The following is a 122,774-nucleotide window of genomic DNA, read 5'->3' on the forward strand; positions in this document are numbered from 1 at the left end:
AAAAAAAAATACTTATTAATACAAGCAATTTTTACATATATCATAAAGCATAAGCACACTATATTACATATATTACACCACACGAATACAACTATCTTATTCCGACTCGCTTGTTTCTTCTTCTTCGGTTTTGGTTCGTTTTGCCAAGTTTCTAGGGATATATGATGTTCCCCTAATTCGAACCGTCGTTTTCCACATTGCTTTAGAAAAACCTGGTGGTTTAGAGGTTCCCGGGTCATTGTTACAACTTAAGGACTTCGGGGGTTGACGATACATATAAAGTTCATCGGGGTTGGAATTAGATTTCTCTATTTTTATGCCCTTTCCCTTATTATTTTCTTTTGCCTTTTTAAATTCAGTTGGGGTAATTTCTATAACATCATCGGAATTCTCGTCGAAATCCGATTCATCGGAGAATTGGTAATCCTCCCAATATTTTGCTTCCTTGGCGGAAATACCATTGACCATAATTAACCTTGGTCGGTTGGTTGAGGATTTTCTTTTACTTAACCGTTTTATTATTTCCCCCACCGGTTCTATTTCTTCATCCGGTTCCGATTCTTCTTCCGGTTCCGATTCTTCTTCCGGTTCCGACTCTTCTTCCGATTCCTCTTCGGGAACTTGTGAATCAGTCCACAAATCATTCCAACTTACATTTGACTCTTCATTATTATTAGGTGAGTCAATGGGACTTGTTCTAGAGGTAGACATCTATCACATAATATCAAACGCGTTAAGAGATTAATATATCACATAATATTCACATGTTAAAAATATATAGTTTCCAACAAAATTTGTTAAGCAATCATTTTTCAAGTAAACACGGTTGAAGTCCAGACTCACTAATGCATCCTAACAAACTCGATAAGACACACTAATGCAAAATTCTGGTTCTCTAAGACCAACGCTCAGATACCAACTGAAATGTCCCGTTCTTATTGATTAAAAACGTTCCATATTAATTGATTTCGTTGCGAGGTTTTGACCTCTATATGAGACGTTTTTCAAAGACTGCATTCATTTTAAAACAAACCATAACCTTTATTTCATCAATAAAGGTTTAAAAAGTTTTACGTAGATTATCAAATAATGATAATCTAAAATATCCTGTTTACACACGACCATTACATAATGGTTTACAATACAAATATGTTACAACAAAATAAGTTTCTTGAATGCAGTTTTTATACAATATCATACAAGCATGGACTCCAAATCTCGTCCTTATTTAAGTATGCAACAGCGGAAGCTCTTAATAATCACCTGAGAATAAACATGCTTAAAACGTCAACAAAAATGTTGGTGAGTTATAGGTTTAACCTATATATATCAAATGATAATAATATATATATATATATATATATATATATATATATATATATATATATATATATATATATATATATATATATATATATATATATATATATATCAAATCATAATAATAGACCACAAGATTTCATATTTCAATACACAACCCATACATAGAGATAAAAATCATTCATATGGTGAACACCTGGTAACCGATATTAACAAGATGCATATATAAGAATATCCCCATCATTCCGGGACACCCTTCGGATATGATATAAATTTCGAAGTACTAAAGCATCCGGTACTTTGGATGGGGTTTGTTAGGCCCAATAGATCTATCTTTAGGATTCGCGTCAATTAGGGTGTCTGTTCCCTAATTCTTAGATTACCAGACTTAATAAAAAGGGGCATATTCGATTTCGATAATTCAACCATAGAATGTAGTTTCACGTACTTGTGTCTATTTTGGAAATCATTTATAAAACCTGCATGTATTCTCATCCCAAAAAATATTAGATTTTAAAAGTGGGACTATAACTCACTTTTACAGATTTTTACTTCGTCGGGAAGTAAGACTTGGCCACTGGTTGATTCACGAACCTATAACAATATATACATATATATCAAAGTATGTTCAAAATATATTTACAACACTTTTAATATATTTTGATGTTTTAAGTTTATTAAGTCAGCTGTCCTCGTTAGTAACCTACAACTAGTTGTCCACAGTTAGATGTACAGAAATAAATCGATAAATATTATCTTGAATCAATCCACGACCCAGTGTATACGTATCTCAGTATTGATCACAACTCAAACTATATATATTTTGGAATCAACCTCAACCCTGCATAGCTAACTCCAACATTCACATATAGAGTGTCTATGGTTGTTCCAAAATATATATAGATGTGTCGACATGATAGGTCGAAACATTGTATACGTGTCTATGGTATCTCAAGATTACATAATATACAATACAAGTTGATTAAGTTATGGTTGCAATAAATTTGTTACCAATTTTCACGTAGCTAAAATGAGAAAAATTATCCAATCTTGTTTTACCCATAACTTCTTCATTTTAAATCCGTTTTGAGTGAATCAAATTGCTATGGTTTCATATTGAACTCTATTTTATGAATCTAAACAGAAAAAGTATAGGTTTATAGTCGGAAAAATAAGTTACAAGTCGTTTTTGTAAAGGTAGTCATTTCAGTCGAAAGAACGACGTCTAGATGACCATTTTAGAAAACATACTTCCACTTTGAGTTTAACTATAATTCTTGGATATAGTTTCATGTTCATAATAAAAATCATTTTCTCAGAATAACAACTTTTAAATCAAAGTTTATCATAGTTTTTAATTAACTTGCCCAAAACAGCCCGCGGTGTTACTACGACGGCGTAAATCCGGTTTTACGGTGTTTTTCGTGTTTCCAGGATTTAAATCATTAAGTTAGCATATCATATAGATATAGAACATGTGTTTAGTTGATTTTAAAAGTCAAGTTAGAAGGATTAACTTTTATTTGCGAACAAGTTTAGAATTAACTAAACTATGTTCTAGTGATTACAAGTTTAAACCTTCGAATAAGATAGCTTTATATGTATGAATCGAATGATGTTATGAACATCATTACTACCTCAAGTTTCTTGGATAAACCTACTGGAAAAGAGAAAAATGGATCTAGCTTCAACGGATCCTTGGATGGCTCGAAGTTCTTGAAGCAGAATCATGACACGAAAACAAGTTCAAGTAAGATCATCACTTGAAATAAGATTGTTATAGTTATAGAAATTGAACCAAAGTTTGAATATGATTATTACCTTGTATTAGAATGATAACCTTCTGTAAGAAACAAAGATTTCTTTAGGTTGGATGATCACCTTACAAGATTGGAAGTGAGCTAGCAAACTTGAAAGTATTCTTGATTTTTATGTAACTAGAACTTGTAGAATATATGAAGAACACTTAGAACTTGAAGATAGAACTTGAGAGAGATCAATTAGATGAAGAAAATTGAAGAATGAAAGTTTGTAGGTGTTTTTGGTCGTTGGTGTATGGATTAGATATAAAGGATATGTAATTTTGTTTTCATGTAAATAAGTCATGAATGATTACTCATATTTTTGTAATTTTATGAGATATTTCATGCTAGTTTCCAAATGATGGTTCCCACATGTGTTAGGTGACTCACATGGGCTACTAAGAGCTGATCATTGGAGTGTATATACCAATAGTACATACATCTAAAAGCTGTGTATTGTACGAGTACGAATACGGGTGCATACGAGTAGAATTGTTGATGAAACTGAACGAGGATGTAATTGTAAGAATTTTTGTTAAGTAGAAGTATTTTGATAAGTGTATTGAAGTCTTTCAAAAGTGTATAAATACATATTAAAACACTACATGTATATACATTTTAACTGAGTCGTTAAGTCATCGTTAGTCGTTACATGTAAGTGTTGTTTTGAAACCTTTAGGTTAACGATCTTGTTAAATGTTGTTAACCCAATATTTATAATATCAAATGAGATTTTAAATTATTATATTATCATGATATTATCATGTATGAATATCTCTTAATATGATATATATACATTAAATGTCTTTACAACGATAATCGTTACATATATGTCTCGTTTAAAAATCATTAAGTTAGTAGTCTTGTTTTTACATATGTAGTTCATTGTTAATATACTTAATGATATGTTTACTTATCATAGTATCATTTTAACTATATATATATATCCATATATATGTCGTCATATAGTTTTTACAAGTTTTAACGTTCGTGAATCACCGGTCAACTTGGGTGGTCAATTGTCTATATGAAACATATTTCAATTAATCAAGTCTTAACAAGTTTGATTTCTTAACATGTTGGAAACATTTAATCATGTAAATATCAATCTTAATTAATATATATAAACATGGAAAAGTTCGGGTCACTACACATTACAACAAGCATTAGGAACTCGTCTAGCCATGAGTACTGCCTATCATCCACAAACTGATGGGCAGAGCGAAAGGACGATACAAACGCTTGAAGACATGCTACGAACATGTGTTATTGATTTCGGAAACAGTTGGGATCGACATCTACCGTTAGCAGAATTTTCCTACAACAACAGCTACCATTCAAGCATTGAGATGGCGCCGTTTGAAGCATTTTATGGTAGAAAGTGCAGGTCTCTGATTTGTTGGAGTGAAGTGGGGGATAGACAGATTACGGGTCCGGAGATAATACAAGAAACTACCGAGAAGATCATCCAAATTCAATAACGGTTGAAAATCGCCCAAAGTCGACAAAAGAGCTACGCTGACATTAAAAGAAAAGATATAGAATTTGAAATTGGAGAGATGGTCATGCTTAAAGTTGCACCTTGGAAAGGCGTTGTTCGATTTGGTAAACGAGGGAAATTAAATCCAAGGTATATTGGACCATTCAAGATTATTGATCGTGTCGGACCAGTAGCTTACCGACTTGAGTTACCTCAACAACTCGCGGCTGTACATAACACTTTCCACGTCTCGAATTTGAAGAAATGTTTTGCTAAAGAAGATCTCACTATTCTGTTAGATGAAATCCAAATCAACGAAAAACTTCAATTCATCGAAGAACCCGTCGAAATAATGGATCGTGAGGTTAAAAGACTTAAGCAAAACAAGATACCAATTGGTAAGGTTCGATGGAATGCTCATAGAGGACCTGAGTTCACCTGGGAACGAGAAGATCAGATGAAGAAGAAATACCCGCATTTATTTCCAGAAGATACGTCAACACCTCCAACTGCTTAAAATTTCGGGAAGAAATTTATTTAACTGGTAGGTACTGTAGTGACCCGAACTTTTCCATGTTTATATATATATTAAATGAAATTGTTATTTACATGATTAAGTGTTTCCAACATATTAAGCAATCAAACTTGTTAAGACTTTATTAATTGAAATAGGTTTCATATAGACAATTGACCACCCAAGTTGACCAGGTGATTCACGAACGTTAAAACTTGTAAAAACTATATGATGACATATATATGGTTATATATATAGTTAACATGATATTATGATAAGTATACATATCATTAAGTATATTAATAATGAACTACATATGTAAAAACAAGACTACTAACTTAATGATTTTGAAACGAGACATATATGTAACGATTATCGTTGTAACGACATTTAATGTATATATATATCATATTAAGAGATATTCGTACATCATAATATCATGAAAATATAATAATTTAAAATCTCATTTGATATTATAAACATTGGGTTAACAACATTTAACAAGATCGTTAACCTAAAGGTTTCAAAACAACACTTACATGTAACGGCTAACGATGACTTAACGACTCAGTTAAAATGTATATACATGTAGTGTTTTAATATGTATTCATACACTTTTGAAAGACTTCAAGACACTTATCAAAATACTTCTACTTAACAAAAATGCTTACAATTACATCCTCGTTCAGTTTCATCAACAATTCTACTCGTATGCATCCGTATTCGTACTCGTACAATACACAGCTTTTAGATGTATGTACTCTTGGTATATACACTCCAATGATCAGCTCTTAGCAGCCCATGTGAGTCACCTAACATATGTGGGAACCATCATTTGGCAACTAGCATGAAATATCTCATAAAATTACAAAAATATGAGTAATCATTCATGACTTATTTACATGAAAACAAAATTACATATCCTTTATATCTAATCCATACAACAACGACCAAAAACACCTACAAACACTTTCATTCTTCAATTTTATTCATTTAATTGATCTCTCTCAAGTTCTATCTTCAAGTTCTAAGTGTTCTTCATAAATTTCAAAAGTTCTAGTTTCATAAAATCAAGAATACTTTCAAGTTTGCGAGCTCACTTCCAATCTTGTAAGGTGATCATCCAACCTCAAGAAATCTTTGTTTCTTACAGTAAGTTATCATTCTAATACAAGGTAATAATCATATTCAAACTTTGGTTCAATTTCTATAACTATAACAATCTTATTTCAAGTGATGATCTTACTTGAACTTGTTTTCGTGTCATGATTCTGCTTCAAGAACTTCGAGCCATCCAAGGATCCATTGAAGCTAGATCTACTTTTCTCTTTTCCAGTAGGTTTATCCAAGGAACTTAAGGTAGTAATGATGTTCATAACATCATTCAATTCATACATATAAAGCTATCTTATTCGAAGGTTTAAACTTGTAATCACTAGAACATAGTTTAGTTAATTCTAAACTTGTTCGCAAATAAAAGTTAATCCTTCTAACTTGACTTTTAAAATCAACTAAACACATGTTCTATATCTATATGATATGCTAACTTAATGATTTAAAACCTGGAAACACGAAAAACACCGTAAAACGGGATTTACGCCGTCGTAGTAACACCGCGGGCTGTTTTGGGTTAGTTAATTAAAAACTATGATAAACTTTGATTTAAAAGTTGTTATTCTGGGAAAATGTTTTTTATTATGAACATGAAACTATATCCAAAAATTATGGTTAAACTCAAAGTGGAAGTATGTTTTCTAAAATGGTCATCTAGACGTCGTTCTTTCGACTGAAATGACTACCTTTACAAAAACGACTTGTAACTTATTTTTCCGACTATAAACCTATACTTTTTCTGTTTAGATTCATAAAATAGAGTTCAATATGAAACCATAGCAATTTGATTCACTCAAAACGGATTTAAAATGAAGAAGTTATGGGTAAAACAAGATTGGATAATTTTTCTCATTTTAGCTACGTGAAAATTGGTAACAAATCTATTCCAACCATAACTTAATCAACTTGTATTGTATATTATGTAATCTTGAGATACCATAGACACGTATACAATGTTTCGACCTATCATGTCGACACATCTATATATATTTCGGAACAACCATAGACACTCTATATGTGAATGTTGGAGTTAGCTATACAGGGTTGAGGTTGATTCCAAAATATATATAGTTTGAGTTGTGATCAATACTGAGATACGTATACACTGGGTCGTGGATTGATTCAAGATAATATTTATCGATTTATTTATGTACATCTAACTGTGGACAACTAGTTGTAGGTTACTAACGAGGACAGCTGACTTAATAAACTTAAAACATCAAAATATATTAAAAGTGTTGTAAATATATTTTGAACATACTTTGATATATATGTATATATTGTTATAGGTTCGTGAATCAACCAGTGGCCAAGTCTTACTTCCCGACGAAGTAAAAATCTGTGAAAGTGAGTTATAGTCCCACTTTTAAAATCTAATATTTTTGGGATGAGAATACATGCAGATTTTATAAATGATTTACAAAATAGACACAAGTACGTGAAACTACATTCTATGGTTGAATTATCGAAATCGAATATGCCCTTTTTTATTAAGTCTGGTAATCTAAGAATTAGGGAACAGACACCCTAATTGACGCGAATCCTAAAGATAGATCTATTGGGCCTAACAAACCCCATCCAAAGTACCGGATGCTTTAGTACTTCGAAATTTATATCATATCCGAAGGGTGTCCCGGAATGATGGGGATATTCTTATATATGCATCTTGTTAATGTCGGTTACCAGGTGTTCACCATATGAATGATTTTTATCTCTATGTATGGGATGTATATTGAAATATGAAATCTTGTGGTCTATTGTTACGATTTGATATATATAGGTTAAACCTATAACTCACCAACATTTTTGTTGACGTTTAAAGCATGTTTATTCTCAGGTGAATACTAAGAGCTTCCGCTGTTGCATACAAAAATAATGACAAGATTTGGAGTCCATGTTTGTATGATATTGTGTAAAAACTGCATTCAAGAAACTGATTTCGATGTAACATATTTGTATTGTAAACCATTATGTAATGGTCGTATGTAAACAGGATATTTTAGATTATCATTATTTGATAATCTACGTAAAGCTTTTTAAACCTTTATTTATGAAATAAAGGTTATGGTTTGTTTTAAAAATGAATGCAGTCTTTGAAAAACGTCTCATATAGAGGTCAAAACCTCGCAACGAAATCAATTAATATGGAACGTTTTTAATCAATAAGAACGGGGCATTTCACAAAAGATATGAAGATTCAAGCTAGAAAGCTTGAATCTTCCATGTTCTTGAAAGATTCATGCTTGAATCAACAAGATATAAGTAAGATCAAAGCTAAAAGGAACTTTGATCTCCATAAGAATGATGATGATGTACACGAAATTGATGAAGAAAAGAGGAAGAAAAAGAAAACTTACAAGTAAGGAAAGAAAGAAAGAACAAGTGTGTATAAAATTCAAATGAGAGTAAGTGTTAAATGAATGGGATTAGGCTAGTATTTATAGGCATAATTTGACTTGGATTGATGACATGGAGGCCATAGTGGCCAAAATTTTTGAGGGGGAGAGGGGGAGACACCATGTTGCTTTTTGATTAGTAGTTGTCTAAAGTGTGTCCTTTTGCTATAATCACATGTGACAATTAGATAAACCTTATCCATTATGCTAGTATGACTCATTAATTAATTTCTTTATTATTTATTTATTATTATGGGCCACTAGTAATAATACTTGGGCTAATTAATTGGGTCACTAGCTAGAGTAGGGTGGGCTTGAGCCCAACAAGGTAGAAAGTCCAACAAGACTAACTATTGGGCTTTAGCAATTAAATAAATAAAATTTAGCATCCAAAGGCCCAAGTAATTATTATTATAAGATAATAATTAATATTTCGCTGTCCAAATATTCCGGTTCCGACAAAAGTTAAACGTGCGCGCAGTCCGCGGTTTATTCGTAACGGCAAGTAACACAAACGGTTATAAAGCATCCGGTGGACAAGTTAAGCATTCCACACACACCAAGGCACATTTTAAAGTATATATGAATATAAAACATGTGTGCCAAGATTTCGGAGTAATAAAGTAACACAGTACGCACAATTACGCAGTTTCGCAAAAATACAAGGCATAAAAGCAAGTCAAAAAAGTCGGGTCGTTACAGTTTGCCCAGTCCAACATCCCACGAAAATTTCAAGTCCAGAAGTTTATCATGTTTTGCCATCAATATTTGGCAGTTTATCGTTGTATAGAGATAAAGTGAGCTGCAAAATAAAGTTCTGGTTTTGACACTCATGTTATTTGTTTATATTGTAGACTGCAAATGCAAATATTTTGGATAGAGATGGTATTGTCCCTAGATAAAAGATTCTTTCTATAAGCTTTAGGAGCACTCGGGTCTTCACGAGCTGATGAAGACGCTATTACTACCAAAATTGATTCAAATATGCCGGCATATATAATCTATGAAACGACCCTCAATTCGGCCCTAAGAGATGCACGAACCGCATGTCCGTCACAACCCGAGAGAAAATCTTCCCTCACAAGCTAAAGCAATTGACTAACCGGGTATCTTCAGGTTTCAACTAAAAACCATAGTGAGAGATCTTAGTTATCTATACTATAAGCTTATAAGGGACACACAATTTCATTCTCTGTCCAATGTGAGACGGGTTGTTACTAACTCCTCCACTTTAATTCCTAACGTCCTCGTCATGCCGAAACATAATCTCAAGATCACCCATTTCCACTGCCGATGTGGGATTGGCCTAAATTCGCCATCCTTGATGAGGTTTGCCCCACCATCCCGACCTGCACATGAGTGACTCTGTTCCAAATAGTTGTTGGGCTCAATACAGAAGCTATGTTAGGATCAGTATTTAAGTTGTTTAGTATTGTTTCAAAGTATATATATTATCATTGACGTTGCATCTACTCGATGATGATATGGTGGCCCATGTTGGAGACTTTTGTTTAGCTAGATTTCTTGGTATAGGTTCAAACCATAATAGATCAATTAGGGTTAGAGGAACATTTTGTTACGAACTTTTAGGTGAAGTTCTTGTATTTCATATGCTCCAATAAAATGTGCATAATAGTATAATTTTTAAATAATGCTGAGTTGATTAGAATCATTCGACACGAAAAATTCTAAACTAAGAACAAGATGCATTACAGTAAACCTATTATTGGTGTTAGTTGATTAGACGACTTGGTCTTCCATTTTGCAAGTTAACTGAAGATGAGACGTTTTCTAATAGCATGTGATTAGAAGACTTGTGGTGCATATTTTAAGTCTTAGAATGCATGGACAGATGTTTTTGTGTACTTCAAAATTGTCACTTTCAAATTTGTAGGTTAATGTGGAAAAATAGTACTGTAGTAGTTGTCTTCTTAAAGTCTTGTGGTGCATATTTTAAGGCTTAGAATACATGGACAGATGTTTTTGTGACCTTTAAAAATTGTCACTTCAAGTTTGTAACTTAATGTGGAAATATAGCAGAATGCAACAAACGTTGTCTTGGATTGATAAAATATAAAAGCAAACAACATGAGGATAGAAAGCTAATACAAACTTATCTTTGTGATCAATTATTTTTGATCAAATCCAAAAATGAACTCAAGGAAACCAATATCTTGCTTACTAGTAAAATTCTCTCATATTATTACTTTCATGTTTTCTGGTTTCATTATTATATTTCTTGTGACTGCCACCACCATCTCGGCTTCCAATGACGGAAACGAGACCGATCACTTGGCGTTGTTATCGTTCTATAAGATGATCACACGAGATCCGTATGGAGTTTTAACCTCATGGAACACTTCCTTGCATTTTTGTGACTGGAGTGGTGTTTCATGTGGAAAACGGCATAGAAAGTGATTGCTCTACAACTGATTTTGAAAGGTCTAGAAGGTTCTTTGTCTCCTCATGTAGGAAATCTTACATTCCTGCGTCGAATTCTACTTGAAAACAACAGTTTTCAAGGAACCATCCCTCAAGAGCTGGGTCGTTTATCCAGACTGCGCGTCCTTGTTCTTCAGCTAATCCAATTTAACGGAGTCATTCCAACTAACTTGTCTCGTTGTTCCAATCTTGAACAACTTTTCCTTGATACAAACCATCTAGTCGGAAGCATACCTAAGGAGGTTAGTTTGCTCTTGAAACTTTCTCGGCTTGCACTTCAAGATAATAATTTAACTGGTGGAATCCGATCTTCTTTGGGGAATATCACATCGATGCAAATAATCTCAGTTTCATCAAATCCTTTGGGTGGGAATATTCCGGACACCTTAGGCAGATTGAAAAGTTTAAGACTTTTTAAGGCTGGAGATTGTAATTATATGGAACAATCCCTCGTTCCCTTTATAACCTCTCGTTTCTAACTACTTTGTATTTGGTTACGAATCAACTTAGTGGTACTTTTCCACCCGACATAGGTGCAACGCTCCCAAATCTTGTTTCCCTTCAATTAAGGGAGAACCAACTTGGTGGATTTCTTCCATCCTCGATATCTAATTGTTCCAAGTTAAGGATTCTTGAAATCCGCAACAATAGTTTCAGAGGGAAGCTGAGTATTGACTTTGGAAAACTAAGTGATATTTCTTCAATAAACTTAGGTAATACCAATCTCCATGGACGCGCAGAAGCTGGTGAAATGAAGTTTATCGATTCGTTGAAAAACTGCAGCAAATTGGTTAATTTTGGTATTTTTAATTGCAAGTTTGAAGGAGTTCTTCCAGGATCCATTGGTAATCTTTTGAATCAAATCGAATACTTAGATGTATCAGGGAATATGTTTTCTGGAAACATCCCTTCAGAGATAATCAATCTGGTTGGATTAAGCATGTTAGAATTATCAAGAAATCAATTCACAGGAAAAATACCTTCTATTATTGGTAACCTTCAAAATCTACAATATCTTAGTCTATACCAAAACCAACTTTCAGGGTCGATCCCAGATACAATCAGAAACTTATCAATATTAGGCACTCTGTATTTAGATTCCAATGCACTCGAAGGCCATATTCCATCACGCCTGGGGAACTGTCGTCAATTATCAGAATTGTTCCTTTCTGACAACAAACTTAGCGGCAACATACCGAAAGAAATTTTACAACTATCATCGCTAACGATAACATTAAGTCTTTTTCATAACAATTTGTCTGGTTCAGTTCCTGGAGATGTTGGAGACTTCAAGATGTTGACTAATCTGGATTTATCTTATAATCGTTTATCGGGTAACATACCTCATAGTCTCGGTGGTTGCATTAGCCTTACATTGTTAAACCTCAAGGGAAACTTATTTCAAGGCATGATACCATCGTCGTTAAGTTCTCTGAGAGGACTCGAAACGCTTGATCTTTCTTATAATAATTTATCGGGCAACATTTCACACTTTTTGAACAGTTCTTGTTTTTGTTATACTTGAACCTGTCCTATAATGATTTTGAGGGTGAAGTACCGATAGTAGGAGTGTTTGCTAATTCAAGTGCATTCTCGATTTTGGGCAATAGTAGGCTTTGTGGTGGCTTAGTTGAACTCGGGTTACCCAAATGCAAGTTGACGAAGAAACATAATGGAAAAAAGTTTCCTCTTTTTGTGATATTCATTTTGAGTGTGTCCGGACTCATCAGCATATTTAGTTTCATGTACCTTTGTTATAAAAGGAAAAATGAATACCAAGTGCCACAATCATCATCGATAAATGGGCGATTCTTGAAAGTTTCATACGGTCAGCTTCTGAAAGCTACCAATGGCTTCTCGGAAGCCAACTTAATCAGGAATGGTGGGTTTAGTTCTGTTTATAAAGGAACATTTAATGAAGATGACAAATTGGTTGCAGTCAAAGTATTACATCTTCAAAACCGAGGAGCGGATAGAAGCTTTACTGCTGAGTGCGAAGTATGGCGGAGTATTCGACATCGCAATTTGTTGAAGATAATAACCTCATGTTCTGGTGTTGACTTTCAAGGCAATGATTTCAAAGCTTTGATTTACGAGTTCATGCCCAATGGAAGTTTACATGATTCGCTCCATACAAGTGAAAGTTATACATCTAGACTCAACCTTGTTCAAAGAATAAATATTCTCATCAATATCGCATATGCACTTGATTATCTTCACAATCATTGCATACCAAGCATTGTTCATGGTGACTTGAAGCCTAGCAACATTCTACTTGATGAAGATATGGTAGCCCATGTTGGAGACTTTGGTCTAGCTCGATTTCTTGGAACAGATTTAAGCTTAAATAGTTCATCTATCATCAAAGGAACAATTGGTTATGCACCTCCAGGTAAATTGATGTACTCCTATACATACTTAATTTAATACACTATTATTCTATTGTAATTGCTTATAACTTGCAGAGTATGGTCTTGGAAATGAGATGACTATCAGTGGGGATATCTATAGTTACGGAATATTATTATTGGAAGTGATGACCGGGAAAAAGCCGACAGATGACATATTTAAGGAAGGTGTTAGCCTTCATAAGTTTGCTTACATGGCCTTACCAGATCATGTAAATGATATTATCAATGGCGAACTTTTAAATCTTCATCATGAGGATTATGTCAATGTGAGAAGTAGGCTTTCAAATGCAAAGATTATAGAGGAATGTGTGGCTTTAACTGTGAAGATCGGAGTATCATGCTCTGTTGATTCCCCATCTCAACGGATGAATATCAAAAATGTTGTCCATGAGTTGCAACATATTCTGGATGCAATTCAACGTACTTGAGGTGCCCTGTTTTATCTTTCTTAATGATATGTAGATTATCACTAAATGGTTTGACTTGATCATTGTATGTGTGTTTTAGCTTTTCAGGTAGAATACCAAGATTGCATTCAAGAACTGAAAGTAAATGCCAAGTAGAAGATGATGTGTATTAGACGCGCATTATATTTACTGTCAAAGATGTTGAATATATGGTTTGATTTCATGGTGATGTAATATATTTATATGAGTTTGGTTTTGTAGCAATTTAAGAAGTATCACATTGTCTTGTTTGATTTCATAGGTGATATAATATACATAAATAAAAAATAAGTATCCTAGGATTGACGTTTTTTCATGGAGAAAGTTAATATTAGGGATGACAACGTGTGGAAAAATTCCGCGACATGGAAGTATCTGTATCCATCATGGGCGGGTATATTTAAAAAAAAATTTCACCCGCGGGTACTAATAAACCTTTATATCTGTTGGCGGGTCACGGATATACCCGTTAACTCACATACATATATCTACTTAAAAATTTATATATATTTGTATTTGTTTTTGTATTTCCAATGAAGATCATTCTTACGAGACACTCTCTCATAGGAAATATTTGTGATAGAAATTGTAAACAGATGATAGAATATACTTGTAATAGCATCGTAATAGCGTCGTATATATGGTACTTGGCCTCAAATCACAATTAAGCACAACCTAATCCAAGAATGGTACATGAATTATATGTATAAAAAATCACTACTATATGAACCATCAACAAAGTTCAGGCAAGACACAAAACTTAGAAAGAATTGATATGTTACTGCATTAATAATCATTGATAGAATACAAGTCCAAGCCATGATAATTAATAATCTGGTTGATCACTTGTTGTTTCGCAGTCAAAACTATTATAGTAGATGCAAATCCATATCAATATGAATATATTAGAAGATTTTCGTAGGACGAGTATTTTTACTCTAATGTGTCGGGTCTGACCGGATTATTGTGTGACCATTTTCATATTCTTCTCGGGCCACCTCAAGATTAATTTATTGGGAAATTATTTTTCAGACTACAATCTCTCTTAATTATTTTTTAAAAATACAATGGTCAGCCAAATAACTTTTACAATATGGAGTAATAACTACGGAGTAGAAACTTGCAAGCATTCGCTAATAGTAATTGTTGTTCCAACTTCTACCTTTACCCCTTTGCCCAAAAAAAAAAAGAAAAAAAAAAAAGAGAGACAAAACTTATACCTTTACGAATCCGAGCTACACAAACACAATACCTGCATTTTGGCGGCCATTTTCGGACTCAAATTCTCAAAATAAAAAAAAATCAAAATCAAAAAAAAAAAAAATCAAAATCCCAACACAGCTCACAACATCAGACTACTCGATACCGGTCTCACATTCCAACCCTCTCCCTCTCGAGTCTTAACTGCACAGACTACGATCTGTGCCTATCATCGGTTTTGGCTATCCCCAACTTGAGGTTTGTTGTAATTACTCTCCATTTTCTAAATATAATCCCTTTATTTATTGTTTAATTCGTTAGTTATCAGATAACATCTGAATTTCACCTTCATTTAAGGGCTTAGGGTTTGTAAAAACTTGTAATTTTTGGGGGATACAGTGAGAATATTACTCCGTATAATGTTAATCATAAATTAGGTTAGTTAGTTAGGTTCTAATTGAATTGCTGACATGTTTATAGTCTGGATATGACCTAAATTAAATTAGTACTTTAGAACCCTAGGTTACTGTCCTGTCTAATTCCCTAATTAGAACACTTATAATCTGTTTTTTTCTTAAATTTATGCTACCTTGGTTCAATTTCTAGCTTAGATACAGTTCTAATAATGTTGTTTGAATTCAGTAAATTATTGCTGTGGGCAACTTAATTACAATTTCTGATGCCTAAACGGAAGGCAGCGAAGAAGACTAATAAACAGACTGCAACATCTCATGTGAATAATAATGATACTGATACAAATGTGCTTCTGGAAGAAAATCCATATACTGATCAAGCAGGTATCTGAATTTTCCCTATCTAGTATCAATTTCTCATAATATAAACATGCTGTATATGTTTTCTTATGTTATGCTGTTCAGTTAAGCGACAGATTACTGCAATTAGGATAGGAATCTGAAAGATCAGTGACTGCTATACGCTTACTAAAATCAAACACAACAAAAGAACAACAACAGACTCCTTCAATTCAATTCTTTGAAGATCATCTTCCAAACCTAAAAGTTTCACAAACTGAAAATTATGGATCGATTGAAGTTAAATGGAAAGATAAGGATGATGGAGAAAACATGATGTCATCGTTTGCAATGCCATCTGTTACTGGCTTTGAGTATTCAGGTAAAGTCAGTATATTAGTTAATAATATTTTTAAGTGATTTGAGTTTATATATATTATTATGTGTAATAAATATTTTACATATTATTAAATATTTTTTTTGGTGGCAGGGAAGACAAGTTTTATTGGTGCTGATAATGTTCAAATGGAGGATTTTGTATGTTTTTGTGTATTATATTTTTAATAATAATTTTATCTGTTGATATATTCATTTTATTTAATATTTCTCTTATCTATTACATATATATATTTCAGGTTCTTGAAGAGCCATCTGATACTCATATTCCTGGCGTTGAAGATTCTATGCAAACTCCAGGGGTATGATGGTCCATTTTATTATTTTTTTTACACTAGAAATTGCCAAAACTGCATATTTCTGTCATTTTTCTTGGTTTTGTTGTATATTGATTAAAAACGTTATTATTATGATTGCAGATAACTAGTCAAAGGTTGTCAGTTGGTATGACACCTAAAACATTAACGCTACCAAAACAAGGTGAAATGCTTTTGTCGGTTCATGGTTCACCGCTTGGTGTGTTCAAGGAAAACAACATGGATGCAATACACGGTAACATATTGAATCATGTTCTGCATGTTTTTAGTAAAACAAAATTCTCACATATTATGAACTCTGCTGTATTAACGCCCCGTCAAATGGAAATTGGCGGGGTATTATAATACCTATGCTTCATGTTTGATTGTTAAATGTGATACTTAAATGTTGGTAATAATGATGAATTGAATTTTATGTTATCGAAAATTTGAGTAATTTATGTATTTAAAAGACCAAATTACACGGATAATCCTTCTAAAACACATAGATAGTCCAAACTTTATTTTTTTCAACTAAATAGTCCAAAAAAATATGGACTTGTTCCACGGATAGTTCAATTCCTTAACAGACGTTAAATTAATCCGTTAACCGAGACATGTGCCAGCCACACGAGGATATTTTTGTCGTTTTATCCAAGTTTGAACTATCCGTGCACTTATTCACCTAACTCTATCTACCTAATTCATCTTCTTCTCAAAATATCAAAAACTTCATATCAATATTCTGAGCTCAATATCAAAACCCTAATTAAACTATAAACGAAATTCATCAAAACAACCTGATTCAAACACAAATGATTGTAGATTGATTCTTGATGGTGAATTGAAGCTTTACTGACCTATAATCTATCCAAAACTTCAACATATTTCATAAGCACTTGAAAAATTAAGAAAAATAAAATAAAATGAAAAATGAGTGATCTTCATTTGTGATAGATCCGAGGTGTTACACTACGAATTGAAAGTTGAGAAAGTTTCTTTTGATGATTAGGATGATGGATCTGTGCTCAGTTTGTTCATTAAATACTTAACTCGACTAAATGATCAATATAAGATTATCTTTTGAAAGAAGAGAAAAAAATGAATATGAGAATTGAGTTTTTGTTTAGGTTTGTTTAGATGATTAAACTTTTGATGGTTGTTGTTTTAAGTTGATGTTGTAGGATGAAGATGAGATGTATATCTGATGAATATTTGATGATAAGATTAGATATTAGATAAGAAAATAGGATTTGGTGAGATGTGTTTTTGGTTTATTGATATAAATTTAGTTTTGTTTGGTGATAATTTTATAAAGGTAGATGAATATGTAGGATTTCAGTGGATTTGATCACGATAGGGATGATGATGATGATGATGATGATGATGATGATGATGATGATGATGAATTGAAGTGATTAAGGAGTAAAGGTTTGAATCGATGGATTTGGGTTTTGAAAAGGTTGGGGATGAAGATGAATATGGTAATATAATTTTTTTTATTTATTTAAGTTAATTTCAAGCACAATATTTAGTGTGAATGGAAAAAAAAATACCCTCATGTGCGTGGCCCATGGGGCTATCTAACGGCATCTTACAAACAGACATGACGAAATTGAACTATTCGTAGAATAAGTCTATAGACTATTTAGTTGAAAAAATCAAGTTTGGACTACTATCTGTGTGTTTTCTAAAATCTATTAGTAGTTTCACTTCACGCTCTGGCTTTCTTTGCAGAATCTTTAGATTTTGTAAATTCATTTATTGGGTTTTTATAAAATTAGTAGTATAAAGATCAAGTGAGCTGCAAAATTATAACTTAGGTTATTTCCTTATATTGTAGACTGCAAATATTTGGTAGTTTATGCTTTATATTGTAGACTGCAAAGTCATATCTATGATCTTGTTAATGGCTCCACTGATGATATTACTTTCACTTAGGTGTTTAGATGAATGCAAAAACAGCGATGGTATGGAGCAGATAATGGTGTCTATTCAAAACTAATATCAGTAACGGGTAAAAAAAGGACATACGGGAATGTCAATGTGGCTTTTTTCTGAGATGAGAAATAGTGGTTGCCGACCCGATACTTCGGTATACAACTCACTTATCACAGCCCATCTTCATTCCAAAGACAAACCAAAAGTTTAATGTGGTCAAAAGAGGGACCAACTGTTTCTACTTTTAATTCGATGATAACAAATTATGGTAAAGCACGACTTAGAGATAAAGCAGAGTTGGTACGGGATGTTGGCACGAAATTTTATAACCTAGTTGTGTTACAAAGGCTAGGGGAATATTTGACAACATGATAGAATCAGAAAAGGTTGTAAAGATTTCAACTTTAAATGCTTTGCTGATTGTTTACTGTTTGAATGGTTTGCCAATTGAAGCAGATAAGCTGTTTGAGACTGCTTGTAATAGTGGGATATTTCTTGTAGATTCTCGACTTATACAATTACCGACACCAGAAGCAGATGTGTCACTGCCATCCACTCAAAAAATGTTTGATGAAGTTTGTGAATTGGGATACAATGATAATAAGAGGGAGCTCGAGTATTTCAGAAAGAAACATCTTGTCACCCGATGGAATGTTCCATACACTATCATAAACAGATGCTTCCTTCATACACCATCAGGTATTGACACAATGACAAAGCCTATATTAAAATTTTTCTATGCATTCATCAAAGGACTCAAGCTAGATGTTGCAAGTGTTGTTTGGGAAATTTTGAAAAAAGCCGTAAAGAAAAGAAATAGAAAAGGGGGGGATATCACATCATTTGTTCCATACTGTCAGTTTATGTGCATACTGGGTGAGCACTTCATCACTCAGTCAGAAGGAACTGAAAATCCAATTCCTAGAATGAATACGTTTGTCAAATTGTGGAAACTGAGTCACATCAATAAAAAAAGCCAATAAAAAATCTGAAGAAATCAGAGCTGCTGTTGCTGATATTCCACAACATCTGTTGGATCTAGCACCTGTTGATGATCTGTATATGAAAGAGTACTTTAGGGAAATTGAACAACCAATTGTTCAAACTGATGAAGGATCTACTAGTAGTAGAAGACAGAAACAGGGGAAGAGAAAGAAAATGACATCTGATGATGATTCAACTTCTTCTGGTGTGTCTTCTTCCCCAACTGTCATATCAAAGAAACCCACCCCCTCAAGAAATTAGAAACTGATGAATCAGAAGAAGAAGAAACACCACCCCCTCAAGAAGAAGCTGAAAAGGAAGCAACCTCACCATCACAGCCAGATCCATGGCATACTACAACACCTGAAACCACAACCACAGCACCAAATCTTCCAACACCACCACCTGTCACTGAAGAAGAAAACCCTAATCCCACACAATCATCCACGTCACAACTCATCTCTATACCAGTTCAATTTGCAGAGATCCAGAGATCTCTATTTGAATGCCTTGAGTCAATACCCAACCACGACTACTTTACAACTACTATGATCAATTTGATAAAAGGTTTACCAGCTTTGGATGTTCAACACACGTGTAGAATTCAAGTTGACCGAGCCTTACTGACAAGACATGACCCTGAAGGTGGTGATAAAGGAGCTGAAAGAATGGAAATTAGCAACATTCAAGGAGGAGAGAACCTAGCCTCTGGTTCAGGTCAAAGTCAGTCTGAAATAGAAGAAAGGCATGAAAAGGAACTGAGGGTGGCAATATTGATGAAGATGATTTTGACGACGATGATGATTGGTATGATATGAATATGCTGATCCAGTTACTATAGGATCTCCTCTCATTGTTCGACAGTTATGTTGTGAAGACCACTAAGTTTATGTGTAGTTATTTAATTGTAGTGGTAGTTATCATCAGTAGAGGTAGAGGTAATAGGTAGTTTTAGTAGTGGTAGTTATGTTTTCAAGTATTTGTACGTATTGTTGAAGTCAGAATTTTATGAATGAAAAGTATTGGTTTATAGCCAAAATCTTTCTTCTCAGTCTAGTTTCTTTGGAGATTAGCCATCTCGAATTGGCTTCTATCTATCTTGGGAGTTAACGGTCGACTTGAAGAGACCGTATCAAATTCCAACTTTGAAACCTGTTAAGAAAAGAACAATGACATTTGAACCTATTTGAACACCAACTGCTCAATGAAATTCCCCAATGAGATTTTGATCCTATTTGAACCTCCTAATTCAGTTAATCATTTTTGCTATAATATTCAGTGTCGATCATTACTTGTTTCCTGCTGTTTCAGGTAACTGCTATTGTACATGTCATTTTTGCTATAAATACAAACTACGGGAAAATTTGTCGGTGCTGGAGTACGGTGGCGATGGTGTATGGTGGCGATGGCGATGGGGATAGAGGTGATTTGGTTTAACAACTGAAACCCTAAACCCAAAAGTATCAAAATCGCAACACATCGGGAAAAGATATTCGCGAAAAAGTTCAAAATTTCGCGAGTTTTGTGACTTACGAGAAGGTTTTCGAGACCTTCTACCACCGGCTTATTTTCGCGAATTTTGGTAATTTCGAGACAAATTTTCCGCGATACGCGAGCTTGGTAGACACGTGGTGGTTTCTCATTGGCCTAACCCATTTTTCGCGACTCGCGACAGTTGACCGAGGTATTTTCGAGAAGTCAACGTCTATTGCTGATAAAAAGCCTCTGACATTGTTTAAATTTGAGAGAGAGAGAGAGAGAGTGTTATTTGTCTATTTGGGTAATTTTCTCTATTTCATAAATTTTTTATGGAAATCGTCCAACAGTTTTAATTATAAATGCAGAAGGATAATGAAGAACTATGTTTGGTCCATATGATCACACTAATATAAAGTTCAAAAACAGAAACTAGGAAAGGGGTTTACAAACACTTTACACCCCATATCACTTTCTTTACCTCTAAAACTAACAACACTTTTGTCTCTTGCAGCTTCTTTAAACAAATCTTACATTTTATGCTGTTCATGTTACTCTTTTTGGTTCGTTGAATGCTGGCTACAGTGAATCTGCAGGTTGACTTTTGCTGAAACTTTAAAAAGGAAGAGCAGCATAGACAATTAAAGGTGATTGTGTGATGTCAATCTGAGGTTTTGTTCAAGTTGTATGATATTTCATGATTTCCAGTGTTTTGTTGGATAACTTATATGAACACACAGCCACACAGGGGAGAAGTTGATGAAATGAAGTTCATTGATTTGATACTTTGAAGAATTGCATCTCAGGATGATTATCTTCATAATCAATGCTTAACTACCATTGTTCATGTTGACCTAAAACCCAACAACATTCTACTCAATGATGATATGGTGGCCCATGTTGGAGACTATGGTTAACGGAACAATTGGGTATGCACCACCAGGTAAGTTTCATGTATTCTTTGATGTTTCTCTTTATATGTACAAGGTATAACTTTATTGTAAAGTAATTAATTATAAACTAGTTTATAACTCGCGATTTCGCGGGTTTTTAAATCAAAGATTATCAAACCTATTTTGAAAGATATCATAAATGTATTGGAATGATAATGATTGGCAAACAAAAACTGTATAGTAAATCAAACACTCAAGTAACACAACATAGAACACAATGATACAATGAATCCGTAGCAAATATGAAATTAAAATGTATAGTATAGAAACACAAACAAACATTTCATGTTTGTGGATACGATTGTCAAGCATAGTTTATTATGTCTAATCTCTAGCCGTACTCATTAATTAATACTCATTAATTAACAATAACGATTCTGCAAATTGTTTAGTTGTGAGCCTTTTTTGAAGCTTAGTCAAAAAGTATTTATACTCAACTGATTACTTGTGTAGTTAATTGATGAAGCTAAGAATGAGTTGATTGCAAAGACTTTCACTCAGAAGCAAGCTAAACACGAGGATTCTTACATTTTTAATCTTGTGAACAATAATCTTTAAAAGCTTAAGATATTACTTTTAAAGAAATAGAAAGCTTGGAGTTTGAATTTTACTGATGTTGCGTTATGTTGCATTCATAGGAGCAACAAAGTTTTATTATAAGTAACAAAATCAGAAGTCAAACCATTCTTTAAACACTACTTAATGAAGTACCAAAATCAAAAGTCAACCCATTGAGATCACATACTTTCAACTACAAAAATCAAAAGTCAAACCATTGAGATCACCAAAAAAAAAAAAGCTTGCAATTTGAATTTTATTGAACTTTTTCATGGGAGCTTCCAACGTGATCCTCAACGACCAACAGTCAATATGTGCTTAATTGCATGTTGATGTTGGTTTCAAAAAAAAATAAAAATTAAAGTCAAACCATTGAGATCACCAAAAAAGCTTGCAATTTGAATTTTATTGAAGTTTTTCATGGGAGCTTCCAGCGTGATCCTCAACGATCAACATTCAATATGAGCCTAATTCAATATGTGCTTAATTGCATGTTGACGTTGGTTTAAAAAAAAATAAAAAAATTGTTATACTACCTCTCCTACATATTGAATTTAGGGGCAACATATGCAGGACTTCCAATCACACCATATAGACTTTGACCTTTCAGGCAAGTCTTTGCTTTACAAATGCCTGATGAATTACAGTTTTCAATGATGACCAGCTGCAAAGTTAACAACTAATTAAAATTCAAACTGGCAACTAATAGATAAATAGATGAGATATCCTCCTATCAAGAACCAAATAAATAATGCAAAAGTGCTTTCATTAGATAAATACTATTGTGACTTTTGCATCTACTCAATGCCATGTTGTCAAAGTTAAAGAAATACTGTACCATAACTTTTATTCGGTTTATCGTAGCATGACTTTTGCATCTACTCAATGCCATGTTGTCAAAGTTAAAGAAATACTGTACCATAACTTTTATTCGGTTTATCGTAGCATGATCACCAAGTGCATATATAATGTCGGTCGCTTCAACTCGAAGCCATTCATCAGTAGTTAATACATGTCGATTTGCCTACATGGTGTATATATATGTATAACACTCCTTGGAAACGGATGGTATGTGTATAAATAATTCAAAACACCTGCCAAATGCATAAACTTATTCATATAAAATAGCCATACACAGTAAACAGATCAAGTAGCTATCAAAGACAAAGTTGTTTAAGGAGTAGTTAAATATAGTTTGTTAGAAAAAGCATAATACTCTTTATGAAAGCTTTTTTTTTTTTTTGGCGAAAATATTAATATGTATATATATAAAGAACCAAGGATCCGGTGGTACAACATTGATAGATCGTATCGATCTATTGGAGGAGTACTCGGTCACAGGCGACCAAAAGTACATTGGGACACGCTCAATTCGTCCAAAACCATGAACGTAAACATTGACGAAAACATTGACAGTGAGCGGTCGCTATTGAATTGAAGTTACAATTGAAATACAAACCACCAATCCTAAATCCTAAAACAAACACATAAACCCGACGCCGTATCCGACCCTGCAAGCTTCACTCCACCGAAACAGTAGATTCAAATCTTCCATCGGACCAACCCGAACACCTAACCCGAGGCCTATTTGCCGAAGCCAACTGAATTGACAACGCCGGCAACACATCAAGCCCAATAAAGACCCAACGACGAGAAAAATGGAAAAAGAACCAAACCCACCGCACCTAAACAGATCAAACAGCAGAGCCGAACCATAAAGGAGCCAGTCACCTCGCCAAGTTTTCTAATAAGCTAAACTACAACAGAACACCAGATCCCGAACGTCTCCAACCGTAACCACCCCGAACAGCCAACAACCATTAACAACCATATTGATCATCAACAATCACCAACTGCCCAGGAAAGTCACCGGCAGCAAACCAACAGCGGGAATCAACAGATTTCAACACACAAATACACATCAAACACCCAACCTGTAAATCTAAGCCTATACCTGCAAAACCAAGCTCCGATCAAAAGGGTATAGAACTCCTGCCGGAGCTCGCCGCCTACACCCATCAAGAATACCGAAACCGATCTAAAGGGACAAGACAAAGACAAACAAGGTCGAAACCGTTCCCCAATGAACGGAAACCAAGATCCAAGCCAACACAACACAAAACAAAACCAGAAAGCAGATCCCGTGTGAAAAACACCCGGAATCGCCGCCTGCTCGCCGGATCTGTCACCGGAGCAGCCGAATGGACCTTAGATCGTCAAAAGAGAAAGGGGCGACTGAAGATTATTACGAAAAAAAGCGACAAAACCGAACCACCGGCGAGGTGCCGGTGGTCGGAGATGAAAGCAGAAGTGTAGATCTACAAACCGGAAAAGGCAGCACGGAAGAGAAGCTAAGCTTGATGGAGGTTGAAGAAGATGAACAGCTTTATGGATTTTCTAAATCAGAAGAGAGGAAAAAAAAAAAAAAAAAAAAAATTAGTTCCACAAGGCTTCAAGATCAATGAAGTGGTTATGTTCCACCAACAAACTGCATTTAGTTGTCTCATAAATGATAAATCAACAATGAAACTTAGAAAGCCCTCTTTATTTATGAAATATCTACATTTAAGCCCGTTACCTGATTGATACAATACATAAAAATATAATTAACTGTTAGCAATAAGGGGTGTCGAAAACTCATTGTTTGTCAAATTGATCAACCAATCCATTTGAGCAATGAAACACACAACCATAACCCACATATTCCCTTTACAAAATCGCTACAAAACAAAGCACGCCAACTGTTTGTAGGTTTCTTAGTCAAAGTTACCCAAATTTATAATAGTTAGAAAATTTAATGGTTTTAGCAAATGTGTTCTGAAGTTTAGTGACCAATTTAGAATGCGTTATTTAAATCTACCTTTGTAAACATCACATATATATATATATCGATATGCCCCCGCAAAAAGCAAGTTCCAAGTATCAGATGCCTGCCTTGAAAACTTCAAATATAAGCATACAAAATTAATTACACGGTTTAGTCAAAAAGGGTGACAAGATATGATTTGTTTTCCCTGCCTTCTGACTAATATTGGGTTGCTCATTTTCTTAGTGGGAGCTTCAAGGCTATAATAAGCCCGTAAACAGCACTGGTTTAACAGGGTTACAAACTCATTCTCATATATGTATTTCTAAAGTAGTCGAATAATCATGGAGTTAGCTAAATATAACTTGAACTTTATTGAAGCTATCAAAGTTAAATTAGACAAATTAATCCAAATCTTTCACATTAGAGGGATAAAAAAAAGAAATTAAGAGTAGATTTAATAACGATGCACACTGTGAGATTAAAAATTAACTTATTAGATTGTTCAAATTAAACTCAATCTTCCAAATTGTGCATATTAAGAATAGATAATAAGTGACAAATTAATCTCAGTCTTACATATTGTGCAAATTAATCCATGAGCATATAATGTAATACACCTTGATAATGTGATATTATACATTAGTTGAAAGATATGAATTAATAAAAATTAACCGAAATAAAGTAAATATAGCATGTCTTACCAGAATTGAGTTTTAGGGCAAAAGCCTCTCCGTGATTACAGACCCATTTTTGTTGCGACCATTAGTCGATTTACAAAAACCTACAAATGCAATACATGTATTACATATCAATATCAATCTTTATTGTTCAAATTCCAATTAGTTACTTTCAATTATAAACCTATAATAGTAATAACTTCAATATAAAACATACAAATTAACCCATCAACAATAATAACAATTATGAAAACCAATTATTACCTGCAATTTAAGTACAATAATCCATAATTCCGTCTTTTAAGAATCAAATCAATCCAACTTCAAATTTTTAACCAGCACCTATTTGATATATCAATTAAATAGATCAGACATGGAGAAAAGCTTATAATAATATATCGTGACATACATATTACAGTTTTGATAGACTGGAATGGATTATGAGGCATGAATATGTCCATCTTCAATTGTATTTCGCCATGTCTTCGTTTCCGCATGTAATCCATGATCGAATATTTGAAGAACCTTCATTTTAATCGGATATGGAACGCGACTTCGTGTTTTTTCGTCCATTCTAATTATCGGAAACGTATATAATCACATCAGCGATACTTATTCAAATCCATTGGAACCTAAGAGCCATAATTTGATTTTGAAACAGGAAGGAGCGTTTTTGATGTGTTTTTCGTCCATTCTAATTATCGGAAACGTATATAATCACATCAGCGATACTTATTCAAATCGATTGGAACCTAAGAGCCATAATTTCATTTTGAAACAGGAAGGAGCGTTTTTCCATTCTAATTATCGGAAACGTATATAATCACATCAGCGATACTTATTCAAATCGATTGGAACCTAAGAGCCATAATTTCATTTTGAAACAGGAAGGAGCGTTTTTGATGTGTTTTTTCGTCCATTCTAATTATCGGAAACGTATATAATCACATCAGCGATACTTATTCAAATCGATTGGAACCTAAGAGCCATAATTTCATTTTGAAACAGGAAGGAGCGTTTTTGATTATGAATTGCAATCTAAGAACCCTAACTGGGTTTTGAAACGTGAAGGAGCCTTATTGTTTTTTGTTAAATTGAATAATGGAATGGAATGGAATGAAATAGCCCGTATTCTTTAGTGGAGGGTAAATGTGTCAGCAAAGAATTGAAAATGAAAAGAGATACAAATGTTGAGTGATCAACTAAATCAATGATTCAATGATCATTATTAAAAGTTAAGAGTTAATCTAATGGTTCTTTTTACTCCATTTAAATTTTTTGAATGTTAATTAGCTAAAATCAACTTTGTTATTATATATAATATAGAATATAGATATAGATATAGATATAGAATATATATATAGATAGATAGATAGATAGATAGATAGATAGATAGATAGATAGATAGATATAGATATAGATTGTAGAGTATGTTCCTCTTTGTAAAATTACAAGGGGTGTTCTTGATATATTTTTGGTACCTCGCAAGACAATGTGTTATACCTTGAATTGCTACATAACCGAACTCATATAATTATATCACCATGTAATCAAACTGTATATTGTACATCTATGAGAGTTAATATAATGGAAGTCTAATACACATCATCTTCTACTTGGTATTCACTTTCAACTCCTCAATGCAATCTTGGTACTATACCTGCACGGCTGAAAGACAAATACACTGATCAAATCAAACCATTTAGTGATAATCTACATATCATTAAAAAGATAAAACAGGGTACCTCAAATTCGTTGAATTGTATCCAGAATATGCTGCAACTCATGGATAACATTTTCGATACTCATCCGTTGAGATGGGGAATCTACAGAGCATGATACTCCAATCTTAACAATTAAAGCCATACATTCCTCTATAATTTTTGCATTTGAAACCTTTCTTTCCGCATCGACAAAATCTTCATGTTTAAATTTTAGAAGTTCCCCATCGATAATATCATTTACAAGATTTGGTAAGGCCATGTAGGTAAAGTTATGAAGGCTAACACCTTCCTTAAATATGTCATCTGTCGGCTTTTTCCCCGTCATCACCTCTAATAATAATATTCCGTAACTATAGATATCCCCGGTGGTTGTCATCTCATTCCCAAGACCATACTCTGCAAGTTATAGACAATGATGTAACGTTGATGGTTAAAAGCATGTCTACTGAATGGTTCAACAATGAATGTTGAACCATTTAGCATCACGTGTCATTCAGAGGTTAAAAACAAATGGGTTGAATATTCAGCATTGAAGCATTCAATTAAGAGGACTTAGGGTGAGTTTGTTTATCTCTTAATTGAATGGTTCAAAGCTGAATGTGGAACCATTCAACATTCAACGCGTTTGTTTCTGACCTTTGAATAACAAATGGTGCTGAATGGTTCAACATTCAGTGGTGAATCATTCAGAGTTGGAATTTACTTTATAATATTAAGAACCTAAATTTTATGTAATATTCACTTTAGATAATATCAATTATATCAAGAACACTTATTGAACAACTATATTGTATATTTTATTCATTTCAAAGGTTAATAAGGTAATTTTACATCATTCGCATTTATTCGTTCAAAATGATTATCAAACAGGTTATTGTCATTCAAACCTAGCTTCTTTCGGAACCTTTGAATCATTTAGATTATGATCCATTCAACGCTTAATTATTCAGTTTTATCAAACGCACCATAGTATTAGTTTTAGTATGTATAAGAGTACATAAATTTACCTGGAGGTGCATAACCAATTGTTCCTTTAACGACGGATGAGTTGTTTACGATTGAATCTGTTCCAAGAAATCGAGCTAAACCAAAGTCTCCAACATGGCCCACCATAACTTCATCAAGTAAAATGTTGCTAGGCTTCAAGTCACCATGAACAACACTTGGAATGCAATTATTGTGAAGATAATCAAGTGCAGATGCGACATTGATGAGAATATTTATCCTCTGAAGAAGATCAAGTTTAGATGTATAACTTTCACTTGAATGCAGCCAATCATGTAAACTTCCATTGGGCATGAACTCATAAACCAAAGCTTTAAAATCATTGCCTTGAAAGTCAACACCTGAACACGAGGTTATTATCTTCAACAAATTGCGATGTCGAATACTCCGCCATACTTCGCACTCCGCTAAAAAACTTCTGTCCGCTCCTCGGTTTTGAAGATGTAATACTTTGACTGCAACCAATTTTTCATCTTCATCAAGTGTTCCTTTATAAACAGAACTAAACCCACCCTTGCCAATCAAGTTCGCTTCAGAGAAGCCATTGGTAGCCTTGAGAAGCTGACTGTATGAAACTCTCAAGAATCGTCCATTCGTCGATGATGACTGTGGCACTAGGGAATCTCTTTTCCTTTTACAACAAATGTACATGTAACCTATTATGCTAATGAGTGCAAACACAATCAAAATGATTATCAAAAAAAGAGGAAACTTTTTTCATTATGTTTCTTCATCTCCTTACATTTGGGTAACCCGAGTTTAACCAAGCCACCACAAAGCCTACTATTTCCCACAACTGAAAATGAACTTGAATTAGAAAATACTCCTAATACCGGTACTTCACCCTCAAAATCATTAAATGATAGGTTCAAATATTGTAACGAGAACCGTTCGAATAACCGTGGAATTTCGCCCGATAAATTATTATAAGATAGATCAATTGTTTCCAGTCCTCTCAGAGAACTTAACGACGATAGTATCATGCCTTGAAATAAGTTTCCCTTGAGGGATAAGAATGTAAGGCTAGTGCAACCACCAAGGCTACTAGGTATGTTACCCGATAAACGATTTTCAGAAAAATCCAAAGTACTCAACATCTTAAGGTCTCCAACCTCTTCTGGAACTGAACCAGTCAAATTGTTATGAGAAAGACTAACTGTTAGGCTTAGCGATGAAAGTTGTAGAATTTCTTTCGGTATGTTGCCGCTAAGTTTGTTGTCATAAAGTTACAATTCTGATAATTGGTGACAGTTCCCCAGGCGTGATGGAATATGGCCTTCAAGTAGGTTGGAATCTAAATACAGAGTACCTAATATCGATAAGTTTCCAACGGCATCTGGGATCCACCCTGAAAGTTGGTTTTGGAATACACTAAGTTGTTGTAGATTTTGAAGGTTACTAATAACAGAAGGTATGTCTCCTGTAAATTGGTTAGCAGATAATTCTAAAACGATTAATCCAACCAGATTACCTATCCCTAAAGGGATGTTTCCGCAAAACTTATTCCCTCCCACATCTAGGTTTTCTATTTGATCTGAAAGATTACCAATGGATGCTGGAAGAACTCCTTCAAACTTGCAATTACCAAGATATAATGTCTTTAATTTACTGCAGTTTTTCAAAAAATCAATAAATTTCATTTCACCAGCTTCTGTGCATCCATGGAGGTTGTTATCACCCAAGGCTAATACAGAAATACTACTTAATTTTCCAAAGTCGATAGTCAACTTCCCCCTAAAACTATTGTTGACGAGTAAAAGAAATCTTAACTTGGAACAATTAGATATCGAGGGTGGAAGAAATCCACCAAGTTGGTTGTCCATTAATTGAAAAAAGACAAGATTTGGGAGCGTTGCACCAATATCGGGTGGAATAGTACCACTAAGTTGATTCCTGGCCAAGTACGAAGTATTTAGGAACGAGAGGTTATAAAGGGAACGAGGTATCGTTCCATATAATTTACAATCTGCAGCATCAAACCTTCTTAAACTTTTCCAACTACCTAAGGTGTCCGGAATATTCCCACCCAAAGGATTCGATGTAACGGAGAAATTTCTTATGGATGTGATATTTCCCAAGAAAGATGGGATTCCACCACTTAAGTTATTATTGTCAAGTGAAACAAAAGTAAGTTTCGAGAGCAAACTAACCTCCTTAGGTATGCCTCCTGTAGACGATAATTCTTTGGATCTTAGGTCTCTTGAACTCTAAACTAAAGGCGGAACACAATAGAATAGAGTTAAATCGAGATACGGGCCGTTTCTGGATCGAATTGGTCAAACCTAGAGCAAAAACCTAGATTAGATCGACTCCTAGACGATATATTTCGATGGTATTCGGTGTTAGGGTTCTCTGGAGACGACAAACTACGACTTGGAACAAAAGGGACGAGTAACCTCTTCAAAGAAGTCTAATCCCATATATATACTGCAAGTCAGACACACTCGGTCGAGTGTGTTTGCCAGTCGGTCGACTGACTTACACAGTCGGTCGAGTGTGTACACACACTCGGTCGACTGTGTGCAGTTTAACATATTGATTATTTAATTAATTAAGAATGCACAATCACCATAGTAATCAATAGTCACTAGTAAACAACATTATTACATAACCGAATGTACTAAACGTAATAATAAACTACGGCTGGGGATTCATGCACCAACAAACCCCCCCTAAGACCTAGCCGTAGAACAGAAAAATTCGATTATCAATCAGTAAACGGATCTGTCACCCAGTTCTTCAAATAGCAAAGTTTCACAACCCTGCAGTACTATTCAGCCTGCACACGATTTTCTAGGCGATACAACATCCGATTGTAGTAAAGGGTAAACATATCTTCCTCACAGCAGTTTCGCAACCAAACTGGATCTAGAACCCTTATACTATCATTTTCATCTCCACCATCCTTGTCTAACACAATAACTGCTTCCTCTGAGCGTTCATCATAATACCACCAACGAAAACGAGGACTGAGGTGCTACGGCATCTTTCTCAAAGGAACCTTCCGCATATACTTCACAGGTTTATATTTTACTATCTTCCTTCTATCCCCTGTTTTCTTGTTCGTTCGATAAGAAATCTTCGAAAACTGAGGACGAAAACCTAAGAAATTAGGTGAATGATATGATCTCTTTATCTTGCGAACCAAAACATCAGGAATTCCACTATAATCCTGATACAACATCTTAAGCCTGGCCACCTGCATAAACTCAAAATAAGGTAACGTTTTGAATTCATATGGAGACTTGATATAATCCACTCCATATTCTTTCTTGATCGCATACATATCAAATTCTTTAATATAGGCCCAGGCTATGATCTTTCCTTTAGCACGTAAACTTTCACAGTGCTCGATAAACTTCAAAAACTACGGCTCTACTTCAGGTTTCATCACATACTTCCTAATCCGCATCAGAATCTTCCATTCTTCTTCCAACATTTCAACCTTCTCTTTGTTGATCTTCATCGGCAAGAAACCTTCTGGTAACACACTTTCTTGTTCCTTCTGTTCCTTTTCTTTACATTTTCTGTTCAAAAGCTCATCATTCATCTCAAAATAATCAGCAAAAGTTGGAAGATCATCACCAACGCCTTCATAACGAGGATAAGGCTCAGTTGGCTCATCCTCAATAACAACCTCATCAAAGCTGTTATCACTTTCACCAAAAACATCAGTATCACTCATTTCATCATCAAAATTCTGAGCTCCTGATGTCGAAGCCTCAGTTGCAGCTTTTGATGTAGCGTCAGCAGATTCCTTAGCTTCTCGCTCTAGACGCTCCATCAATTCCTGCTCAGTTTCGGTCAGATCCGGAGGGATCTCCCCTTCTTCTAAATCAGTGTAAACAGTTGTATGATTAAGACGATCCTGCATAGCTAAAAATTCAGAAACTGTTATAACTTGAAGAGGAGTTACATACAGCGGGTTATCCTCCGTGTAGCCTTTAGCAACTTCAACAGCTCTGTCCTCTTCCGCCTCACCAAAAGTACCAAATGGATCTGGTTCATCATCCTCTTCTTCAACCACAATCCTCTTCTCCTATTCGTTCAATCTATCCGTCAGATCTTTGTTTTGTGTCTGAAGAGATAAAATTTCTCCAGCCTGACTTTCCATATTTTTCTCCTGCTCACCAATCTTCAACCTCAATGCAGACATTTGAGATGTTGTCTTCTTCGTATCTTCATCAACGGCCTTTTGGAACTTAGCAAAATCCGCAGACAACTGAATCAACTTTCGGTTAACAATTCCTGTCATATCACCTGCAGTAGTCTCTGAGCGTTGAGAAGTTTGAACTTGCTGAGAAGAGATAGTTTGTTGTAGTTGAGTGGGTGGAGCTTGAGTAGACCCACCAGTAGCTGGACCAGTCTGAGCAACCTTCGGCTGGGACTTTGTTGTGGAAGACGAACTTCCATCTTTAACCAAAATCTTCAAACGTTTCTGTCTCCCTCTTGTTGACACCTTGGGAGCTTCAGCTAACTTTCGTTTCACTAAATCCACTTGACTATCATCAAGCGCTGTTACATCATTTTCATCAATCAATCGAGGACCAGTTTGTTTTGGTGGAGGCTGATTCACCTCTTCTTCACCTGCAACAGTAATATCAGTTTCATCCCCTGAATTACTGTTTTCATGTCAGAAACTCAAGCCTTCTGGACACACGTAGTTCTCATTAACCAGATGACCAATCAATCCTTTCTCCGGTACTTCCACTCGGCTCTGCAAAAACCTGTTGAAAGATTGATTATTTAAATGATTCTGCTTTAGTTCATCCTCAGGTATCTTTACCAACCCTTGAACCTGCTTCTCTAGCATAATCTGAAGAAACCTCGGGAACACCAGATGAACTTTTCTCTTCACGTTTAGAACCATCGCATCAAATATCACCTGTGAAAAGTTAAAAGTAGCGTTCAAAACCAACGCAACAAACATAGAGCTGTACTTTGCTGTCATCTCATCAAAACCTCCTTGCATCGGGCTCAAACATCTAAGAAGAATGTATGTAAAGTATCGATACTGCCTTGGAAGTTTCGTACGTTTAACAGCTTTGGTTATGTCACCAGTATAACCACACCTCTTTAAACACCTTCTAACCTTCAAAATCGGAAAATCAGTTGGCATATCATCATTGTCCAGAAACCCTAAATCTTCCATGATAGTCTGTGCAGAAATACGAACAATCATGTTGTTGATAGAACTCAATATCACCTTCTTGTTATCTTCAGTAACAACTTGGGCAACCTCCCAGAATTTTCTCTGATGAGAATAATGCGGAGTGCACTCAGCAGTAATAGCTTTAAAGATCCTGGAACGTTTCAAGAAAGTAATGATCGGACCAAAACCTCCTCTTTGGGCCTCTGAACCCTTTTCATCAACACACGCAAGTACGTTTGTATCTTCTCGACCAATCAGACCCGGTAACTCAGAAGATAATGGGATTCGTGGTTCACGTTCTTCATCAGACATCTGATGTTGTTCTTGAGACATAGTGAATAGCTGAAAAACACTCAATACAACATAACTAATAAGCATTTACCTCCATGTATCATGGGGTATCTAATGAATTATATGAATCAATGAATTAACAAACATAACAAACACATTAAATAAAACACACAGTTTCGTCATCCAGAAGTTATTGTTTATTACACACCATAGTATTAAGGCTAACAAGCTAGCCTAATCAAATGACAAAACAACCATAAATAAACATAAGCACATGAAATCATAAGCATGAGAACTATCCTTCAATAACTTCCTCTGGAACCTGATTCCATTCATAATTCGTGTCCTCATCCAGATCAATCTCATCAAACAAATGATTTAAAAGAACTGCATAAGGAAATGGTTTTTCCTCATCGTCCAAAGTATCCTTCATGACATTAATGACTATCTGACCAAAATTCACCTTGATACGTTCCATAAGACAGTACAATAGAACAGCCTCAGTACCAGATAGTAAATCATCATGAGGATCTCTAAACACCACATTTCTTTTGATAATTCTCATGTTAAGCATCAAGTCATCCCTAACATCGCTCTCTCTGACCTCAATTCTGCTAGAACCAATTACATATCCTGGCTTAGTGATGTGAGAAGCCACCCCACCGGCATCAAACTTGCTAGAAATCTTCCTAAGATCTTTACTAGAGCAGTAAATCTTGGCTCCTTAGTAATTCAATAGAAGGTTATCTGCAAAGTCATCTATGGTCCACTTATAGTCAACACCCAAGAAATTAGCCTGAACATGCTTCTTCTCTATGGTCACACTAGAATAGAACTCTTGGATTAGCTTAGGACAGTAATGATTCCCAATCTGTAGAAACGTCAAGCAATCTAAACCTTTCCACTGATCCTTCGTGAACTGTGTTGCAACAACTTTGGTCTCTACGAGGATATGCCTATGTTCGGCCAATGCTTTCCTACGTTCCAGATCATACTTCCAAGTTCCACTTAACCTACTACTTGGACCTAACATTCTAAAAGCAAAACTATGCAACACTTTCAGTTTAAACCTGATATCATAACAAAACAATCAAAAATAGCAAAATCTTAAAAATAAGGGTTTCTATACACTCGGTCGAGTGTGGATACACACACGGTCGTGTGTGATTTGGAACGGTCGAATGTGTGGACTCACTCGGTCGAGTGTGTCGCACACTCGGTCGATCGTGTTCATCAGATATGAGACCTCCAATTTTCCAAATCAATCAAATCTGTTGATTTTGCTTCAAGATCTGGTCACAATAACATCTAAGCAGGCCGACTAACAAGTTCATAGCATCAATTATAACAGATTAAGTCTTAACATCGTTCGATTTGAGTTTTGCACTTTGAATATAAAATTAAAGATTATGAACAAACTAAAACGAGTTAGAATACCTAGTTAGTGGCACTGTAATCACAAGAGAAAGATGTAGGTAAATAGCACGATCAAAAACTCCTTCTTTAGCTTCGAAAAATCTAGGTAAAATCCGCTCAAAAACACCAAAGTGTTCTGAGCCGTTCGAGACCCCAGTCCATTTATACTCACAGACACACTCGGTCGAGTGTGTATCTCACTCGGCCGTGCGAGTATACATACTCAGTCGAGTGTGTTATAAACATAACTCATTATTTAAAACTTGATCGGTCGAGTAATTGACACATGCGGTCGTGTGTGTACACTTACTCGGTCGAGTGTGTAGCCTCAATCGGTCGTCTGTCTTTAGGGTGTACAACTTAGGAAATTTCGATTTCAATTTCACAAACCCTTACCTATTCCACCCCCCTGGGACTGATCTCCACAGTATATATTTAACACGCTTTGTATCTTTATGTTCCAAACAACTTGGTTTCAAAATTAACTAAAAATATAGAATTCCTTTCACAGTAAACCTTTTCGAGAACTGAGTTGCTTGACTTAATACACTAAACAAAGATGCACATGCAGCTAATCTAATTCATGTAATCAAATATGGACTCTCCAGATAGGAAAGCATATGCAAATTCATAAAGCAAACTACTGTACAAGATCCAGCATATCATGATTAGCAATATTATAGCCGACATATTCTGTAAAACATATTCTAACATCAAACTCATAGCAAACAGATAAACGAGGTTATCAGCGTAAGAATAAATAATACTACTTATCATGAAGCCCAGTACGAAAAGTATAACACATGTTTTTGTGAGTTAACATATCACACTGATTTAATCTTATGATTCGGGGATCAGAACTGAACTAAAATGACATGTAGTTTCACGCTTCATTCATTAAGTACTTGATAAAACATATACAAAACAACTTTCAAACATATCAATAAACATTTACCAACTTTCACCCTAGACTTCGATGATCACGTTATATTAATTACTTTAACATTTTACAATGATAGATTTTGAGCACGAAGTCAGTCCTCATTTGAGATCGCACGATGTTTCAGGTAGAACAATTGAGCACAACATGTTGACGCTGTCCTCTTATCATATCAATGTACTTTCAATCTAATTGAACAGAACCATCTCACGATGTTTCTAGCAACCCTGTCAGCCATGAGCTTCTACCTTAAACTTACACTTTTCGTTTCAGATAACCTTGTGAATCTCAAATTTATTGCATACTTTGTTAAAAACGCATACCGGCCGCTATAAACCCCATACTTAAACGGAAATCGTATGATGTATGATGTTGGATGGATGGTATGATGTATAAGATATCCTCCAGAAGATATTCCCTCGATCCAGGCCAATAGGCATAATCCCATACCATAGATAAAAGACTGAATGATTTAAGTTCTCTATATCTGATGATCTGATAAATTCTCCCCCTCGGATGTAGATAACTAAAGTGTTCATAATAAGTCTCCGATTGGAATATATGTTGTCGCAGACATAGAAAATCGAGGAATCTCTGAAGCTTTGTTCAATTCTCGATCCATGATTCTCTTGCAGCTAGGTTGCGCATCAAATTATTTACAACTTTAAAGGAATAAACATAAACAGACCATAATATTTTTTTTTTTTTTTTTGTGGATTATCTGATGTTGTCTTTTCTCCATAAATAAAACAAACAAAATAAATAAGTAAATACAACTATACATGATGATGATGCACTACTGTCTTTGACGTTAGTAGTAACTGCACAGAAAATCAATCTTCTGATTTTGAAATCTAGAACCCGATGACATTGCAATATACAAATCATTCTATGTCTGTGATACAAGACTGCACTTCTCAACCCTTCAAGAGAAAACACCTCCCTTTGGGTATCCGATATGTACGTTGTTGGATTTCGGTCCAAGTAATAAAGGTAAATAGAAACAGGTATGCATCCTAGACAAAGTATGCTCACCTTGGGGACTCACAAAATTATCCTTTTGCTACCGAGTATAAATCGTAGTAGGGGAGACCTCAACCGTCTGTTGAGTTTCTGAACAATCATTTCTCAGTACATATTCAGTGATAAGTAGGTGACTACCCTCAACCGCTGTAAATCTTTCCATGATTTCCTCATCATGATATTTACGTTTTGTTAATGTGATCATCTCTATCTAGAGTTAGGCCAATAAAGTCTACCAATACATTATCTATCATTCTGTATTACTTGTTTTTCACAACTTGCATGTCACTTCAGAATTGCAATCACTTCCCCACAAATATAATAAGCAACTCATTTTCAGGCTTTTCAATTTTTATAAATTTTCCGTTTTTAATTTTTATTTGTTTTTCTGATTTTTATGGCTTTTCTATTTTCTCTGTACAAAAACATAAAACTATCTAAAAACATAAGCAAACATGCATAAACATCATCAAAAACTAATCTATCATGCAAATGAAAAGTAAACATGCAAATGACCTACCAACGACCATGCAATGCTACACATACTATACAAGATGTTGCAAACCCTTCACAACTCAGTCTCTTGGTTTGGCTCCTCTGTGTTAGGAACCTCCGTTTTAGGAATCACATCAGAAAGCAATTTAATACCTATTTCGTTTAACAAGTAATTAAAACGCGGTTTATCAAAAGCTTTTGTGAAAAGATCAGCCCTCTAGAACATAGTGTCTATTTGCACAACATCTATCAACTTTTTCTCATAGCAGTCTCTAATGAAATGGTATTTAATCCCTATGTGTTTCGTTTTAGAATGATTTACGGGATTTTTAGTGACAGCTATGGCAGCAGTATTATCAACATAAATAGGAGTGTTAGAAATTTGCAAACCGTAGTCACGTAGTTGCTGTTGAATCCAGATGACCTGTGATGTACAGCTGGCCGAGGCAATGTATTCTGCTTCACAAGTGGACTGAGCCACTGCTGTCTGCTTCTTACACTACCATGTAACTAGTTTGCTACCAAGGAACTGACAACCTCCTGATGTTGACTTGAAATCCTTCTTGCATCCTCCATAGTCAGAATCACTGTAAGCTGCGAGATCAAACCCATCCTCACATGGATACCATAACCCTAAACTCGGTGTATCTTTCAAATACCTCATAATCTTCTTAACCACTAACATATGATGAACATTAGGATTTGCCTGATAACGAGCACACAGACAAACCGCAAACATGATATCTGGTCGAGAAGCTGTAAGATACATTAGAGAACCTATGATAGCCCTGTATAACGTTTGGTCCACTGCAGCACCCTCACAATCAGGTGAAATACCATGGTTCACAGACAACGGAGTCTTAGCCGGTCTTTCTGCTTCCATTTGAAACCTCTTCAGAATATCAGCAACATACTTGGTTTGATGCAAGAAGATGCCTTTATCTGTCTGAGCTACCTGTAGACCCAAGAAAAACTTAATCGTTCCCATTGAACTCATCTTGAACTTCTGCTGCATGACCTTCTCAAACTCATCAACCATACCCTGATCTGTTGACCCGAATATGATATCATCAACATAAACCTGCACTAACATAAGATGTTGTCCCTTCGTTTTGATGAAAAGTGTCTGATCAATGACACTTCTTCAAAAACCGTTTTCAATCATGTAATTGGACAATGTTGTATACCATGCTCGAGGAGCTTGGTGAAGACCATAAAGTGCCTTTTCAAGTCTATAAACCTTTTCTGGGAAATGCGGGTCTTCGAAACCGGGTGGTTGTTCAACAAACACCCTTTCATTGATTTCTCCATACAAAAACGCGCTTTTAACATCCATCTGAAAAACTTTAAAACCCATGAAGGATGCAAAGGCCAAGAAAATCCTGATTGCTTCCAGTCGTGCAACCGGAGCAAAAACCTCATCATAGTCAATTTCAGGGATTTGTTGATATCCCTTTACCACCAATCTAGCTTTGTTTCTGATAACTATACCCTGTTCATCCTTCTTGTTCTTCAAAACCCATCGAAGACCATAGGGCACACAACCATGTGGTGGATTGACTAGTTTCCAAACCTTCAAATATTTAAACTGTAACAGCTCCTCTTGCATTGCACTAACCCACTCATCATACTTCAGTGCCTCATAAGCATCTTTCGGTTCAATTTGACATACATAGCATGAGTGAGCATTGATAATGCTAAAAACGAACATATATTTCATAGCATTATTCCTCAAGAAAGACAAGCTTTTAGTTGCAATTGTTCTATTTACAAGTGATATTCGTTTAAATAATAAAAGGTGAAGACAAAAGACAGATTCGACGAATTGAAGACGCAAACGACCAAAAAGCTCAAAAGTACAAAAGACAATCAAAAAGGTTCCAATTATTGATAAGAAACGTCTCGAAATTACAAGAGTACAAGATTCAAAACGCAAAGTACAAGATATTAAATTGTACGCAAGGACGTTCGAAAATTCGGAACCGGGACCAGAGTCAACTCTCAACGCTCGACGCAACGGACTAAAAATTACAAGTCAACTATGCACATAAATATAATATAATATTTAAATAATTCTTATAATTATTTATATATTATAATAAATAATAAAAACCGTCGGCAAGAAAGACTCCAAACCAGAGTGAGCTGTAATTGCAAACTCCGCGACTCGCGGAGTTTGAAGGCCAAAAAGGCCGCGAGTCGCGGAGCCCCCAGTTTCAAAAATCCTTATAAAAGCAACCGAATTCTGATCGCAAAAATCATCTTTTTCTTCTACTCATTCATACGTAAAATATATATATTTATAATTTATATTTTAATTTTAATTATAATTCTAATAATAAGGGTATGTTAGCGAATGTTGTAAGGGTGTAAGTCGAAATTCTGTCCGTGTAACGCTACGCTATTTTTAATCATTGTAAGTTATGTTCAACCTTTTTACATTAATGTCTCGTAGCTAAGTTATTATTATGCTTATTTAAAACGAAGTAATCATGATGTTGGGCTAATTACTAAAATTGGGTAATTGGGCTTTGTACCATAATTGGGGTTTGGACAAAAGAACGACACTTGTGGAAATTAGACTATGAGCTATTAATGGGCTTTATATTTGTTTAACTAAATGATAGTTTGTTAATGTTAATATAAATATTTACAATTGGGCGTCCCTATAAATTACCATATACACTCAATCGGACACGATGGGCGGGGTATTTATATGTATGAATAATCGTTCATTTAACCGGACACGGGAATGGATTAATAGCCACTAGAATAATTAAAACAGGGGTGAAATTATGTACAAAGGACACTTGGTATAATTGATAACAAAATATTAAAACCTTGGGTTACACTCAGTCGACAACCTGGTGTAATTATTAAACAAAGTATTAAAATCTTGTTACAGTTTAAATCCCCAATTAGTTGGAATATTTAACTTCGGGTATAAGAATAATTTGACGAGGACACTCGCACTTTATATTTATGACTGATGGACTGTTATGAACAAAAACCAGACGGACATATTAAATAATCCAGGACAAAGGACAATTAACCCATGGGCATAAAACTAAAATCAACACGTCAAACATCATGATTACGGAAGTTTAAATAAGCATAATTCTTTTATTTCATATTTAATTTCCTTTATTTTATATTTAATTGCACTTCTAATTATCGCACTTTTATTTATTGTTATTTAATTGCACTTTTAATTATCGTCCTTTTTAATTATCGCAAGTTTAGTTTATCGCACTTTTATTATTCGCAATTTCATTATCGTTATTTACTTTACGCTTAAAATTAAGTCTTGTATTTATTTATTATTTTACATTTGGTTTTAACTGCGACTAAAGTCTTAAAATCGACAAACCGGTCATTAAACGGTAAAAACCCCCCTTTATAATAATAATATTACTTATATATATGTTTGTATTTTTATAAAAGTAAACTAATATAGCGTTGAGCTTTGTTTAAAAAAGATTCCCTGTGGAACGAACCGGACTTACTAAAAACTACACTACTGTACGATTAGGTACACTGCCTATAAGTGTTGTAGCAAGGTTTAAGTATATCCATTCTATAAATAAATAAATATCTTGTGTAAAATTGTATCGTATTTAATAGTATTTCCTGCAAAAATTTAATAGTATTTTATACCACTCCGCTACCACATCAAGTATTTTTGGCGCCGCTGCCGGGGAACTTTCTAAACGCCGGAAGCGCAACGCTAATGTAAAAAAAAAAAAAGATTTTTAGTTTACTTTTATTAAAATTCGTTTTTGTAAAAAAAATGTTTTAAATATTCGAAAATATAAAAAGAAAAACAAAAATATAAATATTTTTAGGAGTTTGATAAATATTTAAGTTTTATAAAGTTTCTTTGTTTTTATTTTAATAAAAACATAAGTTTTATTTAAGTATTTTGTTTTTATTTAAAAACATAAATATATATATATATATATATATATATATATATATATATATATATATATATATATATATATATATATATATATATATATATATAATTCTAGTTTTAAGATTTTTATTTATAAAATTATAAAATATTTCTATTTAGATATAAGTTTTTATTATATAAATACTTTTATTAAAACAGAAAATTAAAAACAGAAAAAAAAATATAAATAAAGAAAAACGCGTCGAATTTAAAGTAAGCTGTCATCTGAATTTCTGAACCCCGCGACTCGCGGGGTTTGATGCTTTAAATACCGCGACTCGCGGAGGGGACCTGACACACGACAGAAGCCCTAATCCTGCATTAATTACGGGTGATTATTAATTATTATTATTATTAACCCTAGTTTTTATAATTAGTTTTATTTTTAGTTTTACTTTTTATTTATTTTATATTTTGTTTAATTAGTTTAATTAATTTGTAAAATTAGTAGTTTTAATAAATAAATAATATAAAAATAATATTTTTATAAAAATTGTACTTTTTACAACTTTTTGTATATTTTTATATTTTGTCCCTTTTCAATCGTTTTAACGTAATATTTGTATTTTTAGCTAGTTTTTAGTTTTGAACTCAATTTTTGCCATAGTTATTTTTACTTCTAGATTTTTAGGCTTTGCCGTAGAATTCCTTAAGTGCTTTTTCTTTAGACTAAGATTTAGGTGCTTTAGAATTTTGCGACGCTTTTTAAGTTTTAGTACCTTTATAAGTTATTTCCAATTGGGATTTAGTTTTTCCTGAAAGCTTTAATATTTTTAGACACCTTTTACTATGTACCAATTATCATTCCAATTAGTTATCTCAATTTGCGATTATAATTTTAAGTTAGTTGTAGTAATAAGGTTAGGTTAGTCAAGTGTTTTAAGTTTTATAAGTTTCTTTTAATTTTTCCGTCACCTTTTATTTTTCAACCATTTTTCTTTTTCGACCTTTTTCGACGAACTCTTTTTCTTTCTTATTTCTCGCTATTCTAGTTTTAGGACATAGATTTTTATTCTACTTCTTATCTAAATTTCTTAAAATTACGAAAATTTATTTTAAGTGGTTAAATTAATAGACATCAAAATTTTCTGGTTCGTAGTAATAGTTGGATTTGTACGTGGACCGGGTTATTGGAGTCAAACAGTCCTCAATTATATTGAGACCAAACGAATCCTGCCCCTCTGCTGCATCTTTTGGCTATTCAAAACGTGGGCAAAATCAGAAAAGTCTATTAATTGGATAACTTATTATAATTTTTCTTTCCTTTTAAAAACTAATAGGATATTCAGTGAATGCACCGAGCAAGACGTGCACCACCTTTTGTACGTTCACCACCTGTAACTAGATCAAGACATTTAGCAAATATAACCGCCGTTGATTTTTCTTTAGAATCGTCATCCAGTCGACCAAGTACTTTAGTTCAAATTTTCGATAATCCATTTTTTGAACCCGACCTCACAATTGAGAATCCGGAGAATATTCAGGAACGATTCGTAGATCCTGAACCACTAAACTTTCCTTCGGAACCACCAATCATTCAAACAGAGATTGTTGAGGAACGAACCATTAAATCAGAATCCTCTAGTGATTCCGATTCAACAAATTCAATTATGGAGAATCTGGAACCTTTAAGTATGGAAGACCGAATGAGAGCTAAACGCACTGGTCAAGGTCACGCAATTACTCATCCAGACATTAATGCGCCAGATTATAAAATCAAAGGACAAATTCTACACATGGTGACTAATCAATGCCAATTTAGTGGTGCGCCGAAGGAAGATCCAAATGAACATCTACGTACCTTTAATAGGATCTGCACACTATTTAAAATCCGAGAAGTGGAGGATGAACAGATATATCTCATGTTATTTCCCTGGACTTTAAAGGGAGAAGCCAAAGATTGGTTAGAATCGTTACCTGAAGGGGCGATTGATACATGGGATGTTTTAGTTGACAAATTTCTTAAACAATTCTTTCCTGCATCTAAAGCCGTAAGACTTCAAGCAGAAATTGTTACGTTCACACAAAAACCGAATGAAACTCTATATGAGGCATGGACAAGATATGGAAAGTTGTTAAGAGGATGTCCGCAACATGGTTTAGACACCTGTCAAATAGTACAAATATTCTACCAAGGATGCGACATCACTACAAGAAAAGACATAGATATAGCAGCTGGTGGTTCTATTATGAAGAAAACCGAAACTGATGCTTACAAAATTATTGATAACACTGCTTCCCACTCACATGAGTGGCACCAAGAAAAAGATATCGTTAGATCATCTAAAGCAGCTAGAGCCGATTCTAGCCATGACTTAGATTCCATTTCCGCAAAGATAGATGCTGTGGAAAGACGAATGGAAAAGATGACTAAGGATATTCACTCAATACGAATTAGTTGTGAGCAGTGTGGAGGACCACATTTGACAAAAGATTGTCACGGTATTGAATTAACAATGGAACAAAGAGAGAATATTTCATACATAAACCAAAGGCCTGGAAATAATTATCAGAATAATTATCAACCGCCAAGACCGATTTACAATCAAAACCAGAATTATAACCGAAATATTCCATACAACAACCAACAAGGTCCTAGCAATCAACAAGTATCTAATAATAATTACAATCAGCAAAGACCGAATTTTCAAAACAAACCACCACAACAAACCGATGATAAAAAGCCGAATTTAGAAGATATGATGACAAAGCTAGTTGAAACTCAAACGCAGTTTTTCACAATTCAGAAACAAACCAATGAACAAAATGCTCAAGCATTTAGAAATCAACAAGCTTCTATTCAAAATCTGGAACAAGAAGTGAGTAACCTAGCAAGGTTAATAGGTGAAAGAAAACCAGGAAGTCTACCTAGTGATACAAATGCTAACCCCCGGAATGAAACAGCTAAAGCCATTACCACAAGAAGTGGTACAACACTTAAACCACCTGAAATACCTGTAAATTCTGATGAAGCCATTCCTACTCCACAAGAACCACAACCTGATCAAGATAAGGAAAAAGAACCGGTAGTTGAAAAGGTTAATGAAGATAACACAGTTAAGACTAAACCTTATGTTAAACCATACCAACCACCACTTCCTTACCCGAGTAAAATGAAGAAAGAAAAACTTGAAGCCGAGTAATCCAAATTCTTGGATATGTTTAAACAGATAAATGTAAATCTTCCTTTCATTGATGTGATTTCAGGAATGCCTAGATATGCTAAATTCTTGAAAGATCTAATCTCAAATAGAAAGAAAATGGAAGAACTCTCGGCTGTTACTATGAATGCTAATTGTTCAGCAGTGCTGTTGAATAAGATACCAGAAAAACTATCTGATCCAGGAAGTTTCACAATTCCATGTTTTCTGGGTAGTCTTAGTTCAATAGAAGCATTGGCAGACAACTAGCCGATAGATCAATAAAATATCCTAGAGGGATAATGGAGAACATGCTAGTTAAAGTTGGTACTTTAGTATTTCCAGTAGATTTTGTTGTTCTGGACATGGAAGAAGATTCTCAAGTTCCTCTCATATTAGGAAGACCATTCTTAAACACGGCTAAAGCAATGATAGACGTGTTCGGTAAGAAACTGACCCTAAGTATAGAGGATGAGAGTGTTACCTTTTCAGTTGATAGAGCAATGCAACAACCACAATCTGCAGATGATACATGTTATTATATTCAAACTATAGATGCACATGCAGAATTATTAGAAGAATTTCTAGAATTACAAGGAACAGGAGAATGTTCTTTAGGAGAAGGTAATGAACCAATTGATGAAGCTAAAATGTTAGCTACACTTATAGCTAATGGATATGAACCAACAACAGAAGAAATTCAAATGCTAAAAGAAGAAGACAGATATCGATACAAATCATCGATAGAAGAACCTCCGAAATTAGAGTTAAAGCCACTTCCAAACCATTTGGAATACGCTTATTTACATGGTGTATCTGAATTACCTGTAATAATATCGTCTTCTCTTACTGAAAATTAGAAATCACAACTCATTTCTGTGTTGAAAGCTCATAAACCAGCCATTGCATGGAAGATTCATGATATTAAAGGAATAAGTCCTTCGTATTGCACACATAAAATCCTTATGGAAGAAGGTCATAAAACGTATGTGCAACGCCAACGAAGACTAAATCCTAATATGCAAGATGTAGTTAAGAAAGAGATTATTAAACTGCTAGATGCAGGTCTAATTTATCCAATCTCTGATAGTCCATGGGTAAGCCCAGTTCAATGCGTGCCTAAGAAGGGTGGCATGACTGTCATTACAAATGAGAAAATGAGCTTATTCCTACTAGGACTGTAACAGGATGGCGTGTGTGTATTGATTATAGAAAATTAAATGATGCCACCAGAAAAGATCACTTTCCCTTACCTTTCATAGATCAAATGTTGGAAAGATTAGCCGGAAATAGTTACTATTGTTTTCTAGATGGATTTTCTGGATATTTTCAAATTCCAATAGCACCCGAGGATCAAGAGAAAACCACATTCACGTGCCCCTATGGTACTTTTGCTTACAAACGCATGCCATTTGGACTTTGCAACGCCCCTGCAACCTTTCAAAGGTGCATGATGGCGATTTTTCACGACATGATAGAAGAATGCATGGAAGTTTTCATGGATGACTTTTCAGTCTTCGGTGATGCATTTGAATCATGTCTAGTTAATCTGGAACGAATGCTTCTTAGATGCGAACAATCCAATCTAGTACTTAATTGGGAGAAATGCCATTTCATGGTTAAAGAAGGCAAAGTTCTTGGACATAAAATTTCAAAAGAAGGAATTGAAGTGGATAGAGCTAAAGTAGATGTAATTGCTAAACTTCCACATCCCACCAATGTTAGAGGAGTTAGGAGTTTTCTAGGGCATGCCGGTTTTTATCGACGTTTCATAAAAGATTTTTCTAAAATTGCCACTCCTATGAATAAACTCCTAGAAAAGGATGCTCCATTCATCTTTTCAGATGATTGTATCAAATCTTTTAATATTCTTAAAGAGAAACTCACTAATGCACCGATCATGATAACACCAAATTGGAATCTACCATTTGAACTAATGTGCGATGCAAGTGATTTTGCAATGGGAGCCGTTTTAGGACAAAGGATTGAAAAACGATTTCAACCTATATATTATGCTAGTAAGACGTTACAAGGAGCACAAACGAACTATATAACTACTGAAAAAGAACTCCTTGCTATTGTCTTTGCTTTTGACAAATTTCGATCATATTTCGTTCTAGCAAAAACGGTGGTCTATACCGACCATTCTGCTCTTAGATACCTATTTTCAAAACAAGATGCTAAACCAAGATTAATCCGTTGGATCTTACTCTTACAAGAGTTTGATATTGAAATCCGAGATAAAAGAGGAGCAGAAAATCTCGCCGCTGATCATCTTTCTCGTCTTGAAAATCCTGAGTTAGAAGTTCTAAATGAATTGGCCATACAAGACAACTTTCCTGATGAATATCTATTGAAGATAGATTATAATGAAATCCCATGGTTTGCAGACTATGCAAACTACTTAGTTTGTGGATTCCTTGAAAAAGGATTATCGTACCAAAGACGAAAGAAATTCTTCAGTGATATAAAACACTATTTCTGGGAAGATCCACATCTGTTTAAAAGTTATCCCGATGGAATAATACGCCGATGTGTATTTGGAGATGAAGCTAGTAAAATTTTAAACCATTGTCACATAGGACCAACAGGAGGTCATTATGGGCCTCAACTAACAGCAAGAAAAGTTTATGAAGCTGGATTCTATTGGCCTACAATTTACAAAGACGCACACCTTCTTTGCAAATCCTGTGATGCATGTCAAAGGGCCGGAAAAATAAGTCAACGTGATGAAATGCCACAAAATGTCATCCAAGTATGTGAAGTATTTGACATTTGGGGTATTGACTTTATGGGTCCATTTCCAAAATCTCATAATAATCTATATATACTCGTAGCCATTGATTATGTATCTAAATGGGCGGAAGCACAAGCTCTCCCAACTAACGATGCACGAGTTGTAGTCAACTTTTTAAAACGTCTTTTTGCAAGGTTTGGAACACCGAAAGCTTTAATAAGTGATCGGGGTACTCATTTCTGTAATAATCAACTTGAGAAAGTTCTTAAAAGATATGGAGTAACTCATAAAATCTCCACCGCATATCATCCACAAACAAGTGGACAAGTTGAAAATACCAACCGAGCTTTAAAACGTATTCTAGAGAAAACCGTAGGATCAAATCCGAAGGAATGGTCCATTAAATTGGAGGATGCACTCTGGGCTTTTAGAACAGCCTACAAAACTCCAATTGGAACCACACCTTTTAGACTTGTTTATGGAAAAGCATGTCATCTTCCAGTAGAAATTGAACACAAAGCATTTTGGGCTTTGAAGACATGTAATCTTGATTTACATGAAGCCGGACGTCTACGATTAAGTCAACTAAACGAATTAGAAGAATTAAGACATGAAGCATACGATAATTCGTTAATCTATAAAGAAAGAACGAAGAAATGGCATGATAAAAGAATCAGAAGTTCAAAAGAATTTAAAGAAGGAGACAGAGTTCTTCTTTTCAATTCACGATTCAAGCTATTTCCTGGAAAATTGAAATCAAGATGGTCTGGACCATTCATAGTCAAAAGAGTTTTCCCATACGGAATGATAGAATTGATAAATTCAAATGGGATTGAATTTAAAGTTAATGGTCACAGAGTTAAACATTACATACATGGTCCGATGGAAGTCGACAACGAAGTTAATCACAATTTCGACACCACAGCAAACTAAGTGTGGGGAGAATCAAGTCTTTAAAGGATAATATGTATTTCTGTTAGAGTTAGATTGTCTGTTTTCGTGTAGTTCTCGAAAATGGAACCCGAATTGTCTTTCCCTAGCAGACCCTAAAGAACTAGTCTTCTCCCCCCATTCTGAATTTTTATTTTTTTTAGGTTATTACGAAATGAAGACTGCCTGTGAACTAAACCATGGTCTAATGCTACACGCTTTGATCACTAAACGTAATAATGACATACTACCGAGTGAAATAGTATCAGTAATCAGAGAAAGAATGGACGGAGTTAGAAAAGAATCCAGATGCGAAGATAATAAGTTACAATTTGGTAAAGGAAAATCAAAATCCGCAGCGAAAAGAAGAGCACAACACCTAGAACGATGTCACAAATGCGGAAAATGGTCACATGGAGGTAAATGTTCAAATAATCAAACCTATTCAAATACCGAATTTGTTACTTTATGCAGAGACGGACCGTTCATATGTTTAGAAGAAAAGACACTGAATGCTCGAGGTTACGCCTATGTAGCTATGGAAAACCAATTAAACCGACTATCTTATGAATGGGATAGATCATATAACTAAGAAATCTATTTCACAGGTATGTCTGTACAGTTTTTATTTTTTTTTTATTTTTAACCTTTTGATAATAAACGCTAATTTGTTCGCTAAAAAGTATTAAATTGGTATTGAATAAAATTAGGTTTGGCGACCGAATTATTGATATCATTCAAAAATTTATTACATCACTGCGAAATTTAATGTTTATTCTTAAGGTATAAATATCTTTAAACAATCAACCCAAAATATTTCAAAAATTCGTCATGAGTTAAATTAGGTCTTGGAACCGAAATTACTTTACCGAAAAGAGGGGCGCATATTTTTGATAATATTTGATTGACTAAAGTGGGATAAAAAGCCAAAAAGATTTTTAATTTTATTTTTACCTTGTTTTTAAAATTAATATTTAAATATTAAATTAATATTGTAAACTTTGTAAAAACAATATATTTAAAATTGTAAATATTTGAAAAAATTAATATAAGCTTGGTGTGAATTTATAATATGAATTTTTAAATTAAGTTTGGTGTGAATTTTTAAAATATGAATTTTTAATTTTATGCATTTCAAATTTTAAGTTTGGTGTGAATTTTTAAAATTAATTTTGAATTTTATATTTAAGTTGTGTGAATTTAAAAATAAAAATTTACTTTATCTCATTAAGTTAAAAATATGATTTTTAAAATTCGTCGTAAGTTGAAGACTAGGTCCTTGAACCGAAATTGCTTTACCCAAGGGAGGGACGAGAACTTTTATTATCATTATTTTTAATCTTATTGATTTAAAGTATGCCAAAAACATTAAAAAAACCCAAAAATCTTAGCTTTTAAAAAATCGCTACAAAAAGACAAATTTTAAAATTTTGTCGAGGGACGGACTAGGACATCGATTCGAAACGACCTCGTCCTAAATAACAAGGGAAACAAAATTTTAAAATTAAGTACTTAATTTTTTTATAAGTTAATGATTAAAAAAAAAAAAAAAAAAAAGCAAACTCCGCGAGTCGCGGAGTTTGAAGGCTTAAATGCCGCGACTCGCGGAGGGGTCGGATTACAGAAAAAAAATATAGCTGAAACAGATCAGTCCCAACCCACAAAACACACAAACACTGCGAAAACTGCTCGAAAATAACCGAAAAATACACCCCAAAATCACAATTTTTAACCGTTAATCACCAAATTTTTTACTAAAATCATGTTGAGAAGGATGCTATCTAGGAATTACTCAAGAAAAACGGTAAATTTCTACACTTAAACACCATTTAATCCGAAATTTGGTGTTCTTGAGCAATTTTTTTCCCCAATTTGATTTTGATGCTTTTTAGTGTAATTAGGCTTAAATTGTTTATGTATTATGCTTGTATAACCTAGATTGATGCTGTTTAACATGATTAGAAGCTTTAAACTTCAAATTTTGAGTAATCTAGGGTTTGTGTTCTTGAGCAAATTTGGGGCTTTTTGATATAAACAGGTTATGGCCGATTTTTGTCATGAATTGTTGCTAAAATAAGTAGTGTAACATGTTTAGGTAGTTAAATGATCCAAACTTTGAGCCTAAACATGATTTTGAGAATTAAAGTGGACTTTTTCAAGTCTTAAATTCATGAACTTGATTTTTGAAAGATAATGCCATTTGAAACTTGTTTAATTGCTAGTAATGATTATTTTGACATGTTATTTGAGTTGAATGCTTATGAACTTGGCGAACATTTTCGTATATGCTTATTTGAAAAAGTGTAGATTTGATGAAAATATGAAAATAAGCTTAAGTTTGATATAAATTGATCATGTCATTGTAATTATTTTGATTGATGATTTTGCTGACACTAATGCATATTTGGATGCACAAAAATTGTGTTTGATGTGTTTTGCAGACTGAAAGGGGTGAATCTTCATCCCAAGCCCGCAATGCTCCTGCTGAGAATGCGGAACAACAGGAGGTGGATAACTACTACAAGCAGGATATACCTCATCCAGTCATGACCTTTTCTGATATGCACTTGGAAGAGTTGCACCCGAACCTGAGATTTGACAGACTTTGGATAGATTATCCAAAATATCAAAGGGGTTTGCATACTCTTCATTCTAAGGTTGTTGAGGTACTAAGGGTCATAGAATGGGGACCCTTAGAAGCTGTAGAATTGGCCGGGCCAATTAGGGAATTACTTGTACAGAGGTATGGTAATTCTACTTTTAATGACTGGGTACGTTTATTCACCATGCGTAGACCTGTATATAAAGTATGATGTGAAGAATTGTTATGTAGTATAGAGTTGAATGATCGGGTAGCTAGTTTAACCGATCGTTCTTTTATTAGATTTTTGTTAGGCGGTTCGATGTGCCACATGTCTTTACTGGACATGGCTCAGGCTTTACGTATATATACGCCTGAGGAGTTAGCATCTGCCGATTGTAGAGGGTTGATACTAAACGGTAGAAAGATAGATGAAAATTTTGATACACACGGTGTGTGGAGTCAAATGACAAGCCATCACCGTTTCAAAGGGGGAAATTACTCTTATTTGGATATAGATAGAGCCGAATTAAGAGTGATTCATAGGTTTTTAGCTAATTCGATTACACAAAGGGGTAAGAACAAGGAAAAGGTAAATGAACAGGATTTGTTTTACCATATGTGTATTCGAGACCCACAAAGCGCTGTAAGTATACCGTATTATGTGGGTTATTATTTATCAGCTATGGTTCGGGGGATGCGACCGCATAGCATAATAGGAGGTGGTATTTTTATTACTTTGATTGGTGAATATCTCGGTGTGGATATAAGTCGGGGGGGATTATTAGTAGAAGAACCAGAACCCCGCGATAATATAGGTTTAAATGTATACCATGGTGCGAAAGTTTTGAAAAGGCGAAATAACGCCGCAGTACCATACCATGGTAGACATCCACAGGTTGAGAGAAACCAACAGCAAGGTAATGTAGGAGGGGGGAATGAGATGCAAGAAATGCAAAGGTTTATAGCTTCTCAGGAATACGAAAATGCTAGACAGAGAGCATTTGAAGATTGGCAAGTTCATCAGAACCAAATCATAGCTCATTGCCAACATATAGGTAGAAACTATATTCCTACACCGAAACCCATCTTCCCTCCCTGGTCTATAGAGATGCAGCCACCGTATCCTACGTATGACCCTGCCGAAGCATTCTATAGCACCTATGGTTATGCCTGGAACCCCTATTGGTACCAGTATCATCCCTAGTATAATTAGTTTTATTTATTTTGTAATTTGTAATGATTGATACGTTTAATACTTTTGTTAATATTGTAATAGTTTTTATAATTGTCTAACTTTTATTCTTAGATTTTAATAATTTTTGAATGTGGGGTAATATACCAAACTTCAAAAATATGTATATATGTTTGCAGTTTATCTTATGTACACAACATGGTAAAACAACGCATTTCCAAAGACTGGCATTAAGTTCAGCAAAAGCAACTAATTTGACGACAAGATGCAAAATATATGTGAAATAACAACAAGACGGAATGAACAAATGATGTGCACCATTTATCATTCAGCAAACAAACGCCAATATATTTGGAAACTTTGGTAAAAATTTAATCATTTTCACACAAATCACCCTCAATAATTTAAATTATTCCTGATTTCTTGCAAATGAGGGCATTGCAAGATCTTAAGTGTGGGAAGGGGTTAAATTCTTCTTTCGGATTTTAAAATTTTTTACTTTATACACTTGGTTACCATTAAAAATACTAGTAAAGCAGTAGTTGTATTAGAATCTAGTGCTCTCTGATAATAAAGAACAGCCCTGGTCTTATATACTGACTACCCAATTCTAGTAAAATTTTTCAAAATTTTCAATTAAATGAACTCAAAATCATGTTTATACATATTTATGAACGATAAAACTAGGTTTTAACACCGAAATTATTGTTACCTCGGAAAGGACATAAATTGAGAAACAAACAAAAATGTTAAAATTCATTTAAAATGGAATAGAGGACGATAAAAAGGAAAATAAAAGCCAAGTGTGGGAAAATTTACCAAGATATCTTAAACATATGTCACATATATCTGTAACAAATAACTGAAAATACTTTTGCTTTGGACTAAACTAAACTGTTTTACCCGATGAAAGAAAAGAAGAGATGGATCTACACGATGAATCAATTCCATCATTAAAAGGAAGTAAAGTTGACGAAAAAGAAACGCGCTTCTTGATTTAGGTCATGAAGTTGTCGTCCAGGCCAGCTGTAGGTTGACGAAAAATCCAGAAAAGTCATCACTAAAATCAGCAGGAAATCCACGGACCTCAGCATTAAACAGGGTCGCCAAGTGGTCAGATTTATCCTAACCATGAGAAGGATTTATCTCGTACAATGGGGGGCACCATGCAAATTAGCCGGATAAGACTAATGAATCAGATCCCCAGAAAGGATAATCTCCTTAAAGATTAAAAATCAGCTTTTAAGACTGATATTACTCAATCATAGAGATTGACCTTAAAGATTGAGAATTCAAACTCATGGAATTCAATGATATCTAAACTCGAGCTTGAACGAGAAAATATTTTGATCAAAATTACAAACCGATTTGTTTTCTGAAAACCCTATTTTCAATGCGTTCATTACCATTGAACGTAAAATCCTAGGAATTCACCTGGAATTCATTAGGTCACCTGAACCAAATCGGGTGTCAACCGTAAGAACGGTGGTTGCATAGTGGTCAAAGATAGGACCTTGTGCCATACCGAAAAATCATAAGGGTGAGCTTTACTATTGCTCCTACCAAGGATAGTAATTGCGTCCGACACGTAATAGACCATAATTAAAAGCATGTCAGGGGACATTGCCTTAACAGTTGCTTGTTCAACGCTTTCCTTTACAACCGGACAGTAGTTTACCGAAAGGTAATATATACGGGACAAGTAAACTGGACGTATTGCTTTCCAAATACAAGGTTAGCAAGTGGGTGACACAAAACCGCAAGTTTTGAGCTAAAATTTTCAAATCTGAAACCCACCAAACCCACAAAAATATTTTGCAAACACCGGTAAAGGGTTATTCCGGAAAACTTATCTAGGGTAAAAACTAGATTTAATTTTCAAAAGATCAAATGTTTTCATAAAGATCCAATTTCCTTAATGGATCTAAATTTTTATAGTCATGTGGAACTGTAAATCATATCGTTACTACCATTGTTTATACCGCCGTATAGAAATCACTGATGTACAAAGTGTGAAGAATAAAGAAGTGATTCTAGTATTTCAACACGATATTGCTTGAGGACAAGCAACGCTCAAGTGTGGGAATATTTGATAATGCTAAAAACGAACATATATTTCATAGCATTATTCCTCAAGAAAGACAAGCTTTTAGTTGCAATTGTTCTATTTACAAGTGATATTCGTTTAAATAATAAAAGGTGAAGACAAAAGTTAGATTCGACGAATTGGAGACGCAAATGACCAAAAAGCTCAAAAGTACAAAAGACAATAAAAAAGGTTCCAATTATTGATAAGAAACGTCTCGAAATTACAAGAGTACAAGATTCAAAACGCAAAGTACAAGATATTAAATTGTACGCAAGGACGTTCGAAAATTCGGAACCGGGACCAGAGTCAACTCTCAACGCTCGACGCAACGGACTAAAAATTACAAGTCAACTATGCACATAAATATAATATAATATTTAAATAATTCTTATAATTATTTATATATTATAATAAATAATAAAAACCGTCGGCAAGAAAGACTCCAAACCAGAGTGAGCTGTAATTGCAAACTCCGCGACTCGCGGAGTTTGAAGGCCAAAAAGGCCGCGAGTCGCGGAGCCCCAAGTTTCAAAAATCCCTATAAAAGCAACCGAATTCTGATCGCAAAAATCATCTTTTTCTTCTTCTCATTCATACGTAAAATATATATATTTATAATTTATATTTTAATTTTAATTATAATTCTAATAATAAGGGTATGTTAGCGAATGTTGTAAGGGTGTAAGTCGAAATTCTGTCCGTGTAACGCTACGCTATTTTTAATCATTGTAAGTTATGTTCAACCTTTTTACATTAATGTCTCGTAGCTAAGTTATTATTATGCTTATTTAAAACGAGGTAATCATGATGTTGGGCTAATTACTAAAATTGGGTAATTGGGCTTTGTACCATAATTGGGGTTTGGACAAAAGAACGACACTTGTGGAAATTAGACTATGAGCTATTAATGGGCTTTATATTTGTTTAACTAAATGATAGTTTGTTAATGTTAATATAAAGATTTACAATTGGGCGTCCCTATAAATTACCATATACACTCAATCGGACACGATGGGCGGGGTATTTATATGTACGAATAATCGTTCATTTAACCGGACACGGGAATGGATTAATAGCCACTAGAATAATTAAAACAGGGGTGAAATTATGTACAAAGGACACTTGGTATAATTGATAACAAAATATTAAAACCTTGGGTTACACTCAGTCGACAACCTGGTGTAATTATTAAACAAAGTATTAAAATCTTGTTACAGTTTAAATCCCCAATTAGTTGGAATATTTAACTTCGGGTATAAGAATAATTTGACGAGGACACTCGCACTTTATATTTATGACTGATGGACTGTTATGGACAAAAACCAGACGGACATATTAAATAATCCAGGACAAAGGACAATTAACCCATGGGCATAAAACTAAAATCAACACGTCAAACATCATGATTACGGAAGTTTAAATAAGCATAATTCTTTTATTTCATATTTAATTTCCTTTATTTTATATTTAATTGCACTTCTAATTATCGCACTTTTATTTATTGTTATTTAATTGCACTTTTAATTATCGTCCTTTTTAATTATCGCAAGTTTATTTTATCTCACTTTTATTATTCGCAATTTCATTATCGTTATTTACTTTACGCTTAAAATTAAGTCTTGTATTTATTTATTATTTTACATTTGGTTTTAACTGCGACTAAAGTTTTAAAATCAACAAACCGGTCATTAAACGGTAAAAACCCCCCTTTATAATAATAATATTACTTATATATATGTTTGTATTTTTATAAAAGTAAACTAATATAGCGTTGAGCTTTGTTTAAAAAAGATTCCCTGTGGAACGAACCGGACTTACTAAAAACTACACTACTGTACGATTAGGTACACTGCCTATAAGTGTTGTAGCAAGGTTTAAGTATATCCATTCTATAAATAAATAAATATCTTGTGTAAAATTGTATCGTATTTAATAGTATTTCCTGCAAAAATTTAATAGTATTTTATACCACTCCGCTACCACATCAAGCATGCACAAATATCCTACCTGTCTTATTCAACGAAGAATAAAATGCTGTTACCACATTCGCACTTTCAGTCTGAACATCATCTGCTACTGTTGAACTATTATCAATCACAGGGACCTCTGATGTGGTTGAAACCTCAGAAGTTGATGCCTCAGTTGTCGTACTTTGGGGAATACTAATATGAGGAATTCCTCGTGCGTCCACATAATAATCCTGTAGACGTTTAGGCGGTAAAATAACACGATTGGATCTTCTCACACCTCCTAGCTCAGTTTGCTGTTCAGGCACTGTCAGAGTTGGTGGTTGATTATATAGAGGATTAAGATGTTCCTCTGTCAATCGTGATCGGTTAACTTCCTCATCATCTTCAAGGTCACTATCATCATCTGTATATACTACCACGTCCTCATTTGAATCAAAAGTATCTGTCACTCTCTGTGGACTAGGTTGCAAGCTAGAAACCGGATTCTGAACCTGCGATGGAATAGTAACAACATTCTCAGTTGAGTTTTGAGAATCAAACAAAACCTGAGTTAGAATCTCCTCCTCTGTAGCATAGGGTGGAAGATTGAAGGAATCAAACAATTTATCATATTCAAACTGCCAAGCGAACCCTTTACTGACACGAGGTGGAGCATTGCGCTGAATATCTGATAATGCTAAAAACGAACATATATTTCATAGCATTATTCCTCAAGAAAGACAAGCTTTTAGTTGCAATTGTTCTATTTACAAGTGATATTCGTTTAAATAATAAAAGGTGAAGACAAAAGACAGATTCGACGAATTGAAGACGCAAACGACCAAAAAGCTCAAAAGTACAAAATACAATCAAAGAGGTTCCAATTATTGATAAGAAACGTCTCGAAATTATAAGAGTACAAGATTCAAAACGCAAAGTACAAGATATTAAATTATACGCAAGGACGTTCGAAAATCCGGAACCGGGACATGAGTCAACTCTCAACGCTCGACGCAACGGACTAAAAATTACAAGTCAACTATGCACATAAATATAATATAATATTTAAATAATTCTTATAATTATTTAATATATTATATTATTTATAAAACCGTCGGCAGAAGAAAACAACCAAATATGAGCCTCCCCAGCTGGCCATGCGATCGCATGGCCTGGAAGGCATAAATCCATGCGATCGCATGAGCCCCAGTTCCAGCCCACATGCCTATAAAAATCGAGCTTTGGTGCACCAAAAATATAATCTATCTTTCTCTTCTCTCCATATATACGTAAAATATATATTTATAATTTATATTTTAATTTTAATTTTAATTATAATTCTAATAATAAGGGTATGTTAGCGAATATTGTAAGGGTGTAAGTCAAAATTCTGTCCGTGTAACGCTACGCTATTTTTAATCATTGTAAGTTATGTTCAACCTTTTTAATTTAATGTCTTGTAGCTAAGTTATTATTATGCTTATTTAATCCGAAGTAATCATGATGTTGGGCTAATTACTAAAATTGGGTAATTGAGCTTTGTACCATAATTGGGGTTTGGACAAAAGAACGACACTTGTGGAAATTAGACTATGAGCTATTAATGGGCTTTATATTTGTTTAACTAAATGATAGTTTGTTAATGTTAATATAAAGATTTACAATTGGGCGTCCCTATAAATTACCATATACACTCAATCGGACACGATGGGCGGGGTATTTATATGTACGAATAATCGTTCATTTAACCGAACACGGGAATGGATTAATAGCCACTAGAATAATTAAAACAGGGGTGAAATTATGTACAAGGACACTTGGTATAATTGATAACAAAATATTAAAACCTTGGGTTACACTCAGTCGACATCCTGGTGTAATTATTAAACAAAGTATTAAAATCTTGTTACAGTTTAAGTCCCCAATTATTTGGAATATTTAACTTCGGGTATAAGGATAATTTAACGAGGACACTCGCACTTTATATTTATGACTGATGGACTGTTATGGATAAAAACCAGACGGACATATTAAATAATCCAGGACAAAGGACAATTAACCCATGGGCATAAAACTAAAATCAACACGTCAAACATCATGATTACGGAAGTTTAAATAAGCATAATTCTTTTATTTCATATTTAATTTCCTTTATTTTATATTTAATTGCACTTCTAATTATCGCATTGTTATTGTTATTGTATTTAATTGCACTTTTAATTATCGTACTTTTTAATTATCGCAAGTTTATTTTATCACACTTTTATTATTCGCAATTTCATTATCGTTATTTACTTTATGCTTTAATTTAAGTCTTGTATTTATTTTTAATATTTTACATTTGGTTTTAACTGCGACTAAAGTTTTAAAATCGACAAACCGGTCATTAAACGGTAAAAACCCCCCTTTATAATAATAATATTACTTATATATATATATTTGTATTTTTATAAAAGTAAACTAATATAGCGTTAAGCTTTGTTTAAAAAGATTCCCTGTGGAACGAACCGGACTTACTAAAAACTACACTACTGTACGATTAGGTACACTGCCTATAAGTGTTGTAGCAAGGTTTAAGTATATCTATTCTATAAATAAATAAATATCTTGTGTAAAATTGTATCGTATTTAATAGTATTTCCTTGTAAAATTTAATAGTATTTTATACCACTCCGCTACCACATCAAGTATTTTTGGCGCCGCTATCGGGGAGACTCTTAAACGCCGGAAGCGCAACGCTAATATAAAAAAAAAAGATTTTTAGTTTACTTTTATTAAAATTCGTTTTTATAAAAATACGTTTTAAATATTCGAAAATATAAAAAGAAAAACAAAAATATAAATATTTTTAGGAGTTTGATAAATATTTAAGTTTTATAAAGTTTATTTATTTTTTTATTTTTTTAGTTTGTAAAAATATAAGTTTTATTTAATTAATAAATATATTTTATATTTTACAGCAAAAACAGAAAAAAAATATATAATTAATTCGGCCCGAACACTGTAGCAGCCCAGCTCTTGGCCCGAAACCCTAGCCCATGCGATCGCATGGCTGGGCAACTGAGGACTCATGCGATCGCATGAGCCCATCTAACACGCCAGACTGCAACTGCATTAATTACGGATAATAATAATAATTATTATATTTAAACCCTAATTAGGGTTATATATAATATATATTAATTTAGTTTTTATTATTAATTTGTATTTTTAGTTTAATTAGTTTATTTAAATTGTAAAATTAATAGTTTTATAAAATAAATAATATAAAAATAATATTTTTATAAAAATTGTACTTTTTACAACTTTTTATATATTTTTATATTTTGTCCCTTTTTAATCGTTTTAGCGTAATATTTGTATTTTTCGCTCATATTTAGTTTTAATTCATAGTTTTTGCCATAATTATTTTTACTTCTAGATTTTTAGGCTTTGCCGTAGAATTCCTTAAGTGCTTTTTCTTTAGACTAAGATTTAGGTACTCTAGAATTTTGCGACGTTTTTTTTTAAGTTTTAGTTTCTTTTTAAGATATTTCCATTTGGGATTTAGTTTTTCCTGTAAGCTTTAATATTTTTAGACGACTTTTACCTATGTATCAATTATCATTCCAATTTGTAATTTCAATTTGCGATTATAATTTTAAGTTAGTTGTAGTAATAAGGTTAGGTTAGTCAAAGTACTTTTAAGTTTTATAAGTTTCTTTAATTTTTCCGTCACCTTTTATTTTTCAACCATTTTTCTTTTTCAACCTTTTTCCGACGAACTCTTTTTCTTTCTTATTTCTCGCTATTCTAGTTTTAGGACATAGATTTTTATTCTACTTCTTATCTAATTTTCTTAAAATTACGAAAATTTATTTTAAGTGGTTAAATTGATAGACATCAAAATTTTCTGGTTCGTAGTAATAGTTGGATTTGTACGTGGACCGGGTTATTGGAGCCAAACAGTCCTCAATTATATTGAGACCAAACGAATCCTGCCCCTCTGCTGCATCTTTTGGCTATTCAAAACGTGGGCAAAATCAGAAAAGTCTATTAATTGGATAACTTATTATAATTTTTCTTTCCTTTTAAAAACTAATAGGATATTCAGTGAATGCACCGAGCCAGACGTTCACCACCTTTTGTACGTTCACCACCTGTAACTAGATCAAGACATTTAGCAAATATAACCGCCGTTGATTTTTCTTTAGAATCGTCATCCAGTCGACCAAGTACTTCAGTTCAAATTTCCGATAATCCATTTTTTGAACCCGACCTCACAATTGAGAATCCGGAGAATATTCAGGAACGATTCGTAGATCCTGAACCACTAAACTTTCCTCCGGAACCACCAATCATTCAAACAGAGATTGTTGAGGAACGAACCATTAAATCAGAATCCTCTAGTGATTCCGATTCAACAAATTCAATTATGGAGAATCTGGAACCTTTAAGTATGGAAGACCGAATGAGAGCTAAACGCACTGGCCAAGGTCACGCAATTACTCATCCAGACATTAATGCGCCAGATTATGAAATCAAAGGACAAATTCTACACATGGTGACTAATCAATGCCAATTTAGTGGTGCGCCGAAGGAAGATCCAAATGAACATCTACGTACCTTTAATAGGATCTGCACACTATTTAAAATCCGAGAAGTGGAGGATGAACAGATATATCTCATGTTATTTCCCTGGACTTTAAAGGGAGAAGCCAAAGATTGGTTAGAATCGTTACCTGAAGGGGCGATTGATACATGGGATGTTTTAGTTGACAAATTTCTTAAACAATTCTTTCCTGCATCTAAAGCCGTAAGACTTCAAGCAGAAATTGTTACGTTCACACAAAAATCGAATGAAACTCTATATGAGGCATGGACAAGATATGGAAAGTTGTTAAGAGGATGTCCGCAACATGGTTTAGACACCTGTCAAATAGTACAAATATTCTACCAAGGATGCGACATCACTACAAGAAAAGACATAGATATAGCAGCTGGTGGTTCTATTATGAAGAAAACCGAAACTGATGCTTACAAAATTATTGATAACACTGCTTCCCACTCACATGAGTGGCACCAAGAAAAAGATATCGTTAGATCATCTAAAGCAGCTAGAGCCGATTCTAGCCATGACTTAGATTCCATTTCCGCAAAGATAGATGCTGTGGAAAGACGAATGGAAAAGATGACTAAGGATATTCACTCAATACGAATTAGTTGTGAGCAGTGTGGAGGACCACATTTGACAAAAGATTGTCTCGGTATTGAATTAACAATGGAACAAAGAGAGAATATTTCATACATAAACCAAAGGCCTGGAAATAATTATCAGAATAATTATCAACCGCCAAGACCGATTTACAATCAAAACCAGAATTATAACCGAAATATTCCATACAACAACCAACAAGGTCCTAGCAATCAACAAGTATCTAATAATAATTACAATCAGCAAAGACCGAATTTTCAAAACAAACCACCACAACAAACCGATGATAAAAAGCCGAATTTAGAAGATATGATGACAAAGCTAGTTGAAACTCAAACGCAGTTTTTCACAATTCAGAAACAAACCAATGAACAAAATGCTCAAGCATTTAGAAATCAACAAGCTTCTATTCAAAATCTGGAACAAGAAGTGAGTAACCTAGCAAGGTTAATAGGTGAAAGAAAACCAGGAAGTCTACCTAGTGATACAAATGCTAACCCCCGGAATGAAACAGCTAAAGCCATTACCACAAGAAGTGGTACAACACTTAAACCACCTGAAATACCTGTAAATTCTGATGAAGCCATTCCTACTCCACAAGAACCACAACCTGATCAAGATAAGGAAAAAGAACCGGTAGTTGAAAAGGTTAATGAAGATAACACAGTTAAGGCTAAACCTTATGTTAAACCATACCAACCACCACTTCCTTACCCGAGTAAAATGAAGAAAGAAAAACTTGAAGCCGAGTAATCCAAATTCTTGGATATGTTTAAACAGATAAATGTAAATCTTCCTTTCATTGATGTGATTTCAGGAATGCCTAGATATGCTAAATTCTTGAAAGATCTAATCTCAAATAGAAAGAAAATGGAAGAACTCTCGGCTGTTACTATGAATGCTAATTGTTCAGCAGTGCTGTTGAATAAGATACCAGAAAAACTATCTGATCCAGGAAGTTTCACAATTCCATGTTTTCTGGGTAGTCTTAGTTCAATAGAAGCATTGGCAGACTTAGGTGCTAGTATAAATCTAATGCCGTATTCACTATACGCTAAACTAGACCTTGGAGAATTGAAACCAACCAGAATAAGCATACAACTAGCCGATAGATCAATAAAATATCCTAGAGGGATAATGGAGAACATGCTAGTTAAAGTTGGTACTTTAGTATTTCCAGTAGATTTTGTTGTTTTGGACATGGAAGAAGATTCTCAAGTTCCTCTCATATTAGGAAGACCATTCTTAAACACGGCTAAAGCAATGATAGACGTGTTCGGTAAGAAACTGACCCTAAGTATAGAGGATGAGAGTGTTACCTTTTTAGTTGATAGAGCAATGCAACAATCGCAATCTGCAGATGATACATGTTATTATATTCAAACTATAGATGCACATGCAGAATTATTAGAAGAATTTCCAGAATTACAAGGAACAGGAGAATGTTCTTTAGGAGAAGGTAATGAACCAATTGATGAAGCTGAAATGTTAGCTACACTTATAGCTAATGGATATGAACCAACAACAGAAGAAATTCAAATGCTAAAAGAAGAAGACAGATATCGATACAAATCATCGATAGAAGAACCTCCGAAATTAGAGTTAAAGCCACTTCCAAACCATTTGGAATACGCTTATTTACATGGTGAATCTGAATTACCTGTAATAATATCGTCTTCTCTTACTGAAAATGAGAAATCACAACTCATTTCTGTGTTGAAAGCTCATAAACCAGCCATTGCATGGAAGATTCATGATATTAAAGGAATAAGTCCTTCGTATTGCACACATAAAATCCTTATGGAAGAAGGTCATAAAACGTATGTGCAACGCCAACGAAGACTAAATCCTAATATGCAAGATGTAGTTAAGAAAGAGATTATTAAACTGCTAGATGCAGGTCTAATTTATCCAATCTCTGATAGTCCATGGGTAAGCCCAGTTCAATGCGTGCCAAAGAAGGGTGGCATGACTGTCATTATAAATGAGAAAAATGAGCTTATTCCTACTAGAACCGTAACAGGATGGCGTGTGTGTATTGATTATAGAAAATTAAATGACGCCACCAGAAAAGATCACTTTCCCTTACCTTTCATAGATCAAATGTTGGAAAGATTAGCCGGAAATAGTTACTATTGTTTTCTAGATGGATTTTCCGGATATTTTCAAATTCCAATAGCACCCGAAGATCAAGAGAAAACCACATTCACGTGCCCTTATGGTACTTTTGCTTACAAACGCATGCCATTTGGACTTTGTAACTCCCCTGCAACCTTTCAAAGGTGTATGATGGCGATTTTTCACGACATGATAGAAGAATGCATGGAAGTTTTCATGGATGACTTTTCAGTCTTTGGTGATACATTTGAATCATGTCTAGTTAATCTGGAACGAATGCTTCTTAGATGCGAACAATCAAATCTAGTACTTAATTGGGAGAAATGCCATTTCATGGTTAAAGAAGGCATCGTTCTTAGACATAAAATTTCAAAAGAAGGAATTGAAGTGGATAGAGCTAAAGTAGATGTAATTGCTAAACTTCCACATCCCACCAATGTTAGAGGAATTAGGAGTTTTCTAGGACATGCCGGTTTTTACCGACGTTTCATAAAAGATTTTTCTAAAATTGCCACTCCTATGAATAAACTCCTAGAAAAGGATGCTCCATTCATCTTTTCAGATGAGTGTATCAAATCTTTTAATATTCTTAAAGACAAACTCACTAATGCACCGATCATGATAACACCAAATTGGAATCTACCATTTGAACTAATGTGCGATGCAAGTGATTTTGCAATGGGAGCCGTTTTAGGACAAAGGATTGAAAAACGATTTCAACCTATATATTATGTTAGTAAGACGTTACAAGGAGCACAAACGAACTATACAACTACTGAAAAAGAACTCCTTGCTATTGTCTTTGCTTTTGACAAATTTTGATCATATCTCGTTCTAGCAAAAACGGTGGTCTATACCGACCATTCTGCTCTTAGATACCTATTTTCAAAACAAGATGCTAAACCAAGATTAATCCGTTGGATCTTACTCTTACAAGAGTTTGATATTGAAATCCGAGATAAAAGAGGAGCAGAAAATCTCGCCGCTGATCATCTTTCTCGTCTTGAAAATCCCGAATTAGAAGTTCTAAATGAATCAGCCATACAAGACAACTTTCCTGATGAATATCTATTGAAGATAGATTATAAAGAAATCCCATGGTTTGCAGACTATGCAAATTATTTAGTATGTGGATTCCTTGAAAAAGGATTATCGTACCAAAGACGAAAGAAATTCTTCAGTGATATAAAACACTATTTCTGGGAAGATCCACATCTGTTTAAAAGTTGTCCCGATGGAATAATACGCCGATGTGTATTTGGAGATGAAGCTAGTAAAATATTAAACCATTGTCACACAGGACCAACAGGAGGGCATTATGGGCCTCAACTAACAGCAAGAAAAGTTTATGATGCTGGATTCTATTGGCCTACAATTTACAAAGACGCACACCTTCTTTGCAAATCCTGTGATGCTTGTCAAAGAGCCGGAAAAATAAGTCAACGTGATGAAATGCCACAAAATGTCATCCAAGTATGTGAAGTATTTGACATTTGGGGTATTGACTTTATGGGTCCATTTCCAAAATCTCATAATAATCTATATATACTCGTAGCCATTGATTATGTATCTAAATGGGCGGAAGCACAAGCTCTCCCAACTAACGATGCACGAGTTGTAGTCAACTTTTTAAAACGTCTTTTTGCAAGGTTTGGAACACCGAAAGCTTTAATAAGTGATCGGGGTACTCATTTCTGTAATAATCAACTTGAGAAAGTTCTTAAAAGATATGGAGTAACTCATAAAATCTCCACCGCATATCATCCACAAACAAGGGACAAGTTGAAAATACCAACCGAGCTTTAAAACGTATTCTAGAGAAAACCGTAGGATCAAATCCGAAGGAATGGTCCATTAAATTGGAGGATGCACTCTGGGCTTTTAGAACAGCCTACAAAACTCCAATTGGAACCACACCTTTTAGACTTGTTTATGGAAAAGCATGTCATCTTCCAGTAGAAATTGAACACAAAGCATTTTGGGCTTTGAAATCATGTAATCTTGATTTACATGAAGCTGGACGTCTACGATTAAGTCAACTAAACGAATTAGAAGAATTAAGACATGAAGCATACGAAAATTCGTTAATCTATAAAGAAAGAACGAAGAAATGGCATGATAAAAGAATCAGAAGTTCAAAAGAATTTAAAGAAGGAGACAGAGTTCTTCTTTTCAATTCACGATTCAAGCTATTTCCTGGAAAATTGAAATCAAGATGGTCTGGACCATTCATAGTCAAAAGAGTTTTCCCATACGGAACGATAGAATTAATAAATTCAAATGGGATTGAATTTAAAGTTAATGGTCACAGAGTTAAACATTACATACATGGTCCGATGGAAGTCGACAACGAAGTTAATCACAATTTCGACACCACAGCTAACTAAGTGTGGGGAGAATCAAGTCTTTAAAGGATAATATGTATTTCTGTTAGAGTTAGATTGTCTGTTTTCGTGTAGTTCTCGAAAATGGAACCCGAATGGTCTTTCCCTAGCAGACCCTAAAGAACTAGTCTTCTCCCCCCATTCTGAATTTTTATTTTTTTTAGGTTTTTACGAAATGAAGACTGCCTGTGAACTAAACCATGGTCTAATGCTACACGCTTTGATCACTAAACGTAATAATGACATACTACCGAGTGAATTAGTATCAGTAATCAGAGAAAGAATGGACGGAGTTAGAAAAGAATCCAGATGCGAAGATAATAAGTTACAATTTGGTAAAGGAAAATCAAAATCCGCAGCAAAAAGAAGAGCACGTCACCTAGAACGATGTCACAAATGCGGAAAATGGTCACATGGAGGTAAATGTTCAAATAATCAAACCTATTCAAATACCGAATTTGTTACTTTATGCAGAGACGGACCGTTCATATGTTTAGAAGAAAAGACACTGAATGCTCGAGGTTACGCCTATGTAGCCATGGAAAACCAATTAAACCGACTATCTTATGAATGGGATAGATCATATAACTAAGAAATCTATTTCACAGGTAAGTCTGTACAGTTTTTATTTTATTTTTTTTTATTTTTAACCTTTTGATAATAAACGCTAATTTGTTCGCTATAAAGTATTAAATTGGTATTGAATAAAATTAGGTTTGGCGACCGAAATTATTGATATCATTCAAAAATTTATTACATCACTGCGAAATTTAACGTTTATTCTTAAGGTATAAATATCTTTAATCAATCAACCCAAAATATTGCAAAAATTCGTCATGAGTTAAATTAGGTCTTGGAACCGAAATTACTTTACCGAAAAGAGGGGCGCATATTTTTGATAATATTTGATTGATTAAAGTGGGATAAAAAGCCAAAAAGATTTTTAATTTTATTTTTACCATGTTTTTAAAATTAATATTTAAATCTTAAATTAATATTGTAAACTTTGTAAAAACAATATTTTTAAAAATTGTAAATATTTGAATTTTTAAATTAAGTTTGGTGTGAATTTTTAATTTTTAAAATATGAATTTTTAATTTTATGCATTTCAAATTTTAAGTTTGGTGTGAATTTTTAATATTAATTTTGAATTTTATATTTAAGTTGTGTGAATTTAAAAACAAAAATTTACTTTATCTCATTAAGTTAAAAATATGATTTTTAAAATTCGTCGTAAGTTGAAGACTAGGTCTTTGAACCGAAATTGCTTTACCCGAGGGAGGGACGAGAACTTTTATTATCATTATTTTTAATCTTATTGAATTAAAGTATGCCAAAAACATAAAAAAAAAAAAACCCAAAAATCTTTACTTATAAAAACCGCGCTTTGATTTGACAAATTTTAAAATTTTGTCGAGGGACAGACTAGGACAACGATCCGAAACGCCCTCGCTCCTAAAGGAAAACAAAATTTTTAAAATTTAATTAATTATAAGTTTTATAAAGTATAAGGTTTTATAAAAAAAAAAAAAAAAAAAAAAAAGCTGAAAACACTGTACCCGGACCCCCATGCGATCGCATGGGTTTTACACTTCAACTCCATGCGATCGCATGGAGCTGAAATCCAGGCCTGATACATACAGCAGCCTCTTCTGTCTTCCTCACCACAACACACACACATTCACGAAACTCACCCAAAAATTCACCAATTTTTGCCATTTTTCCACCGTAATTCGTCATTTTTCTTGCTCTAATCATGCCTAGATTCTCATTCTTCAGCAAATTGGTAAAAATTACACTCCTAAACTCTATAAATTCCTAGTTTTTGTGATAATTACCAATTTTTTACCTAATGCAATTTTGTTAATTTTTAGTGTAATTAGTGTTAAATTGTTAGTATTTTATGCATGTATAACCTAGATTGATGCTATTTAACATGATTTGAAGCCAAAAACTTCAAAATTTTTAGAAATCTAGGGTTTGTGTTCTTGAGCAATTTGGGGCTTTTTGATATAAACAGGTTATGGCCGATTTTTGTCATGAATTATTGCTAAATTGAGTAGTGTAACATGTTTAGATAGTTAAATGATCCAAACAATGATCCTAAACATGATTTTTGGAGATTAAAGTGGACTTTTTAAGTCCAAAATTCATGAACTTGATTAATTTGATATATTTGCCATTTGAAACTTGTTTAATTATTAATAATGAATATTTTGACATGTTATTTGAGTTAAATGCTTATGAATTTTGTATACATTTTTATATGTGCTTATTTGAAAAGTGTAGAATTGTGAAAAATTGTGAAAATGTGTATAAGTTTAATTTTGATTTAACATGTTATAGTGATTGTTTTAAGATGTTATTTTGCTAACACTAATGCATATTTGGATGCACAAATTTTGTGTTTAATGTATTTTACAGAGAGCCGACACTGGAGGTTCAGGAGCATCATCATCTAGACGACCAGCACCAGAACCAGAACCAGAAATGCAACACGAACAAGAACCACAACAGGAACAACAACAGCCTGATCAGCACATACCTTATTATGATCCAGTACAGTTTGTTGATGAATTCATAGTATTCCCAATGAGGTCGCCAGTAGAATTCCCAACGATTCCTGAGCACGCTCTACATCCTAATCTGAGATTTGATAGAAGATTGAGAGATTACGAGACATATCAAAGGAACAAATTCAAATTGGTAACAAAAAATGTAGAGGTGCCAAGGGTAATTGATTGGGCCCCTTTAGAAACGGTCCATCTAGCTGACCGTGTTAGACAGCTTTTAGTTCAAAGGTATGGCAGTTCTTCTTTTACAGATTGGGAACGTCTTTTCACCATTCGTAGACCTGTATATAAGGAATGATGTGTTGAGTTGATGAGTACTGTATCACTTGATACAAATATAGTTAGGATAGATGATAAAAGATTTTTTAGGTTTATCCTTGGCGGTAGGATGTACAGAATGTCCATGCTGGACATGGCCAGGGCCTTACAGATATATACTCCTGGTGAGTTGCTATTACCCGATTGTACAAACTTGATTCATTATGGTGAACGGGTAGATAGTAACTTTGACGCTGACGCCATTTGGAGGCGTATGTCACATTTTGATGTTTTTACACGAGCAGGAGGACACTCCTATACACATATTGACAGAGCCGAGCTTCGTATTATTCATAGATTTTTGGCTAACTCGATTACACAAAGAGGTCATAATAAAGAAAAAATTACCTTATATGATTTATTCTACCTAAAGTGTATTCGGGATCCTAGAAGCTTTGTCAATATCTCTTACTGTGTTGCTTTTTATTTATCTAAAATGGTAGAGGGAATGCAGGACGGGAGTATAATAGGAGGAGGTATTTTTGTTACTCTCATTGGAGAGTATTTAGGTGTTGATAGGAACCTAGGGGGTCCATTACAGATTTGTAGAGAACAGGTTGAGCCCTTAGGATTGAAAGTTTATGTGGGTGCTAAGGTATTGAAAAGTAGACGTAACCAGGCAGTACCCTATGAGGGATCTCATCCTCAGGTAGAGAGAGGCTCAGACGAGGAAATGGAGGAGGCGGAAGACATTAGGGATGTCTTTCGAGATGCTATTCTTGACGTCCACGTTCGTATAGATGAGGAAGCAATGACGAACGCGGCAAGACATAGTATGTATGAGCAGTGGAACTCCGAGCGAGTATACGAGGATTATAGGCGATGCCAACACGATAGCTGGTTAGTTCATCAGCACCAAATCATGAGCCAGCTATCATATCAGGTACCAAATAACTATGTACCTACTCGACCTGCTCATTTTCCGCCACATAGCCCCGATATCCGACCACCCTTTAACCGGTATGACTATAACCAAGCCTATCAGAACACCTATAACCAACAATGGAACCCACCCGATGAGATGAACTGGAACCCCTATCCTGTAGTGACCCGAACTTTTCCATGTTTATATATATTAATTGAGATTGATATTTACATGATTAAATGTTTCCAACATGTTAAGCAATCAAACTTGTTAAGACTTGATTAATTGAAATATGTTTCATATAGACAATTGACCACCCAAGTTGACCGGCGATTCACGAACGTTAAAACTTGTAAAAACGACATGACGATATATATATGGATATACATATGGTTAACATGAGATTATGATAAGTAAGTATCTCCATAAGTATATTAACAATGAGTTATATACATATAAACAAGACTACTAACTTAAGGATTTCGAAACGAGACATATATGTAACGATTATCGTTGTAACGACATTTAAATGTATATATATCATATTAAGATATATTAATATATCATAATATCATGATAATATAATAATTTAACATCTCATTAGATATAATAAACAATGGGTTAACAACATTAATTGAGATCGTTAACTTAAAGGTTTCAAAACAACACTTACATGTAACGACTAACGATGACTTAACGACTCAGTTAAAATGTATATACATGTAGTGTATTTAGATGTATTAAAATACTTTTGGAAGACTTCAAGACATATATCAAAACACTCATACTTAACGAAAATGGTTACAGTTACTTTCCCATTCTTTTCTTTCATCAAGAATTCTAGTCGTATTCTTACCCGTATTATACACAGCTTCAAAACGTACTTACTATGGGTATATACCAATAAGAACTAGCATGTGATTCCACTCTTGATTATGTCATGTATGACTAATCAATTTTAACTTCTACCATGAGCTAGTCAACTAACTAGAACTCCTTTTAACCCCACTCACCACTCACCAATTACCTCTCATCATTCACTCCATTTCACTTCCAATTCTCTTTCTAATTCTCTCTCAACACACACACACACACACACACACACTATTATGAACGTATTTTTCCAGTAGTTAATCATCATCTTCATCAAAAATCACTTCAAAAATCAAGCTATAATCATCATAGGAAGAACACTTCAAGAACACTTCAAAAATCCCTTCAAGTTTACTAATTTACTTCCAAGCTTTCTAATCCATTCCAAGTAATCATCTAAGATCAAGAAACCTTTCTTATATACAGTAGGTTATCTTTCTTATTCAAGGTAATATTCATATTCAAACTTTGATTCAATTTCTATAACTATAAACTATCTTAATTCGAGTAAAAATCTTACTTGAACTTGTTTTTGTGTCATGATCCTACTTCAAGAACTTTCAAGCCATCCAAGATCCTTTGAAGCTAGATCATTTCTTGACACTTCCAGTAGGTTTACCTACTAAACTTGAGGTATTAATGATGTTCATAACATCATTCGATTCATATATATAAAACTATCTTATTCGAAGGTTTAAACTCGTAATCACTAGAACATAGTTTAGTTAATTCTAAACTTGTTCGCAAACAAAAGTTAATCCTTCTAACTTGACTTTTAAAATTAACTAAACACATGTTCTATATCTATATGATATGCTAACTTAATGATTTAAAACCTGGAAACACGAAAAACACCGTAAAACTGGATTTACGCCGTCGTAGTAACACCGCGGGCTGTTTTGGGTTAGTTAATTAAAAACTATGATAAACTTTGATTTAAAAGTTGTTATTCGGAGAAAATTATTTTTATTATGAACATGAAACTATATCCAAAAATTATGGTTAAACTCAAAGTGGAAGTATGTTTTCTAAAATGGTCATCTAGACGTCGTTCTTTCGACTGAAATGACTACCTTTACAAAAACGACTTGTAACTTATTTTTCCGACTATAAACCTATACTTTTTCTGTTTAGATTCATAAAATAGATTTCAATATGAAACCATAGCAATTTGATTCACTCAAAACGGATTTAAAATGAAGAAGTTATGGGTAAAACAAGATTGGATAATTTTTCTCATTTTAGCTACGTGAAAATTGGTAACAAATCTATTCCAACCATAACTTAATCAACTTGTATTGTATATTATGTAATCTTGAGATACCATAGACATGTATACAATGTTTCGACCTATCATGTCGACACATCTATATATATTTCGGAACAACCATAGACACTCTATATGTGAATGTTGGAGTTAGCTATACAGGGTTGAGGTTGATTCCAAAATATGTATAGTTTGAGTTGTGATCAATACTGAGATACGTATACACTGGGTCGTGGATTGATTCAAGATAATATTTATCAATTTATTTCTGTATATCTAACTGTGGACAACTAGTTGTAGGTTACTAACGAGGACAGCTGACTTAATAAACTTAAAACATCAAAATATATTAAAAGTGTTGTAAATATATCTTGAACATACTTTGATATATATGTATATATTGTTATAGGTTCGTGAATCAACCAGTGGCCAAGTCTTACTTTTCGACGAAGTAAAAATATGTGAAAGTGAGTTATAGTCCCACTTTTAAAATCTAATATTTTTGGGATGAGAATACATGCAGGTTTTATAAATGATTTACAAAATAGACACAAGTACGTGAAACTACATTCTATGGTTGAATTATCGAAATCAAATATGTCCCTTTTTATTAAAGTCTGGTAATCTAAGAATTAGGGAACAGACACCCTAATTGACGTGAATCCTAAAGATAGATCTATTGGGCCTAACAAACCCCATCCAAAGTATCGGATGCTTTAGTACTTCGAAATTTATATCATATCCGAAGGGTGTCCCGGAATGATGGGAATATTCTTATATATGCATCTTGTTAATGTCGGTTACCAGGTGTTCACCATATGAATGATTTTTATCTCTATGTATGGGATGTGTATTGAAATATGAAATCTTGTGGTCTATTGTTACGATTTGATATATATAGGTTAAACCTATAACTCACCAACATTTTTGTTGACGTTTTAAGCATGTTTATTCTCAGGTGATTATTAAGAGCTTCCGCTGTCGCATACTTAAATAAGGACGAGATTTGGAGTCCATGCTTATATGATATTGTGTAAAAACTGCATTCAAGAAACTTATTTTGTTGTAACATATTTGTATTGTAAACCATTATGTAATGGTCGTGTGTAAACAGGATATTTTAGATTATCATTATTTGATAATCTACGTAAAGCTTTTTAAACCTTTATTGATGAAATAAAGGTTATGGTTTGTTTTAAAATGAATGCAGTCTTTGAAAAACGTCTCATATAGAGGTCAAAACCTCGCAACGAAATCAATTAATATGGAACGTTTTTAATCAATAAGAACGGGACATTTTAGTTGGTATCAGAGCGTTGGTCTTAGAGAACCAGAATTTTGCATTAGTGTGTCTTATCTAGTTTGTTAGAATGCATTAGTGAGTCTGGACTTCGACCGTGTTTACTTGAAAAATGATTGCTTAACAAATTTTGTTGGAAACTATATATTTTTAACATGTGAATATTATGTGATATATTAATCTCTTAACGCGTTTGATATTATGTGATAGATGTCTACCTCTAGAACAAGTCCCATTGACTCACCTAATAATAATGAAGAGTCAAATGTAAATTGGAATGATTCGTGGACTGATTCACAAGTTCCCGAAGAGGAACCGGAAGAAGAGTCGGAACTGGAAGAAGAATCGGAACCGGATGAAGAATCAGAATCGGATGAAGAAATAGAACCGGTGGGGGAAATAATAAAACGGTTAAGTAAAATAAAATCCTCAACCAACCGACCAAGGTTAATTATGGTCAATGGTGTTTTCGCCAAGGAAGCAAAATATTGGGAGGATTACCAATTCTCCGATGAATCGGATTCCGACGAGAATTCCGATGATGTTATAGAAATTACCCCAACTGAATTTAAAAAGGCAAAAGAAAATAATAAGGGAAAGGGCATAAAAATAGAGAAATCTAATTCCAACCCCGATGAACTTTATATGTATCGTCAACCCCCGAAGTCCTTAAGTTGTAACAATGACCCGGGAACCTCTAAACCACCAGGTTTTTCTAAACCAATGTGGATAACGATGGCTCGTATTAGGGGAACATCATATATCCCTAGAAACTTAGCAAAACGAACCAAAACCGAAGAAGAAGAAACAAGCGAGTCGGAATAAGATAGTTGTATTCGTGTGGTGTAATATATGTAATATAGTGTGCTTATGCTTTATGATATATGTAAAAATTGCTTGTATTAATAAGTATTTTTTTTATGAATCTAACTCTTGTCTATTTTACAGTATAAAAACACAAAATGGATAGACAACCCAATATTTTAAGAGACCTACCCGGAGACATGATTGATGAAATCTTGTCTAGAGTCAGTCAGAATTCTTCGGCACAACTATTTAAGGCGAGATCAGTTTGTAAGACATTCGAAGAACGTTCCAAGAATGCCTCGGTTTATAAAAGGCTTTCGTTCGAAAGATGGGGGATATCACATTGGGAAATCCATAAGTTACGATGTGTTTACTTTGACGCATATATTGCGGGGAACCCAAATGCTATTTTACGCAATGGGTTAAGAAATTATTTTGACTCAATATATCCGAATATTGGACTTCGTGATTTAGAAAAAGCGGCTAACATGAAACATAAAGAATCATGTTATGCTTACGGATTAGTAATGTTCGCTTCTCACCAAAGTGAGAACAAGAACATCGGGCTACAACTATTAAACAAAACGTTCCCACAAGTGACGGAGTCGGTAATTGGGGTAAGAAATGAGGTTTTTAGATTGTTACGGGACTGTTAGACATTACGTAACCCTCGTACCTTTGACGACGTTACAACACGCTGTCTTATCAACGGCCATAACAGTTATGTTCCACAAGACCAAGGATGGGAAGTAATCCTAGTAAAACCAGAATGCATGACTTGTTTCTGGACGTATGAATTACGTGTCTTTATTGCCTTTGCTGAACGACTTGTGTACTAGCTAGAATTATCTTCACAACCATCTTGTATCAAATTTATTGTGTGCTATATTTCATGCTTTATGTAAAATAAGCGGTATTGTAAGTTTGTAAAATATTGTATAAAAGTTTGAACGCGAAATATTATTATAATCAGTTTTTCATATAGAATTGTAGTAGTTGAATTGTATATTAGCTACTAAGTATGAACTTAACGGGTAGGTACTACCCGAATTTAAACTTATAAAACGCTAATATGAAGAAAAAGCTTTTATAAATGAGTTCATATTATGCTACGAAATACTATTAACTACTCTTAATATTCTGTATGATTAACTTGTTCCATTTGACTATTTTGAAGGAAATGGCACCGACTACTCGACACACCGTGAATATGATTGAAGAGGAATTCCGTACTTTTCTAGCTTCAAACATAGCCGCAGTACAGGCTGCGCTACATACCAACAATAACCTTGGATCTAGCAGTACAGGAAATCGTGTAGGATGCACCTACAAAGAATTCACTGCCTGCAAACCTTTGGAATTTGATGGAACCGAAGGACCGATCGGATTGAAACGGTGGACCGAGAAGGTCGAATCGGTGTTTGCCATAAGTAAGTGTACTGAAGAGGACAAAGTAAAGTACGCTACGCATACCTTCACAGGTTCTGCGTTAACATGGTGAAATACCTATCTAGAGCAAGTGGGACAAGACGATGCGTACGCACTACCGTGGTCAGCATTCAAGCACTTGATGAACGAGAAGTACCGTCCCAGAACCGAGGTCAATAAGCTCAAGACAGAACTTAGAGGGTTACGAACCCAAGGATTTGATATTACCACGTACGAAAGACGATTCACAGAATTGTGCCTATTGTGTCCGGGAGCATTCGAAGATGAGGAAGAGAAGATCGACGCGTTTGTGAAAGGATTACCGGAAAGAATCCAAGAAGATATAAGTTCACACGAGCCCGCCTCCATACAACAGGCATGTAGAATGGCTCACAAACTAGTGAACCAGATTGAAGAAAGAATTAAAGAACAGACTGCTGAAGAGGCCAATGTGAAGCAAGTCAAAAGAAAGTGGGAGGAAAACGGTGATAAGAATCACCAATACAACAACAACAGCAATTACAACAATAATCGCAACAATTATCCCAACAATCGCAACATCAATCGCAACTACAACAAACGGCCCAACAACAACAACAACAACAACAACAACAGCAACTACAACAATCATCCCAACAACAATAATAACCGCAACAACAACAACAATCAGAAGCAGCTATGCCAAAGGTGTGAAAAGTATCACTCGGGGTTCTGCACCAAATTTTGCAACAAGTGTAAAAGAAATGGTCATAGCGCGACGAAGTGTGAGGTCTACGGACCAGGGGTTAATAGAACGAAAGGAACAAATGGTGCCGGAATGAGTAATGGTGGAGCAAGTAGTGTCGGAGCAAGTTATGCCAATGTAGTTTGTTATAAATGTGGAAAACCGGGCCACATTATTAGAAATTGCCCGAACCAGGAGAACACGAATGGACAAGGCCGCGGAAGAGTTTTCAATATTAATGCGGCAGAGGCACAGGAAGACCCGGAGCTTGTTACGGGTACGTTTCTTATTGACAATAAATCTGCTTACATTTTATTTGATTCGGGTGCGGATAGAAGCTATATGAGTAGAGATTTTTGTGCTAAATTAAGTTGTCCATTGACGCCTTTGGATAGTAAATTTTTACTCGAATTAGCAAATGGTAAATTAATTTCAGCAGATAATATATGTCGGAATCGAAAAATTAAACTGGTTAGCGAAACATTTAAGATTGACTTGATACCAGTAGAGTTAGGGAGTTTTGATGTGATAATCGGTATGGACTGGTTGAAAGAAGTGAAAGCAGAGATCGTTTGTTACAAAAATGCAATTCGCATTATACGAGAAAAAGGAAAACCCTTAATGGTGTACGGAGAAAAGGGCAACACGAAGCTACATCTTATTAGTAATTTGAAGGCACAAAAACTAATAAGAAAAGGTTGCTATGCTGTTCTAGCACACGTCGAGAAAGTACAAACTGAAGAAAAGAGCATCAATGATGTTCCCGTCGCAAAAGAATTTCCCGATGTATTTCCGAAAGAATTACCGGGATTACCCCCACATCGATCCGTTGAATTTCAAATAGATCTTGTACCAGGAGCTGCACCAATAGCTCGTGCTCCTTACAGACTTGCACCCATCGAGATGAAAGAACTGCAAAGCCAATTACAAGAACTTTTAGAGCGTGGTTTCATTCAACCAAGCACATCACCGTGGGGAGCTCCTGTTTTGTTTGTCAAGAAGAAAGATGGTACATTCAGGTTGTGTATCGACTACCGAGAGTTGAACAAACTTACCATCAAGAACCGCTACCCACTACCGAGAATTGACGAATTATTTGATCAACTACAAGGCTCGTCTGTTTATTCAAAGATTGATTTACGTTCCGGGTATCATCAAATGCGGGTGAAAGAAGATGATATTCCAAAGACTGCTTTCAGAACACGTTACGGTCATTACGAGTTTATGGTCATGCCGTTTGGTTTAACTAATGCACCAGCTGTGTTCATGGATCTTATGAACCGAGTGTGTGGACCATACCTTGACAAGTTTGTCATTGTTTTCATTGATGACATACTTATTTACTCAAAGAATGACCAAGAACACGGTGAACATTTGAGAAAGGTGTTAGAAGTATTGAGGAAGGAAGAATTGTACGCTAAGTTTTCAAAGTGTGCATTTTGGTTGGAAGAAGTTCAATTCCTCGGTCACATAGTGAACAAAGAAGGTATTAAGGTGGATCCGGCAAAGATAGAAACTGTTGAAAAGTGGGAGACCCCGAAAACTCCGAAACACATACGCCAATTTTTAGGACTAGCTGGTTACTACAGAAGGTTCATCCAAGACTTTTCCAGAATAGCAAAACCCTTGACTGCATTAACGCATAAAGGGAAGAAATTTGAATGGAATGATGAACAAGAGAAAGCGTTTCAGTTATTGAAGAAAAAGCTAACTACGGCACCTATATTGTCATTGCCTGAAGGGAATGATGATTTTGTGATTTATTGTGACGCATCAAAGCAAGGTCTCGGTTGTGTATTAATGCAACGAACAAAGGTGATTGCTTATGCGTCTAGACAATTGAAGATTCACGAACAAAATTATACGACGCATGATTTGGAATTAGGCGCGGTTGTTTTTGCATTAAAGACTTGGAGGCACTACTTATATGGGGTCAAAAGTATTATATATACCGACCACAAAAGTCTTCAACACATATTTAATCAGAAACAACTGAATATGAGGCAGCGTAGGTGGATTGAATTATTGAATGATTACGACTTTGAGATTCATTACCACCCGGGGAAGGCAAATGTGGTAGCCGATGCCTTGAGCAGGAAGGACAGAGAACCCATTCGAGTAAAATCTATGAATATAATGATTCATAATAACATTACTACTCAAATAAAGGAGGCACAACAAGGAGTTTTAAAAGAGGGAAATTTAAAGGATGAAATACCCAAAGGATCGGAGAAGCATCTTAATATTCGGGAAGACAGAACCCGGTATAGGGCTGAAAGGATTTGGGTACCAAAATTTGGAGATATGAGAGAAATGGTACTTAGAGAAGCTCATAAAACCATATACTCAATACATCCTGGAACGGGGAAGATGTACAAGGATCTCAAGAAACATTTTTGGTGGCCGGGTATGAAAGCCGATGTTGCTAAATACGTAGGAGAATGTTTGACGTGTTCTAAGGTCAAAGCTGAGCATCAGAAACCATCAGGTCTACTTCAACAACCCAAAATCCCGGAATGGAAATGGGAAAACATTACCATGGATTTCATCACTAAATTGCCAAGGACTGCAAGTGGTTTTGATACTATTTGGGTAATAGTTGATCGTCTCACCAAATCAGCACACTTCCTACCAATAAGAGAAGATGACAAGATGGAGAAGTTAGCACGACTGTATTTGAAGGAAGTCGTCTCCAGACATGGAATACCAATCTCTATTATCTCTGATAGGGATGGCAGATTTATTTCAAGATTCTGGCAGACATTACAGCAAGCATTAGGAACTCGTCTAGACATGAGTACTGCCTATCATCCACAAACTGATGGGCAGAGCGAAAGGACGATACAAACGCTTGAAGACATGCTATGAGCATGTGTTATTGATTTCGGAAACAGTTGGGATCGACATCTACCGTTAGCAGAATTTTCCTACAACAACAGCTACCATTCAAGCATTGAGATGGCGCCGTTTGAAGCACTTTATGGTAGAAAGTGCAGGTCTCCGATTTGTTGGAGTGAAGTGGGGGATAGACAGATTACGGGTTCGGAGATTATACAAGAAACTACCGAGAAGATCATCCAAATTCAACAACGGTTGAAAACCGCCCAAAGTCGACAAAAGAGCTACGCTGACATTAAAAGAAAAGATATAGAATTTGAAATTGGAGAGATGGCCATGCTTAAAGTTGCACCTTGGAAAGGCGTTGTTCGATTTGGTAAACGAGGGGAAATTAAATCCAAGGTATATTGGACCATTCAAGATTATTGATCGTGTCGGACCAGTAGCTTACCGACTTGAGTTACCTCAACAACTCGCGGCTGTATATAACAATTTCCACATCTCGAATTTGAAGAAATGTTTTGCTAAAGAAGATCTCACTATTCCGTTAGATGAAATCCAAATCAACGAAAAACTTCAATTCATCGAAGAACCCGTTGAAATAATGGATCGTGAGGTTAAAAGACTTAAGCAAAACAAGATACCAATTGTTAAGGTTCGATGGAATGCTCGTAGAGGACCCGAGTTCACCTGGGAGTGTGAAGATCAGATGAAGAAGAAATACCCGCATCTATTTCCAGAAGATTCGTCAACACCTTCAACAGCTTAAAATTTCGGGACGAAATTTATTTAACGGGTAGGTACTGTAGTGACCCGAACTTTTCCATGTTTATATATATTAATTGAGATTGATATTTACATGATTAAATGTTTCCAACATGTTAAGCAATCAAACTTGTTAAGACTTGATTAATTGAAATATGTTTCATATAGACAATTGACCACCCAAGTTGACCGGCGATTCACGAACGTTAAAACTTGTAAAAACGACATGACGATATATATATGGATATACATATGGTTAACATGAGATTATGATAAGTAAGTATCTCCATAAGTATATTAACAATGAGTTATATACATATAAACAAGACTACTAACTTAAGGATTTCGAAACGAGACATATATGTAACGATTATCGTTGTAACGACATTTAAATGTATATATATCATATTAAGATATATTAATATATCATAATATCATGATAATATAATAATTTAACATCTCATTAGATATAATAAATAATGGGTTAACAACATTAATTGAGATCGTTAACTTAAAGGTTTCAAAACAACACTTACATGTAACGACTAACGATGACTTAACGACTCAGTTAAAATGTATATACATGTAGTGTATTTAGATGTATTAAAATACTTTTGGAAGACTTCAAGACATATATCAAAACACTCATACTTAACGAAAATGGTTACAGTTACTTTCCCATTCTTTTCTTTCATCAAGAATTCTAGTCGTATTCTTACCCGTATTATACACAGCTTCAAAACGTACTTACTATGGGTATATACCAATAAGAACTAGCATGTGATTCCACTCTTGATTATGTCATGTATGACTAATCAATTTTAACTTCTACCATGAGCTAGTCAACTAACTAGAACTCCTTTTAACCCCACTCACCACTCACCAATTACCTCTCATCATTCACTCCATTTCACTTCCAATTCTCTTTCTAATTCTCTCTCAACACACACACACACACACACACTATTATGAACGTATTTTTCCAGTAGTTAATCATCATCTTCATCAAAAATCACTTCAAAAATCAAGCTATAATCATCATAGGAAGAACACTTCAAGAACACTTCAAAAATCCCTTCAAGTTTACTAATTTACTTCCAAGCTTTCTAATCCATTCCAAGTAATCATCTAAGATCAAGAAACCTTTGTTATATACAGTAGGTTATCTTTCTTATTCAAGGTAATATTCATATTCAAACTTTGATTCAATTTCTATAACTATAAACTATCTTAATTCGAGTAAAAATCTTACTTGAACTTGTTTTTGTGTCATGATCCTACTTCAAGAACTTTCAAGCCATCCAAGATCCTTTGAAGCTAGATCATTTCTTGACACTTCCAGTAGGTTTACCTACTAAACTTGAGGTAGTAATGATGTTCATAACATCATTCGATTCATATATATAAAACTATCTTATTCGAAGGTTTAAACTCGTAATCACTAGAACATAGTTTAGTTAATTCTAAACTTGTTCGCAAACAAAAGTTAATCCTTCTAACTTGACTTTTAAAATTAACTAAACACATGTTCTATATCTATATGATATGCTAACTTAATGATTTAAAACCTGGAAACACGAAAAACACCGTAAAACTGGATTTACGCCGTCGTAGTAACACCGCGGGCTGTTTTGGGTTAGTTAATTAAAAACTATGATAAACTTTGATTTAAAAGTTGTTATTCTGAGAAAATTATTTTTATTATGAACATGAAACTATATCCAAAAATTATGGTTAAATTCAAAGTGTAAGTATGTTTTCTAAAATGGTCATCTAGACGTCGTTCTTTCGACTGAAATGACTACCTTTACAAAAACGACTTGTAACTTATTTTTCTGACTATAAACCTATACTTTTTCTGTTTAGATTCATAAAATAGAGTTCAATATGAAACCATAGCAATTTGATTCACTCAAAACGGATTTAAAATGAAGAAGTTATGGGTAAAACAAGATTGGATAATTTTTCTCATTTTAGCTACGTGAAAATTGGTAACAAATCTATTCCAACCATAACTTAATCAACTTGTATTGTATATTATGTAATCTTGAGATACCATAGACACGTATACAATGTTTCGACCTATCATGTCGACACATCTATATATATTTCGGAACAACCATAGACACTCTATATGTGAATGTTGGAGTTAGCTATACAGGGTTGAGGTTGATTCCAAAATATGTATAGTTTGAGTTGTGATCAATACTGAGATACGTATACACTGGGTTGTGGATTGATTCAAGATAATATTTATCGATTTATTTCTGTATATCTAACTGTGGACAACTAGTTGTAGGTTACTAACGAGGACAGCTGACTTAATAAACTTAAAACATCAAAATATATTAAAAGTGTTATAAATATATCTTGAACATACTTTGATATATATGTATATATTGTTATAGGTTCATGAATCAACCAGTGGCCAAGTCTTACTTTTCGACGAAGTAAAAATCTGTGAAAGTGAGTTATAGTCCCACTTTTAAAATCTAATATTTTTGGGATGAGAATACATGCAGGTTTTATAAATGATTTACAAAATAGACACAAGTACGTGAAACTACATTCTATGGTTGAATTATCGAAATCAAATATGTCCCTTTTTATTAAAGTCCGGTAATCTAAGAATTAGGGAACAGACACCCTAATTGACGCGAATCCTAAAGATAGATCTATTGGGCCTAACAAACCCCATCCAAAGTATCGGATGCTTTAGTACTTCGAAATTTATATCATATCCGAAGGGTGTCCCGGAATGATGGGGATATTCTTATATATGCATCTTGTTAATGTCGGTTACCAGGTGTTCACCATATGAATGATTTTTATCTCTATGTATGGGATGTGTATTGAAATATGAAATCTTGTGGTCTATTGTTATGATTTGATATATATAGGTTAAACCTATAACTCACCAACATTTTTGTTGACGTTTTAAGCATGTTTATTCTCAGGTGATTATTAAGAGCTTCCGCTGTCGCATACTTAAATAAGGACGAGATTTGGAGTCCATGCTTATATGATATTGTGTAAAAACTGCATTCAAGAAACTTATTTTGTTGTAACATATTTGTATTGTAAACCATTATGTAATGGTCGTGTGTAAACAGGATATTTTAGATTATCATTATTTGATAATCTACGTAAAGCTTTTTAAACCTTTATTGATGAAATAAAGGTTATGGTTTGTTTTAAAATGAATGCAGTCTTTGAAAAACGTCTCATATAGAGGTCAAAACCTCGCAACGAAATCAATTAATATGGAACGTTTTTAATCAATAAGAACGGAACATTTCATATCCAGACTGATTTAGTTCCATTTGGTTATTTTTATGATTATTATGTTTTTATCTTTTGACTTTTTCATGTTTAAACTTATGTTATTGGATAAATTTGTGTAATTTTTATTATTTTATTATTATTGTGTACTAATATTTCATATTTAGAATTTGAAAGTGGGATATTAAGTCCCATTTCAAATTGCCATGCATTATTATACTTGTATGTATGTATATTGTCGATTGTTCAAAACAGGGTAAAACAGCGCATTTTCAAAGACTGGCATTAAGTTCAGCAAAAGCTACTAATTTTGACGACAAGATGACAAATAAATGTGATGTAACAACAGATGAAATGAACAAATGCTATGCACCATTTATCATTCAGCAAACAATAGCAAATATGTTTGGAAACTTTGGTAAAATTTAATCATTTCTACGCTAATCACCCTCAATAATTTAAATTGTACTGATTTCTTGCAAATGAGGGCATTGCAAGATCTTAAGTGTGGGAAGGGGTTAAATTCTTGCGGATTTTTAAAATTTTTATCTTTATACACTTGGTTACCATTAAAAATACTAGTAAAGCAGTAGTTGTATTAGAATCTAGTGCTCTCTGATAATAAAGAACAGCCCTAGTCTTATATACTGACTACCCAATTCTAGTAAAAATTTTCAAAATTTTCAATTAAATGAACTCAAAATCATGTTTATACATATTTATGAACGATAAAACTAGGTTTTAACACCGAAATTATTGTTACCTCGGAAAGGACATAAATTGAGAAACAAACTAAAATGTTAAAATTCATTTAAAATGGAATAGAGGATGATAAAAAGGAAAATAAAAGCCAAGTGTGGGAAAATTTACCAAGTTATTTTAAACATATGTCACATATATCTGTAACAAATAACTGAAAATACTTTTGCTTTGGACTAAACTAAACCATTTTACCCGATGAAAGAAAAGAAGAGATGGATCTACACGATGAATCAATTCCATCATTAAAAGGAAGTAAAGTCTTCCGAAAAAGACACGCGCTTCTTGATTTAGGTCAAGAAGTTGTCGTCTAGACCAGCTGTAGGTTGACGAAAAATCTAGAAAAGTCATCTCTAAAATCAGCAGGAAATCCACGGACCTCAGCATCAAACAGGGTCGCCAAGTGGCCAGATTTATTCTAACCATGAGAAGGATTTATCTCGTACAATGGGGGGCACCGTGCAAATTAGCTTGATAAGACTAATGAATTAGATCTCCAGAAAGGATAATCTCCTTAAAAGATCAAAAAAAGCAGCTTTTAAGACTGATATTACTCAATCCTTGAGATTGACTTTAAAGATTGAGAATTACAAACTCATGGAATTCGATGATATCTAAACTCGAGCTTGAACGAGAAAATATTTTGATCAAATTAAAACCGATTTGCTTTCTGAAAACCCATTTTCAATGCGTTCATTACCATTGAACGTAAAATCCTAGGAATTCACCTGGAATTCATTAGGTCACCTGAACCAAATCGGGTGTCAACCGTAAGAACGGTGGTTGCATAGTGGTCAAAGACAGGACCTTGTGCCAGACCGAAAAATCATAAGGGTGAGCTTTACTATTGCTCCTACCAAGGATAGTAATTGCATCCGACACGTTATAGACCATAATTAAAAGCATGTCAGGGGACATTGCCTTAACAGTTGCTTGTTCAACGCTTTCCTTTACAACTGGACGGTAGTTTATCGAAAGGTAATATACGGGACAAGTAAACTAGACGTGTTGCTTTCCAAATACAAGGTTAGCAAGTGGGTGACACAAAACCGCAAGTTTTGAGCTAAAATTTTCAAATCTGAAACCCACCAAAACCACAAAAATATTTTGCAAACACCGGTGAAGGGTTATTCCGGAAAACTTATCTAGGGTAAAAGCTAGATTGAATTTTCAAAAGATCAAATATTTTCATAAAGATCCAATTTCCTTAAGGATCTACATTTTCATAGTCATGTGGGACTGTAAACCGCCTTTCAAATGTGCACTTTGCTTTGGAAACCGAAAGTAAATCGGCTATTTGATTGCAAGTGTCGTTGACCTAAACCCGAGGCAACTGTGGATGACACACCCACCTTTAACCATGGTTCTATCGTTACTATCATTGTTTATACCGCCGTATAGAAATCACTGATGTACAAAGTGTGAAGAATAAAGAAGTGATTCTAGTATTTCAAGACGATATTGCTTGAGGACAAGCAACGCTCAAGTGTGGGAATATTTGATAATGCTAAAAACGAACATATATTTCATAGCATTATTCCTCAAGAAAGACAAGCTTTTAGTTGCAATTGTTCTATTTACAAGTGATATTCGTTTAAATAATAAAAGGTGAAGACAAAAGACAGATTCGACGAATTGAAGACGCAAACGACCAAAAAGCTCAAAAGTACAAAATAAAATCAAAGAGGTTCCAATTATTGATAAGAAACGTCTCGAAATTACAAGAGTACAAGATTCAAAACGCAAAGTACAAGATATTAAATTATACGCAAGGACGTTCAAAAATCCGGAACCGGGACATGAGTCAACTCTCAACGCTCGACGCAACGGACTAAAAATTACAAGTCAACTATGCACATAAATATAATATAATATTTAAATAATTCTTATAATTATTTAATATATTATATTATTTATAAAACCGTCGGCAGAAGAAAACAACCAAATATGAGCCTCCCCAGCTGGCCATGCGATCGCATGGCCTGGAAGGCATAAATCCATGCGATCGCATGAGCCCCAGTTCCAACCCACATGCCTATAAAAATCGAGCTTTGGTGCACCAAAAATATAATCTATCTTTCTCTTCTCTCCATATATACGTAAAATATATATTTATAATTTATATTTTAATTTTAATTTTAATTATAATTCTAATAATAAGGGTATGTTAGCGAATATTGTAAGGGTGTAAGTCAAAATTCTGTCCGTGTAACGCTACGCTATTTTTAATCATTGTAAGTTATGTTCAACCTTTTTAATTTAATATCTTGTAGCTAAGTTATTATTATGCTTATTTAATCCGAAGTAATCATGATGTTGGGCTAATTACTAAAATTGGGTAATTGAGCTTTGTACCATAATTGGGGTTTGGACAAAAGAACGACACTTGTGGAAATTAGACTATGAGCTATTAATGGACTTTATATTTGTTTAACTAAATGATAGTTTGTTAATGTTAATATAAATATTTACAATTGGGCGTCCCTATAAATTACCATATACACTCAATCGGACACGATGGGCGGGGTATTTATATGTACGAATAATCGTTCATTTAACCGGACACGGGAATGGATTAATAGCCACTAGAATAATTAAAACAGGGGTGAAATTATGTACAAGGACACTTGGTATAATTGATAACAAAATATTAAAACCTTGGGTTACACTCAGTCGACATCCTGGTGTAATTATTAAACAAAGTATTAAAATCTTGTTACAGTTTAAGTCCCCAATTAGTTGGAATATTTAACTTCGGGTATAAGGATAATTTAACGAGGACACTCGCACTTTATATTTATGACTGATGGACTGTTATGGACAAAAACCAGACGGACATATTAAATAATCCAGGACAAAGGACAATTAATCCATGGGCATAAAACGAAAATCAACACGTCAAACATCATGATTACGGAAGTTTAAATAAGCATAATTCTTTTATTTCATATTTAATTTCCTTTATTTTATATTTAATTGCACTTCTAATTATCGCATTTTTATTGTTATTGTATTTAATTGCACTTTTAATTATCGTACTTTTTAATTATCGCAAGTTTATTTTATCGCACTTTTATTATTCGCAATTTCATTATCGTTATTTACTTTATGCTTTAATTTAAGTCTTGTATTTATTTTTAATATTTTACATTTGGTTTTAACTGCGACTAAAGTTTTAAAATCGACAAACCGGTCATTAAACGGTAAAAACCCCCCTTTATAATAATAATATTACTTATATATATATATTTGTATTTTTATAAAATTAAACTAATATAGCGTTAAGCTTTGTTTAAAAAGATTCCCTGTGGAACGAACCGGACTTACTAAAAACCACACTACTGTACGATTAGGTACACTGCCTATAAGTGTTGTAGCAAGGTTTAAGTATATCCATTCTATAAATAAATAAATATCTTGTGTAAAATTGTATCGTATTTAATAGTATTTCCTTGTAAAATTTAATAGTATTTTATACCACTCCGCTACCACATCAATATCCACCTCATAACGTTCTTCCACACGCCTAGACTCAGTGTTATACACCCGTTTGTTTGGATTCCCATATCCCAAGAAGATACCAGAGATCACCTTTGAATTGAATTTCCCTCCAGCGTCTCGTACCAGGATAGTACAAGGTGCACCAAAAGGTTCAAAATGTTTGATATTAGGCTTTCTCTTGTGCAACAGCTCATAACACGTTTTACAATGTCTCTTCACCACTAGAACTCTGTTCATCACATAACAAGCAGTACTCACGGCTTCTCCCCAGAAAACAATTGGAAGACATGAATCAGCTAGCATAGTTCTTGCGGTTTCGATTAGAGTCCTATTCTTTCGTTCAGCAACACTGTTTGATTGAGGTGTATAAGTCGGACTGAACTGTTGTTGTATCCCCTTCTCATTACAAAACAGCTGCATCTGAATGTTCTTAAATTCTGTACCATTATCAGTACGAATCTTTCTTACCTTCAAGTTATACAGACTTTCGAGCTTCAGAATCAACACTTTAATATGCTCAAACGTGTCTGACTTGAGTTTCAACATCACAACCCACGAAAACCGGGAATACTCATCTGTAACTACCAAGCAATATGATTCTCCAGTGAGAGTTTTACAATTAACTGGACCAAAAAGATCCATGTGTAACAGCTCTAAAGGAATATTGACAGAATGATGCTTTTTGATAGTATGTGACTTTCTGGTCTGCTTCCCCTGTTTACATGGAAGACATACCTCAAGAATATGAAAACTTTTAACATTCACACCATCAACTAATCCATTGTGGACTAGATTATTCATCTTTCTTAGACTCAGATGACCCATACGCATGTGCCAAATAATCAACTCCTGTTCAGTAGCTTTAGAGACAAAGGCCTGATGGCCTGTAGCTGCCTTAACATGAGCCTTACGCATATCAAGGATATAGAGATCCTTGCACCTCGGAGCAGTCATCAGAATCATGTCCTCTGGATTTACGAACTCTTTTCTCAAAATATAACAAAACTTATCATCAAAAGCAACAGTATATTTCTTATCAGCAACTTGTGAAACAGAAAGCAGATTGTTCGACATCTGCTCTACATAGTTAACTTTATCAAAGCTGACATTCTCATTAGCAATAACACCCTGAGCAGTAATAAATCCTCCTTCACTACCTGCAAAAGAAACTAGTCCTCCATCTACTGCTTTCACATTAGACAGCAAAGACAAGTTCCCTGTCATGTGCCTGGACGCCCCACTATCAACAATCCAAGTACTGCAACATGGATTGTAGGCGACCTGCACATTAAAGTAAGAGGATTAGTTAGAAAGGGCCACCCATGCCCTAATGGCAGTGGGTTTCCCATTAACACCAACAACTGGCAACTCCACCCATTGTCCTTTAGATCCAGAAGGACCTTCAGGATGTTGAACACTCTTAACTTCTGATTTAGGTTTCCAAACTGTGTTATTCGGTAATGGTTTTCTATAATAATCATTAGTTTGAAAAACCTTTTTATCATTTGTTTGCACTGAAAAAGAATTAAACACCGGTGAAGGTGATCTCCTATTAAAGAACCGATTTGGACTAAGATCAACCTTCCTACTTGGTGTCTGTCGAATGGGTCTACAATTCATAGCCCTGTGTCCCAACCTCCCACAATTGAAGCAGTTAACATTATCAAAATCATGAGAATTAAACACTTTGCGTCTAATTGGTTAAAACTGTCTCCTAGGTGGTTCAGTATGTTGTCTAATCGTAGGGGATGACGAGACTTGTTGCTTAACAGTCTGTCGACGACCAGGCAGAACATACTTGGACACACTCCCAGATTTGGAACTTGCCTCTGTTGGTGATTGTTCTACCTTAGGACCTGATTTATCTATCCTGCCCTTACTGACAAACTTAGGTGACACTCCCTGGGTGTTCTTCTTCTTATTCTGTTTGGGAGTCACAGTTTTCTTAGACTGAGCCTTTTGACTCTCAGTCATCTTACTAGCATTAACAGGATTTTTTAGAATGGTAACTAGTTTAGTGACAAGCTCAAATGGTTTGCTGTCTTTCTCAGTGTCGATATCAGTATCTGACTCTGTTTCATAGACAACATCTAAAGACTTCTTCGACTCAACTATCTTAACAGTACTCTCAACAGGTGCTTCTTTAGGCTTACCATATTCTAGTTCTACAACAGGACCCTTACTTTTCTCAACTGGTTTGTTAATATACTCACCAAAAAGTGGTGGGGCAACCTGGTTGTAACCTAAACCCTGCTGTTTAGGAGGATTCAAAGTTTGTTTCACATAAGACATCCTCTGCCAATTGTCAATCCTAGCTTTTTTAGACTCGTATTTCAACTTAAATGAATCCCTTTCAGCCTTAAGAGTCTCTATCTGTCCCAAATACATAGTAATCACTTTTCCATCATCTATAACCGTTGATTTTAAGTGAGCCACCTGATTTTCTAAAGACTTAATCACATCAACATAGTCTTTATGTTTATTAAGGTAGAAAAGCGCATCATCATAGTTCTTTTTATTAGTCTGATTCTCCAAACTTAAATTCTTAAGATCAACTCTAAGCTTAGGACAAGTCTCACATATAACAGATATCTCATTAAGTTTGAAAATTACACACTCGAGCCTCTCAATTTCCTGTTCATAATCAACGCATCTAGAACATTTAGAAACTGAATCATTACATACCTTATCGTTACCGGATGTGTTGGCCATAAATGCATAGTTATTGCTTCCAACCTGAGTGTCTTTATCTGATTCTGACTCAGACTCTGAACTCGTACTGTCCGCGTAATCAGCTTAATAACCTCCTTTGTTCTCGCTTATGTTTGAACACACTGGACTCCGAACTGTAACACTCTTCTCATCACCACTCTTAAGATCACAGTTGAGCAAGTGTACCAACTCTTGTCTGAACCAAGTACCAACATGACAATTTCTTTCTTCATCATCATCGGAAGAATCAGTCAAAAACTCAAAATCTGATAGGTCTTGAGCTTGGCGAATCTTATCATACAATCGATCTTTAATCCTCTTTCTGAGGCACAACTTCATAATCTCCTCAGCTCTTTTCATTCTAGCATCACATTTGCACACATAGCAGATGCAATTCGAATTATCTTTTCCAGTACAACCTGCATTTTTCCTAGCAATTCTTTCTTCTTCAATTTCAGTTTCAGTTTTACCTACAAACACAACATTAGCTTTATGTGTATCTGCCATGATGGACCAGTCACATACTTCATCAGCATACGTGGTCGTCAGGGCCTTAGATTGAATAGACCCCGAAGATTCTTTCTCAACAATAACATGTTGTGGAGTAACTGAAATGGTTGTATTGTAAAAAGGATCAGAAAAACCAGTCTTGGGTGGCCTCGTGCAAGTCTTCTTAAAATGACCAAGCTCATCACAATTGAAGCACCTAACCTTTGACATATCAAAACCAAACTTCGAATCACGATTCAAACTCAAAGACCTCTGTTCGGTTTTCTTCAAGTACTTCCTAGCCCGTCTAACAATGCTACCCATGCAATAAAGTATATCCATCCTTTCAAGGTCGTCCTCATCAATCTGATCATAGTCTTCATTTTCAAGATGACTATTAATCACTTGTCCACTAATCATATCATTGTATGAGTTAACAACAATAGCTGCCAAAGCCATATCTTCCTGAATTGATTCGATGGGCCTCTTCTTGATATTCTCAGTTTGAAACATAGGAGTCTGAGTCTGAGTCTGAGTCTGAGTCTATTGAGAAGGAGAATTCTGAGTCTAAGCTTGTGATTTAGCATTAAAGTAGCCAGACTGAGATTGTGGAGCAGACATTTGAGAAGCATTTGCTGTAATATAGGCTGTTTGTAATGGAGCATGACCAGAAGATGAAGCCAAAATGTATGCAGAAGCAGCTACAGAACCAAGTCTCTTCCTCTTAGCTTCTACCTGAATATCCTTCTCCATCAACTTAGAAGTAAAAGCTGTCAATGTTAACGTACGACCTGATGTGCTGTACATGTTCTGAATCTTTTCAATCTCATGGTCCCACTTTTCTGGAAGACCATCTTTCAACACCCTGACTGCCTTATCATCAGGTACATCAATTCCATAATCCGCCATCTCTGCAACCAGTAAATGATATCTCTCCAAAGTTTGGCCCAGTGACTCTGATGGAAGAGCAGCAAACACCCTCCATTCATCCTTCAAAACCTTACCTTTTGTTGCCCGATAAGTAGCAGTACCCTCTGTTGCAGATTGAAGGGCCAACCAAAGAGTATACGCGGTCTTGTTACGATTTTTGAACTGCTGGAAAATGTCCTTTGACAACGCTTGCGTTAACTGAGCATAACATCTACACTCAAGATTATATTGTTCACGCTCTGTAGGACTAAACTATTGAGTTTCTTTGGGTTCACCATCACCTCCACAAGGCCAAACAAATGGATTCTCGATACATTCCCAAAGTCTAGAGTCAACACCATTTAAGTAAATAACAAACCTAACTTTCCAGTCCAAGAAGTCTTTAGATTGTCAAGTCGAGGTACTTTATTTGTCGATCCAGATTCACTTTCGTTAAGTAACATTTTTTGTAGTCCAGGTGCAATTACTAACGCGCTGTATTCATTTGTCACTTGTTCATTAGTGTCCGACATGTTAACTGATTAAGTTTGAAAATAAAAGATTAATTAAGATTCTGATTAAGACACACGGTCGACTATCTCTGACACACGGTCGACTGTATAAGACACACGATCGATTGTACATCTCACACGGTCGATTGTCTAACAAAATTTTTTGCAGCACTTCGTTACTATATAAGTCTTGGATATTGCAAACTCACACGGCCGATTGTCTAACTCTCACGGTCGATTGAAACTCTCACACGGTCGAGCTTAGGACTCACACGGTCGGTTGTCAGGACACACACAGCCGAGTGTGTTCTTGACAGAAGCTGGTCGACTATTAGGGTTTTCTAGACAAAAATCGATTTTGCAATCGATTATGGATGGAAAACTCAAAAACAACACGTAGATAACGAAAATAAGCACTCCAGAAACACCTTTTGACAAGAAAAACACTAAGAATAACGTGTAAACACAGATTAATAGACCAAAAACCTAAAAACACCAAAAACACAAACTTTGACCCAAAAACGATTTGATCAAGCAAAACCAGAGACTCAAGCTCTGATACCACTTTGTAGACGATAATTCTTTGGATCTTAGGTCGCTTGAACTCTAAACTAAAGGCGAAACACAATAGAATAGAGTTAAATCGAGATACGGGCCGTTTCGGGATCGAATTGGTCAAACCTAGAGCAAAAGCCTAGATTAAATCTACTCCTAGACGATATATTTCGGTGGTATTCGGTATTAGGGTTCTCTGGAGACGACAAACTACGACTTGGAACAAAAGGGACGAGTAACCTCTTCAAAGAAGTCTAATCCCGTATATATACTGCAAGTCAGACACACTCGGTCGAGTGTGTCTGTCAGTCGGTCGACTGACTTACACAGTCGGTCGAGTGTGTACACACACTCGGTCGACTGTGTGCAGTTTAACATATTGATTATTTAATTAATTAAGAACGCACAATCACCATAGTAATCAATAGTCACTAGTAAACAACATAATTACATAACCGAATGTACTAAACGTAATAATAACCTACGGCTGGGGATTCATGCACCAACACCTCCAACTAGGTGGTTTGTATCAAGGTAAAGCTGTTCAAGATTGGAACAACCGGACAAGTTAGTTGGAATGACTCCGTTAAATTGGTTTCGTTCAAGAGCAAGGACGCGTAGTCTGGTTAGACGGCCCAGGTCTTGAGGGATGGTTCCTTGAAAAATGTTGTTTGAAAGTACAAATTTACGAAGGAAGGTAAGGTTTCCCACGTGAGGAGACAAAGAACCTTCTAGACCTTGCGAAGTCAGTTGTAGAGCAGTCACTCTTCTATGCCGTTTTCCACATGAAACACCACTCCAATCACAGAAATGCAAGGAAGTGTTCCATGAGGTTAGAACACCATACGGATCTCGTGTGATCATCTTTCTGAAAGATAACAACGCCATGTGATCTGTCTCATTTCCCACATAGCCATAGGAAGTCGAGAAAGTGGCAGTCACAATCATAAGAAATATAATGATAAAACCTGAAAATAGGAAATTATTATGAGATTTCATTTTTGGATCTGATCAAAATAATTCACAAAGATAAGTTTGTACTCTATTAGCTTTCTATCCTCAGTTTGTGACTTTGTGGCATCAATTTGTTGGCGTCGGCGTTGAATTGCAATGCAATGTTATCCACATGCTGCCTTGCACATTTGACCATTACAAAAATCGTAGTCACTGCCGGAATTGCTGAATTGTTTTGGTGAATTTTGTTAGATCTCTACCCCTTACAAAGCACAAAGGTTACCGCCACTTGTCACGCTGTGGTTCACCCTCAGTTTTTTATCCACGTGTAATATTCCTATTGGTCAATAATTAAATTGCAAAAAATCTCATGGGCTGACACGTGTCCCAAATCAGCTAAAAACATAAATACATAAATAAAATAAAATTACAGATCTATTAGCATCGTCCCTCTCTCTGTCAAACATTCACTCACCCACAAACTTTGCAGCGCCGATTATGGCCTACATTTGCCTTAATATTGTTAGCCGCCATAACAGATTAATTTGGTACACAATTACGCACATGCTGGTATAAATTTTGTATACTAACACTAATCTGTGAAACCACCAGAGGTTTCTCCGGCGCTTAAGCCAAAGTTATGAAGACGAATTACAAAAACAATTTAGGAATTGCAGCGATTTAGGGTTTTAAACGATTTAGGGTTTACAGCGTTATCTGCAGTGATTTAGGGTTTGCAGCGTTTATGTGATCAAACAGAGGTATTAGGGTTCGATTTAGGGTTTGCCTCGATTTATTGTTTGCAGAAAAGGTATAACTCTTAGTACATAATCAAATCACAATCGACGTTTATCAAGTTGCATCAACATGATTTCTCTACAGGTTTGTTACTATCAACCATGAATCTATAAATTCTACAAAGAATATTTTTGTAATTGGCAAATTTTGTATGTTAATTAGGCCTGTGTGGTCATGTATATTAATTAGGAAATTTTCATTGTTAAATAAGAAATTAGTCAGATTTAGTTTTGTTAATGATAGTCTTTTACTGTATAATTACAGAATAGCAATGGAAAGGGGAAGTTTATGTCATTGTCAACGTGTTTTTTTTTTTTTTTTTTTTTTTTTTTTTTTTGTGAATATGAATTCTGAGTTTCTCTTTAATGCATGAAAAAGGGGTCCAACTCATATACACGATTTGAAGTAGAAGTAATGACATATTGCATAGTTGATGATTCATTGTTATTAACATGATGGGCATACTGATACAGGAAACCTGTTTAATCTTAATTTGGACTTTAGGTAATCGATTTGGTTCAATTAGTCTAATAATAGTGGTATTGTTATTTTTCTTTTATAAAACTCCATGTATTATAAATGATAAAAATAAATAAATTTACAAAATGTAATGTTTAGGTAAGTATGTGCCTATGATCACGGATTCAGGCTAATTATTCTTAGTTAATTGCTACGCAGGTATAAAATTGATTCAGCCTAAGCTGAGACCCGAGGCAAAGACACTGTTATCTCACCCCTGGATACAAAATTTGTTACAAAATTCAAGACGTGTTGTATTGCAGCCTTTACTCCGTCATAGTGGTACACTAAGGTAGTTAATCATTTTTACTAATCATTATTTCCTATTTTGTTATTTATTTCAGAAATGAAATCTGAACAACAACTTTTTTTAAAAGATTATTTTTCAGAAATTTAGAAGATGATGGTTCAGTCTGTGAAAATTTCAAATCCAGATTGTTTAATCAATATTGAAAACGTACCTGCAGAGAAAATCAAAGTATTTTATTTTCTTTGTGATTTGGAACTGATAATCCAATTGTTTGGGGTTTGGTTACTACATGTATATTGGGTCGGGTCCTAATGGCTTAAGCCCCGAAAATAGTTAATTCCTTTACTATATGTTTGATATACATGTATTCCATGAAAAAAAAATCCGTTCGATTAGACGGGTGTTTCACTGATTGAATATGTGTCAACCTACTTATAATATTTATATAAGAAAAGAATTAGCAATTTTTGTAGTTGTGTTAGGCATTACTTGTGTGCTGCAACATTAGGCAATTTGACCCATTCACTTAGCATATTGGCCAATTCAGAGAATGGTTTATATGTAATGGGTCACATTGGACAAAAAATGGTCAAATGGGTCAGAGAGATGAAGAACCATCAGAGTGTATTCTCGATGCATAAATACGACAATATTTGTTATACTCTGATATACGGCACACAGATTATAGAAAATTATGCGACCCATTCATATCACCACCTCTAATTAATCCACCAAAAAATCTATGAAGAGTATCTTTAGAGCACGGGGTGTCGATTGTCACTTTCAAAATCTTTGGTCTTTTACATGAGTGAAGACCACCCCTCCTCAAAGTCGATTTAGAAGTATTTGTTTCAAAGTCTATTTTGCGACATTGGTCCACTTTGTTTTCTGTTTTGTTTTGTTTTGTTTTTTGTTTTTTTTTTACTTATTCTTTTTTTGTTTTCTTATTGGCCCACTTTCTGTTTTGTTGTTTAGGAATTTAACTGTTGTATTTGATTTGGAGGATGTACAGGTTATTATATATATATTTTTTGATTATTGAGTTTTTAGTAATGATCAACCAAAAATATTAGTCACAACCTTCGTCTTTAGAGTGTGGTATTCAGTCAACTGAAGCTCATATTGATGTTCTCCTTAGAAAGGTGAGGTAATTATACATGGGTTATACATTTCTGTTAATAGGTGCATTTATCAAGTCTGTTATATTTTAGTATGGGTCAGGGACTTAACGATATCCATGTATTAGCTAGATTACTTGTCTTTACTTTTGTCAATAATCTGCTTCCAAATGGTCATTCAAAAAGTCAATTAATTATTTCTTTTTTTAGTAAAATTCAAACATTATTGTTTTTTTTTGTTGTAACAAATCTGTAGGTTGAGGAGGTTTCAAGCCACTGAATTTCTTTGAAAGTGTTATGAGTCAACGACTTGTGTTGCGATCAACATCCAGTGTGTAAAATCATCGCCTATTCGGATATGGCCGGTATAATTCCCTTGATATTGAAGGTATGTATAACTAGGATTTAGGAAGATTGTGGCTTTTCTTTTAGTTGAATACGGATTTTGAAATACGTTATGAAATTATCTGCTATTTATTTTCGATTTATTTTATATGTATGTTTGTTCTTCGCCAAGGATACATTAAAACGACCAAGTTTGTATATTTAAATAAATTTTGTTACAGATCAACATCATGTGTTTTCAGTAAGAGAGAAGATCCCCACTAACTCCTTCTTTTCAGTTAATGGTAGATGCCACTTGACAACTTGATTAATTTGTACGTTTCTAAAACGCTAATCAATTCGATTTTCGGTAATAGATCTTTTGTATTTGATGATATGAGCAAACAGTATCTGCAAATGTGTAGGAAGGATCTTCCTTTATTAAACAACTTCACTAAGGGAATACTTGGATCTCTCCATATTGGCGTTCTTCCTTCGTTGGTTTAACGCCATCTCGATTGCTCAGCGTTAACCTCCAATCAGTTTCCCTTCTACACATAAACAGGTTTGGTTTTTAATTCACTCATAACTGATTCTTCATCTCACTTAGATTTATTGAATGGTTGAACACTTGCTATATATGGCGTTCTTTCTATCGTGCTACATATTTGATTCATTCAGTTATTTTTTTATTGTAATTGAAATACTTAATGATTGTTGGGTGCAAACCCAATCCCACATTGGTTGGGGATAAATGTCAAGATCAACATATAAGCTCATGAGTGTCTCTCTCTACTACCAATTGGTTTTAGAGTAATTTGGGAGTTCATGCCTTATATGTTTGGTGCTTGTTGGGCTATAACCGGTCCTTTCAGTGATATCAGAGCGGGTTAGCCTAGAATTATGTGGATTAATCGCCCCAGTTAGACAACGATAATGGATCATTGTGTGTGCCTTATATCAAAAGATCTCCCTGATTTGGCCTTGGTCAGGTTGAGAGTTGCGGGTAATGGCCGGCGATATAAGATGAATGGATCATGTGCGGAATATCGTTGAAGGGGAGGCCTGGTGATGTGGTCTTCGGTTTGAGGGGAGGATTGTTGGGTGCAAACCCAATCCCACATTGGTTGAGGATAAATGTCAAGATCAACATATAAGCTCATGAGTGTCTCTCTCTACTACCAATTGGTTTTAGAGTAATTTGGGAGTTCATGGCTTATATGTTTGGTGCTTGTTGGGCTATAACCGGTCCTTTCAATGATTGCACACATGAAATTAAATAGGAGGACAATGGGTTATCTATTCAAGAGGAAACTCATTAATTGGAAGAAGTAAGATACATGCTTATTATTGTCAAATTTATCCACTACCATTGTTCTGGTCCAATGTTTCTATTGCACTGTGTAACTTTTGTGCTTATAAATCAGTAGAAAATGATTGACCAATTAGTTCTAAAGTTGCTTCATGTGTATGACCCATTACCCAACCCAGTCATTTAGACATATATAATCTTGAATTTTAAACAGAGTTAAAGTTGCTTCATGTGTATGACCCATTATCAAACAACTTGATGTCATACTGACACAATCTCCATCCACAACATAACGACTGTGTTTCAATCTATTTTGCAATCATGTTTGTTGGTGTTTTTATTTATCTATTTTATCTAAGCTTAATATCTATTATATAATTTGTTATTCATATCATATCCAATAGCCTTCTAAAATATATGCACTGTATATTTCTGTTGGGTTGTTTTGAAGGGTAGAGATCCCGTTTACTTCTAAGCATACTACATTAAATGTTATGTGTTTTGATACATTTTTTATATTATAAAAACACCAACTGTTTTATAATCTTATATGGTCAGAATCATTTGGTTTATATGGTTAGGTTATATTGTAGTTGGATGTATTTGATATATAACAATAAGGTTTAGAGGTGTTGTTGGAAAAGAGAGAGCCAAGCAAACTTTCATGTTGGTGACCAGCCATAGGCACAGGGCCTTCGGCATTCCCTTGCTGCCATCACTGATGTATCAACTCATAATTACAAGTACATCAAAGCTCCTTGACATTAGAAGAGCACCTGAGAGATGTATGTAGTGTGATACATTAATGTTTCCAGCATTTCTCATTGGTTCAGGTTAGAGAAGGAAATTTGGGCAGATGGTTCAGGTTAACCATATTATGTTTATTTCATCCACAAGAATAGTTGTGATACGCTCTTTATCATACCGTCAATTGATATAACATATACGTTTTCAGTTGTTTGATTAAAACTCGCCGTGCAACGCACGGGCTCTTAAAGGCTAGTATTATTTATATTTTCTAAAGGTGTTAGTTATAAGTTGTGGGTTGCCTTTAAGTAAATAAATATAAAAGGTAACTCTAGGTTTTAAAGCACGTAGAGACAAAAACTTGTGAGGATTTTAAGATTGTTGAGTTTTTTTTTTTTTTTTTTTTTTTTTTTTTTTTAAAAAGCAGTATTTTTATTCACATCACAAATCTCAACAATTTACAAAGGGATGCTTAGGTAGCATCATTTTTAATCACGACCTAACTAAGATAACATGACGGATTGTGCAACCAATTATGCCACTCGAGAGGTTTTCCTTTGAGTCTTTTTGCGACCCACTCAAAGCTTGTGTTTTGGATCTCGTTTATTACATTCGGAGTACTCCAACCTTTGCGTTTGAAAATCAAATGGTTACGATTCTTTCAAATGAGGTAGCAACATATCCAAACCACCGCTTGCCATATTAATTTACCCGAGTCCGATCCTTGTTGCATCGCACCATAAACTAGCAGCTCATCAAGGGAGTGATTCGAAATAGTACCAGCACCCCACCATGCGTAAATTCTGCTCCATATTTCCTCGACATTCTTGCACGAGACTAACGAGTGATCGACTGTCTCAACGTCGTTGTCACAAAGAGGACACCGGACCGAGTCAAGATCGATCCCCCGTTTGTCAAGTTCCATTCGTACCGGTAGACGCCTTTTCCTAGCTCGCCAAATAAACACTTCCACTTTTTTTGGAATCAAGTAGTTCTTTAGAGTTTTCAAAGCGTTTGGGCCTACACATAACGTTTCCTCATTGATTAATTTTGTTAGGTCTTTAGTGGTGAACGTTTTTTTGCTGTTCCCCACCCACTCCCATGAATCGGGCCTGGATGGGTTCATTTTTATCGACCCTAGCAGAGAGATAAGGCTCGATAGTTCACCCACAGCTCTAACCGACGGCTCCCTGGACCAGTTCCAAACCGGATACACCTCAGACCCGATCAGTTGTAATCTGTCTTGTACTATTGCAGCTTGATTTGTCTCCAATCTCGCAATTCTATTGAATCTCTCTTTAAGAGTCTTCTCACCTAGCCAAACATCGTCCCAAAACGAAATAGATGATCCATGTGACGATCCTTCCAAATCCCTTTGGACGAATACATCATTCATTGATTTCATAGTGAGGTTTTGACCTCTATATGATACGTTTTGTAAACATTGCGTTCTTTTGAAAAGGCACACCATAAACGAATATATAAATCCAAGGTTTTCGACGTCTGATGATTTCTACGTATAGACAATCACCGTATATAATAGTTTACAATACTACATCTGTTGATAATGCAGTCAAAATAAGATACATGGTGATGATTTTGTGAATGCAAAGTTTTCTTGAATAAAGCATGTATGACTCCATGCACATAGCTTGTATCACATATAAGCAAACAGCGGAAGACTTCTAGGAACCTGAGAATAAACATACTTAAAAGTGTCAACACAAAGGTTGGTGAGTTCATAGTTTTAATGTTGCACATAATCTGTATATAAAGGTGGATCACAAGATTTCAGTTGTTTCATCCAGAAACGTTTATCAAAAGATTCTACGTAACAGAGCACCCTGGTAACTAAACTTTAACATTATAATGATAATTACCCTCTTCGTTTTAATACACGCAACCAATGTGTCATAAACTCAAATAATATACGTCCGTTAAAAGGCTAGCGCTCTAGCTCGGACGGGGATATCAAGCCCTATGGATCCATGTACAATTACTCGCGCTGATGTTGTAGCGTGAGGGTACGAAATAGTATTATTTTTACTAGGAAATACTACAAAATATGACACAAGTTTTATTAATTTACGGATGGGATATACCTAAACCTTGCTACAACACTATAGGCAGTGTACCTAATCGTAGAGTAGTGTAGTTTTTAGTAAGTCCGGTTCGTTCCACAGGGAGCTAGTGATTACGTACTATATTTTTATAAAACTATATTTATATAAATATATATATATATATATATATATATATATATATATATATATATATATATATATATAAGTAGTAATATTATTATAAAAGGGGGGTTTTTACCGTTTAATGACCGGTTTGTCGATTTTATATTTTTAAGCGTAAAGATAAATGACAATAATTAAAGTGCGTAAAATAAATAAATGACGATAAATAAAATAACAATAAATAAAATTGCGATAGAATATGAAATAAAAGGATTATGCTTATTTAAACTTCCGTAATCATGATGTTTGACGTTTTGATTTTAATTAATTGTTACTCGGGTTAATTGTCCTTTGTCATGGTTTATTTGATACCTATCTGGTTTTTATCCATAATAGTCCATCGGTCATAAATATAAAGTGCGAGTGTCCTCGTCAAATTACCCTTATACCCGAAGTCAAATATTCCAACTAATTAAGGATTTAAACTGTGACGCAGTTATCACTTCTGTCAACAATTACACCAGTTATCACTGTATGTAATCTACCCCTGTTTTGATTAGATATGAATATTAATTTACCCACTTGATCAGTTTGAATAATCAATTACCCAACCCGAATAATTAATTAAATGATTATAATAGATTCCATATGAACGTCACTAAATAGGACAACCATAATCATTATTAATTATTAGGATAATTAATTTGAAGATAGGTTCGACAGACTCCAATGAGTTGTCACTCAATTAGACAATACCCCCCATCTATTAATAGTCAATAGTCCAATTTCCACAAGTGTCGGTCTTTTGCCCAAACCTTAATTATGGTACAAAGCCCAATTACCCAATTTTAGTAATTAGCCCAACATCATGATTACTTCGTTTTAAATAAGCATAATAATAACTTAGCTACGAGACATTAATATAAAAAGGTTGAACATAACTTACAATGATTAAAAATAGCGTAGCGTTACACGGACAGAATTTCGACTTACACACTCAACCGATCTCTATCATAAATCTTATTATTATCATAATTTAAAATTAAAATTAAGATTATTGTTATATCTTATTACATTAACATTATGATAGAGATTTTTAGATATTGATATTGATAATAGATTTTTAGGATAGAAAAAGAGATGCTTTTAAATTGATCGATAATCATCGCCTTTTATAGGCAAAATATGAAATTGATTTTTCATTTACGACCCCTGAACTATGCTAAATTAACAACTTTTTATTATTTAATATTATTCTTATTATGAATTATTTAAATATTATATTTTATTCTTGTGCATAGTTGACTCGTAATTTTTACACCGTTGCGTCGAGCGTTGAGAGTTGACTCATGTCCCGGTTCCGGATTTTCGAACGTCCTTGCGTACTATTTTATATCGTGTACTTTGCGTTTTGTAACTTGTACTCTTGTCATTTTTAGACGTTCTTCATCAATAATTTGAACCTTTTTAATTGTATCTTGTACATTTGAGCTTTTTGGACGTTTTGGTCTTTCAAATCTTTGTTTTTGTCTTTAAATCTTCATTTTCGAGCGATTTGCGTCTTTCGTCTTCGCACTTATTTATTTAACTATTACAACTAAAAATAAGGAAATTACATTTAAAAACTTTACATATTGGAACGATATTGCTACTAAATATATGTTCATTTGGAGCACTATCACGCGCCCACCAGTCCACATCATATGTACTGGCAGTTACTAGTTACCAAAGCTAAGGGATTTTCGGTTTAAACTCAGTGTTAAATTAAGTATGTACTTGTGCCCATTGCGTATAAAATAAAGTGCATGTATTCTCAGCCCAAAAATATTTAAAGCATTTAAAAAGGGATCTATAAACTCACCTTAGCAGCACATAAGGTCAATCACCGAAATGTGACCGAAACTCGGAATACAAAATAATCGTAGATCTCAACCTAGAGAACATATGTTGGTCAATACATGTCTAATAAGCTAGGTCAGGTCATAGTGTATCACAATCCTAATGCTCGAGACCGACATGTGAAAGTTAACAAAAGTCATCTCAAAAGTCAACCTGACCCAATATGATCTTTAAATCTATACATGTTTATTAACATAGTATAAGTCTTGATAATTGAATGAATTTATAGTTTATCAAACTTAAGACATTATTTATTTCAAGAGTTATATTGTATTTGAATGATCATGGCAATTGGATATATTTTAACATTTCATATAGTTTCCCAATACTTGTAAAACCAGATTTAGTATTTATAAAGCTTTAAAACATGGTAAGACAGTCAACTTTGACAATTGTTTAACAAGACGAGACGTGCCTTATATAGAAATTCATTTACTCGATTAGTAATATTTGAAAATCCAATTTATCAATCTTATAAACAAGTTGTTTAAATATTAATTTACAGTGTCAAACACAATTTCAATTAACGTCAAACATAATTCAGTTAACCATATCTTTTAATCCGTTCATCGAAATTACACGATCTCTAAATGAAATGTTATTGATATTTCGCCAGCTTTCCAAAAACATGCATATCATATACCTTATATCAGTAATATATGTATTAAATTCGTGATCTATCATAAACTATTTAACGACAAAATTAATCGTACTAGCATGCATAATCCTATATACTCGAGCACTAGTCAGGGATACACTATTAATATATAATAGATAAGATATAAATGCTTACGTATCAATATTGTGATTCAATATTGTAGGAAGGTACGTAGACGCAACGAAAATCATAAACGCTAGGTTGACCTTTGACTCATGATCATAACCCCCAAGCAATACCCATAACCTCCATAGTTATAACCCATAATTTCCTTAGCTCTATCTCGCTCGAAAAGCTTGTTTTGAAAATAACCCGCTCATGACCTCGTCGTAGTATTTTATGTATAATATTAATAATAATATAATACAAATAATAAAAAGATTTATAATAATAATAATAATAATAATAATAATAATAATAATAATAATAATAATAATAATAATAATAATAAATACTGAGTGAAATAAAAAGGTTTAAATGCAATGGATTCGGCAGAAACTTGGGATATTTATAGAAGAATTCTGATTCCTGACCGCCATGCGATCGCATGGGTTTTATGCCTATTTCTCATGCGATCGCATGGCCCCAAAATCCAGCTCACAATTTTTTTTGTTTTCTTGTTTGTCGACATATATATATATATATATATATATATATATATATATATATATATATATATATATATATATATATATATATATATATAAAAATTTAAATAATTAATTATATATTATATTAAATTCATGTGCATAGTTGACTTGTAATTTTCATTCCGATGGCTCGTACGTTGTCACTCGATTTATGTCCCGGTTCCGGTTTCTCGAACGCATTTTTGTACGCTTAGAAAACTCGCAATTTAAGTTTTGTGACTCGTACCTTTGTCAAAATATAGTCTTAAATTAGCAATAAACTATATCATTCAAAGTGTATCTTAAACTTTCGAGTATTTTGGTCATTTACTTCTATAAATCATTGTCTCGCTATTTGTTAATATATATATAATAACAAATCGTTTTATGACCAAGTTAATATATATTTTCAACATTCACAAACACGTTTTAAATATACGTCGCAAGTTATTCATACAATTAATATTCCAACTTAACATATATATTCAAATAAATATTTAAACCAATAAGTTTAATGTACGGTATCAAACAATTAATACATTGTTACGTTTTCAAGTTATAGTATATATATATATGTATCTATATACATATAATTGTTCGCGAATTGTCAAGAACAACCGAAAGGTATTTGAATATATGAAAGTAGTTCAAAAATTTTGAGATTCAGCTTTACAGATTTTGCTTATCGTGTCGGAAATGTTAATCATACAAAGATTAAGTTTAAATTTGGTCGGAAATTTCCGGGTCATCACAATCCATCTCCAATCACAAGAGTGAACAAGTTCCTGAATTTAACCCCCACATATTCGAGTTGACTACTTGTATCAATAACATTCGACCAAACAGTTTTGTATGAAGATAAAGGTAATTGGTTGCCAAAGTCGAGACCCCCGGAAGGGCCATAAATGCTCGCAATGACCTTAACCCATAAGGAGTCGGCTTCGGTTTTAAACATCCACCACCACTTACTGATTAAGGCCAAAATTTTATTTTTAGTGACCCCAAGTTTAACCCACCCGCCCCATAATCAAGGATAACATCATCCCATTTAACCCAAGGAATATATGAATTTTTTCCCGAAACCCCCCAAAAAAAGGAACGCCTTAGACTCTCAAGTTTTTTTATCACACATTGAGGGGCACGAAAAAGCGAGAAGAAGTACAATGGCAAACTATTCAACACCGATTTCACAAGGGTCAAGCGTCAACCATACGACATCGAACGTGCTTTCCAATCCGATAAGCGTTTCTCGAACTTATTAATGACCGGGGCCCAACATTCGATTCTATTCATTTTTCCACCAACCGGAATACCAAGATATGTAAAAGGAAAAGAACCCGCCTTGCAACGAAAGTATCTAGCCATTTCATCAATTGTGGATTTTTCAACGCAAACCCCATAAAGACTACTTTTTTGATAATTTACTTTAAGGCCCGAAGTAAGTTCAAAACATTTCAAAATTAACATGAGGTTTTTAAGGTTACTTTCGCACCACTTCTCGAAGAAGATAGTATCATCCGCATATTGGAGGTGCGATATAGGGACCATGTTGTTACCGACTTCCACGCCCACAAATAGGTTATTTCTCACCGCCAATTTTGTTAGAACATGGAGCCCTTCTGCCACAAGAATAAATAGAAATGGTGAGAGTGGGTCCCCTTGTCGCACTCCCCATTTTGCCCAAAAGCCTCCACATTTTGCCCAAAAACCACCATATTTTTGCCCCAAAGCCTCCATATTTTACCCAAAAAAATTACTACGCTTTAAAAAAAAAAATTCGTCCCCGATAAAATAAATAATTTTTTTTTCGCCACTGCTTGCATAGAAAGATGCTCTCGTTCATCTTCTCCGGTCAATTGCAACATAGTTGCCATTGGAGGTGATCTAACCGAAGTCTCAAAATCTCTAGTGCTTCTTCATCGACCAAACTGTTTAGTGGCTTCAACACTCCCACTCAAACCCGATTCCCCACTAGTTTCAAGTCTTCCTGAGCTCCCACTCAAACTAGATCCCTAAACAAAATCAGAAAGTTCAAGCATGCTAGGATTTTTAGCACCTACTCGCTCACCTAGCCATTCCTCAATAGGAATCTCAACCATATACATGGTTCCCCTTTTCACCCCACAAGCAATGGTCCGACCGCCTTTAGACACTCTCTACCTTTGATCTCCAAACGAAACATGAAAATTTTCATCATCCAACTGCCCAGGTCAAAGTCAGTCTGAAATAGAAGAAAAGCATGAAAAGGAACTGAGGGTGGCAATATTGATGAAGATGATTTTGACGACGATGATGATTGGTATGATATGAATATGCTGATCCAGTTACTATAGGATCTCCTCTCATTGTTCGACAGTTATGTTGTGAAGACCACTAAGTTTATGTGTAGTTATTTAATTGTAGTGGTAGTTATCATCAGTAGAGGTAGAGGTAATAGGTAGTTTTAGTAGTGGTAGTTATGTTTTCAAGTATTTGTACGTATTGTTGAAGTCAGAATTTTATGAATGAAAAGTATTGGTTTATAGCCAAAATCTTTCTTCTCAGTCTAGTTTCTTTGGAGATTAGCCATCTCGAATTGGCTTCTATCTATCTTGGGAGTTAACGGTCGACTTGAAGAGACCGTATCAAATTCCAACTTTGAAACCTGTTAAGAAAAGAACAATGACATTTGAACCTATTTGAACACAAACTGCTCAATGAAATTCCCCAATGAGATTTTGATCCTATTTGAACCTCCTAATTCAGTTAATCATTTTTGCTATAATATTCAGTGTCGATCATTACTTGTTTCCTGCTGTTTCAGGCAACTGCTATTGTACATGTCATTTTTGCTATAAATACAAACTACGGGAAAATTTGTGGGTGCTGGAGTACGGTGGCGATGGTGTATGGTGGCGATGGCGATGGGGATAGAGGTGATATGGTTTAACAACTGAAACCCTAAACCCAAAAGTATCAAAATCGCAACACATCGGGAAAAGATATTCGCGAAAAAGTTCAAAATTTCGCGTGTTTTTTGACTTACGAGAAGGTTTTCGAGACCTTCTACCACCGGCTTATTTTCGCGAATTTTGGTAATTTCGAGACAAATTTTCCGCGATACGCGAGCTTGGTAGACACGTGGTGGTTTCTCATTGGCCTAACACATTTTTCGCGACTCGCGACAGTTGACCGAGGTATTTTCGAGAAGTCAACGTCTATTGCTGATAAAAAGCCTCTGACATTGTTTAAATTTGAGAGAGAGAGAGAGAGAGAGAGTGAGTGTGTTATTTGTCTATTTGGGTAATTTTCTCTATTTCATAAATTTTTTATGGAAATCGTCCAACAGTTTTAATTATAAATGCAGAAGGATAATGAAGAACTATGTTTGGTCCATATGATCACACTAATATAAAGTTCAAAAACAGAAACTAGGAAAGGGGTTTATGTTGGTGCATATAAATCCCCAGTTCTTATCAACCGAGGCAAACATGACTGTCGACCGACTGTCATATCAATCGACCGATGTTGGAGACAGTCGACCGACTGTCTCCCTGAGAATATAAATACGGGTTGCCTTGTTCATTTGAGTAGTTGACGGTTCCAACACTATTCACTGCCACCGCTCGTTTTCTCTCGTCCCAAAAACCCACACAAGTCGAATCTAGACTCTAGGCATCGATCTAATCCGATCCAAAAGGATCCGGTTCGACCCATTCGATCCCGAACGTCAACGATTCACGAAAACCTTCGATCCCAAGATCCATCGAGCTCCAACAAAGTGATATCAGAGCTACGGCTTGTAGGATCGATCGTTCATAGCGTGAATTCATTTTTGAGTCATAAAGAAATTCGATTTTTAAAGTTTTTTCCGGTTCAAACATTGGTTTGTAAAGTCAAATCGAGTATTGTTTTTGAAAATCTAAAATTGCAAAAGTGTTCTAAATAGTGTCACGTACCTTTCTGCAAGTTTACAACTTCTAATTCGTTCATTTGAATCTCCTCCACCGTGAACCACCACCTCCCGTCGCTGCCATTTTCTGCAAATAAAATTGTTCTAAGTCGACCGATTGTCAACCTACTTCGACCGATTGTCCTTACTCCTCGACCGACTTGTGTAGTAAACCGACCGACTTTGATAAACCAGCCGATTGAATAAAGTAATACCAAAGTGACATAATACACCCAGACTATCGACCGATTGTTCTTAGACAGTCGACCGACTGTCTAATCCTCGACCGATTGTCTATTTTCATCGACCGACGTTAGTTGCAGGTTTATGTTTCTGTTCGTCAAACACAAAGAAGCAAGCAAGAAGTAGATTAAATAAATTGTTTTTGCTGATCACAAGGAAAGAAAACGTAAATACGAGCTTTTGGTTCTTTTTGATCGAGCAAGATAAACAAAGAACAAGAGAGGAGTTTTGGTGTTTTGATTTCAATTGAATTAAGAAGGTGATTGAAATTTAATTAAAAAAATTGATTGATTGATTTTAGTGATTTTTGAGGCGTGAGAGCTTCATACGAGAAGCAAACTCAAAGGAAAGAAGCAGAGCATTTGATTATTAAATATTAAGTGAAGTGTTGGTGTGCAGTCAAGTCATGAAACTCACCTTTGGTTTCTAGTGTTGAGAAGGTTATATAATTGAGTTATACTACGTACAGTATATGTTAATAGAGGATATAATTGAGGTAAGATCACATTGTGTGTAAACACGTGTTGGTCTTGTTGCTGTGAGTCACGCAAGGCAGAGAAGCAAATATTATTTAATTGTTTTTGTGTTGATGTATTTTTTGGTGGAAATTTGGCAGACCCCACTTCCATTTCTTTCTTTTAATTTCGATGAGCCCACAAGGTTTACTAGAAATCAGAAATTTTTTCTAAGACAGATAAGCAAGTGTTATTTGACTTGAGCTCCTTGGTCCAACACACATATTCTTAGTGATAATTTTTTATATTTGGACCAAATTTCAATATTTTGCGAGATTTTTGTGAGATTTTAAGGATTTAAACGGTTTTATTCATCACAATGTTTTATTCAATTTACTCGTGTGACGAAATGAAGGAAAATAAGGGACAAACGTTGAAACGGGAATGGAAAAGATTTGCAGCACGGAGTACTGAGACTTTAGAGGACACGATAACGAGATATTGTCATTTAATATCCGAGATGAAAAATTGTAGAATCGAGGTGACACAAGATAAGGCTGTAAAAGTTCTAAAAGAGGGATTGCCAAGGAAATGGAATGCATGCATTGAGCAACTTGAAGAGAGAGCTTGGGTTAGAGATACTGTTCTCACTCTCAATTCAGTTATTTCCATGTTGAGAGAGAAGATATTAGAATAATATGCTATAAGAAATATGCTTCAAGATCTTAAGATAAATGATAAGTCTTCATCCGGGTCTAAGAATGAAGTTAATTCTAGTGATTGCTATACGGTTAAATCTTCTAGTGATCATGTTGATGCTGATACTGAGATTGAAAATCTGGCTAGAGTTGAAGAGCCGGTTGTGAATGCTGTTGCTGATGAGTCAGATAATGTTGAGCAGGATGCGGTCATCACTAAATCAGTATTGAATTCAGAATCTGAAGAAGACAGTTGCGCTAAGGAGAATAGTACGTTCATGAAAGATGCATCTAGCAGCTCTAAGGTACATGTTGAACCTTCCTTTGTATGTAATAATTGTGTTAGTCATAAACGTGAGATTGCTAAACTGGAATGCATAGTTTCTAAACTGAATGGAATCCCCTTAGATTGTGTTTACTGTCCCGAGTTAAAACGGGAGCTTCAGATTTTTAAGGCGAGTTATCTAGAGATGAAATCCCTGTACGAGACTAATTTAATTCAGTTTAACAATAAAAAGGAATTCAGGGAGACAATCAAAACTCTAGAAAATCAAGTTCATGATTTAAGAGCTACAATTTCAGGGGACCAAAAGTCCATAATGATGTACTTAAATCAACTTGAATGTGCTAAGAGAGAAAAAGAAGAGTTTAAGATTAAGTATGAGTCAGAAAAGGCTAGAAATGACACTTGGCAGCGAATGTCATATGTCATTGACTATACTGTCTACAACAAGAATGATGGTAAAAAGGGTTTAGGTTATAATGAATGTCCTCCTCCTCTTAAGAATGAGTACATTAATAAGCCTTCTGACTCTTGTCTTAGTGAAATCCTAAGTGCTAAATCTATAGAGACTGGGAAGGTTGAGACTCCTAAGCTTGTTAAGAAAGATCTAGGTAAGTCCCATGAGTTAGTTGATGGAATTGTTGAAGATTCGATTTCTGAGGATGAGTCTGGTACTCTAGGTTTAGCAACATCGGATCCCACCCCTGTGCAAAAACCTGTTGAAAAACCTGAGTCAGAATTTAGAAAAACTTCCAAACCCAAATCCTCTAGGTCTAAATCGAAATCAAAGGTTAAGCCTGATTACAGTTATGTGACCAATCCTGTTAAATTTATTAATGAAGGAGAATTACCAAAGGTACCTCTCCCGAGTCAAAATGTGAAAACTGGATACGTACTGCCGCATAGGAGAAATGTTAATCAGGAACCTATTTTGAAAGAGAAAGTGACTCATCGTCTTAGAAAGTTTGTAGACCGTAGGACATGTTTTGATTGTGGAGAATATGGACACGTTGCTTGGAAATGTCCAAACTACGTGCGTACACTACTTAGGAAGGTTGACCTAAACCAAACATTTATTGAAAATTTTTCTAGGCCAAAATGGAAGAATAATAAATTTTTCAAAAATCGTTCAACCTCACATATTAAAAACCGTGTTTTTACTTCAATTGCTAAGATTTCCACGCCCATTAATGTTAATGAAACACCGGTTTATCATAAACAGTCGCCATCTAAGCGTCGTGTCTGGAAATCTAAGTCTGAGGGATGAGGTAGTTCAAGTGGTGATAATGGTATTGTGACACCTTTGGGATCCACGGGAAAATGGGTGGATTTACAGGTTGTTGGTGTCGACGGGAAACCCACTGCCATTCGGGCTTGGGTTCCCATTTTGAACTAATTTTATTTTTGAGATTTTGCAGGTCGCCATGTTTGTTTGACCTTGTTGATAGTACCTGGATTATCGACAATGGAGCGGTATAGCACGTATGTGACCAGAACTTATGGTTTGCATATATTTCAGTATGCAACCCGAAATGAAACGTATTTTATTGACTTCTACATAATTCAGTGTAGAACTTGTTTAATAACGTCATTTGGTGTCATATCGTCCGAGAAACGAAACGTCAAATGAGTAACCAACTCGTTTTATGTTTTCTTTACTGTATTTTTTGCATCTACATGTTAGATTATTTATGATTTGCATGCTATTTTTATTTTATGTTCTGCATATTTTCTTATGTTTTTGTAAATCCAAAAAGCCAAAAAGATTTTAGGTTTTTAGTATTTTAGGGGGAGAAATGATGCAAACATCAACATCAGAAATTCAGAAAATTAAAAATTAATGCTACATCATATTTAGAAAACCATAAAAATGAGTTGTATGATCTAAATGTGGAAAATGAGATACAGACTTAATCATAGAATGAGATGATCATAATCACAATCATGTAAATATCTTGATAAGGAACTCATGGAAAGGTTTACAGCGGTTGAGGGTAGTCACTTAATTACCACAGGTGCATACTTTAAAGAAAATTGTTGAGGAAATCAACAAAAGGTGAGGGTATCCCCTATCATGACGTATAATCTAGAAACACATGATGTAGAATATCCCCAAGCAAATTCCAAATTGCTGCACCATTGAGTCTCACGACTAATTGGGATATTCAAGTGATCAATAAGCGTTGAAAATGTTCTAATTGACTATGCATACCGACTTCTATCAAACTTTAATTCTTGAATCGTACCTAAACTCCAAAATAGTAAGTTTATCTCAATAAGAGTGTCTTTCCTGTGAACGGGTTGAAAAGTGTGGTTCTATATTACAGACAGTCCATGAATGAATGATTTAAGTTAATTGATACACAAATGAAGAAAAGAGATCTTCATCGCAAGGAAGTCAATTCGAGAACTAAATCAAAGTCAAGACTGCAATGTGTTGTTAAAAAAAAAAAAAAAAATTGGCACATTGCATATCAAGTTATTATATCATGAAAACAGAAGTGAAATCATGGAAGACGAAAATATCAAGGTCAAGATAATGATGAAATCGAGAAGAGAAGTCTTTGCAAGAATACAAATGAGTGTGAAGATTACCAAGAAGAACTTAAATCATTCATACTTCAACAAAACCATTCTATTGGACTTATGATCATTGTCTGTGATATGGGACTGTACCCATTAAGGCCTAGACAGCGAAAGATGTTTTCAGAGAGATATTCTGAATACTCACTTATTAAGAAAGCTACGTCTTTCATTTCGTTTCCTCCAATAACTTTAATAATAAAGAAGGAATGAGATTGATAGCAGTTGGTTGATTGCATGATTGATAGAATATTGAATATACTATGAGATCCATCAGAATCATATGAATTGAAAAGTATACTTTACGATAAAAGCTAATGGCTGACAGGGATATTCCAAAATTACTATGAGAATCTTCCTGTTCAATTGGACCTAACGTATGTGTTTGTGGTAACGGAAAGCGTCAATAGACTTGTGCTCAATTGACTACCTAAAAAATCGTGCGATCTCACATTGATGACCGAGTCTGTGATTGAATCTAACATAGCAATATGTTAATGTAATTAATTAACTTGATCATCAAAATGTCTAAGAGGAAAGTCTGTAAAAGGTTGATGAAAATAGAAACCATGTTAAAATCATTTCTCTGTTATTGTTTGCTTTTACTTGTGAAATTTTGTGTACATACTGTTGTCTGAATGTTAATTGAACATGTATACATTTTGATAATTTAGCTTCCTTAGGTTTATGACTTACAGAAACTGCTTCCTGTAAATAACATGTTTTTGTGCCATACAATCTTGGATCTTTCTTAACCTTGATCATTGACTTTCTGACATGAATTGTACTTCATTTGCATTTTTATTGTGATAAGTTTTAAAATCCTAAAAACTACAAAAAGATTTTTCAGTGTGTTGATATTTATTTTGAAAAATACAAAAACATTTTAATTGATTGTATGATTATGTGTGCATTTGCATGATAGTTGTAGTTTTTTGCGTGTTTTATTGTATCTGCATATAGATTACTTTATGTATCTTAGTTGTTGCTTGCATGCATTCATATTATGCAAAACAAAAAGATTTTTGGTATGTTTTTGCATAAATTTTAGAAAATTCAAAAATATTTTCGGTCTTATTTATTTTCTGGTTACTCATGTGAGATGAAACTGACGTGTCAGACTGAAGTTAAGTTTTGTTGAAAAGCAATAAGTGTTTTTGCTGTTTGAAAATTCAAGAGTTTTGAACGTTTACAACAATGCGATTTGAATTTTGAATGTATGTGAAAAATGTTGAGTCAAAATGGTTAAACCTGTGTTTGTTTGAACTGTATGTTTGTATGACCAACATGTTGTCAAAGTTGATATACGTACGAGCCATGTTAACTGAAAGAAGAAGTTAAAGTTGGAGCTTCGGGAGTTCTGATGAACATGAAGGAATGGCGTACGTGATAGAAAGGAATAAAGCTGCTTAATTAATAGTCTCGATGATTATAATGTTAAGAAGCTTTTGAAGAAAATAGAAGTTATTGTGGGATAATCAGAAGCGTCTGATTATTTATGGGCCAAACATTGTCAAATCTTAAGACTCCGCTGCTTCTAAGAAGATTTGAAGAGATTGAAGAACCTGAAGTCACAACAGTCATAAGTTAGGGTTAATCTAATGACTGTCGAGCTTTGAAGATTGCTGAGTATAAGTCTCCGAGTATCAAAAGAGATTTTACTTAAAGGTTCAACAAATTGTATTTCTTGATAATTGTATCGACTTTCAATTGTCACTGGAATATGATAAGGATAAAGATGAAGAGAGAAGACGAGTAGAGAAAATATGTGCCATATAAGGGAGTTTATTGGTGCATAAGGGAATTCAAGTAAATCAGAATGTAATGCCACATCCTAGGGGGAGTATGTTGATCCTCAATGGAGTTTGGTGGTGTTTATGTCCGAGTTAAGAAGAAATGTTGATAGAACTAGGTCTTAGGGGGAGTTTGTTGGTGCATATAAATCCCCAGTTCTTATCAACCGAGGCAAACATGACTGTCGACCGACTGTCATATCAATCGACCGATGTTGGAGACAGTCGACCGATGTTGGAGACAGTCGACCGACTGTCTCCCTGAGAATATAAATACGGGTTGCCTTGTTCATTTGAGTAGTTGACGGTTCCAACACTATTCACTGCCACCGCTCGTTTTCTCTCGTCCCAAAAACCCACACAAGTCGAATCTAGACTCTAGGCATCGATCTAATCCGATCCAAAAGGATCCGGTTCGACCCATTCGATCCCGAACGTCAACGATTCACGAAAACCTTCGATCCCAAGATCCATCGAGCTCCAACAGTTTACAAACACATTACACCCCCATATCACTTTCTTTACCTCTAAAACTAACAACACTTTTGTCTCTTGCAGCTTCTTTAAACAAATCTTACATTTTATGCTGTTCATGTTACTCTTTTTGGTTCGTTGAATGCTGGCTACAGTGAATCTGCAGGCTGACTTTTGCTGAAACTTTAAAAAGGAAGAGCAGCATAGACAATTAAAGGTGATTGTGTGATGTCTATCTGAGGTTTTGTTCAAGTTGTATGATATTTCATGATTTCCAGTGTTTTGTTGGATAACTTATATGAACACACAGCCACACAGGGGAGAAGTTGATGAAATGAAGTTCATTGATTTGATACTTTGAAAAATTGCATCTCAGGATGATTATCTTCATAATCAATGCTTAACTACCATTGTTCATGTTGACCTAAAACCCAACAACATTCTACTCAATGATGATATGGTGGCCCATGTTGGAGACTATGGTTAACGGAACAATTGGGTATGCACCACCAGGTAAGTTTCATGTATTCTTTGATGTTTCTCTTTATATGTACAAGGTATAACTTTATTGTAAAGTAATTAATTATAAACTAGTTTATAACCCGCGATTTCGCGGGTTTTTAAATCAAAGATTATCAAACCTATTTTGAAAGATATCATAAATGTATTGGAATGATAATGATTGGCAAACAAAAACTGTATGGTAAATCAAACACTCAAGTAACACAACATAGAACACAATGATACAATGAATCCGTAGCAAATATGAAATTAAAATGTATAGTATAGAAACACAAACAAACATTTCATGTTTGTGGATACGATTGTCAATCATAGTTTATTATGTCTAATCTCTAGCCGTACTCATTAATTAACAATAACGATTCTGCAAATTGTTTTAGTTGTGAGCCTTTTTTGAAGCTTAGTCAAAAATTATTTATACTCAACTGATTACTTGTGTAGTTAATTGATGAAGCTAAGAATGAGTTGATTGCAAATACTTTCACTCAGAAGCAAGCTAAACACGAGGATTCTTACATTTTTAATCTTGTGAACAATAATCTTTAAAAGCTTAAGATATTACTTTTAAAGAAATAGAAAGCTTGGAGTTTGAATTTTACTGATGTTGCGTTATGTTGCATTCATAGGAGCAACAAAGTTTTATTATAAGTAACAAAATCAGAAGTCAAACCATTCTTTAAACACTACTTAATGAAGTACCAAAATCAAAAGTCAACCCATTGAGATCACATACTTTCAACTACGAAAATCAAAAGTCAAACCATTGAGATCACCAAAAAAAAAGCTTGCAATCTGAATTTTATTGAACTTTTTCATGGGAGCTTCCAACGTGATCCTCAACGACCAACAGTCAATATGTGCTTAATTGCATGTTGATGTTGGTTTCAAAAAAAATAAAAATTAAAGTCAAACCATTGAGATCACCAAAAAAGCTTGCAATTTGAATTTTATTGAAGCTTTTCATGGGAGCTTCCAGCGTGATCCTCAACGATCAACATTCAATATGTGCTTAATTGCATGTTGACGTTGGTTTAAAAAAAAATAAAAAAATTGTTATACTACCTCTCCTACATATTGAATTTAGGGGCAACATATGCAGGACTTCCAATCACACCATATAGACTTTGACCTTTCAGGCAAGTCTTTGCTTTACAAATGCCTGATGAATTACAGTTTTCAATGATGACCAGCTGCAAAGTTAACAACTAATTAAAATTCAAACTGGCAACTAATAGATAAATAGATGAGATATCCTCCTATCAAGAACCAAATAAATAATGCAAAAGTGCTTTCATTAGATAAATACTATTGTGACTTTTGCATCTACTCAATGCCATGTTGTCAAAGTTAAAGAAATACTGTACCATAACTTTTATTCGGTTTATCGTAGCATGACTTTTGCATCTACTCAATGCCATGTTGTCAAAGTTAAAGAAATACTGTACCATAACTTTTATTCGGTTTATCGTAGCATGATCACCAAGTGCATATATAATGTCGGTCGCTTCAACTCGAAGCCATTCATCAGTAGCTAATACATGTCGATTTGACTACATGCTGTATATATATGTATAACACTCCTTGGAAACGGATGGTATGTGTATAAATAATTCAAAACACCTGCCAAATGCATAAACTTATTCATATAAAATAGCCATACACAGTAAACAGATCAAGTAGCTATCAAAGACAAAGTGGTTTAAGGAGTAGTTAAATATAGTTTGTTAGAAAAAGCATAATACTCTTTATGAAAGCTTTTTTTTTTTTTTGGCGAAAATATTAATATGTATATATATAAAGAACCAAGGATCCGGTGGTACAACATTGATATATCGTATCGATCTATTGGAGGAGTACTCGGTCACATGCAACCAAAAGTACATTGGGACACGCTCAATTCGTCCAAAACCATGAACGAAAACATTGACGAAAACATTGACAGTGAGCGGTCGCTATTGAATTGAAGTTACAATTGAAATACAAACCACCAATCCTAAATCCTAAAACAAACACATAAACCCGACGCCGTATCTGACCCTGCAAGCTTCACTCCACCGAAACAGTAGATTCAAATCTTCCATCGGACCAACCCGAACACCTAACCCGAGGCCTATTTGCCGAAGCCAACTGAATTGACAACGCCGGCAACACATCTAGCCCAATAAAGACCCAACGACGAGAAAAATGGAAAAAGAACCAAACCCACCGCACCCAAACAGATCAAACAGCAGAGCCGAACCATAAAGGAGCCAGTCACCTCGCCAAGTTTTCTAATAAGCTAAACTACAACAGAACACCAGATCCCGAACGTCTCCAACCGTAACCACCCCGAACCGCCAACAACCATTAACAACCATATTGATCATCAACAATCACCAACTGCCCAGGAAAGTCACCGGCAGCAAACCAACAGCGGGAATCAAGAGATTTCAACACACAAATACACATCAAACACCCAACCTGTAAATCTAAGCCTATACCTGCAAAACCAAGCTCCGATCAAAAGGGTATAGAACTCCTGCCGGAGCTCGCCGCCTACACCCATCAAGAATACCGAAACTGATCTAAAGGGACAAGACAAAGACAAACAAGGTCGAAACCGTTCCCCAATGAACGGAAACCAAGATCCAAGCCAACACAACACAAAACAAAACCAGAAAGCAGATCCCGTGTGAAAAACACCCGGAATCGCCGCCTGCTCGCCGGATCTGTCACCGAAGCAGCCGAATGGACCTTAGATCGTCAGAAGAGAAAGGGGCGAGTGAAGATTATTACGAAAAAAAGCGATAAAACCGAACCACCGGCGAGGTGCCGGTGGTCGGAGATGAAAGCAGAAGTGTAGATCTACAAACCGGAAAAGGCAGCACGGAAGAGAAGCTAAGCTTGATGGAGGTTGAAGAAGATGAACAGCTTTATGGATTTTCTAAATCAGAAGAGAGGAAAAAAAAAAAAAAAAAAAAAATTAGTTCCACAAGGCTTCAAGATCAATGAAGTGGTTATGTTCCACCAACAAACTGCATTTAGTTGTCTCATAAATGATAAATCAACAATGAAACTTAGAAAGCCCTCTTTATTTATGAAATATCTACATTTAAGCCCGTTACCTGATTGATACAATACATAAAAATATAATTAACTGTTAGCAATAAGGGGTGTCGAAAACTCATTGTTTGTCAAATTGATCAACCAATCCATTTGAGCAATGAAACACACAACCATAACCCACATATTCCCTTTACAAAATCGCTACAAAACAAAGCACGCCAACTGTTTGTAGGTTTCTTAGTCAAAGTTACCCAAATTTATAATAGTTAGAAAATTTAATGGTTTTAGCAAATGTGTTCTGAAGTTTAGTGACCAATTTAGAATGCGTTATTTAAATCTACCTTTGTAAACATCACATATATATATATATCGATATGCCCCCGCAAAAAGCAAGTTCCAAGTATCAGATGCCTGCCTTGAAAACTTCAAATATAAGCATACAAAATTAATTACACGGTTTAGTCAAAAAGGGTGACAAGATATGATTTGTTTTCCCTGCCTTCTGACTAATATTGGGTTGCTCATTTTCTTAGTGGGAGCTTCAAGGCTATAATAAGCCCGTAAACAGCACTGGTTTAACAGGGTTACAAACTCATTCTCATATATGTATTTCTAAAGTAGTCGAATAATCATGGAGTTAGCTAAATATAACTTGAACTTTATTGAAGCTATCAAAGTTAAATTAGACAAATTAATCCAAATCTTTCACATTAGAGGGATAAAAAAAAGAAATTAAGAGTAGATTTAATAACGATGCACACTGTGAGATTAAAAATTAACTTATTAGATTGTTCAAATTAAACTCAATCTTCCAAATTGTGCATATTAAGAATAGATAATAAGTGACAAATTAATCTCAGTCTTACATATTGTGCAAATTAATCCATGAGCATATAATGTAATACACCTTGATAATGTGATATTATACATTAGTTGAAAGATATGAATTAATAAAAATTAACCGAAATAAAGTAAATATAGCATGTCTTACCAGAATTGAGTTTTAGGGCAAAAGCCTCTCCGTGATTACAGACCCATTTTTGTTGCGACCATTAGTCGATTTACAAAAACCTACAAATGCAATACATGTATTACATATCAATATCAATCTTTATTGTTCAAATTCCAATTAGTTACTTTCAATTATAAACCTATAATAGTAATAACTTCAATATAAAACATACAAATTAACCCATCAACAATAATAACAATTATGAAAACCAATTATTACCTGCAATTTAAGTACAATAATCCATAATTCCGTCTTTTAAGAATCAAATCAATCCAACTTCAAATTTTTAACCAGCACCTATTTGATATATCAATTAAATAGATCAGACATGGAGAAAAGCTTATAATAATATATCGTGACATACATATTACAGTTTTGATAGACTGGAATGGATTATGAGGCATGAATATGTCCATCTTCAATTGTATTTCGCCATGTCTTCGTTTCCGCATGTAATCCATGATCGAATATTTGAAGAACCTTCATTTTAATCGGATATGGAACGCGACTTCGTGTTTTTTCGTCCATTCTAATTATCGGAAACGTATATAATCACATCAGCGATACTTATTCAAATCCATTGGAACCTAAGAGCCATAATTTGATTTTGAAACAGGAAGGAGCGTTTTTGATGTGTTTTTCGTCCATTCTAATTATCGGAAACGTATATAATCACATCAGCGATTGATCATGCATATTTTAACCGCGGGGTTTAATATGCCTGCTCAATACGTAAAGAGGGGTTTAAGGATCTTAGAACGTGGCTCTCCGGTCCGGCTACCGTGAATAACCCTGGCCGACATGATGATGTCGGCGGGGTGGCCAAGTGATTAAGTCCACCTCCGATAACGGTCGTCGATCAAGAGGCCCCAAATAAGGTCGTAGGTACTAGCTTACAAAAGACTAACCTGTTAACCTTGAAAAGATGCTGAATGATGCTGTTTTACGTAATGTGTATCGTATGCGATGGTTACGTAATGTGCTGTGTCCGGTAAACGATGATTAGGGTTTGTATTTATAGGCAAACCCTAATTCTAGAACCGTCCCAGATCATGATAATCTCATCCATAACTGACTCCCCCGAATCACGGATATAATTATGGAAAAGATATTTACTTGACAGCAAAGCAACCGCCGTACCGGGAACAAAGGCATTCGCACACCGCATACCGCACACAAGAACACGCATACGCACAATAGTGATTGTCCGCATACATTCGCGGTGCGCCTGCGGGTTGCGGTATCATTATGTCCCCCCAGTTTGATGTTATATGGCGCGAGGCGTATGATATCAAACTATTAAGTGAAAGAAAAAACAAGAAAACGGCTAGCATTTAATATTCCGCGTGCGCCTCGATGCCATTAAATGCCTGTCACAATCGCAGAAGCCCATTCGGCGGACATGACATAAAGTGGCAGTATGTCAGGCGCGTGCCAACCACGCGCGTACATGTAATCATACCCAACTGGCATCCACGCGCATAAATAAAGTGCTGGCCGTTGATTGCGTAACACGTGTACAGCCACGATCACACCACTCCATCCAATCTGCCCTATAAATACCCCATTTTGCAGCTCATTTCCACTTTCCTGCTTCAAGCTTCCTCGTTACGCTGCCAATTTGAATTCCGATCAAAAATCAAACATTCCGGCCACCATTTAAAGGTTAGTATTCATCCGATTACTCCTAGAAAATGACTAAAGCTAACGAGACGTATGTAGATAGCGTAGAGTCTGTTATAGAGCAGAAGCACATAGATTACTTAGTGAAACAGTATCCTCCCTTAGCCAAGTACAATCCGGTGCCCCCTTTGTCCCATCAGCGAGCCCACGAGCCACCGGAGAAAAAGGTGGCTATTTACGAACATGTTTTTAAGCATGGCAACTTTAGGGTTCCTCCCACTGATTTCTTCCTGGGCGTGCTAGATCACTTTAAGGTCGGATTAGGTCAGTTACACCCTTACGCTATAGGAAAAATAGTCTTGTTCGAGATGTGGTGCGTTGCACTCAAGAAAGTGCCCCTGGTGAAGGTGTTTTGCCATTTATACCGACTAGCCCACCACCACAAATCGTGGTTCACCTTCTTCGCTCGTCAAAACTTCACCAAGACCCCAAAATCGAATGCGGGGAATTGGAAAGAGACATTCTTTTTCATCGACCAAACTGTGGTGAGTGAAACTTCCCGCAAACGCTGATATGGTTCGAGAAGGTGGAGAAGGATGTAAACAAGACCCCCGCCCTGGATGAGGATGAAAGGAAACTATTAGCGGAGTGTGCAAACGCACAGCTAGTGCATCGATCATATGGGAACGTAATGCTGCGGCTAGGGAAGATATCCGCACACTGGCCATGGGAGGATGTGCGCCCAGCCATAGTCGGACCGGATGGAAAGGGTAGGAATAGTATAATCGCGTACTAAACTGTTTTTGTATGTATATTATCTAACGCATGCGCGTATCTTTGCAGAAATGAGGATGAAGAAGGTGCTGACTGCGGAAGAGATTGCGGGAATCTCCTTCCGCAAGCAAGATGTAAACGTACAGCTAGAGCAGGAGAAAGCTAGCGAAAATGTGGAGCAATCGCCGGCGGCATCTGGCAACAAACGCAAAGCAGCTGAGACCTCTGCGGCTCAGCAGAAGAAGAAGAAGATGACTCCCAAACAAAGGTAGGACATGCGGAACGATAACTTTGTTCCAATCGAGCCACGCTCCGCAGAACTACTTCCCCCCATCACTGGTAAGCGTGCATTCCTTGCGCCTTTACCGCATAATAAAGTTCACGTTATAACTATTTACTGATATGCAGAGCATGTGGAGGAGACGCAGCCGTCCACCCCGCGGGTCAACCCAGATCTCCAAGCTACCGCCACATCAAAGGATAAGACAATACACGTGGATTCCGATTCCACACCAACTCCTCCGCAAGGTAGCTTCCGCGTTGCCAACCTCAGCCAACTCACACAGTCTTCCGCAGAAAATGCCGCAGAGCAGTCTGCGTTCCTGCAGCAAATCTTTCCGGACGAATTCCGCGAGCAACTGGCCGCTCTACCATTTAACCAAGCACACAATGCCTTCATTCAAAACGGCCTTGTATTTTTCGGCATGTTTGCGGATCAGGCCCGTCGCTCTTCCAGCATATACCAGCTAGCTTTGCGCAAAGAGGTAGAGCTAGGACTTCTGCAGGCGGGTGTAGATCAGGTCAAGAAGGATAGGGATGCTGCTGAGGAGGCGCGTAAGGCGGTTGAGTCGACCGCGAATGAAACCAAAGCCGCGCTGATTGAGGAAAGAAAAAAGAGTCGTGAGCTGGTTGGTGCGGTTGAGCAGGCGAAGGGGGATGCAGAATGTTTGCGGTCGGAGCTTGAGAAAGTTACGAGGGAAAGGGATGACGCGGTAACCAACCGCGAGCTGGCAGAGGCGGACCTAGCGAAGCTGCGCACCGCACTCCCTACCATTGCGCAAAAGGTGATGGACTCAGAGCCTGTGTCCGACAAGTTCAATGCCTACGTTGATGCGGTCAGGGACCATGAAATCAACAAGGCTGTGCAGGAGGTAATCCAAGCTTGCGGTCTAACACCGC

At 34.8% G+C, this 122,774-nt stretch overlaps 1 protein-coding gene and 2 pseudogenes across 1 annotated transcript; 1 reads left to right on the top strand and 2 right to left on the bottom strand.

Moving 5' to 3' along the window:
• Window positions 1-10,836: 10,836 nt before the first annotated feature.
• Window positions 10,837-14,058, top strand: LOC139863244 (uncharacterized; annotated as a pseudogene).
• A 13,654-nt stretch (window positions 14,059-27,712) lies between these two features.
• On the bottom strand, window positions 27,713-93,764 carry LOC139865047 (putative receptor-like protein kinase At3g47110; annotated as a pseudogene).
• A 5,684-nt stretch (window positions 93,765-99,448) lies between these two features.
• Window positions 99,449-105,896, bottom strand: LOC139863245 (uncharacterized). The gene is made up of 2 exons (XM_071851887.1): window positions 105,373-105,896; window positions 99,449-100,160 (listed from the first exon to the last, which is right to left on the bottom strand). The coding sequence occupies exons 1-2, from the start codon at window positions 105,894-105,896 to the stop codon at window positions 99,449-99,451; spliced, it is 1,236 nt and encodes a 411-aa protein (XP_071707988.1).
• Between the last annotated feature and the right edge of the window lie 16,878 nt (window positions 105,897-122,774).

Source organism: Rutidosis leptorrhynchoides, chromosome 8, assembly GCF_046630445.1.
Source record: "Rutidosis leptorrhynchoides isolate AG116_Rl617_1_P2 chromosome 8, CSIRO_AGI_Rlap_v1, whole genome shotgun sequence".
In the NCBI taxonomy this organism is placed as follows: Eukaryota; Viridiplantae; Streptophyta; class Magnoliopsida; order Asterales; family Asteraceae; genus Rutidosis; species Rutidosis leptorrhynchoides.

Coding starts and splice junctions, on each gene's coding strand:
- LOC139863245 (XM_071851887.1), bottom strand. CDS start 105,896: ATGGAGGCTTTGGGGCAAAAATATGGTGGTTTTTGGGCAAAATGTGGA. Junction 100,161..105,372: donor TGGAAAGCACGTTCGATGTC/GTATGGTTGACG, acceptor ATTCGTCCAAAG/GGATTTGGAAGGATCGTCAC.